At 40.0% G+C, this 140,710-nt stretch overlaps 1 protein-coding gene across 2 annotated transcripts; it reads right to left on the bottom strand.

The window, feature by feature from the left end:
• Positions 1-31,111: 31,111 nt before the first annotated feature.
• Positions 31,112-93,198, bottom strand: PELI1 (pellino E3 ubiquitin protein ligase 1). 2 transcript variants are annotated; one of them, XM_049856524.1, is made up of 7 exons: positions 61,571-64,355; positions 49,438-49,577; positions 46,568-46,697; positions 43,411-43,512; positions 40,105-40,302; positions 39,802-39,990; positions 31,112-39,257 (listed from the first exon to the last, which is right to left on the bottom strand). In XM_049856524.1, exons 2-7 carry the CDS (start codon positions 49,506-49,508, stop codon positions 38,691-38,693), a joined length of 1,257 nt encoding a protein of 418 aa, XP_049712481.1. In that variant the 5' UTR covers positions 49,509-49,577; positions 61,571-64,355; the 3' UTR covers positions 31,112-38,690. The 2 variants fall into 2 exon arrangements, with proteins under 2 accessions (XP_049712481.1, XP_049712480.1); XM_049856523.1 differs by lacking the exon at positions 61,571-64,355 and adding an exon at positions 92,858-93,198 and having other exon boundaries at positions 31,113-39,257.
• Positions 93,199-140,710: the final 47,512 nt, after the last annotated feature.

Genomic DNA, 140,710 nt, shown 5'->3' with positions numbered 1-140,710 from the left:
AAGTTAATTATCTTTTCATTTTCAGTGTCTATTTATATTGTCTTTGCCTTTTTGTATATTGACTTATTTTCTTTTGATTCATAAGAGTTCTTTATGTATTAAGGATCTGAATCGTCATCTGCGCTATGTGTTAGAAAAGGTTTTTTCAGTTTGTCTTCTGCCATTGCTTATGGGCTTAATTTTTATTTTTGCCATATGGCATTTTAAGTGCTAATGTAATTAAGTGCATCAGTGTGTCAGTCAGGATTTGGTTTGGCTGTGGACAATAGAAAAGTGGCTTCCCAAGGAAAAGGTTGGTTCTCCTCTTCAACAGAAGTCCAGAGGTGAGCAGTGCAGGGTGGCCTCAGGACCCAGTCTCTTTCCACGTTACTGCTTTACCATCATATAGAATGGTTTTTGTTTTCATGCTCACAGAATTGCTGCTGTACCTCCAGGCTTCAGAATTTTAGGCAGGAAAAAGGAGGAAGGACAAAGAGCAAAGGACAAAAGCCTTCCTCTGATAGGCTTTGCCTTTTTTTTGAGGAAGGAGGTCTTCCCCAGGAATTTTTGCCTACACTAACATTAGATGGCATGGACAAGCTCAGTGGCGGGGTGCTGGCAATGCCAGCTTTTCCAGGCCGGGAGGAAGGGACTAGAGTGGATGTTGAAGCTATCACCATTTTCTTCATTTAAGACTTTTGGATGTGTGCCCTTCCCCATCCTAAGTTAAAATGTCATCCTTTGAAAAAAAAATTATTACTATAAAAACATTCAAATGCACAATAGCAGAATAATGCATTTTCCTGTGTCTATCACCCAACTTGAAAAATGAATAACACTCTGTGTTTTTGTTTCGTTTATGTTCAGTTTCAGTAGATTCAGCTTTCTAACACCATTGTACTAACTTACACCCCCCCCACACGAAGTATGACAGTCACAATTGTTCTACATTCTCATCAACACTTGGCATTGTCAGTTGTCGGAAGTTGGGTTCCTGGAAAGTAGACTCTGAGAAGGAGATTAGCAGGCAGGAAGTTTATTAGGAGGGGCCCGTGGGATCTACACCTGCGGTGGGGGAGGGAAGAGGCAGGACTGGACAGAGAGAGATGCTGAGATGTGACGTTGTTTCAGCCAACGTCTCAGCTGGCCCCACAGGGTGCTCTAAAGCTGAGATGACCCTTCAGAGTCTTTTCTGGGTGGAGGTGAAAGAGTTGATCTTATACCTCCACATCAACTAATTATTGGCTGCGGATTGCCCTGGGAAGGGGATGGGACCTTGGGCGAGGCAGTATTTTTTTCACTTGATGCACTTCTTAGAGAAGCTGACAGTGAAGGGCTATCTGCCAGCAGCACTTCTAGCAAGCAGCCGCAGGAATAAGACTGTCTTTCCTGAAGAGGGATCTGGGTGATCCATCGCTGCATCTCCTACCATCCTCTCCTTTTGCTGCCTAGGTCCACTTCTTCGTGTTTGCCCTGGGTGCTGCTCCTCCAGGATTACAGTGGGCAGCTTTTTCTGAGGGACACTTAAAACGGGGTTAAAGAACTTGAGAAATAGTTTAAACTGAGAAGAAAACACTCTTTTGTGGTTATGAGAGGGGAGAGGGAGGGAGACTAGGAGAGGGCTATTCACTAATTAGGTTGTAGATAAGAACTACTTTAGGTGACGGGAAAGACAACACACAATACAGGGGAGGTCAGCACAACTGGACTAAACCAAAAGCAAAGAAGTTTCCTGAATAAACTGAATGCTTTGATGGCCAGTGTAGCGGGGGAAGGGGTTTGGGGACCATGGTTTCAGGGGACATCTAAGTCGATTGGCATAATAAAATCTATTAAGAAAACATTCTGCATCCCACTTTGAAGAGTGGCGTCTGGGGTCTTAAATGCTAGCAAGCGGCCATTTAAGATGCATCAATGGGTCTCAGCCCACCTGAATCAAAGGAGAATGAAGAGCACCAAGGACACAAGGTATTTACGAGCCCAAGAGACAGAAAGGGCCACATGAACCAGAGACTACATCATCCTGAGACCAGAAGATCTAGACGGTGCCCGGCCATAATCGATGACTGCCCTGACAGGGAACACAACAGAGAACCCCTGAGGGAGCAGAACAGTGGGATGCAGACCCCAAATTCTCATTAAAAGACCAGATTTAAGGGTCTGACTGAGACTGGAAGGACCCCTGTGGTCATGGCCCCCAGACCTTCTGTTGACCCAGGACAGGAACCATTCCTGAAGCCAACTCTTCAGACATAGATTGGACTGGACAATGGGTTGGAGAGGAACGCTGGTGAGGAGTGAGCTTCTTGGATCAGGTGGACACTTGAGACTATGTTGGTATCTCCTGCCTGTAGGGGAGATGAGAGGGTGGAGGGGGTTAGAAGCTGGCGAAATGGATACAAAAAGAGAGAGTGGAGGGGGGAGTGGCTGTCTCATTAGGGGGAGAGTAATTGGGAGTGTGTCGGAAGGTGTATATGGGTTTTTGTGTGAGAGACTGACTTGATTTGTAAACTTTCACTTAAAGCACAATAAAAATTAAAAAAAAAAAAGAGGGGATTAGTGGGCAAACTACAGGCTCTGCCACTGCAGTTGGTTTTGGGGCTCCAACGGACTCATAGCTTCCCTCCTCTACTAGATTCTTACCGCATTCAGCTAGCTTCTCTGCTGGTCTTGGTGACTTACCTAGTATTATAACCCAGACTTTCATCTCTGAGGGGTCTGTCCGAACCCCTGGTCACCATGCCCTTTTCTGACAGTGGCTGCTACACTTCCCATCAAAATTGGACAAAAGAGTACAAAGAAGCATCCAAGTGGATCATCTGGGGCACCAAATTTATTCCTCTGTGCCTGCATTGTGTAACAGCAGGCTTACCACCTTTTGAAGATCAGGGCCAATTACCCCTGCCAAGATGTTGATTCCTTTTCTTGCCTGTTGGTCCCTGGGCATGAGGCGCCTAATGTGCCCAGGTAGCAGGTATGGTTATGGTTCAATGGGATCCTCAGTGTGTCTCCTGATGGAAGTATTCCTCTTTTGGGAGTCACAGACTCAGACTTGCAGTGACGGGAAATACAACTCCCCAAGAGTATCAATGGGAGTGATGGTAGGGAGGGCCACTTCTGTATTCACCCTTGGCTCCCAGACCCAGGCATTCTCCCTTCTGAGGACACAGCATTATATAAAGTTTGATTTAATGTATGCCCTGCATCCTGGAGGAGGGTTCCCGTCCTGGTGAGATGATGTTCAGCTGTGCCTCTATAGGCCATTCAAGGAAGGCAGCTTCTGGGTGGTGTGATATGAGGTATGACCTGAGTCCCACAGCTGTGCCCGCTCCCCCACCACAGTGCTTCTCTTGGTCGGATGCAACATGATACGGGGTCTCATGCCAGTGGATCAAATACTCTGAAAGGCCCCAGTGAGTAGTGCTGGCTGAGCCACTATGGGCAGGAAAGGCAAATCCACACCCCTGATGTATGTTGATTTTAGTAAAAATAAACGACAACTATTTCCAGGATAGGAAACCCTGGTGGTGTAGTGGTTAAGTGCTACGGCTGTTAACCAAGGGGTTGGCAATTCAAATCCGCCATGCACTCCTTGGAAACTCTGTGGGGCAGCTCTACTCTGTCCAATAGGGTCGCTATGAGTCAGAATAGACTCGACGGCACTGGGTTTTTTTTTTTTCCAGAATTAAAGGATTTAATATAGTCAACTTGCTACAGAGTAGCTGGTTGGTCTCCTCAAAGGATAGTGCTATATTGCAGCAGCAGTGGTCGTGGCAACTGGGAGCTCATGCTTTGGACCTTGCATAGCCTTCATCCCTGTCACCATGACTACTTTCCTTATTGTTCTTGTCAGTAGCCTTCAAGTTGGCTCAGACTCAAGGAGACCTTATGTATAACAGAATGAAATGTTGCCTGGTCCTTTTCCATCTTCATGATTGTTGGTATGCTTGAGCCCATTATTTCCGCTATTGTGTCAATCCATCTCATTGAGGATTGCCCTTTTTCATTGACTCTCTACCAAACATGATGTCCTTCTCTAGCGATTGGTCTTTCCTGACGTGTCCAAAGCAAGGTGAGTCAAAGTTTCACCATCCTCGCTTCTAAGAGCTTTCTGGTTGTATTTTTTCTAAGACTGATTTGTTCATTCTTCTGGCAGCCCAGAGTGTATTCAGTGTTCTTCACCAACATAGCAATTTGAATGCATCAGTTCTTCTTCTGTTTTCCTTTTACATTGCATATGATTGACTGAAAAGACCATGGCTTAGGTCAGGAATACATTAGTCATCAATGAAACACCTTTGCTTTTTAACTCCATTTATATGTGCATCGTATTAGCACTGGGAGCTGATGGTGGAGGCTGGATGAAGTCAACTGGCCAAGTCATTTTGTCTCCTGGTTGTTTACTACCTCTTCTGTGGTAGATGTTCTCTGGTGGTGTTAACGTGCAATCTTCATAGCCACTTTGTAAGCACTCGTACATGTCCATCTTACCCCAGACCTCTTTGTCTCTGATCTATCAATCTTTCTTCTTCCAGGCCCTTGAGCAGTTGGCCAGACCATTTACCACTGTTCATGACTGTGTATATCCTAACTGCAGGCCACCTCTCTTTCCACACAAAGTGGCTGACAGCACATTGAGATAAGTATTGAAGCACCTTGTCAATGGTTCCAATGCTAGGGCTATATATTCCAGCCCAATTAAATAAAAATTTTTGGGGAATGGGACCCAGACACCAATGTTTTGTAAAGCTCTCCAAGTGATTCAGTTGTTCATTCAAGGCTGAGAACCACTGCCCCACTGCAGAGATTTTGATTCAGAGGACTGAGTTGAAGCTCATGTATTTGCATTTTTGAGAGTCGCCCAAATGTAGATGATTCTGGTGTAAGTGGATCAAAGAGCTAACTATGAAAAAATGATATAGGTAGACTCCTTCCAAGAAGCTTAAGTCTCATAGAGGAGCAAGTTATTTTAATTGTTGACAGGAGGAATTCTAAGAAAAAGCATTGAAGAATCATCTCTAGAAGACTTCACCAAAAGAAAAAAAAAAACCAAACCCATTGCCATCAAGTTGATTCTGACACATAGTGACCCTATAGGGCAGAATAGAACTGCCCCATAGGGTTTCCAAAGGGCACCTGGTGGATTCAAACTGCTGACCTTTCAGTTGGCAGCCATAGCTCTTAACCATTACACCACCAGGGTTTCCCTAGAGGACTTTGGAAATCAGGTAATCCGTTAGCTTCTATGATTGATTTAAAATCTGTACTTAAAAAAAGGGTGGGCCTGAGCTGCTGTGAGACACTCAAAAAGCTTATATTTAAAGCCCTTTGTTATATATTTGTTTTTTTTTTTTTTTGAAAGCCAAGGCTAGACTATCAAGAATGTTTTCAAAAGAATCAGCAAAATTAAAATTACAGAAGGTTTTTTGCTGTCTTTAGACTCATGTTTTTGGTATTCACTCTGGGCTTTCTTTTCCTCTAAAGCCCATAGACAACTGGCAGTAGCAATTCGGATTGTCTAGAGCATTGCTTGTCCAACTTGAAAGTGCATAAGAATCACTTGGAGCTCTTGGTAAAACACGGATTTGAATTCGGAACGTCTGGGCTGGAGCCCGAGATTCTGCATTTCTAACAAGCTCCCGGGTGCTGCTGCCGCTGCTGCTGTAGATCCTGGGTTCACACGGTGAAGAGCCAAGTTCAGGGCCTCTTATCCCTTCCTGTTAGCCCACACCTCACCTTATAACAAATTCAAATCTGGGAGGTGAATTAAATAAATGAAAAATTAAACTATATCAAGTACAAAATAGAAAAACCATTAAAACTCTGCCCCCCCCCACACTTTTCACATCGATTAGACTCTATGTTCTTTGATTTCAGCAGTAGTATTGTCGCTCCATGACCTTATATCGATTAACGGGATTTAAAGAGATGTGCTTTTTTTTTGACCAGTGAAAATGAGGTCTTGAACAACTTATCTGATGACACTTCAAATCATTACAATTCTTTTGGAAAACTATTTAGTAATCTGTGTCAACAGACATTAAGTTTGTTTACACTAGAACTGTTTTAATGTTTGACCTCATATTCTCATTCCTCATAATTTATTATAAATAATCGGTTTAGTTATACAACAGATACTTGCTGAGCATTCGCTGCATGTGCCTCACTGTACTGGGTGGTGAACTAATTTTTTAAAAAGGGAAATAAAGCACTTCCTACAAAGATACTTCTTTTTGTACCAACTAAAATGAAAAGCTTAGAAACAAATTAAGTCTTCAACGACTGGGGAATAATTAGATATATTTTGATATAACAACCCTCGGGAATAGCATAAGACATTAAAAATGTGTACATAAAGTGGATGCAAATAAAAAAAAAAACTGGAGAGGCAGAAAAATGAAATGAAAGCCAGGGAGGTGGGATTGTAAGCATTTAGTATTGTTATAATATTTTCATAAATAAAATTTTGATTTTTAAAAAACATATTTGAAAACAATACATACACACAGAAATGTGTAGAAGTAGCCGATACTCTTATGGCTCATTATTTCTTTAACTATGGTTGCACCTTTTTTTAAAGCCTTCTCTCACGCGAAAACAAAAACCTTTTTGTCGTTTCCTGCTTCGATAGCCTGCTTCTTCCTGCCTATGAATGCAGGAGGTGATGTCAGGGTGGTAATCTAGAGCTCTCCTCCAGGGATTTACAGGGAGGAAAATAAGTCGGCTTCCTTAAGAGTGTGGTAGATGTTTTCATCTCTATCAGCAGTGCGGCACTGTCAATGCTGCAGATCCTACAAGGCAGTGAAGCCTTCTCCTGTTGGCTATTCTTGCCTAGGCGTTTTTGGTTCTTGGCCCTACTTTTCTCATATTGCAAACTTGTTGAATATTAAATATTTAGTTGCGAAATCAGCTTACTTATATCTGAGCTTAAGCAACATTGGAATCCTTAAGCAATTCTTTATGCTTTGTAAGTTCCCGGAAACCCTGGTGGTGTAGTGGTTACGCCACCTGCTAACCAAAGGGTGGGCAGTTCGAATCCACCAGACACTCCGTGGAAACCATATGGGGCAGTTCTACTCTGTCCTATAGTGTCACTATGATGGCAATGGGTTTCTGTGGGCCAATGGGTAAGTTCCCAGACCCAAAGGCATCATTTAGGGAGAAGGATGGCAGTGGTGGGCAGGGAGGATGATGCTACCTTTTTTGGTGGGAAGATAATGGTGAGCTAAACCTGTTCTTTTATTTTTATTTATTTTTAAACCTATTCTTAAATAGCGTGTGTGTTGAGTGGGGGGGGGGGGAGGTGACCGCAGCTGCTGGCAGGTGATGAATGGCATCCATGTGGGGGTGGGGTAGCCTAAAAGGAGGTACTGGGGAATACAGGGTTCCCTGAGTGATGCAAATGGTTAAGTGATTGGCTACTAACTAAAAAGTTGGAGTTCTAGCCCACCCACAGGCACCTCAGAAGAAAGACCTGGTGATCTCCTACCTAAAGGTCACAACCATGAAAACCCTGTGGTGCAGTTCTCCTCTGCACACATGGGGTCACCGTGCGTGGGAATCGACTCCATGGCAACCGGTCTTTGTTTGGTTTTGAGGGGTGTGGGGAGTACCAGCACCTTGTTCTCGTTTGTGTTTTTCCTGAGTCTTGAAAATATTCTTACTTTTCTTGGGCACGAAGTCTGAACCATGAAGGCTGAGAAAAAGCAAGCAAGCTAGCAAACAAACTTTTCTGTAATGAGACAGCCATTGTGTTAGGCCTGACCCACAAGGAGCAGCTGGGATTTGGGGAGGAAGTCAGGGCACAGGGCTCAGGAACTCTGTCCTGAAAAGTATCAATTTTTACTCTCCCCTTTTCCTTTCATCTACAGACACTGGCCAGAGCTGTGGAGAACAGATAAAGATACACAGAACTAGAAGGGTCGAGGAAATAATAAGCCTGTTCACAGCACAGATTCTCTGAAGGCCACTATGAGCTCGTTTGAAAATCATCGCTGCTGAGTGCTGAGGAAAGGATGCTCTTTTATTCAGAGAGTTACGGTGTTGCCAGTTCCTTCCAGGCACCATTCATATGGATGAGCTTGCCTCTTTCCCCCACATCAAGGCACTTAAGAGGAATGCTGCCGAGTTTGCCCTTCTCTTTACACGCCTGACACACAGAGGTGAAGGGGTTGTGTGGAGAAAGTGGATATTTAATGACCTTGGGGTGCGGGTGGACGAGTGGAACAATACTAATGTATTACACCAGGTGGCAGTCTTTCCCCGGCAGAGAAGGAAGACTAGTCGGACCTAATGCAAACTTGGTTTTGGTTTTATAGCTTTTCTTTGATACAAGTGTCAGGTGATTTATCTAGGACCTGGAGTTGAGATTGGCTTTATCATACGGGGAAGAAGACCAGGGACCCTGAAAAACAGGGCATGGGCTCACTTGGCAAGGCCTAGCCTCACAGCCACTGACTAACTCAGTGGCTGCTCTCAGGGAGCCTGGTCAAATTCAGACTCCAGTGGCCAAACATGGTGGACAGAGGTGCCATTTTGAGGCTCAGAAGGGGACTCTGAGCAAGAGGACACAGAGAGGTATACAAATGCCCCAACAGCATAGAATCGGAGCAGACCAAGAATTATCCTGCTGTGTTTGTGTTTTTGTACTGTGAGGGAGGGGGTTTGATAGCAGAAGTACCCCGTTTTTATTCCAGAGCTGTAAAGCAACCTTTTAAGCTAATCTGCCAAATGTTTTGTTGAGAAGATCATGAAGTTATTTATATTCAAGTTTGCAAAGTACTTAGTGAACAGAAAGTCAAGCTTGGCAGAGAATCCTGACACTGGGAAAATGTCCAGCTTGGTTTTGCTTTCCGAATGATAGGATTGTATTTAATCATTTATCAGGAAGGTACCATGTAGAAAACAATCTTATTCAAAACTTGGTGTGAACAAGAAGGCATTTATTGAAGTCCCTACTGATGGATCTGTTTTGTACCTGAAGAAAATAGGAGTGATTACAGAGGGGTAGGAACAGACAGAAATCAAGGGATTAGTTGTGACTATTTAAATTAATTAGAATTAAGATGAAAAGTTTAGTTCCTCAGCTGCACTAGCCACATTTCAAACGTTCACTAGCCGCATGTGGTTGTTGTTGTTCTGTGCCATCGAGTCATAGGGACCCTATAGGACAGGGTAGGCTAGCAGCTACTATATTGGACAGCATAGATTCTTGAGCGTTTCTATCAGCCCAGAAAGTTCTACAGAATAGTGCTGGACTACAGAAAAACCAGGAAGCATTGCCAAGTGAAACGCTGGGTGGTTAAGAAAAAACCCTCCCTGTGATAGTAGTTATTATAATGGTCACTCTCAAGTGTGGCAGGAGTATCTCATATAATCCTCATATCAGTCCACAACCACAACCATGACGCTGCCAACATTTGTTGAAACCTTCCTTGCCATGGGACAAGTACTAAGGCAGCTGTTGTAATAGTTCATTTGATCTTTGCAAGAACCCAGCGAGGTGGGTGTCTTAGTCATCTAGTGCTGCTATAACAGAAATACCACAAGTGGATGGCTTTAACAAAGAGAAGTTTATTGTCTCACAGTCTAGTAGGCTAGAAGTCCGAATTCAGGGTGCCGTCTCCAGAGGAAAGCTTTCTTTCTCTGTCGGTTCTGGAGGAAGGTCCTTGTCATCTGTCTTCCCTTGGTCCGGGAGCATTTCAGCGCAGGAACCTCAGGTCCAAAGGACACGCTCTGTTCCCGGCACTGCTTTCTTGGTGGTATGAGGTCCCCATCTCTGCTTGCTTCCCTTTCCTTTTATCTATTGAGAGATAAAAGGTGGTACAGGCCACACCCCAGGGAAACTCCCTTTACATTAGATCAGGGAGGTGAGCTGAGCAAGAGTGTTATATCTCACCCTAATCTTTTTAACCACAGGCAGAGATTATGATTTATGACACATAGGAAAATCACAAAATGGAGGGCAACCACACACGGCCTAACCAAGTTGACCCATATTTTGGGGGGACACAATTCAATCCATTACTGTGGGTACTATCATTTTCCCTATTTAACAGATGAAATGAAGACAGTGTGTGACAGAGAGGCGTTTAAGTAACTAATCCTTGGTCACCTGGCTTGTAGGGAACAATGGGTATTCAAACTCTGGTCTCTCTGGGGTTGTAAGAATTAGCGGGAAGGCATGTAAAACGTCTAGTATACCCCCTATGTGAATAAAATTTGCTTTTAAGTCACTTCCCCCTAAGGCAGATCCAACTCTCAGATTTTCTGTCACATAATTGTCTTTCTGGCTGAAGAAGGCTTTATGCCAGTTCTGACAGAGTAACAATGATTCCCTATGAGCCAGGATGTGAGCCACTTCCTTCCCCCAGAGCAGAATATGCTGTCTGTACAGTGGCGTCACTAGGGGCCTATGGGGGGCATGGACCACACCGGATGACACGGTCAGGGGGGGTGTCACCAAAACGACTGTCTATAAAAATATCCCTGTAGTTAGTTAAAACAAAAAAAATGTTTTTCTAAAGTCCAGCTTACATGTATCAATAAACCTACAAGGCTAAAACTCTTATGCTCATTTACTTTTTGAAACTTCTAAAGGGTTCTGGTCAGAGCTGTCATTATAAACCAATTCCAACGACCCTTCAAATCACGTGGTTTTGTCTGCCTACGCTATAAGCCCACGCTGTTGTTTTATTGCTGCCAGTGTTTTTATAATGGCTGATTTTGTCAACTTTTCTGATGTTTTAGCTATAATATTGTGGTAATTAGTATTTGTGAACCCATATGAATAACTTTTTTGAGAATGAAGTAGTAATTAAAGGAAAAGAAGGAGTGATATATGGGAACTAAGATTTAAGGGTAACATTAGTACGTAAAACATTACTAAGGATTCTGTATGGCCTGGTACAGAAGGAGGTCCATGGGGATGGGTGACACCATGACTTACCGTACTGGGTGACATCAGCCCGAGTGACGCTACTGTGTCTTTACAAGGGAAGGTGACTTCTCAGAATCTCACCTTTGTAGAAGCAAGCTGATTCGGGTGAAAATTTTAAGTATAATACTCTTGTTTAAGATTGAAAATGAAGACTAGAAGTATATACAGGAAAATGCTATTCTCTCTAGGTGGTAAGATTATAAAAAAACATTTTCTCTTTTTGTTCAGCTGGTTTCATAACTTTTCTGCATGGATACATGCAATAAATTTTTTAAATTTCAAAGCCAAATACTGAATTGTAAAGGTTGTTCATTAACTACAATTTTTTAGGCTAATGATAATATACTAGTTTAATACCAATATCTAGTAAAAAATATATATATATATATTTTTTAATTGAGTGCTAAATATTTACTTCATGGCAGGGGAAGTGTGGAATTCAGTGTAAGGTAAGAAGGGCACCGTACAGGTTCTCAGTGCTCTTCTTTGGGCCGGGACTTGGTTGTTCTGTGTCCATGCCCCCACAAAAAAACAAAAACTGTTGCCATCAACTTGACTCCAACTCATGGGGACCCCATGTGTGTCAGAGCAAAACTGTGCTCCATAGGGTTTTCAATGGTTGATCTTTTGGAAGTCAATCACCAGGACTTTCTTCTAAGGCGCTTCTGGGTGAACTTGAAGCTCCAACTCATTAATTGTTTGTACCACCCAGGGACTCCATGCCTCTAACCCAGTGCCCAGTGCCGTCGAGTCGATTCCGACTCGTAGCGACCCTATAGGACAGAGTAGAACTGCCCCAGAGAGTTTCCAAGGACTCTGTAGGCCTCCAATTTATGTCAAAGAGTTCAAGATGAAGCACGGTCTGGTCAGTTAAAAAAACAGGAAACGTCTGTGACCCGTATGACTAGTTTTACCATCAATCAGCACCAAATGGTTTCTAAAAACTAATAAACTCGTATATGGAAAGAAAAAAACCCAAACCAAACCCATTGCCGTTGAGTTGATTCCAACTCATAGCGACCTTTTTGGACAGAGTAGAACTGCCTCTTAAGGTTTCCAAGGAGTGCCTGGTGGATTTGAACTGTTGACCTTTTGGTTAGCAGCCGTAGCTCTTAACCACTACACCACTGGGGTTTCCGTATATGGAAGGAGAAAGGCGTATTTCCAAACTACAATACATGTGCTGTCCTTCCCAATTAAGACTCATTACGTAGAAGAGACGTTACCGAGTATGTTGTAAATGTATACAGTATGGAGGCAGGGGTGAGGTGTGGGGAAGAGACTGCGTAACAGCCAATGACAGCCAAGGTTCAATTCTTCTATAAAATTCTAAGATTTGTGTGATAGTTTTAGTTCCGTAGTATCGTTTATATACTTTTAAAGGTAATTTTCTTTAAGTAAATTTGGCATGCTGCTAAAGGATATCTTGATTTACCTTTGATTAAGTCTGTAGGTGAGTCTACCATCTTGAAATAAAATGGTAGCCAAAATTTTTTTCCAAATATTTAGGTGTTCTGAATGAACACAGTTCACCAAGTCACCCACTTTATGGGCAAAAGAAAGGGATTTTAAGTACAAAAGATAACTCAGAGGAAGAATCGAGTGATAAAGTGTCACCAAAGAATCAAGAATTGACCCCACCTCCCTCACTTCCGCACTGCTAGGCCCCCCCTCCCCTTTTAAAAGCAGTTCATGGTTACTTTTTAGTGTAATCTAAGTGTGGTGGCTGTGAGTCTTAAACCTAAGGAAGACAAAAGCCATCTGAACTCCCAGCAATCATCTGTGTAGGCAGGCAGTTTGAGATGAGAAAGAAAGAACAGGAAAAGGGCGACAGATTCATTCCACAGGTGGTGAACGCAGCTGCGAAGACTTGGGTCAGACAAGCCCCTTCTCAGAAACACAGAGAAATATTCAGTCTTGTCCACTCATCCTTTCCAAGAGGACAGATCTGGCAGCCTTAAAAAGGCAGAGTCCTGTAATCCAACTAGGCTGTTTTATGTTTCCTGTTTGACTGAAGGCAATTTGAGGCAAACAAAATCCTGAGATCAGTTCACTTAAAAAAATAAATAAAACTTTTATATATACACATACATATGTACAGATATAGCTGTATATATATGCATTTTATGTTGCCTGATGATACCAACTAATCCACCTTTGCAAAGTAAACTGTCTTAGCGAAGACTTGCATAAACCTGTTTGTCTCCTCTATTCTGCTTTTCATAGTAAGATAATATTTCAAATAAAATTTTTTTTTTTCTTTTTTTTTGCTTGATGGAAATAACCAAGCTCACGTCACTGATCTGACACCACAGCACGTTCCTTCTCGTTCTCACACCCCACTCCTGGTTTCATAAATAAGGCGGCATTGAGACGTTGGTGTCTAGAGCTCACTTTACAAGCGTATCCTCCGCTTTGCTTCACTCCCACCCTCTGACTCTACAAGGGCGTGTGCTTTGCTCAAGTGTCCCCAGAGGCCTGCAGAAGCAGCTAGACAGAGGAGCCTGGAGTCGCTGCTCATACAGCTGCATGTTGTTGTTGTTTTTAGGTGCCGTGGAATTGGTTCCCTACTCATAGCAACCCTGTGCACAACAGAACGAAACACTGCCTGGTCCTGAGCCATCCTCAATGGTTGCTATGCTTGAGCCCATTGTTGCAGCCACTGTGTCAATCCACCTCGTTGAGGGTCTTCCTTTTTTCTGCTGACCCTCTACTTTACCAAGCATGATGTCCTTCTCTAGGGACTGATCCCCCCTGACAACATGTCTAAAGGACGTGAGACGTAGTCTCGCCATCCTCGTTTCTAAGGAGCATTCTGGTTGTGCTCCTTCCAAGACAGCTTCCAAGACAGCTGCATAGACTATCTCAAAAAGCAGGCATCGCATCTCATTTTGTGGAATGAAGAACTTTAAGAATCCTTTTTTTTTTCCGGTGGACTTCCAGTGCAAAGACTTGAGTTAATCACCACTCTTAGCTCATGGTACACTATGGTCATCCATGCGAGTTCTTTTGTATTTCATTTTACTTTATTATTTTCCACCTTCACCCTCAGCACTGGCAGCCACTGGAAGGTATTTAATATGTGTTTTTTATATCATGTCGTTTTATTAATATATGTGTTTAAATTCCCTATTGTTCAGCAACTCTCATTCAGCTTCTTGTGTTTTTTTACCCAATTCTGTTTTTAAGTTTTATCCATATCACTTTACGAGCATCTAGCTAATTTCTTCTAAATGCTGCATACAATTCCATATGTCTGATGTTTTTAATGTATCCTTTCCTTGCGTGATGGGTCCCCAGGCTGCCTCTCATCCCTTTTACCACATACAACCCTGCGATGAACATTTTCATATGCCTCCTTATGAACTTGTGTGGAGAGGGCTTCCTGGTGATGGGGCATACCTGCACACGCACACACACATGCGCACGTGTACACAAAATTGGTACTGCCAAAATGCTCTTTAGAATACCCATACTTGTTTATACTTCCACCAGCAATACATGAGGGCTCACATTTTCCCAAAACTGCCAAATACTGTCCAACTTCCTAATTTTTGCAAAACTACTGGTTGGAAGATGGCATCTCTGATAGTTTTAATATGAATTTCTCTTACTATTGACATTGAACTTCTCTTAAAAATCTTTCTCTTTAGGAATTTGAGTTTCCACTTCTGCAAACTACTATTTTTACCCTTTGTCACTGTTTCTATTCGGTGTTTTATTTGGCTCGCAGGGACCCCTTGTATGAGAAATGTTTTAATTCCTTGTTGGTTTGAAATGTCTTCAGTATTACAGTGGTTTTTGGCCCTCCAAAGGGTTCCACTACAATACGAAACTTTCATGGGGGTGGGATAATAAGAAAATATATATATATATATATATATATAAAGGCTCCTCAGGGGAATAATAATAAAAAAAAAAAATTGAGAAACATTGTCCTAGAGGTAGTAGCTGCCCCCATATCCACTATTCCTATATGCCCCTGTTTCTGGTTAAAATACTCTGTGTTAAACTCTCCCTGCTGAAATTACCATGTGGCTTCTGTCTCCTGTCTGGGCTCTGATGGATACAACGTACTTGACTTCCATGGAAAAAAAGGCAAATAATTTAAAATATGCTAAAATCAGAGGCTGAGTTAAAATAAAATCCTAGGACATTTATGATAGAGCCCGTAGAGATCAATCTCCAGCTACTTACATCTTGTGCAGAATGACGATGTCAAGACCATGGCAGAGCCTGAATAATCAAAGACAGGCTCTTAGTCTTTGTTCTTATGAATCAAGAGTCATCAAAAGCCGACTTGAAACAATACAGGCTTTCTGGGTAGCCTTTGACTAGTAAAATGAATACTATAAAGATTAAACATATTCATTCATTTATAGGTATTTTATTTAGTGTTATAAATGCTAAGCTCTGTAGTAATAATAATGATTGCAAGGGTAATAATAACCAACATTTATTGAGCGCTTACAATGTGCCAGAACTGTTCTGAGATCTTTGAATTACTCTGGCAACAGGGTTGATAACAGATAGGAGAAAGTCAAGGGTAAAAGCAGAAGGCCAGTTAGGAGGCTACTGCAGAAGTCCAGACGTGAGATGATGGTGGTGATAGCTGAGAAGGTAGAAAGCATGCTGCTAACTTACCGATGCCCAGACCAGAAAGGCCTCTCTCAGCCACCGAGTATTCCACACCAGAGCAGCTGTTCAATTCACTACCACAGGGCTGGAAATGGAAGGAGAATTTTTGTTTATAAAGCTCCTACTCTGTGACCAGTACCGTGTTGTACAATAATAGGGAGGGCAGTGGTAATTCACTGGCAGAATTCTCACCTTCCACGTGGGAGACTCGCGTTCAATTGCTGGCCAATACACCTCAAGCGCAGCCATCACTCATCTTTTAGCGGGGGCTCGCGTGTTGCTATGATTCTGAATAGTTTTCATGGGAGGTTCCATGTTAAGATGGACTAGGAAGAAAGGCCTGGTGACCTACTTTTGAAAATCAGCGAAACAAAAAGCCTATGAATTACAATGGTCCGATCCTATTGTGCATGGGATTCCCATGAGATGGAGTTGACTTGATGGCAGTTAACAGCAATAATAATAGCCACGTATTTATGAGTGCCTTAGGACCTCTTGGAAACCCTGGTGGTGTAGTGGTTAAGTGCTACGGCTGCTAACCAAAGGGTTGGCAGTTTGAATCTGCCAGGCGCTCCTTGGAAACTCTATGGGGCAGTTCTACTCTGTCCTGTAGGGTCTATGAGTTGGAATCGCCATGACGGCACTGGGTTTGGTTTTTTTTTTTTTTTGGCATGACCTCTTACAAAGCTATACAACTAACAGAAGAAAATACAGAAAATCTTTGTGACTTTGGGATGGGAAAGGACAACTTAAATCAGACTCAAAAAGTATAAACTGTAAGATAACATTTTGACAGATTTGACTGTGCCCAACCAATTTGAAGGTTTTTGTTCAACGAAGGCCATCATAGACAAACTTCTGCAGGTAGAGGACAGACTGGAAGAAAATATTTAGAAGCTATTTCAAACCACATTGTGGTATATACATATCACAAACACCCAGAAATTTATTTAAAAAAAAAAACGCAGGCATATGTTCAATAAAACAAATTATTAATCTTATATGTTGTTATTTGCATGTGAATTTTATGCCTTTGACCACTATCGACTAGATTTACCCTTGGAGCTATTTTCTTGAGAATGGAAGTGAACGTCTGGTTTGTCACATTCCCTCTCCCTCTGGCTGGCAGCTGGGTTTGGCCAGTGGGGAGCCCTTGGGGAGTGAGAAGAGAGAAGTCAACGTATTCATTCCCCTGGCTTTTTCTCAGGAGGTTGCCTCTGGCTGGCTGTGTCCTTTGAGTAAAAGTCACTGCTTCTCTCAAGGTAGTCTGCTCCAATGACTCTCCCTTTCCAGGTTCTAATAAGCCGCCTGCCTCTTGGCCCTTAGAGCCTACAGGTGTTGATTGCTCCGTGGCTTCTAACCCCGAGTTCCTAGAACATACCTTGTGATTCCTTCACACATTCCCCATCCACCCCTCATTTCCCTTGTAAATAGTTCCTTTGAAAATAAACCCTCCTCAAATTATCTTTATATGAGTGTGCCATCTGTTTCCTGTTGAGACCCTGACTGAACAAAAATCAATCAAAAGTCAGAGCGCATAGCAACACTTGAGGCTTAAAAAATCCGGAGGTCTATCCTTTTCTCAGACTAACTCACCTCATGAAAGTCACTCGTAAAATCATTTTCCCACGACCACAACTACTACAGATAAAACTACCAGTTGTCAAGTTGATTTCAGCTCATGGGAACCTCCCTGTGTGCAGAGTACAACTGCTCCATAGGGTTTTCATGGCTGTGACCTTTCAGAAGCAGACCTCCAGGCCTTTCTTCCTGATGCCACCTGCTCCTTTTGGTTAGTAGCCTAGGACTTAACTCTTTGGGTCACCCAGAGACTCCTCTATAACCCCACCTGTTGCTGCTGACTTCAACTCAGAGCGACCCCATAGGACAGAGTAGAACTGCCCCCATAGGGTTTCCTAGGCTGAAATCTTTATGGGAGTGTTGTGCAGGGGTGTAACAAGGTATGGTAGGTAGGGCATGTGCCCCCGGTGCCTCTTGAAGAGGGACGCTAATGAGCAGTTTCTACTGGCCATCACCAGAGATCATTCGGCAATTTAAAACTAAAGGCCATAGGCGCTATCTTCTGTAGCTAGACTGCCATGTTCCCTTGAGGAGGGCCACTAATGAGCAGTTTCCATTGGCCATTGCCAGCTTCCATTGCCGGATATCATTCAGCAATTTAAAACTAATTGCCGTGGGCTCTATTTTCCACAGATAGACGGCAGCATCTTTCTCCCACGGAGTGGCTGGTGGGTTTGAAACACTGACCTTTGGGTTAAACCAGAGTTGTATTCAAGGTTCAGAAAAGCCAGAGTTGGTACTTCCAGCCTCCCCGACGCACCTCTGTCCTCTCTTTTCAGGGCTCTCTCGTCGCCAATTTCTCCACCTGGGAGGAACAGGGGTCTAATCAGTTTCAGGTCTTCATGAATTTGCCTAATATATTTCCAGGAATATATGCATTTTAAAAGAGGATTCCCGGATAAAAAAAATGAACCTCGAATAGCGGAGACATCGGACCCTGTAACACCTCATCTATTCTAAGAGGAGACCCCGTTTCCCCCCACCTTTGTTCTAAAACACGTCACCCAGAGCAGAGTTTTAAAGCCCCTGCTTTGGTGTTTGTGCAACTGTTCAGAACTTTCCCACGTATCAGTTATTTAAATTTCTTAGCACACATCAAGGGACAGCTTCGTTTTTCAGTCTCAAAAATACAAGAAATACCTAAAGGCAGTTGGTGGTTGTTTGATAGTGTGCCTGAAAGGTCGTTAATGGTGCCCCGCTTTTCACTGCTTGCCTCTGATCAGCCCGGCCCCCTCAGCCTCATTTAAAATGAAAGAAATCAAGTAAACAAGCTTGAGCAATCAAGGGGCCTGAAAACCGCGGATGATCCACAGCAGGTAAAGCACACAAACACGCATGCAGATTGTTCAAATTTTATACCTGGCAAGTGAGGTCGACGATTCATGCTTTGATCTGACTTGATTATTTGATAAAGCTTCATTTCTGCGGCATTGATGTAGATTCTAGGCCCATCTTTCAGCCAAGTTTCTCGCCAGAAAGCCCCATTGATTATATGATTCCTTTGTATAGAAACTGGCAGGATTGCATGATTTTTTCTCAATGGTGAGTTAGTAAAATGGTATCCATTTAGTGCTTGTTGAGTTGAAAAAAAAAAATATTACCTTGCTCGCTTTTCCCCTCTGCTCGAAATTGGTTTCAGTCTACAGATATCTATTGAGTGCTTACTATGTGCCAGTCAGTTGCCATTGAGTTGACTCTGACTCATGGCACCCTCATGGGTATCAGAATAGAATTATGCTCCATAGGGTTTTCAATGGCTGATTTTTCAGAAGTAGATTGCCAGGCCTTTCTTCTGAGGCACCCCCCTCTGAGGGGATTAGAACCTCCGACCTTTCAGTTAGCAGCCCAACACATTAGCCATTTATACTACCCAGGTACACCAAGTGAGGGGAAGGTTGGCTATAAATGTGTAAACCCACAAACACACAATATACTTTTCAGGAACTAAGGGCTAGGAAGGGTAATAGAGTAATACGATAAATGGTACCTGAGCCCTGATAGTGCAGTGGTTAAGAGCTTGATTGCTAACCAAAAGGCCTGCAGTTCGAATCCACCAGCTACTCCTTGGAAACCCTATGGGGCAATTCTACTCTGTCATCTAGGGTTGCTATGAGTCGGAATCGACTCGCTGGCAATAAGTTTGGGTTTTTGGGGGGTGTAGTGTGGCTGCTTAGAAAGGCTGGTGACATCTGATTTGAGACCAGAAGGCTGAGAAGGAGGCAGTAGTGTGACAGGCTGAGGAAGAGCTCTCTAAGCAGAGAAACGGTACATGCAAAGGGCCTGGGGTAGAAATGAATCTGGTGTGTTTGAGGGCAGAAAGAAAGGCAGTGCAGCTGGAACAGGGTAAGATGGAAGACTTAGAAGGAAATAAGACAAGGCTAAAGAGGAAGGCAAAGCCAGGTCAAAGAATGATGGGAAGCTATGGGAAGATCCAAAGCCAGGAAGCAGGGAAGTGATATGATTTAATTTATATTTCAAAAGATAATTATGTCTGCTTAGTGTTAATGGACTGTAGGAAGCCAAGCAGAGTTGAGGGGACCAGGGACGAGGCTGTGGCAGAAGTCCAGGGGATGCATTGGTAGCTTGGCCTAGGATTTCAGAGCAAGGCTGCTGCCCATACAGTGCCTTTATGAAAATTAGAACAATGCTCCCCTTCACTTTGGTGGCCCTGAATAGCAGGTGGATTTAAACGCAGGATATGAAGAAACGGGAGGAATCCAGAATGACTCAGGTTTGTGCCTAAATAATTGGGTGCATAGTGGTACAATCAGTAGTTCTGTTTTGCCTAGACTAGGTTCTGTCTGAGGACCATGAAGTTTTCACATGCAGTGGGTGTGCCCAAGTCACAACGTGAAAACTCAATATCATTCACCACACTGACGCTGGCTTCTCTTCAGCTGGCACTGGAAACCTTATGCTGATGTAATGGAGATAACATTTGTGAGATATTAAGCCAACATATTTTCGTTCCCAGCCAACCCTCATTGTCCACGTGGCTCCCCCACCTATTGAGTCAATGGCATGCATTGAGTCACTGGGGGGAAAAAAAGAATAAAACTCAGCCTAGAATGGGTAAGTCATTGGCTAGAGTTTCAAAATAGAACTTGAAAAATTCATAGCAAGACAATAGTGTGAAAGCAAGTACTTTTGATTAGCAAAAGCTAGACTTGCTAAAAGAAAAAAATGTATTTATAAGCTAATGAGGCAGAGCTTGGAGGACTGCCCCTGAACAGATCATAGATAGAGTGGGGAAGAACACAGGATATGACGTCAGAGCTGTTTTCCCATGACTGAAAAAGGAGGTGAAGTTTAAGCAGCAGGTTGTAAGTGAGGAGATTCAGAGGGTCTGAGCACAGGATCATCCCAGATGAGTGGACGGGGAGTCCTAAAGCAGAAGATACGTTTGCCCTTCTTTCCATTTGGGACTGGGGCAACTACAGAGAAGGGAGCCTGCTGTGGAGTTAAAGAGAAACCTTGAGCTGGTCCTTCAGCTCCCCCTGGTGTGTACAAGGTGTGTGAGAGAACCAGTGGGGACCGAGGAAAGCTGACAGGATGAAGGCTGGCTGGAAGAGGACTGGGCTTAGGCCAAGAAATTCAGGGCTTGTGATCTTCGCCACTGAGGGCTATGGCAGGGACAGTGGCTGTATGTCTTGTGTGTATTGTTACAGAATGACGAAAATTCAGCTTGATGTACCTCTGCCTGTAATAAGAATGGGGAAGGAAGGGAGAGAGAAGACAGGAGAGGAGGGGAAAGGGGAGAAGAGGAAAAGGACATGGAAAGATGAGAAGGAAGAACAGGAGAAGGACTGAGTCTGTCAACAGGTGTTGCCTCCAGGGAGGGGGATGGGGTAGTTGTTGGGGGACAAAGGAAGGAAGACATTTTTCATTGTACACCTTTTGAGTTTGTATCACATACATGCGTCAACTATTCAAAAAAACAAAATGGAAAAAAAGGTTTCCTGAAATAAAAGCAATGCAGATGTACCCAAATCTGACATTCAATGCTTGACAGTTAACATCAGATACTTTTCACCTCACCAGGAATCTTTGAGCCACTTCATCCTCCTCAGTGCACCTGGTGGCTATTCTTTTCACTTGGGCTAATGTCATTTTTATAAATAAGCTGTCTTCCCTGCCCAGGGAGCCCATGCCCCATCTGTGTTTTATACCCTAAACACAGCACGGCACATTCTGTCAATGTGCCATCCCTGCGACAGGGGAAAACAATCCTACTGACCCAGTCGGTTTTGCCTGTGGTCCTGGACTGAAGCACAGGAAGGACTGATGGGGAGTATTTGTGTCCACTGGGGTTATTGCCATCATGTGGCAATGGGGAAGTTGTGGAAAGAACTTGAGCACTGGAGTCAAACTCTCTAGGGTTTACCTCCACCAGCTACTAGCTTTGGGTCCTTGGGTGAGTCTTGGGCTTCTTTCTCTACACTTTGAAATTAATACCAACCTCGCTGGGTTATTTCAAAGATTAAATAAGAACGTTGGTAAAAAGTACCTAGCCTAATGCTGAAACTGTTCTGATTACCCCCAACCCCAGTCCAAGAGAACAGAGACTAACTTTTATAAAATCGTGCACCCAAGCTCACCATACCTCTTCTGGGTTTTCCTCAGTTTCCACCCAAGGTGTAAGCCTCTCCACTCATCTATGGTATACCTTCCTTTCATCTGCATGCTTCTCAATATGTTCACTCCCTTGACCCAACCTCCCTCTGCTCTGCACATTTATTAATTAGTATGTTTTCGCTCACAAGTAACTGGAATCTCAAGTCTAACTGGTTTAAACATTAAGGGAATTTATTGGCTCAAGTAACTGAAAACTCAGCAGCAGAGAGGTCATTGGGGTTGGTTGCTCTGGAAGATCAGTTACCAAGGACACTGTTTCTTTCTGTCTCTCCTCCCCTTGTCAGCTTCTTTCAGTGTCAGCTTCATTCTAGGGCTGGCTCACCTAGTAGTTACAGATTTGGTACCAATGGCAATTGGGCCTACATACTTCCTCATTATGTCCAGAGAGACTGAGAAGGAGTGAGCCTTCAATCATCAAACAAAAATCCTGTCCTTCCATTCATCGGAAAAGACTGAGCCAATCATGGTGACTAGGGGGAATGCCATGTGCTGATTTGCTTAGCCCTGGATTGTTGCTCACCCTTGAGCCAATCGCTAGGGAGGCGGGACTTGTTGTTGTTGTTATTAGGTGTCCTCAAGTCAGTATCCATGTATAGTGACCCCATGTACAACAGAAAGAAACAGTGCCTGGTCCTGCACCAACCTCACAATTGTCGCTGTGTTTGAGCCCATTGTTGCAGCCACTGTGTCACTCCATCTCATTAAGGGTCTTTCTCTCTTTCGCTGACCCTCTACTTTAGAAAGCATGATGTCCTTCTCCAGGGACTTGTCCCTCCTGATAACATGTCTGTGGTGGTTAAGGTTGTGTGTTGTCTTAGTCATCTAGTGCAGCTATAACAGAAATACCACAAGTGGATGGTTTCAACAAAGAGAAATTTATTCTCTCACAGTCCATTAGGTTAGAAGTCCGAATTCAGGGTGCCAGCTCCAGGGGAAGGGTTTTTCTGTCAGCTCTGGAGGAAGGTCCTTGTCATCAGTCTACCCTTGGTCTAGAAGCATCTCAGTGCAGGAACTTCAGGTCCAAAGGACACGCTCTGCTCCCGGCACTGCCTTCTTGGTGGTATGAGGTCCCCAACTCTCCGCTTACTTTCCTTTCCTTTTACCTCTTAAGAGATAAAAGGTGGTGCAGACCACACCCCAGGAAAACTCCCTTTATATTGGATCAAGGATGTGACCTGGTAAGGGTGTTACAATCCCACCCTAATCCTCTTTAACATAAAATTACAATCACAAAATGGAGGACAGCCACAGAATACTGGGAATCATGATCTAACCAAGTTAATACACGCGACATAATTCAATCCATGACGTGTCAACTTTTCTGGGTGATATTTTTCAATGGTTTGGCAGTTATGTAATGATATAGTTTGGAAGCTGTGTAATGTAGTTATCCTCCATTTTGTGATACAATGTAATCACCTCCGTTATGTGATCTGATGTGATCAGCCAATCAGCTGTAAGGGGAGTTTCCTTAGGAGTGTGACCTGCATCCAATATATATGGATGTTCTGGCAAAGCTCACTGGCTTTTGCTTGCTCTGGGTCCTGCATTTAGATAGTCTTCATCTAACCTCGGGTTCTTGGGACTTAAGCCAGTGGCTTGCCGTATTGCCTGCCGATGCTGGGATTTATCAGCCTCTGCAGCCTGTGAGCCAGCAGCCTGCCATCTTACCTGCTGATCTTGGATTTGTCTACCCCTGCAGCTACATGAGTCAGGAGAAGCCTCCAGCTTGATGCCTGACCCATGGACTTGGAATTTACCAGCCTTGACAACCGTGTGAGCCATTTCCTTGAGATAAATCTCTCTCTCTATATATATGCTTCGTTGGTTTTGCTGCTCTAGAGAACCCAGCCTAAGACAATGTCCAAAGTAGGTGAGACTAAGTCTCACCATCTTCAATTCTAAGGAGCATTCTGGCTATACTTCTTCCAGGACAGATTTATTCATTCTTGAGCATTCCATGGTATATTCAGTATTCTTTGTCCATGCCATAATTCAAATATATCAATTCTTTTTCAGTTTTCCTTATTTATTATCCAGCTTTCGTGTGTATATGAGGCAACTGAAAATACCATGGCTTGGGTCAGGTGCACCCAGATCTTTTGTAGCAGATTTGCCCAATGCAATCCAGCATTTGATTTCTTGACTGCTGCTTCCATGGGCATTGATTGTGGATCCAAGTAAAATGAAATCCTTGACAGCTTCAGTCTTTTCTCCATTTATCATGATGTTGCTTACCGGTCCAGTAGTGAGGATTTTTGCTTTCTTTATGTTGAAGTGTCATCCATACTGAAGGCTGTTGTCTTTGATCTTCATCAGTAAGTGTTTCAAGTCCTCTTTGCTTTTAGTAAGCAAAGTTTTGCCATCTGCATATCACAGGTTGTTAATGAGTCTTCCTCCAATCCTGATGCTCCGTTCTTCTTCATATAGTCCAATTTCATGGATTATTTGCTCAGCATACAGATTGGATAAATATGGTGAAAGGATACAACCCTGATGTACACATTTCCTGACTTTAAACCACACAGTATCCCCTTGTTCTGTTCAAACAACTGCCTCTTGGTCTATGTACAGGCCCTGCATGAACACAATTAAGAGTTTTGGAATTCACATTCTTCACAATGTTATCCATAATTTGTTATGATACACACAGTTGAATGCCTTTGCATAGTCAATAAAGCGCAGGTAAACATCTTTCTGGTATTCTCTGCTTTCAGCCAAGAGTCATCTGACCTCAGCAATGATAGCCCTCATTCTGTGTTCTCTTCTGAATCTGACTTGAATGTCTGGCAGTTCCCTGTCCATGTACTGCTGCAAATGCTTTTGAATGATCTTCAGCAAAATTTTACTTGCATGTGATATTAATGATATCGCTAGATAATTTCCACATTCTGTTAGATCACCTTTCTTTGGAATGGGCGTGTATATGGATCTCTTCCGGTCGGTTGGCCAGGTAGTTGTCTTCCAAATTTCTTGGCTTCCAGCATTGCATCAGTTTGTTGAAACATCTCAACTAGTATCCCATCAATTTCTGGAGCCTTGTTTTCAGTCAACACATTCAGTGCAGCTTGGACTTTCTCCCTCAGTACCATTGGTTCTTGATCATATGCTAACTCCTGAAATGGTTGAATGTCGACCAATTCTTTTTGGTTCAGTTACTACCATGATTAATTTAGACCAGTTGTTCTCAGCTAGGGGAGTAATACTGCCCCCTTAGGAGTACCTGGAAATGTTGCCATGACTGAGAGTGTCACTGGCATTTAGTGAGGGCTGAGATGTTAATGTCCTGCAGTGCACAGGACAGTCTTGTGCAATGAAGAATCGGCCTGCCCAAAATGCCAGTAGTGCCTCTGCAAAGAAGCAATAGCTTAGACCATCACGAACACCCCTGAAGGTGGGGGCTCAGTTTCCCCTGAAGTACATAGGCCACATGTGGGCGGGATGGTTACCTGAATGAAAATAACCACTCAGCTCCTTCCTAATCTTTATTGGCTCCCTCCTGTATTAAATCCCTACTCAGACCTATTACTTTAACTACACTTTTGGCAATATAATTTATTTCCTAACATCATTATCATTCTCTTGTACGTACCTAGTGAAATCCTGGTAGTGACAGTGACTTTCAGCACCTCCCAAGGTCTGGGCTTCTCTTATATCTTGAAAATAAAATATCTTGAAAATAGGACCTCAATAATTTAGCTGGGCACGTGGCCATATATAATAAAGACTATTTTTTTATATTTGTCAGCCTCCCTTGCAGATAGATGTGCCATTGGACTCAAATGTGGTCCAATGGGCTATAAGTAAAAGTGGCATATGCCCTTCTCCTGGTCCTCAGTCATCTTACTGGCTAGAATACAAACAAGATGGATGGAGATGGAAAAACCACATTAGACCATGACATGGAAGTCAAATTTTGAGGAAGGCAAAGCAAGGAGCTAGAAAGAATCTGAATTCCTGACACCACAGATTTCTATTCCAGCATTATTCATCTACCTACACTTTTAGTTAAGAGAGCAATCAACTTTCTAGTTGAAGCAACTATTATTTGAGCTTTTCTGTCACTTGCAGCCCAACATAACTAATATAACAAAACTAGATTAATATATCGATAGTGTGGGTTCTAAATGCTAATGGTCAAATCACCTGACTAAGCAGTGCCAACGTAAAGTATGTTCTCCAACTTCAACTGGACCCTCAGTGCTGCCTGGTGGTTTCTTCAATTCTCTCAGTAGCCATTCCAAATTCTTTATCCTCCTCAAACTTTACGCTTCTCCTTCTTCCACTTCCCTCCTAGCAGTTGATCTCACTGCTTATTTCAAAGAAAAAAAAATACAAGAAACTATTAGATAAGAACTTCCCCTCAACTGCCCATCTCTCCAGTTACTCTGTCTACACCCATTCATTTTTCTTTTCCTCCAGTTACAATAAAAATGTGTCTCTTCTCCTGCTTAAGTCAAATTCCTTCCCTGTGCTCTAGATCCTATTCCCTCTATCCAACTCAAGGACTCCTCTCTATATATCATCTTCCTTCCCCACTCTACTAGCTCTTTCCTTTTGAATGTCCTTGAGTCGTTCTCATCTGTGAAACAAAGGAAAAAAACAAACTTTCTTTCAACCCTGCATCCCCTTCTAGCTCTCTGTTTCTCTCTCTTCTTCTCACCCTCCCTTCTCTCCTCTTCATAGCCAAAGTGCTTGATTTTTCTGGGTTTCCACTTCTTCATTCCTTGGGATCTTTCAGACCTTTGGAGTATGGTGTCTCAGACCTATGGAGTATGATACTGTCAAGGTCACTGACACTTTCCTTGTTGTTAAATCCAATGAACATTTCTCAGCCCTCAACTTACTCCAGATATGGAGACCCTAAGACCATATGAGGTGCCTGGCCAGAGTTAGGGACGATAAGATAGAGTCTAGGCCTAGAATCCATTTTGTCTGGAAAACCTGTGGAACCAGAAAACTGAGCTGGCTAATAATTATAAAGAGTAAGGGCAGTTTTGCCTATTATCCTGTATCTAAGGGAATGTTTTCTTTGTAACCAAGTCAAGAATGAATGTTGTGAGTTTGTTTCCAAGGAGCCTTTATGTAACCTCTGTGTTTCCAGAAATCAGTGTCTGGCAAGTGTCCTGTAACCACCACCCTCCCCGCCCCCCCTAGTCACTGGATAGTAACTAATGGACAAAGCACGTATCACCAAGTGGTAGCTAGTCAACAAAAATTCTTTAAACCAATCATTGTAAAAATCACGTTTTACTTTGTCCCACCCTTGACTGACCTCAATCACTATAAACCAATCAAAATATTGAAGCCCCCATTCTTTATTTCAGACCTACAAAAATATCTTTGTAATTGTTGTTCCTTGGACTTTGTGGTTCCATTTTCACAGGCTATGGAGATTCCTGGTTTAAACTGCCTTAAACCTTTAATACACATCTTTATTTTAATTCAATTTAGACCACGAGTTTCTTTTCATGCTGCAACACTCCTTAGTAATTTAACACTGTAGACCGTCTCTCCTTAAAGCATTCTCCTCCGTTAGCTACCATGCCATTGATCTCTTCTGGTTTTCTGCATCTTTCTTTCCCTGACATCTCTTTCTCAGTCTTTGGTATGGGTTTCTTTTCTTCCACTCTTTTCCTTAAATGTTAATCTCCCTCAGGAGTCTGTCAAGGTCACAGCTTCCTGGGAGAGCTCATTCACCTGAAAGGACTTCAGACTGATGATACCTAAATCTATATCTCTAAGGCACATCTCTCTGGGATTTCAGACTCACATATCCAACTGCCAACACAATGGCATCATGGATATTTTATAGTAATCTGAAACTATACTCTTCCTCCTCTCTTCCCCTATAAACCTGCCCTGTGTTACTCCAGTAAAGTGAATGAACTACCATCCACCTAGCTGGTCAAGACGGACCCACGTTGTTGCTGTGGCTCCCCTTTTATTCCATCAGCCATGAAGTCCTGCCAATTACACTCTTGAATATGGCTCAGATCTAGCCACCTCTTTCTACTCCCACTGCTATTATTCATATGGCATTCCCATTATTTTTCAGTGGGACTATTCTACAACTTTCCAGCTAGGCTCCCTGCCTCCAGTCTTATACACCCTAGCCCATTCTCCATAATATAGCCAGAATGATCTTTTACAAGTATAAATCTGATCTTGTCATTCCCCAATTTACTAACGCCGTTTAGATAAAGCTCAACACATAACCTGGCTTATAAAAGCCCTGTCTGATGTATCCTCTCTTTGGTGTCTTCCCTTGCCATTCCCCTCCTTTAATTCTCTGCTCAATTTGAGTACCTCAGATATGCTGTACTCTCTGTTGATGCTGAGCCTCTGCACAAGCTAGGCCCTCTGCTGGGAATTCTTTTCCTAATGTCCCCATCTGCCAGCCTGCTCCCATCCTTGGCTAACTCCCCTTTCCTTCAGGTCCCTGATTGATGTCACTTCCATCTAGACAGCCTTCTCTGACCTCCCAAGTCTGCGTCAGTGCCCCTCCTGTGTGCTCTCAAACTATTTTTACTTCTGTCATAGCACTTGCCATGCCATACCGTAATTGCTTGTTTATTTACTCGCTTCCTTCTACTAGATTTTAAGCATTGTGAGAGTAGGGACCAGGCTTATTCAACTCTTCTTTACATCTTCAGTGCCTGTCACTTAGTAGATGCTCAATATATTTTTATCAAATAAAATGAATCCGAAGTAGGTAGTTGGTATTCAATACATTCTTCTCTCTCAAGTGGATAAACACGTCTGACTAGTCAGACAATTAAGAGGCGTTCAGTGTAGCAAAACATTCTCACAGTGAGAGAAAGGAAAGAATCCCTCTCTCCAAGCCTCTTTATTTAATGTTTAAAAAAAAAATCACTAAGTTTAACAGAATACTGTAAATTGTGATGCTCATGCCGAGAAAAAGATCAATTTAAAATCAGACAATTTAAGTTGTCAACAGGTCTCCTCTGAGGTTTCCACAGGTTGAGGAGGAGAAAGGCAGATCACACTGTCAGCAAAGATCCTCATTACTCTCCTAATTCCACTCAAGAGTGGAGGTCCTCTCTCTTATCCTGTGATATCAAGGTTGCTAGGAAATTAAAAGTAGCTCTTCAACACATAAGGATGAAGGGTCCAGTCCTAATCTACTCAAATATTCAATGAATATTTAACTGAAGGCTGACTATATGCAAGAAATTCTGTTTTTCACAATCTCCTCAGGTTTCCTGAAAGGTCAAATCTTTGTCTCCTGCAAGTATTTTACTCTGTTGCACAGAGCTCCCTCCAAGAGGGGCATAGGGGACCCTTGCCCTATTGTCAAAGGACCCTTAGCCTTTAAGAAGCAGAATCAAATCAGATAGTTCCAGTCACAGTCATATAGTTCCAAATGACATCACGAATTTAAGACCCCAAAATAATCTTGCTGTTTGCTGTTTCTCTTATCATATCGATCATGATGTGTTGCACTGCTCACACTTGCCTACCGGTTCATTCCAGTCTATATTGATCACTGGTACACATTTGACAGACTGCCAACATAAGAATAGCTTTTCTCCATGAGAAGATCATTGGCCCAGAATAGGGATTAACGTTTAGATTTATTAATGAACCAACCACACTACCTCCAGATCCACTTGAAAGGGAACTGATCCCTTGGAATCCCACAAAAACATGGCATTATCTTATTGGCACCATAGGCGTTTAGTTTGCTGAGGCACAGCGCCAGAAAACCAAAGCGAATGCAGCCATTTCAGAAATGCTGTGTGAGCTGGAAATGAACCATGCAAACAAGCAAATGAAAGGACTTAAGAGCCAATGTGTTCTTTCCAGGCAGAAGATGATGTTGTCACTGCATAAAGTTCCATTTTGTTTAATTATTCCTTAGCTCTCTAAATAAATAAAGACTTCTATCACCTTTCCACATAAAGAGAAACTTTAAAGAAACAAAGTCACATAATAGGTTTTCTGAAAATGTTCTCACTCAGCTGGGTGCGAGCTTCTTGTTTGTGTGGAAATCTTCTCCAGGAAATGCTGGGTTAGCAGGCAAATAAACAAGCAATTACAATGTGGTATAACAGAAGTACAGGTTTACTTATAGATCAGACCAAGAGCATCTGGGAACCCAAAGTGTCAGCTGCAATAAGCAACAATAATGACAAAAGTCAAATTAGTGGTCTCAAAGTAAAAATGTCGGTTGCTATTTTGTCAATTCTTTCTTCCATATCTCTGCCATTTTACACACACTTTGTTGGTAAGCAGGCTTAATTCATCATAATGAAGGCAGGCATGGAAAGGTTAAGATTAACTTTCTATGTAAATTCCCATTACCACAAAACATTTTTGCAGATTGAGATGTTCAAACTGGTGATGATGACCACTGCTCCATGTCACAGGTCTACATATAATTAAATTCCAATACAATTAGAGACAGTCCTTGGAATTTGACACATTGAATCACTGCGCTGTCCCCAGACTATACCCTTTTAGAGTTTTTCAGCTGTGAATAATTTGGGTTGTCCTTTCCATTAGCCATTGAATGACAAAAAGGGCTTTGGCTGGAAGACAACTTTATAAGTAAGATGCTCTGCCTTTGTTGTATATCAAAGAGGCTACTGAACTCCCCAAGTGAAGAGGCTGTAGATTTATTAGTCTGGGACCATTCGCTGTTACCAAAGTTTAATTCCACACATAGGACCAGTACCAAAAGCCTAAGGAATTAAGATGAGGTAGAATTTTTTTTTTTTAGAATGAGTATAAATTCATTGATGCCAAAGGGTTGAATTATTTTGTTCCCATAAAATGGCAGGTAATAAGATTCATGACCACAGAGCCAAGGAGTTAAACATAAAAATATGTTATAAAATTACAGGAAATGCTGGCTTTAGTACAACTGAATCCTCTCAGAAGGGTAGACTGCTTATCTTGATCTTTTCTAACTCCCCTTATTCACTTAGTTTCTTGTTTATTTACAATGAATAAGTGCCCATTGTTACCTACCTTGACAAAGGAACATCTAAGGACTGGTATCTGAGGCCAGACTGGATTCAGGCTTGGACACATGCCTGGTCTGAAGAATTCCTTGTGTTTGTGAAACTCCACCCAGACAACATTTTCAATGGTGCTTTTGTATTTAAAGAGGAATTAAAACACTTTGGAAAATAAATATGGCCATATTTGAAGTCAGTAGCAGTAGCGAAGCCATAAAAGCACTTTCAACAAACTCTTGATTGTTAACTCTCAAACTTTAAAAATAGTATGCCATACTCCAAAGCAGTGAAATGTTTGTTTAATGCTTCTCTGCAAAAGGCGCGATCCCAAGAGTGGTATCTTTGACTTTCATTTCATCACATGACAAGTACCATTTAACAGTTGTATTATGTTACCTTTTATTATGTTACCTTTGCAACAAGATCACCAAATTTGCATAATACAATTGATTCAAGGATCTTTGCTATGGTTTTCTTTGAGTGAAATCAATAAAAAATAGAATCAACATCTGTATTCATGCACCCATGCCATATGACCAATGTAGAAGTGATACTGATTAACAAACTACAATTTACACACTCAAGTGAACACTGTTTATTTCAAATTTAGTCTTGAGAAGTTGTTATTGTTAGCTGCCATAGTTGATTTCAATTCATGGCGACCCCACGCATGCAGAGTAGAACTGCTTCATAGGGTTTCCAAGGCTGTGACCCTTCAGAAGCAGATCACCAGGCCTGTCTTCTGAGGTACCTCTGGGTAGGTTCGAACCCACATTTTGGCTAATGGTTGAGTGCTTAACTGTCTGTGCCATTCAGGTGGCCTGAGAAGCTATAGTTATTTTAAAATTAAGAGCAGCTGTCTGCAATGTGTGTGTGTGTGGCTGAAAGAGAGAGACATCTGAGAAACTACCTGACTCTAGATGATCTGATTCCTTTCTATAATTTTCATACTTGGAAACTTGGAGAACTACTATGCCTTCCCTGGTGGGGGCAACAATAACATCTATAGCACCTGACCTGGTGCAAATTACTTTGGAAGTAATTATTTTAGGAGTCCTGCTATGTTACCACGACCCACCGTAATACCCCACCAGCTGCCACCTGAGCCTATCCTAGCCTCTTTGGGAGCTCCTAGCTATTAAAGATCTCTGATAGCCTATGGAAACGTCCCATTCTCTTGTCCCTTGACATCTGGCCCAATTCAACTCCTGCCTCTCCACCTAGGGATCTGACCCCCATAATTCAAGATTTAAACAACTTTATGGGACTTCAGGTTCAGGTTGCCATTATTAGTCCACTATACTGTGGGTTAAGAAAGATTTGAAGTTGTTTAGCAATACAGTAAGTTAGGATTTTTATGAAACATTACAATATCCATTGCAATGAACTCATTCTTGAAAGGTCATTTGACTAAGCGGCCAGTCGACAATTGAAGAGTGTCTGAGTGTGTTGCATTTCTGCAGAGGTGTGGCATGCAGAACAATTGTCCTAACTTTTGAATGAATCGAAAAGTAAAATAAGGGCCTTGCTGTTCAGCGAGTGCTCATGTTTGCTGAACGATTTATGTGGCATTATCAAAGGGCAGTCAGTGAGACTACCGGACAACTCTGGATTCTCAATCCCTACCCTTGTCTTTCATTTCCAAGCTAGGCAGCTGTTCATTCAAATGAATTCTGAAACAGATCATTCCCAACATTTGGGAACCACTGTTTGTATGACAATGAAAGTTGGTTTTGACTCTGTTGACATTTTCCATTCAACATAAAAACTTTTAAAATGCAATATACTTACTTCTGCTTCAACAAACAAAACATGAGAATGGCACCAAGTCTTGGTGACTCATGACAATCAAGGGCACTAGGATAGACACAGGGGACCTAGGTTGTAGGAAACATTTTGCCTGACTAGGCCTTAGTTTTCTCATCTGTAACTTGATCTAGTTTACATTCATTCCTTTATTAATACTTTATATATATTTTTTTATATATATAATATAGGAATATGACATAGTAACAACTTTTAGACTTTCAAGATGGGTAGCTCCTTAATTTCCCTTTCAGTCTTGGCTGCCTTTTGTGCCTTTCCTGGCCAAAAATAGGTTCTCAAAAACATGAATATCGGAATGACATACTTTTTTGGCTATAATTGATATTTCTTCTCTTTAACACCAGTGAAACCTTTTTGTTATCTTCTGGCATTGCCCATTGGTTTCTTGTTGCCCTGTCAACCTTAGTTACTGCCACTTTTTGCTAGTATCTTCACCTATTCCCTTTTTGTTTTTCGGCCAATGAAAACACATTTTCTATCAAATAAACAGATTCTGTACCTTCCATTCTTTTGGCTATTTTTGCTAATCCTATTATTCAGAGGCTGTTTCGGTAACTTAAAGCCTCAGAGTTCTGTTTTCTACAATCATCTAAGAAATAAGGTTTTTAGCATTGCTATGTGGTACGGAAACCATGGTGGCGTAGTGGTTAAGCACTACGGCTGCTAAGAAAAAGGTCAACAGTTCGAATCCACCAGGCGCTCCTTGGAAACTCTATGGGGCAGTTCTACTCTGTCCTATAGGATCGCTATGAGTTGGAATTGACTTGACGGCAATGGGTTTTTTGGGTTTTGATGTGCTAAGCACTGTCACACTTCTTTATCAACTTGGGAAAGAATTCTTCCAACGTATGTTCCGTCATTAAAATGGGGAAGCAGCACAACATGGTGGCTGCATAAGCAGGTATGGAGACAGACTTCCGAGGCTCCAGTTCTGATCCCTCCAGTTACAAGTCATGTAAACCTCGGGCCAGTTACTCAGCATTGCTGTGCCTGGTTTCCACTAGAAAACGGAGATAACAGTTCCAATCTCACAGGGTTGTTTTGCACCTTAATACCAGTAACATGCTTAACATGGTGCGTTTAGAAGAATGGGTGACACACAGCAAACACTCAAGTATTAACTCTGAGGAATTTATTTTATGCTGCGGCTTGCCTTTGAGACACAAGGCTGGGCTTACAATTTCATGTCAACCTAAAGAAGCCAGCATCCCCATCACATCATCTCCACAAGGTTGGGACATGATACTTTACAATGATTGCTAGGAACTATTTTTACCTTATTTATTCCATTTTTGCTGACAAGTATTGTCAAATACAGGCAAATCTCCTTCAGGGAAGCTGGGTATTAACATCTGGACTTAGAAAAGAGGTTCAAGAATTCTTTGTTTTCCATAAGCATTAGAATATTAAAAATTAAAAAAAAAAAAAACCAACAAAACGTTGCCAAAAAGGATTTGAAGCAACAAAAATTTAAGATTCAATAAAACTTTTTTTAATGGCAAGTGCCAAGCAAAAAGGAGGAAGAAAAGCTGTATTTGAACACGTTGGCTAAAGGAAGTCACCGCAGCTGGAAAGGGAACTTTATTTCCTCAAAGGGCAGCCAAAGCAAAGAGGGAAACATGAGAGGCGTCTCAACTCTCAATTTCAATTAAAGGAAGTTCACCATCAATTAGGAGGATTATTTTATTTCTAAGCTACAATGGGGTATATGGAGAACACTGATCATAATGGCTGAGAAATTTGACAGCTGCTTTTATTTTTAAAAAGCAGAGACATCTTACTTTGGCAACTATCTTGTCTCACAGGAGTCTCAATTGTAAGTACAAGACTTGAGTTTGAGATTCTACAGGCGACCTCCCACCTCATAACCTGTTCCTTCCGTAATCTTGCCCACATCAGTCAATGGCAATTTCATCTTTCCAGTTGCTGAGGCCAGCTGAGCTGAGTCATCCTTGACTCCTCTCCTTCTTCACACCCCATATTTGATCTGCCAGCAAACACTGTCAGCTTAGCCTTCAAAACATATCCAGAATCTGATCACTACCCACTGCCTCCAGGACTACTGCCATCAATAGCCTTCTAACTGGCCTCCCTGCTCCCACTTCAGTCTATTTGGATCCTGTTAAAATATAAGTCAGATCATGTCACTCCCCTGCTCAAACCCTCCAAATGGCTCCCCATCTCTCCTAGAATAAAGGCCAAGGTTCTCACTGGCCCTCCGCTGTCTAGTTTCGTCCGCATTCTCCACGTTACCTCTTCGATCTTACTCACTACTCTTCCACTTTTCATACCACTTAGCCACGCCGGCCCGTCTGCTCTTCTACAAACATTCCATGCAGCCTTCTACTTCAGGGCCTTGGCAATTGCTGTTCCCTCTGCCTGCAATGCTCTCCTAAGCAGCCGCTCCCTTCAGGTCTTTACTGAATTATCACCTTCACCACGAGGCCTTCCCAGGCACTATTGCCACCCGCTCCCTGCACATAGCATTTTGTAACACCCTTTCCTACTCTGTTTGAACCTCAGCATCGTGCACTAACATGTTGTGCCTATTATTTTTCTTGCTCATTTCTCTCTTCCCCACTAGAACACATGCCCCTTGAGACAGGGATTTTCTTCCCGACTAAATACACCTAATGTTTAGAACGGGGCCTGGTGCATAGTGGGTATTCAAATACCTGTTTTATGAATGAGCAGAAAAATTTGAGAGCGTGGCATTAAAACAAACTTGGGTTGGTTTTTTGCTGTAAGAGTAGTTCTGAAAGTGAGGCTAGGGGGTAGGTAGAATAATATAGTTCACATGTAGTATTTCAGTGCTGATTTGCTAGAGGGTTAATGCTGAGAGCATGAGAGCATAAAGAGAAAGGAATGCATTACAGGTCTTTCAACCAGTAATCTCTAAAATTGGAGCAGCACAAGATGAGCCAGGGATGAGGGACAAAAGTGTTAGAATTATATTCATCTTATGAAGAATACTGGGTGTGTTTCCACTGGTACCCTCACTCAGACCGTGTCAGGTGGCCATGCATCACCCATGGCTCTTGCAGTTATCCTGAGGGTGAGTGGAATGGGAACACTAAAATGTTAGATGTAAGAATTTATTTACATTGTTAGTATTTATTCCTATCCTGCTTTGTATTCCATTGGGTGGTGCAAAAACGATTAAGTGCTTGGCTGCTAACCAAAAGGTCAGCACTTCGAGTCCACCCAGAGGCACCTTGGAAGAAAAGCGTGGTGTTCTATTGCAAAAAATCAGCCATTGAAAACCTTATGGAGCACAGTTCTACCCTACACATGGGGTGGCCATGAGTCAGAATTGACTTGACAGCAATTGGTTTTACCCTGCCTATGTCTACAGCCTAGGAACCCTATGAAAAAGTTCTACTCTGTCCTATAGGGTCACTATGAGTGGAATCGACTCGATGGCACCTAACAACAATATGTACTAGAAGACTCTTTTATTATGAAGGAAGCAAGCAGTTACAGCTTCAAGATAACGTGGTCATGGACTCCTAGTTCTGGGTTATCTGCCCTGTCTTGCCTCATGACCCTAAAATTTTAGATGCAGGGAAATTTAATTCCTTTGTTCAAATTAAGGAACATTTAAACATTAAGATCTTTTTGATAAAAGAGTTAAGCCATAAAAATTATCTTCCTTGAGATCGGTGCTTTTAGGGGACCAAAATTCAACCTTTTCTCCTGCTGGGCCAGCATAGTGACATTCCCTTAATACAACCAAATAAGCAAGTGTCCCTTCTGTTAGGCATTGGCAAAAGGGCAAATGTAATATTCAAAAAGCTTGAACAGAAAAACACCTGATTAATATTTAAATTGCCTGAGTTTTCAAAACTTGAATTTGATAGAAAATGAACCAGATTTTCCCCAGCTTGTAGGAAGAAATTCAGGCACCTTGGGAAGTGCGCGAACCTTTTACGGCACTACTTAGTCTAGTACGTAACGTACAAAGAGCCAATTCTCTAGCAGGACTTAGCTTAGAAAAGGCCTCAGCTCCCTAGCCACGAACAAAGTCCGTATATGACTAAGTTAAGAGATGCTTTCCCAAGAGAACCAGAGACTTTAAAGTGTTACATTAAATGCAAGTTCTTCATTTATTTCAATTGAATATTTTTGGAGTGTGGGGTAGATTTGTTGACAAGTTTTCACTTCTGGTTTCCCACTCTGGGTTATGCAAAAATGAACTCACAGAGGCAAATTCAAATATCTATTTTGAAAAGTATTTACTTAGTTTGAATAAATTAATTGCAAATAAAAATTAGCTACAATATAGAGCCTGAATAGAAATGATTAGAACAAATACAACACGGGGCTGGATTTCCTTGCGTGAGTCACAAGGCATGTGACAATCTAGAAAATTTCAAAATCAATTAGATTTCTTTGAAAAAGGGGTAACAGCAGTTACTGATACATAACAACTAGTAAACTTATCATACAAGTTTCCTGACATGCATTTCCTGAGTGAACCCAAATGATCATTTTCATAAACAAGGAAATTCTGACAGTTGAAGTAAAAGAAAATAGCTCATGGCTTCTAAGCAACAAGGTGTTTTTTTTTTTTAAACCAAAAGAAAATTCTGAAGAGCATTGTAATAGGATCAATTAAAGCTATGCTACCGCATACAGAAATTGGCTACTGTCAGCGAAGTATTCTACAACATTTCGAACTAAAGGAAAACAAATTAAAGGATTAAAAAAACGATTCTGCCTAATCTAAAACTATATTGATTTCTACAAGTGTCACAAAAGGGTCTGATGTAGTGCAACTGTCTATGGTTTTCTTGTGGTGCATTAAAAAAAAAAAAAAAAAGGTGGGGATGGAGGGAAAAGAGCCTTTCTCTTGCTTCTGAAAGCAAAGAACTTACTAGAATTAGAGAATAAACAGACCATGCAAGTTATGTCCCTTCACTCTGCTGTTACTGGTGTTCATTTGCCAGCCAAACGTCCACCTGAGTCACACTATGGCAACTCTCCTTGGGATTCACACCCACAGTTAAGGCAGGTCTGCTGGGTTAAAAAAGAGGCGGGGGGGGGGGCACTGTTATCACTCAACCATATGTATCGATAGATTTCCTAATGCCCAGATAAGGCCAAATACAGAATAATTAATTAGGCATCTCTTTTTCTAAAAGCAAATCAAATCACTCTTCTTTGATGTGTCAATTTATGCTTTTTCTCATGGGAGTGATTTTTTTTTTCTAGAAACAGTGAACAGATGAACCACAGTTTTATCTACAAAATAAGCTTGCCAAATGTTGCTGATACTAAAAAGAGATTAGTAATCATGGGAGAAAAATAGATCATCTAGATTACATTACATATTCAAAGGAGCATATAAAATGTCTCTTAGCATTAAGTTTTTGTTATAGTACTACACTCAAGAGAAACACTAAGAAAAAAAAAAAAAAAACCTTTCCTGATTATCTTCAACGTGGTTAAAAACAAACACATCTTACACAGCGGTAATTAATACGAATTTGGTTTTACCAAGTATCTAATCTACCAAATTCCGTATTTAGATGGGGTGGTGGTAGGGAGAGGCTCTCTTGCCCTTCTTAACCTTGCAAATCCTTGAGCTCCGTTCGCTAAACCACCATTCACATCAAGGATGTGACACCATCGCCATCGCACTACTCCATCTAGAACGTTCTAAGGTATTTTCTATAATAAAGATAAATAGAAAAGAAGTTAATATACATGTTGCTGTATTTTACAATGTTTGCAACAAACTGTAAACTAACATAGTTTGAACCAGCAGTACCCTCAGTTATACAAAACAAGTTTCCAAGACTGAGGATGGGTGATCCAAAACCACTGAAACGAAAGGCATCGAATTAGGCTATGTCTTTTTCTCCTTAAAATATATTTTCAAAACTCAGAATTCAGAAGTCTGGTACTTCCAGAAATTCCCCTACTGAGTTCCCCAGATTTTTGCTCAGAAATTGCTATTATTTCTTATAAACGTTTAGAAAAAAATTCTTCATCTTAATGCAAATAATCAGAGCAGAGAAACTGTAACGTGGACAACAGGCTGGAAATCCCAAATCTCTTAGCTTATACATTTATAATGTAGTCCTGAGGACAACTGTCTGTTAGTCTAGAGGTCCTTGGAAAATAAGTCTGATGTAGCCTTGTTCACCAGCCAGCTGATGTGCACAGAAGGGACAGGCTGCATGAAAAGTATGAGTACCATGAGGAAGCGGGATCTGGGACCAATAGGCAGTTGTCTTTTCTGAACACACATGCCCACATGGGCTAAATGCATGGGTTGGAGGGCCAGCGTCCACATAAAATCCAGCTTCACATCCAAGCCACAGAGGGACATAAGGACCAACGGACCTACACATAGGACATTCACGATCTTTTCCATCACGTTCTTCTTTGTTTCCCCAGTTATGATAGCCATGTACATGGCCACAGTTTAGATATACCCAGGGTTGTTTTTCATCTACGACATCTTTCCTCTTCATACTAGGAAATGCTAGTGTGTTGAACCCCACAGGGCACTGAGGTCGGGCTGCATTGATCTCCTGTCTTAAAGCTTCTAAATGCTTCACGGTGGGAGTGTGGGAAAGGCCTTCTGCAGTACGCCACAGCAACGTCGCGCCACAGAGGTCAATTAATGAGCCATCTTCTAACTGATTGGTTTCAATATCCACCTAGAGGAGAAAAAAAAGAAAAATTCACTATAGTGTTTCGGATTTTTACAGAAGAGTTTTGGTTTTAAGTGCTGCTTACTCAAGAGACTGGATTTCCTATGACCATTACCAAATATTTAAGAAACTGATGGCAGCCATGAAAAAGGTAAGTTTGAGAATCAAGATTATAATGAGTGGTAACTTATCTCTTCTCAGCCTTACAGTAGAGATAAATTTACAATTAGAACATCTGGCTAATCAGTAATTCTGGTATTTTCAGTTAGGTAAACATCATGGCCAAAGATATACAGACATGTGGGGAAAAAGAGTGCTGTTTAATTTAGGAAGGCTTAGATTTTAAATGTATTAATATAAATATGACAGAAAAATAAACCTTTAAGTGTCCTAATTGGAAAATTAAAATATAAACTATCCTCCAGAATAGTATTTGATAGTCAGATTTAGTACTCTGTCAACAATAGATTTGAGTTTTTTGGGATACGTAATGCACTCCGACTCACTGTATGTGTTGTAGCTAACTGAGAAGCTACGTCTCAGTACTTACCATTTTCCCTCTCTGCTGGGCTGATCTGGTTTCACGCAGGCTGAACACATTCCCACACACTGATATTTCTCTCCATATTCCTGGCTTGGAGTCTTCTGTGAAGCCACTGCGTGGATGCATAACAAGAACACCGTTGGTGGTCAAGCCATCCATCTGACCATCTGATGTCTTCCATTTGGCTGCCTTCTCCTAGAAGGAGTAACATTGGTAAAAAAAAAAAAATAATAAGCTTCCATTTATTTGTAAATTGTAATTAGAAGCTGGTATAAAATAATACAGCATTTAGGAAAAAAAGCTTTTTACCCCAAGGAAGATGTTTTTTGATGAGTCAAATCCTGCAGCATAAATCCGGGCTGTAAAAGGGGGGTTCCGTTCACATATGATTCTACAGGCAAATCTTGATATGGTGCTTTGCACTGATTGTGTATCAGAATTACTTTGACTTCCAGGAACTGTGTCAGTTACTACAAAATCGATGGGGCTTTCAGTTGACCGACCAATCTAAGGGAGAAAGAAATATCTATAAGCCTACTCAAAGGAACAAAGTGGAAAACCCATTCAAGAAAGGCATAATAAGGTAAGAACATAAGCCTTGAAATTTCTATAGCTCAAACTTATCAAACTTAACGTTGGGGGCATCTATACCTTTGAAAACGAACCTGTCAGACTGTCTCTGATATAGTAATCAACCCAGAGCACAGAATTAAATGGAACTTATGACTCAGAATATATGAAACCCTCAGGGAATGAATAGTTCAGGATAGCTGAGATTACTACATGACTGCAGATTTTAATTTTAACCCTTTTGGAAAGAACTATTTCTACCATGTATTACTCTATCCTCTTTAACAGAACATATGGACCATCCATGTACTTCTTTCTTCATGACTCTAGAACATTACACAATGAACAGCATGTAAATGAAACTGAAATGCAGTGATGTCTTCAGGTGCTATAAAGGTGTACAAGATGGCCGATCCTCAGATGAAGGGTTTACGTAGCCAGGCTCTGAGTTTCATGTACACTTCACAGATTTTCTGTCAGGCTGCCACTATCACTTCCTGCTTTGGGGCATGCTTGTCCCTGGCAGCACACCCCTCCTCTTCCTAGCTACTCTTCTAATTCTGCTGTGGGTGGCGAAATACAGTAACAAACTTAAAAAAAGAGCATTCCAGAAGGTTCTTGGTAGAGCCTAAGGCATTCTCCAGGGAGCACAGAAAGAGTTTCAGGGCCTGGGCATTGTGGTATTTATTTTATATGCTCAGATGTCCTTTTTCATTTCCTTCCTGATTCTTGACCATATTTCAGAGCAACAAACCCAGATAAGAGCTCTACCTGGGTGAGGTGTCAGTGAGTTCAAAATATTTTCAGCGGTAGTAGCTAGTAAATAAATTCATTTTGAAAAATGCAAGGTGAAAAGAAAAAAGGAAAGCAGTGAGATAGAAGACCACAGAATTACAGCGTTTTAAAGTAAAAATTAAACAAATTTCAGTTCATTAATGTATTTACGATCAAGTAGTATCAGAAAACTGCAAAATGTGGGTATTGAGAAAAAATAATGACCTTCCTCAAAAATGATGACTCTCCAGAAGCCATAGTTGAGTCTCGAGAGTTCCTTTTATCAGCACACTTTTAGATAAAATCCTTCAGTGTTTTTATCCTTCCATCAAGCATAAACTATTTACTTTTAGATAGTTTCAGGTAGAAATTGGCTGGTTAACAAATGTACCTAGATTGGGTGTCCCTTTTATATATTTTTAGGATAATGGTACCAAAAGAAAAGTGTCTTAGACCTAAATAATCTAAAAATATTTCCTAAAATAAAAGGCTTGTTTAGAGCCAAAAAATGTAGGCCAAGGATTGGACTGAGGATTAATATTTAGAATCAAGGGGCAGAATTCCAAAGGGGGAGGTATTCAGGAAGAGAGGTTGTTCCAGCAGGTTGACATCTGATTTGGGCCTTAGAGGAGAAGATTTAAGCCATCAAAATGATACTGATAATGACAGGTGAGAAGAAATCATAAGTATCTATAAAGAGAGAAATATCTATAGATTATGATCAGACAGCAAGAAATGACTGTGTTAAGATATACTTTAGTAACTCTTCTTCTTTCTAATTGTTATTATTAGCTCTAATTATGTCCTAAGACATAAAATACAGATCTTATAATGTCATTCTTCCCCACCTCCATGAAAAATTTCAGTGGCTCCTTATAGCCTATACGAACTTCTTAGTTTCGTATTTCTCATGTCATGATTTCCTATCTATCAATCTCACCTAATTTCCTATTATTTCTGATTACACAGAAAGTATATTCCAGCTATAAGTAGCTTATTCATCGATCTTCTTTGCCATCTCTTATCCCAGAATGACCTTCTACTCATTGGGCTGGCAAAATCCTACTCAACCTTCAAGGTCCAGATGAAAGGGCACTATGACAAGGTCTTTTCCCCATCCTTCTCCAACCCAATCTGGTATCTGTACTTCATTTAGACCACCAGGGTAGTGCCTAGACATGGAATCACTTATGAAGGCGCCCTTATTTACTTCATAGTGCTGAACATTCAAATACAACAAAGAGTGTTGGAATACTTGTTGGATTGAATAATGAATGTTCAGTTTAGAAGGCAGGCAATCCTAGTACGTTTATAAAACCAGCTCCTCGAGGACTACTTTCTATTATATGTCAGATTTTTTTTTTTTGATGTACAAATGTTTGCATTTTCCATAGGTATACTGCCTGTGAAAGGGCATAATCAGTTTATAACATTGGAAAAAACTTTCTACTATTTCACGAAATGGAGGACACAAAAAATGCTACAGTGTATTTAAGGACCTTCATAAAACGGTGAAGACACTGCTTCACACAATGCAGGATGCTTGGTTTAATCCCAATTTTATCCCCGACTAGCTCTGTAATCTTTAACTGTCAGGATTTCAGTAATTTCATCAACAAAAGGGATAGACTAAATAATATAAGGTACTTTCTGAAACTAACTGGTTGTCAGTGAAATAAAATGTGGAAAATCATCCTAAAGGTTTGTGGTAGGTTTTTTTAAGATCCAAACCTCTACCTTCATTGAGGATGTTATTTGTTTATCTTTCTGATAAAAGCAACCCTGGCGTAAGTTGTGAACTACACGTAATTAGAAACTGCCTGTACTTTCTGTTGCACAGAGAGAAAGGTGCGAAGTAGTGACAAAAAAATAAAACCATCAAAATATATAGAGTACTTCTTGGTTCCTTTTTGGGGATAATAATGGCTAACATTTACTGAGTGTTTACTAGGCGGTAGGCACAGCTGGGCACTTTACATGTACTAACTCACTGAAATCACTTAAGAGTCATCCAATGGAGGTTCTATTACTTGCACTTTACGCAGAGGAGGGAACGGAGGGACAGCTTGGTAACTACTATTTACCAGGAATTCTGTTTCCAGAGCCCATCTCTTAACTTCTATATATGGGGTTTAGAAATCAATATATATATTTAATAAAATACTTTATTAAAATATAATAATCTCTAATCCAATACAGAAGTCCCTGACCACAGATTTTCAACTTTGTTTTTTAAAGAAAAACAAAACAAAAATTCAGATGTTATGATACCTGAAACATATCAGTGTTGCTGTCATGAGTATATTCAACCACTACTGTCTGGGCCCGAGACAAGGTATAGGATATGCTATGCTGGTCCTTATTGCTTATTGCCTAAGAAAGAAAAGGTTAATAGCAAAAATTAGCATATACATCATTCAAATCAGAGAATCTTTTCATTTAAAAAAGGTAGGTGTATTTATGACATATTTATATATTTTTACCCTGAAATTTACAATGGGGATTAATAACTTTTGTATAACATCTGCAGTGACATTGTAGATATTCGGACTGAGTGCTGTATAGAAGAATACTTTGAAGCAGTTATAGGGTAAGAACATACCTTCATTTTATAAAAAAACACTATAAAATCTGGGTCTCCCTTATAAGTATTTAAAATTATAAAGTAATTAAATCAAACCCCATGTAGAAATGAAAACAATATTCAGTACTGCTCTGGTAGAGAGAAAACACAAAATCTTGAAAGATAAATCTTATTTTTAAAGTCATTCAGAGTTATGAACTTAACTAATTAGAGCTTACTGTTTTCTTAGCTATTTTGTGATTCTACAGATGACAAGTGTTTGCCATGTGCTGGGCTAGACATAAAAACATTCACAGAATGACTATTACAAAAGGAAATGGATATAATGCTTATGACTGTACTTCTGATGTATCCCAAACTAAAAACATTGCTAAAAAGAACTTTTCAGTTTTGTTTTCAGACGTCTTCTATGTATATAGACGAGCTGAAGATAATATCGTGGGGGAAAACCTAGTCATTGCACAAAGGATGTGGAAACAGGTTGCGTAAAAGGAAACCAGATACAAAGACACAAGAGAGTGCATTATACACAGCAAAGAGGCTAAACGAAAAATGTTTTTAAATTAGAATTGAGGCATTATAAAATTTTACTTGGTCTTAGTTTATAGCTAATCTTAATTTATAGCTAATAAAGCCTTGAACAACAGCTTTAATAATTAAGACTGTGAAAATTTCAAATATATAAAGAGAATAAATGAGCACCCGAGTTATCAATCACTCAGTTTTATCACACTTTAACAATGTCATTTTTTGTTTCTAATTGTCGTTTTTTTTCAAGAAATTAAATTCTACAGATACAATCGAGGTTGTCCAGGTAGCTGTCCCTATTTTCCTTCCTCCACAGAGGTGTCCACTCTCTAGAATGCAGTACTGATCACTCCCATGTCTCCTGCTAATATTTTTAGTACTTATTTTTCTTTTTTTATGTATGCATAACAATCATAATTGTTTTGCAGGTTTTAAAACCTACAATTACTTTGTTAACTCAGTATTAAGTAACCAACTTTTCAAATAACTGCTCAGTATTTTTTTAATGTTAATTCTTAATGATCTTACACTTTTCAAATAACTGCTCAGTATTTTTTTAATGTTAATTCTTAATGATCTTACATACAGATCTTTAAAAAACCAATTTGGAGTATTTGAGATTGTTCTGGTTTTTAATCTAGTAAACCTACTCTTAGATTGAAAACAAGAACTGTGCCAAGGTAAACTTAGGTTTCAATGGTTTAGAAGGCAGAATTTAACTAGTCGTCCCGGAGGACTGCCAGACTAAACCATCACTTTTCTTCATGACCTCACTAATAATTTTCTCCAAAATTGGAGGAGGAAACAATGGAAATAAGAGGAGTGTGACAGAGTAAAAATGGGAGGAAAAGCACAGAATGGGATATTACAGAGGCAGCGATTAGAAACATTCGCCCTAGAATAGTAGGTCTCCACCAGAGGCAGTATCAGCTGTCTACGGGGCATCTGGAAATACAGGCGCATTTTTGGGCTGTCACAATGACTTGAGGGCTCAAATGGCATTTAGTGGATGAGGACCCAGATTATCAGATGTCCTGCAATATGTGGGACAGTCTTACAAAATGAATTGTCATAGCCAAAATGCCAAGAGCACTCCTGCGGGGAAATGTTACAAGAAGCTGCTCAGGTTGGATCAACAAGCCGTTCATTTCCACCGACTGCTTAGCACACATCTGTGCAGAGGAGCAGCAGGAATCACCTAGAAGAACCGTCCTTTTTCTACACTTTCTGGCTCCCCACTAGTAATAGCGGAGACTTAGTCAAGACTTGAGGACTCTGTTTTAGACACCAAACTGGATAGAAAACAAAGCCAAAGATCCAATGAACTTCAGGGACTGGAGCTGTGACCTAAAACACAACCCTATATGCCAATTTTACTGTCTCTAGTTTATTTAATTTATAAAGATATACTTCAGATGGTATACTAATAATGTACACCATGGGACTGTTTAGCTAAGGATATAGGTACTTAGGTACTGCCAGAAGCCAAAGGGCTCTGTAATTTTTCTTATTTGCTCACCATAGTATCAATTCAGTCTGTGTTATAAAACTGGAAATAGAGGAAATCGCAGGAAACACAAAGACTCGAAACTCCTCCTACCTGCCTACCCTTCTAGGGAAAGCCCAAATGTTCTGAAATGGTGGCCCATCTCTTCTGAAGATTTTGATAGGAAAAGGAGGAGGGGCTAGAGGCATTAAGTTGGCCAGGGGATTGAGAAGTTACACTGTAGATAAAGTTGGGTAGTAGCTTTTGTAGCTTTTATTCAATTCAATAATTACTGAGGTCTACTTTACAAGGTACCACACTAAAAGCCAGGAGGGTCGTAAAGCAAACAAAAAAATAAATAAAAACAAGCGCACCCACAAAATAGACCTTCAGTTTAAAAAAGTACCTGATCCAAGCATGCTTCTGAGAGCTGAATACAGATATTATGCACCGCGTTCTCTGGACAGCCCAGGCGAGGCCCTCCAGGACCACAGTGGCAACTCCCTCTGTCTCAGGACAGAGGGCTGAACAATTCGAAAGACCAGATAAAGCTCCTGCCCCACCGCCACTTTTTTTTTTTTTAAAATAAGGAAAAGGGATATTTCCTTCTAATTTCCATCCACTGACTGTGGTCTGCCATATAGAGAAGAGCTTGACTCCCCTTCCATATGTCAGCCCTTCAATCATCATGTCTCAGAAATCTCTTCTCAAACCTAAATAAAAGTGAATTTCTGAAACAGAAATGTGAAGGGAATGCTAGAGAATATAAACAACATACACAAGCCTTTCAATTCTGCCAAGGTCATTTGTTCAGTTTTTGTTTTTTTTACCTTTGCAGCCTGAGGAGTACAAGCAATGTGCACCGTGCTGGGCTTCACCCCATTTGCCTTAGGTCTTTTAAACAAAGCAAACCTACTTTTCCTCCTTCCTCTGTCGCCATTTGGGAGAGACCCATTATACCTGATGGGAGAAGAAAAGTTTAGGTCATCTCTTGTAAGAACTACAAAATTATAAAACAATGTTTTACTTTGCCTGCCAGAATGAATCCCCAATTAATTATCTATTAGCGCATTATAATTATCTCAAATTCCTTTTAGCAACTGCTGATCCCAGACCAGACGCCTGGGTGTGAAACAAAATGAGATTCTTTCCGGCTATGTTCCACAGTCACACAGAAGTACCTTTTATTATACATAGCTTTGAGTTAACTATATTTTTTTCTTCCTTCTGTTACCGAAGATAATCAAGAGCTGATTAATGGGATAGCTGACTCTTTATGACTCATTCTATTTCTTAAGGTGAATGTTTGCATGTGCTAATATAACCTTTAAGAGTACAATGTGTATTGTTCAAAATAGAATCTGTTTTAATTGTGAACCAAAATCTGAACCTTTGAAATAAGGAGTTTTTAGACTTGTTTGTTAAGCCTCAGCTACCTGGATGTCCACATACACATTCATTCTGCTGGCAGGACCTGTACAGCTGAGCTGTCTGCTATGTGGTAGCTAAACACGTTTCTGTTGTTCAGACCTTATGACCATTCTCCATGATAACATGTGCATGCCCTAAAGATAAGCAAGTAAGCAAGGACTGAACAAATAAGGAAAAAGGAAAAAAAAATTTTGTTTCTGAGTGTCTATTATGCACCAGGCACTACTGGGTTCTAGTCATGTATCGTTTCACTTAATCCTCGTAGAGACTCTGCAAGACTGGCATCACTGGCCTCATCTTCACAAGTTAGGAAACAGAGGAATGAAGTTATTTTCCACAAATCACACCTATGACGCTGGCAAAGCCAGAATCTGAACCCAGGTCTGTCTGTCGTGCTCCACCATCTGACTGTGGCACACACAGTGTGTTAACAATAAGCTCTCTCACTCCCTGGCCTCCCCATAATCCTCCCCCAACAAAATCTCTGGCTGACTGTCTCCCACAGAGTTGGTTAATCTGGGGGGAAATGAGGCAAGGAATAGGGACAGTTTTGAGGCTGAAAGAGAATGGGACTATAAAATGGTCTAAATTAGTGGCTGACAAGGAAGAATCCTGTCCTAAAGCTGAGGAAAGAATTTTTCCAATGACTGCCATATATAGACTTTACGCTGACCCTTTATAAAAAAATAAAGCACTGATTCCTGTTGGAGAAAACCTTGCTAATCTTGCTAACTCTTACGAAAAGGTCAGAGTAGAGCCCTTAGCTAATACATTAATTATGTTATTCTAGGATGTATGTTGCCAACAGCCCCACTGTGGCGGGTTTCTCACTACCATCCTCCAAGCTGCATGACTCATTCCTCTGTCTTCTGGATCTATGCTCTCTATTCCCACATTGTGTTCCTGTAGCTCAAAGCTCTTTTTATTAAATCTTGACTTTTTTGTAGTAAAATAAATATAATGAAATTTACCATTTTAACCATTTTTAACCAGACAATTCAGTGGCATTAATTACAGTCACGAGGTTGTACAATCATCACCACTATTTCCAAAATGTTTTCATTTCTCCAAACTTAAAGCTCTTTTCTGAGTAGAAACAGAAGGAAACGGACAACTTTGTCCAGCTTCACGTATCCTTCTGCAAGGTTGGAAAGAAGATTACTTGCAATTAAGACACCAAGTGCCAGATACAGAAACAATTACTATTGCTAAGGATTAACTAAGAAACTGCTATGTGAAGAGAGGCGGTTTAAAACCATATACAGAATGATCTTAAAACCATATACAGAAGATGATCTTGTCTAGTCGCCATTTTACAGAAGAGAAAGCTAAAGTCCGCAATGGTTAAGTGACTTGCCCTTGGTCACAGAGCTGACAGTGCGGGAATAGGCACTGGAATCTGGGACTCCTGACTTCTAGTCCAGCTTGACGACACCCTGTGATCTCCCTACTTTCTCTTATTCTTTCATCTCAAACAATTAACACATTTTCACTTAAACAAGAACTTGTACCAACCTGACTTTAAAACGTGTTGCAATGTCTAACACTGCTTCTTTAGGCAGAAGGGGAGAAATAGCAGGGGGAAAGTAAATTCTACAACTTCTAGTTTCTGAGATCATCAGTTAACAGAGACTAACATTGTGTCTCTGTTTTGACAGTTACAGCAGCTGAGATTGAATGAGTGGAAACAATGGAATCATTTATTCCTCAATCTCCAGACTGTGTCTCTGGGAGATATGTATGTGGATGAAATTACTTTTGAAGCAAACAAGTAGCAAGGTTCTGGGCTTCAGAGTGATCGTATCATTACCATGTATCTATAAAATCCCTTACCGTAAGCACAAATCAACAGCTTCCTCAGAGGTGCAACAGAACAAGTAAATACTAACTGCCATGAAATAACCTAAAGCAGGGGGAGGAATTTTTGGTAAAGTCTGCTGAGGCAAATTTTTCTGGAAGATGAGATAGGGAGGATGAATGGACTAGCTATGTGACATTAGACAAACAACCTTTTCATTTCATCTTTAGGAAACGGCCCTTTTTTCTAGGAGGTTAGAGTGAGGCAGAGTTTATGCAGCATTTAAGTACTTACGAGACATGGCATAAATATGAGAATTTTAAAGTTTCTTGATTTGGTAACACTACCTTGTAATCTTAGTCCTTTCTGGAAGTAGGTAGACTATAAATTCTAAAAAAATACTTTCAACCTAGACATCAAAGTTAATACATATTATTCGGTTTTATGTCTCATCAGATGGAGAACCCTTACCCTAAGACAATGAGTTCACCATATTTTACTGGCGCTTTGGATGGATGATTTTCTTGATCAGGAGAAAACATGAGCTTGGTTGTCTTTCTCAAATCTTTGTTCACTGCTCAGGAGGCTTGGGACACCTTCTGCATTATTCCCTAGAAGGGGAAAGTTTTCATTAATAATGTGAACAATGAATTGCAGTTCAAATAAAAATGTTACTTTACAGCAGTCCTCTTGAGTATAATATTATGCACAGTATACAAAGTATGTGACATTTTTCCCAATAATGGCTACGTATTTAACACAATTGTTTAAACAAACAATGTAAATTTGGGGACTTCCAGTTGTAGGAAGATAAAGTAGATGTACTTTTCCCTAGTCTTCCTTCTAAATACAACTAAAAACCTTGGTTATTAGATATAAAGCATAAAGCGCTGAAAAGGAAAGAGAAGGCAGACTGGCTAGGGATCCTGGGGTCAAGGAATGACACGACATGGTGGTGAGTTCCTGGCTTTTCTTTGCGCCTCATATATCCCAGACTTGGAGCTAAAGAAGCCAGCAACCTGGAAATGCCAACGGGAGCAGGAAAAAAAGAAGCCTCAACAAAAGCCTGCTCTCTCTAGCCAAAGGAACAGGAAGGGGACGGCCTAGCAAGATACAAAGCTTTTGACAATAACTGCCATATTCCAGCCAAACACCACAGAAAACATGGTGGCCCCACCTTCACCCATACCAGCAAACGCCGAGGGGGAAGTCTAGACTTCTGCCTCACAAGGCTATAACAAGGTGTCCCACACCCTGCCTGGGTGGTATGAGCAAAAACAAACTTTAGATAATACCCAGAGTCTCAAAGTATAATTGGAAAATTCCAGGTTTTAATAGAAAATTGCTTATCATATCAAGAATCTGAAAGATCCAAAACTGAATGAAAATGGACAAGCAATAGACGCCAAAACTGAAATGACAGAGATGTTAGACTTATCTGACAAAGATTTAAAAAGCAGCCATGATAAAAATGCTTCTATGAACAATTATGAACTCCTTGATATAAAAAACAGAAAGTCTCAGGAAAGAAATTCTCAGCGGAGAAATAGGAGACATAAAGAAGAACCAAATGGAAACTTTAGAACTAAAAAATACACTAACCAAAACAGCTCAGTAGATGGGTTCAGCAGTAGAATGGAAGGACCACATGAAAATTAGTAAACTGGAAGATAGAATAATTGAAATTACCCCATCTGAACAATAAAAAGAAAAGAGATTAGGGGACAAAAAGAACAGAACCTTAGGGACCTGTGAGACTGTAACAGAAGATCTAACATTTGTGTCACTGAAATTACAAAGGAGAGGCTGAAAAAATACTTGAAGAAATAATAGCTGAAAATGTCCCATATTTGGAAAGAGACATAAAATTACAGATTCAAGAAGCTGAACAAACCCCGAACAGAATAAATCCAAAGAAGTCCATGCCAAAACGTATCATAACTAAACTTCTGAAAACTAAAGACAGAGAAAATATCTTGAAAGCAGCCAGAAATAAACAATAACTTTACTTATGGGGGAAAACAATTACAATGACTGGATTTCTCATCAGAAACCAAAAAATATTTTTCAGGAATAAAGGGAAAAATCAAGACATTCTCAGATAAAGGAAAACCAAAAGCTTTTTTCTTAACAGCTCCAAACTAGAAATAACCCAGGTTTCATTCATCAGGTAAATGGTTACAGTACAGCACATCCACACTACTCAGCCAAGGAGCACCAAAACCCAAAACCAAACCCAGTACCATCGAGTTGATTCCGACTCATAGTGACCCTATAGACAGAGTAGAACTGCCCCAGAGTTCCCAAGGAGCGCCTGGCGGATTCGAACTGCCAACCCTTTGGTTAGCACCCATAGCACTTAACCACTACGCCACCAGGGTTTCCAGCAAAGGAGTAGTGGAATACTAACCAGAAATAAAAGGAACAAACTACTGATTTACGCAACAGCCTGGATGAATCTTCAGATTATTATGCTGAGTAATAAAAAGCCAATCTCAAAAGGTTACATACTATAAGGTTCCATTATCAAACATTCTTGAAATGACAAAATTAATAGAAATGGAGAACAAATTAGTAGTTGCCAGGGGTGTAAGAGGCGGTGGGAATGGAAAAACAGTGCATGTGGCTATAAAAGGGCAACGTGAGGGACCCTCTTGGTGACGCAAATGTTCTGTATCTTGGCTGTATCAATGTCAATATCCTGATTATATTTTACTATAGTTTTGCAAGATGTTTTCATTGGGGTAAACTGGGTAAAGGGTATACAGGGTCTCTGTGTTATTTCTTACAACTGCATGTAAATGTACAATGATCTCAAAACAGAAAGTTTAATTAGAAAAATGTAAATATGACTCAAGTGTGAAAAATAAAAGACAATCCAGCACTCCTGATAAGCCAGAAAATCACTGTAACAAATAACCCCCAAATATTATCCTATTTCATCAGCAGTCTAATGGGACCAGGCATTTTTTATATTTATTTCTCTTCCTGGTCTTCCCGGTAGACCTGTTTGTTACAAAAGCTTCACAATAAAATTCTTACTAGGTAACCCATAAAGATCTCCTGTTTTATACCTCTACCGATAGGTTTCATAGGAAACTCATGAATGAAAATGCCTACTTGGCTTTTTCTACAGCACAGTGAAATATACCCTGTATACCACCACTTTCAGAGGGAGGGCAACACAGAAAATTTGTTGCCCAATGAGTAACAAGAAAAGGAGGAGAAGGCTTAGCCATTTCTATCCCTTGGAATTGATGTACACATTTAGACCAGCAATTCAGGCAGACACACTTAACTTACTGCTGGTAAATTAAAAAATACTAATTTATTTATTTTTAAAAATAACATGCTTACAAACTATTTTAAGAAAGACATTTTCTCCATTTAAAAACACTATGAAAACCTCTCATCTCCCCAGACAAATTTCCTTTTGCTGACCAGATTTTAATTCATTGTTGTTGTTAGGTGCCAGTGAGTTGGTTTTGACTCATTGTGACCCTACATACAACAGAATGAAACACTGCCTAGTCCTACACCATTCTTACAGTTGTGGCCATGCTTGATCCCATTGGTGCAGCCACTTTGTCAATCTATCTCATTGGGGGTCTTCCGCTCTTTCGCTGACCCTCTACCTTACCAACCATGATATCCTTCCTCCAGGGATTGGTCCCTCCTGATAACATGTCCAAAGTCTTGCTATACTCGCTTCTAAGGAGCATTCAGATTGCACTTCTTCCAAGACAGATTTGTTCGTTCTTCTGGCAGTCCATGGTTCAATATTCCTCGCCAACACCATAATTCAAAAGGATCAATTCTTTGGTTTTTCATAATCCAGCTTTCGCATGTATGTGAGGCGACTGAAAATACCATGGTTTGGATCAGGCACAACTTAGTCCTCAAAATGACATCTTTGTTTTTTAATACGGAGATACATGACCACAGTTGTGAGACATGAGAATTGTGTGGAAATGTTTTATTTAAATCAACATAAACTATGCTGATAAAATTCTCTATAAGAAACTAATGCTATGCTAACTAAAACCTTCAAGGTAAAAAGATCTGGAGTTTTAAGTAAAATTAATTCAAATTAACCAAAGAACAATTTTGGTTCCATGTAACAAAACCTTCTAAAATGCTATGCTAACTAAAACCTTCAAGGTAAAAAGATTTGGAGTTTTAAGTAAAATTAATTCAAATTAACCAAAGAAAAATTTTGGTTCCATGTAACAAAACCTTCTACTATACATTAAATTATACTTTAACATATGAACATATATTTCTATCCTCTCATTTCCCCGCTAAGTAGCATTTCTTTAAAAAAATTTAAGCAAAAGCTTACCTGGAGGCTTTACTGTGCTTTTCTTATTAGACAATTAAAATTACTGCGGTCAAACATAAAAACATTGCTTTCATACACTTCTAGCCAGTAACAGCAAGGATTAAAATTTAATAATGTGAATTAATTAAATTTTAGTATCATTGCTTTGTTTTTATTTGTATTTCTATTTTGAGTTATTTTCTATTTATAGGAAGTGATGCTGATTTTCCATTTGTAGTAGTAAAAAATTTTCCTTTTAAAAATAAGTTTATTTAAAGAAGTCAATGTAAATAGTACTAGTAAATACAGATATTACATAGATACGGCAAAAATTTCAAAGTGATATGTGAATGCCCAGATTTGGCTGACACCAGCGTATCCCATGGCTAGCCTGTGTTCTAGCTCTACCTCTCTTTGAACAAAGTAATTTGTTTCCTCATTTCTAAAAATGAAGGGATTAAAGTAGAATGGAGAGAAATTTGAACCTGGAAACAATATAAGAGACCATCTGGTCCTAACATAAGAATTTATAAGTCTTGTGTATGCAGGGTTGGCATATATTCATCATTCTATATTTTCTAGAGCCCTCTGTCAAATTACCCAAGAAAAACAATACATTCCCAATCAGACATATTCTTATTTTATTTAGGTGCCTTAGAAGGTCTGATTTTGGGATATTCTATCAGTGACATCAAAGTTTGTCACAGGACCACATTAAACGTGGCTTCTATCTCTATATCTAAATGATCTAAAACTATAAAAATAAACAGTTTTCTCAAATTTGAAATGGCATATATTCAATTGATAACTGGCATCCTTAAACCATGAATAAAATGTACTATGATAATTGTCTTTCATTACGATACTGACACATGTTGATAAGTGTTTGTTGTAAAGAAACTGTTGGAATCTTTATGTGAGTTCCAAAGAAAGATTCATGATCTTCATGATGGTTTAGCATCTTTTCATGCTTGCTCTCTTTATACGTATTTTTCTATATATTTTAAAATCTGGGTAAGATATAGAATTCTTCAAAATGAATTCCTGAAGCCACGTGCTTGAGAACTTGAAATGGGTATGTGCATAAAGTATACTCTAATGCCTCAATTACTATTGGCCCCACCTGTTGGTCTTTAATTAAGTTAGTTGGTCTAACCCCATGTATTCACATTCAGCCCTATCCCAATGTGATCTAACACCAAGCACTTAAAATGGCACCAAGAAGTCTACCCACGACTGGGTAAAAATGTTAGAGAAAATCCTGCGAAGATAATAAGGCTGTTTTCTAAAATATCTGTTACTCTCTGCTTGATCCTTAAAAATTAAGCATGTTGCTCTCATTGGCAGGAACTAACCTTTCCAAGTTAAAAAAAATATATAATAAATATATATATTCTAGAACAGTGTTATTTTCTGTGTGGGTTGGAAAAACATGAAATGTTAGGCATAAAATACATAATTCTTAGGAACAGCCTTATTAATTTAACTGATTTAACATTCTAATCATTTGCTTTTTAAAGGCCCAAACCAAAACCAAACCCATTGCTGTCAAGTCGATTCTGACTCATAGAGACCCTATAGGACAGAGTAGAACTGCCCACAGGGTTTCAAGGAGCGCTTGCTTGGTGGATTCGAACTGACTTTTTGACTAGCAGCTGAACTCTTAACCACTATGCTATCAGGGTTTCCTTTTAAAGGAAGGCCAGCAAAGTACAATTATTTTCATACCAGTTCTTCCCAAGGGAAGACTTTATAAAATATATGTCAGTTTCACCTTAAGAAGGAAAACTAGGAAATCAATCTTTATCCAAATTGCTCCCTCAATAAAACACATTTTTTCCTTTTACTATTTACACTGCACATACAGCCCTTTGCTTACCACCTGCTGAAGACAAGTACAAAATTCTTGCCCTGAAAAATAAAAAGCAGCGAAACAAGTACTAAGCAAGGGACAGAACAAATCTTATGTAGATGTTTACACAATCTTTTGAACACTTATTTTGGTGGCTGGGTTGGTGGGCCTAAGAAGGGTGCTGCGGAAAAAAAAAAAAAGGAAAATGTTTTCAAACATAAAAATGTTATAATGCTTCTTTATGGTGGAAAAATATAATGCTGGATTGCATATATTATCTCTGATGAAACAGATTTCCATCTACAGTAGTGTTTCCCTGTGGTTGATTTTAAAAGGATGACTCAAACAGAAAGAACTGTTTCGATATATTTGTGGTGGAGCCATTTTATGAAGCCAATTCAGCTCATGACTGAAGAGAGGTTAATTTATAGCAGTTTCTTGATAAGAGTAAAAATTTATTCATTTTCTTCCTTCTTTCACAATCAGCAGGATTAATAAAGAGCACTTTTACATAAAAGGAGCAAAAGGCCAGGAGAAACAACAGTGTCTTCGGCAGTAATATGAAGTATTTGTGTTCCCCTTTCCAAGACAGCGAGTATCGAATGGGAAAGGGCAGCCAAATGACGTGCTGACATTCTATCACCTACAGGGATAACTTATTTTCATCCTGACAGGAAAGCAATGAACATCCTTCCCAAGGACAGTCTTTGTTTCTCTGAACCAGGGCTTCTCAACCTCAACACTGTTGACATTTTGGCATTGTAGGGGGCTGCCTTGTGCGTTGTAGGAGATGTACACAGCATTGCTGGCCCTTACCCCCTAGGTGCCAATAGTACTTCCAGCTGTGATCACAAAAAAATGTACCCTCCAACATGTACCCCGTGAATATCATTGTTCTAATCTTGAATTGGGGAATAATAGGATTTGTTTTTAGAAGAATTTCCCCTATTTTTGGCATAGTACTTGGCATATAGTAAAGCACTTAATAAATGTTATTAATATTGTTGTTGTTGGGTACCATCAAGTCGATTTTTGATTCACAACAACCCCATGTAACACAGCAGAACTGCCTCACAGGGTTTTCTAGGCTGTAATCTTTATGGAAGCAGATGGCCAGGTCTTTCTCTCCTGGAGTCTTAAAAAGTTACAAATAAGCCTGGTGCTAGTAAAGGTAATAATGGCTTTGAACATGGCTGCAGTTTCAGTATTTTACTAGAATTGGCAAGAGTGGCTGGGAGTGAGAATGGGAGAACTATCATTTTGCCTTTGTGACAATTATGTATTATTCATTGCATTTGAAATATTTTAATATTGTAACAACTTCTCTCAAGTGGTTGAAGGAAAAGGGCTGAAGCTGGGGTGGCCACAGTAGGCCAGGTAAGGCCAGAGTAGGCTCACATATGCAATCTGGCCTCTTTGGAGACCAAATAAGGAAGTATCTTCTTGACGTAGGGAACTCTAACCTACAAGGGAAAAAAAAAGGCTTTGGAAAGCACCGGGAAATCCTTTTAAGTCAAAAGTGGTGTCAATCTGAATCAGTCTTGGATTAAAGTCCATATTACATTAGGGTCACTATGAGTCGGGATCGATATCGATGGCACTGGGTACTGGGTATTACATTTGCACAGAATGTTAATTAGCAAAATGCTTTTACATAAGATTATTTTACTTGACTCCGGCAATAGCCTATAAATTAGGTACAAACATCATTAGCTCCATTTTACAGATAAGGGAACTGAGAGGATCAGAAAGGTCCAATGACTAGTTCAAGGCCAAACAGATAACAGCCAGCAGAGCTAGGGCTGCAATCCATATATTAACTCAAGATACATTAACTCTTCCAATTTCTATCACAACTATGCCACGAACAACTATTTATCCCCCTTTTATAAATGAGGAATCTGCGACTCCAAGAGGTTAAGCAAGTAGTCCAGGTTTTTTGATACCATTAACCCATAACCCAGACAAGGCTGAGTGGGGTTCATTTATAACAAGAATAAGAGATTCTATTATGGGACAATTGAGGAGAGACTACAAGTACACCTGTACAAGATAAACCCTAAACCAGTTACACTTCCGTGTGGAGCAGTGACAAACTCTGCAGCTATGACCAGTGCTTTCTGAGATTTATCTGGAACTCTGTCACTTCCTCAGTGCTCATTATATCTGGCAACCTTGTTTCCTGGTAATGACCAACAATAAAAACCAAGGTGGGGAGAAAGGAACAGAAGGGTAGAAAAACAGCTACCACACAAAGGCAATTTCCTGGTATCCTCAGGAAGAAAAATGTATTAGAACTTGAGTCCAGACAGTTTACAGACGGAAGGCTTCATGAAAAGTTACAGCCAAGAAAAAACTGCAGGGCAGGATTCCGGGGGAAGGAGATTGTTTAAATACAGCCTCTCTAGCCTGCCTCGAAATAATCACTTCATTTCTCATACCATTAGAAGAGACACAAGTAAAGACCCAAACATTTTTACTGTCCCTGTCCATACTTGGGCTATATTCAATCATTTTAGATGACAAAAGTTCCTAAAATAATCATATCCTTTCCAGAAACCAAAACTAGAAATTCCCCTAGGTTTAACCATAAATCCCAAATAAAATTCTGTAGAGCTAGCAAATTCGGTGGAATCAGACAGTTATTTGGAACAAAAAACAGGATAAAAGTATATTCATGGGAAATTTTATAATTTTTTCAAGTCAGCACCCAACATTGGCCGGCAATGCATATGCCACCGTTTTAATAACACCTAACACTTTTTTTTTTTTTTTAACACTTATTAGGTTCTTTCCATGTATTAACTGACTTAATCCCTGGAACTATTATGATCCTCATGTCATAGAAAAGAAAACTAAGGCACAGATAGACTAAGGAACTTGAGGTCACAACTCAAAACGTAGCAGTCTGGAACTGCTGAAACAAACCAGTTTAAAAGTACATTGGGGGAAAAAAAACTACACTGGAAAACTAAATTGAACAACAAACAAAACTAAATTCTTTTCCTACCATAAAGGGTTACAGAGAGAAAACGTACATAAATGATACTACTGTCCTAATATAGGGGCCCTGGTGGCGTAGTGGTTAAGCATTTGGCTGCTAATCAGAAAGTCAGTAGTTCGAATCCACCAGCTGCTCCTTGGAAACCCTATGAGGCTGTTCTTATTTGTCCTATAGGGTCGCTACGAGTCGGAATCAACTTGATGGTAATGGGTCATTGTCCTAATACGAGCAAACTTTAAGGACAGGCTTCTATCATATTAATCATTTTGATTTCCTCAGGAAATCAAGCGTTTAAAGCTGATTTAAAAAGTCCCTTGGATAAAATTTAAACATGGAAAAATGAATAAAATGGATTTTCCCAGTCACTTTAAACGTATACCAAGCTAGAAAATAAAAAATGGAACATTAAATCCATGGTCGTCTTTTTATATTCCGGGAGTAATCCAGATTAATCTTATGGAGGTTATGAGCTCATCCAAAAAGTATTGTTTAAGGATTAGGAATATCTTTGGGCAATTAAATTACTTCCAGAAACAGGATAATCTGGGTCTTCTCTAGTCCTTATTTTTACTAAAACACCAAGTTACCTTCATTTTTTAAGAGGGCAACCACAGTAGTCTTAAAGCATCCCCCCCCACCCAAGATATTAATGAATTACAAAGGGAAAACAGTAACTTTATAGTGAGAGAAACTTGGAAGACAAACACCACCTTAACCAAGCGATCAAAGTTAATGTTATCCGTGATAAGACATTTGACATCATGCATCCCTGCCTCATGCACCCAGGATACATCACTTCTGTGATATGTTGCCAAAAAACGTGTAACCTCCATCTAATCACGAGAAAACATTAGACAAACCCAGACTGATAGGCAGTCTACAAAATAACTGATCAGGACTCATTAAAAGTGTCAAGGTCATGAAAGACAAGGAAAGGCTGAAGAATTGCCACCGAGGACCTTCATGAATTTTCAATCTACAAACCAGCACTGTAGCACATGATTTTCTCATCCTGTAAAATGGTGACAATACTTCCCATACCTCAGGATATGTCGTGAGGGCTGAATGAGAACAAAGCTGCAATGAGATTTTGATGCTGGGCCATCTGCCCGGTTCACTCAGTAACTGAATACATTTCTTTCTTTTACAAACCAACCTCACAGCACAGGACTCAAAATGTGTGCCTCTGCAAAATGACAAATTACTACAAGTCACAGACTTTTCGGTCTCTTAAGAGTATTCACACTGAGAATTAAATCAGCAACTTCTAAGAACCTACTAAAAAAATCAAGTATTTGTCAAATACCTAATATATGTCAGGCATACAAAGTAAGTTTTAATAAATAATTGGTTGCTTTACAGTGAGATTGTCCCATCACTTAAGATTTAATTATTTTCTCAGTGATTTGTCTTTATTTCTCAGTATCTTAGCCATTGGTTAAGTTCTCCACGGCTAACCAAAAAAAGGTTGCTGGTTCGAACCCACCCAGTGCCTCCCCTCGAGAGAGACCTGGCAATCTGCTTCCGTAAAGATTGTTGCCTAGAAAACCCTATGGGGTACTTCTACTCTGTCACATGTGCTCGCTATTTGAGTTGGAATCCACTCGACGGCATGTAACAACAACAATCTTTAAACGAATGTTTGGCAATCTGTCCTTTGTACATAACTTTGCTACTATATAGAACAGCCTAGTTTTCTACTGCTCTTAATACAGAACAGACCCTGAAATATAATCAAAGGCCTTAAAAACCATTGCAATTAGTTTCAAGATTGAATCCTATAAAATGTTTGATTCTCAGTAGGGGGAAAAACAGTATATCTAAATCAAATAAAGACTTAGTACATGTATTCCCTGTTCTTTAACAGAGATTAACTTCAAGTCTTTTATTTTCAAAATTCCATTACAAGCTCCATGCAAAAGGATTGGAAAAGGAAAAATGTTGTAAAAGTTCAAATTACAAATGAATTTCCAATATTATTTCTAACAGTAAAGTCAGCTACTGACAGAGATATCATCATTAAAAGATGACAATTATTACTACTCTCACTAACAAGTTCGATCTTATGAGGGTTTTAATTTTCTCATTCGTTAATGAAAAGTTCTCAAAAGTAGCAGCTGATTTTTCTTTGACCAAATCATAATGCTTCCCCCATAAAATTTTTATAGCAGTAATCTAGAAACATTGTGTGTGGGAGGCTAAGAACATCTATTTTTTAGCAGAGTGAATATTTTAAATCACACAGTATGGTATTCTTATTTAACCCTTTTCATCTGGAAAAGGATAAATGCACATAACTGGGACATTTCTACAAATTTCCTATCTCTCTCTATTCTGAATATAGTTGTATTATCACACTACAAACATGCCAATTAGGTAAATTACTATGATCATCCCCCCCACCCCCGTCACTGACTTAACTTCCATTTTATCCATGTACAAGAGAATGAATACTTCCTTTCACAAATACATAAGAAAATTACCCAAAAGGGTTACACATTACTGGGTAGCATATCAATATTCCAGAAAGCAGATTAAGCTTTTCATGGGAAAAGAAGGGGGGGAAAAAAATCTCAATTTTATCTTTTCTTTTGGTGAAAATAAAAATGCTTCAGAAATTAACATTGCTGGGAAATTTATGATGGTTCATTTTTCAGCAGTCTTCCCCCTCCAACATCAATCATCAGACCTAAAAATTATTAAATTTCTTCCCACCATATCAGAGGAAAAACAAACCAGCTACTTAGGTAAAAACTAATTAAATTCCTTATAAAGCGTGACTCTCAGTATATTTTTAAAAAATTCTTTATAATTTCTCCTTACCTTTTTGAAAATATTTAAATAGTAAATTATAGTTATCTCAAAGGCACATCTGTTTCTTCGATGGACCCTGAAAGAAGATTCATGGCTGAAGAGCTAGATTCTGAATAAGCTGTCAACAGTTAACCAAAGTATAATGACAGTACCATTATTCTGGCTACCAAAAGAATTCTCCAATTTGATAGTTCAAATGAAAACAATGGACAACATTAAGTCCTAAAACATGTAAAAAACTAAGTACTGTAGCTAGGATAGGAAAAATATTAAAAATGAAGAGCTTTCAGTTTTATGTTGATCAATAATCAATATGCAACAAACACCTGTAGTTATTTTTCTCATACTTTAAGACTAACAAGAAATAAGATTGATAGTGTTAATCCTCTCTAAAAACAAGCCCAGGACCTTCAGATTTATTCAACACCTTCCCTAAGACAAAAGGAAATTTAATTCATACACAAGATACTTTTAAAGCTGAATATGAAAAAAAGCAAACATTTTTAAATATAAATGATCTAATTATGCTTCAAATCACTCCCTTTACAATCTCACCGCTAACCCAACGCACTGACAATGTGATACTCAATATAAAGCCACAACGAACACCTACCTCTTTATTCCATCGCTATCACCACAAGCTAGACAAACAACCTTCTCACCAGAGGATAAAATCCAGGTAGTATTAAAGCAGTTCCCAGTTACACTTGGATTCACACTCTGAATAGCTGTCTGCTCCTTGTTCTTTCACTTAAGCACCTCATAATGTGTGTGGGTGGGCCTGTGTTACGCAAAATAGGTAAACACTACATAACTCTAGATTCTATTGGCTGAAGTCAGAACTCACTTCTCCCTCACCTCCTCCCTAAGGAAGTCTGTGGCCCAAAAGGGAAGAAGCGGAAGCAAGAGGAAGTACAGAACAATTTTTAACACAAGCTTAATTTCAAGTTACAGAATAGGCATTTCAAAAGAGAGTATTCTATTTCTTAAAAGCCTGCCTGAATTAACTGTATAAATGCTCCATAAACATTAGATACATCTAAGATACTGAACCACTTTTCATGAGTTTAACAGCCTATTTAACAGACCGAACTTCAGACTCAATCTGTTAAGAAGCATTCCATTTAAGAAAACAGAAGAATCAACACAACTCATATGTAAAGAAAGAGTGCCCTTTCAGCACTATTAAATAAACCAGGTTTTTTTGGGTTCGGTTATAAAATACTACATTACCCCAGGCATAAGACAGGTGAACGTTCAATCATATTTTCATTTAATCAAGCTTGTTTATTTCTAGCTTTATACTTCACGTGATTAGCTCAGTGCTTATGAACGTGGAGAAACAACAGCAGTACCCAGAGGTGAGCTGGGATTGGACAAGCTTCATCAAACAGCTGCTGAAGGCACCCTTCAGGACTTTCGCTGTTCTCACACTGGTAAGCTCCATTTGAGGAGTTACAGACTGCAATTCCAAACTACCCCATACCTTTTCTTAAGGGAAAAGAAATTTTTTTTTTCTTCTGGTGAAGGGCTGTGTGTGGAACTAGTCTATTTCTGTACACAGCCAAATGAACCTTAGTACTTGCTTTTAAGATGTTTCTCTCAAAGCATGCTAAAATTAAATCGAGTAAGTGCTGGTTCGTACCTGTGGCACTGTGAAAAGCTGCATATGCAAATCCTCCATGCCTCCCACCCATTAAACGGACCATTGAAATGAAGTCTGTTGTTGTATGCCATCCAGTCAATTACCACTGATAGCGACCCTATGTGACAGAGTAAACTGCCCCATAGAGTTTCTTAGGCTGCAGTCTTTACAGGAACAGATCACCAGGTCTTTTTTCCCATGGATCCTCAAACTACCAACCTTGTGGTTAGCAGCAGATCGCTTACCTATTGTCATTAGATGCCGATATTTTCTTATTCAAGTTCTTTAGCAGCCCTGAAGTGTTCAATCCTATGGTAAAAATAACCACTCTACCAGAGCCCTAAAATTGGCACTGATATTCGTGGTTCACAGCCACCTATGTAAATGGCCATCTAATTTGAGACCTAATTCCATTACACAATGGTTGAATGATATAACTTGCTAATCACACCTGACTGAAAAGTGCCCTTGCTAACTTTAAATGCAATCATTCTAAAGTCCACCAAAAATACATTATATCTTGGAAAAAAAAAGTCATATAGAAATACTTTTGGTGGTCCTAGTCTTTATGCCGCGCCCTGGTGGTGCAGTGGTTGAGAGCTATGGTGAGCTATGGCTGTTAACCAAAAGGTAGGCCAGTTTGAATCCACCAGCCGGTCCTTGGAAACCCTATGGGGCAGTTCTACTCTGTCCTATGGGGTTGTTATGAGTCAGAATCGACTCAGAGGCAATGGTTTGGTTGGCTGGCAGTCTTTATGCAGAGTTTCTGGAAGGTACAAATGGTGAAGTGCTCAGCTACTAGCCAAAAGGTTGCTGGTTCAAACCCATCCAGAGGTTCCTCAGAAGACAGGTCTGGGAGTCTGCTTCCTAAAGGTCACAGTCTTGAAAACCCTATGGAGCAGTTCTACTCTGTGCACATGGGGTTGCTATGAGTCAGAACTGACTCGACAGCAACCAATAACAATCAACAGTCTTTACACAAAGCCTTCCCACAATGTGTCCACAGGCCAACAGCTCTGGTTCACAATTGGGTTATGGTTTTTAAGAGAACATCACTGTTATGGTTCCTTGTCCTCTAATGCCTTGGCACAAAATGAACCGCTCTCTCTCTCTCATAGCTGCAAGTCTCCTTCTGTTGCTTCCCAGCATTCCATAACTGTGTCACATCCCCTGAAGCTGTTCTTCAGTACATTTGCATAATGTCTGTTTTGCTCATTCTGCTGGCAGCAGGCCTACTTAGGTTGCTGTGAAATAAATCTGCTCAGGTATCTGCTTTTGTCCAATGCAGATACACATCCAGCCCAGGAAACATACCTGTAAAGATGATCTGGGCAAATTCTAAGATTTTGCTACTTGGTGATCCTGCCTTATCATGTGATTCTAGGCTGATGAAACTGCTCAAGAAGCCGGACATGACAGGTCTGATACTCATACCAAACAGAATGTACGTAGTTGTGACTGACTCTATGCCGTAAACTTGATTCCATAACAAAACCTGAGGAAGGCCTGTCATTGTTTGGACCAACATACTGACTTTTAACTTTAGGAGTTGCTTCTTGCTCAACCCCTGGGGCAACCGAGATATCAATAACTCATATGACATCAGCATTAACTACCTTAAAACAGGGGCATTAAGAGTATAAAAATTCCTTACATATTTCAAGCTCTGTGTTTATAGTAAACAATCTCCTGAGGGAATATATTTTTCTTCAAGAGTTCTAAAAGAAGACATTGAAGAAGAAACCTCCTTATTTTCTAAATGATTATGATGAGCTATTTTTACTATGGGACAAAGACTCAAAGAAGGATTAGAATTAAATTCTAAGCTTTTCTAATCTGAATTCTGACTACTGATTTTTTTAAACAACAGTAACAATTTTTATTTCTTTTTGCTTCTCATGATATGCTATACTTACAATGATGTCTGATTAATAAGATCTTGGGCGCCAATCAAAACCACAAACACACACACAAAACTTCAGTGAGTTTTCCTGGCTGGTGGGAATCAAAGTTACCAAACTTTGGCAAATGGTCCCTGAATCTCAATGTCCTTTCCCCACTCTTCCATATCCGACTGTGCTTACAGGTGTCTAAAACTTCCTTGTCTTCCCCTACAATTTGTGAACCTCTGATAATTGTAGCAGTTGAACTTAGGTACCAATGATAAAGAACATTTTTTAAGTTTAAAATTGTCTTAAAATCATTCCAGAAAAATAACAAAACAAAGTACACTTACCTTACAATTTCTAAGCCTTTTAAGATGTTTCTTTTCTCACACCGCTATTTTTCTTATTAGTAGTTGTAGTCTTGGTTTTGGTTTCAGCTTTCGGCACAGCTGCCTTCTGAGAGCCTGCTTCTTCTTTAATGACCTCTGAAGACTTCCAAGGATGCAAGCAAGGACTCATTCCTCACAGTCCCTTCACCTCTAGCCACACCTACAGCAGGTGTGTAAATTATTTCTTCCTTTAGTTCCACCTCATTGGTGGCATTTCGGTCATGTTCCTCTAACCCATACGGGGACACAGAGAACACTGGCTTGTCACAGTCAGTCTTTACTGAATATCTACATGTACCCGATTTTTTAACTTACCAAATCCATCTAACTCCAACCCTTTTGAGGAAAAGGTAAGTCAGGCCTAAGATTTTTCAACAAGACATCAATTCTTCCTTATTAAGGGCAGGAAGAAGAAAAAAATCATTGGTGCTACTGCGTCATATAATCACATTTTAGGGCTGAAAAGAATCTTTAACCTGTTCCACTTGGTCAATTTTCTTTTCAATTGACTCATTTTTCTGGAAATGCCCTGATTTTGCCACCATGTTCGAGAGACAGTTTTACTGGATATCTAATTCTTGCAGGCAATTTTTTCCTTCAAGACTTTACATACGTCATCCCATTGCCTTCTTGCCTGCATGGTTTCTGCTGAGTAGTCTGAGCTTGATCTTACTGACTCTCCTTTGTGGAAGACTTTACGTTTATCCATAGTCACTCTTAAAATTCTCTCTTTGGTTTTGGCAAGTTTGATTATGTCTTGGTGACTTTCTTTTGGGATCTCCCCTGTGTGGGGTTCGAAGAGCTTCTCAGATAAATTATCTTCCCATCTTTGACAGTATCAGGGAAGCCTTCTGCCAACAAATCTTCTCAACAATCCTCCCTGTACTTTCTGTCCCCCTCCCCCCCGATTCTGGTACTCCAATCACTTGTAGGTTATTCCATTTGACAGAGTTCCACATAATTCTCAGGGTTTATTTTTTTAAAATTCTTTTATTTGATTTTTCCTCAAATTGGTGTCAAGTACTTTACCTTCAGTCTCACTAATTCTGACTTCCATTTCCTCAATTCTGTTCCTATGACTATTAATTCTGAAATGTTAATCTTTCGGATTTCTGTTTGCTCTCTATGGATTCTTGCAGCCTGTTAAATTGGTCATCATACTCTTGTATATCCTTCTTAAGTCCCTCTGTTGCATTGTCCGCGTGTTCCTTGGCTTGGTCTGCGTTTTGTCTGATCTCCTTCCTGATCTCTTGAAGAGCTCTGTGTATTAATCTTTTGAATTCTACCTCCAGTAATTTCGAGACCCTATCTTCCTCTGGGAGGTTCATTGATTCTTTGTTTTGGTTGCTTGCTGAAGCCATATGGTCTGCCTCTTTATGTGATTTGATATTGACTATTGTCTCTAAGCCATCGATAAGTTATTATATTTATTTATTTTGTTTGGTTACTTGTACCCTAGCTTCTTGTTTTGTTTTGCTATGCCCGAATATGCTGGTCTTGTGAGCTAGTTTGATTATCAGCATCTTTGAAGCTCTCATATCCTGTCAGCAGGTGGTTAGAGCTGTCACTAGGTATGTGAGCCCAGGAGTCTGTTTACTTTTCTTGCTTGAATTCAGCTCAGGTGTCCACATTGTTGGTCACCAAGTATATGGTGCAGGCTCTCACCTACAGTTCCAGATTGGCAAGGCTATGTAGGGGTGATTGGAGTAGGCACTGGTATCTGGCTGCTATAGTCGGTTATGTGCTGAGCAAGGTAGGGGGCTGACAGCTGCCCGTGAGTCCCTGGGTGGAAGGTGTGTCCCTGTTCTCTGGAGTGCATAGGTGGGTGGGTTTTGCAGCCAAACTTTGGGCATCCAATGCTGTTGGCTGTAAGGACTGGGAGGCACTGCTTATTTTTGGACTCCTGTCAAGGGTGGCTAGGTGGACTGGGTGGAGCTGCCAGTCCTCAGGCCCCTGATGTGGGTAGGTGAGGGCCCTGCTTAATAGGCAGGGTAGTGTCAAATGTCATGAATCTGCCACTCCCCCTTAGCTGTTGCAGTTGAAAATCGGCTTTAGATATATACCCTGTTGTACTGTGCTAATGAGGGCCTTTGCTGTTGAAATGGGCCCACACAGGCCTAGGCAGGGGTGAAAGGCATTCAAAGACCTCTTATGCTTGTGCCTAGACAAAGGGCTGTGCCTGCTCTGAGTTCCTGGCTTAGGTGAGCTGGCAGATCATCTTTTCCTGTTTGTCAATTTGTTCCCTCTCCAAAGCTGGGAGAATGGTTCAGGGCGTAAGACGGGTCCCACTTTTGGCCCATGTGGCATGGCAATCGCTGAAGCTGGACTGGGGCCGGAGCAGAACAGGGGAGGTAGCAGGCAAATGGGAGAGAGGGACTTTCTCAGAGGGTGGAAGGGTTTTTTTAAAATCTTGTGTGGTAGGTTAGACACTTCCACTTAACTTTCGCAGATTCAGCGCCACTTTCCGCTGGTTCCGCAGGCTTGCGCAGCCTCACCGATGCTGCTTCTCCCAGTGTGAAAAATGCATCCCAAGCGCTACTGCTTGCCTCCGCCTGTACCCACTGGGCGATCCAGCCTGCAGGGTGCCAGCCAGTTCAGGCCTGGCAAATCCTCGCTACTTCTGAACTGTCTCACCCTCTCACTGCCACTCAGTCCGACTCCTCAACTTCATCTTTGATGTTCAGGGCTCCTGGATTGTCATATACAATTGACTCGTTTTTTTGGGTCTTTGTCATAAGAGGGACCACAGGAAACATCTGACTGCTCCGCCATCTTGGCCTGCCTCTTCAACTGCCTCATTTTTGTAGATGAGAAAAATGTTTACCCGGAGAGGGTAAGTGATTTGCTGAAGGGCAGAGGGCTAAGAAGGAGCTAGCTAACAGACCTTTTGTCTCCTATGTTAGAGTTCATTTCATTATGGTAGTTTTGGAGGTGGTTATCACAAGCACTGAAGAACAGTCAGCCAATAAGTAACTTATACCTCGTATTACATGATATGGCCAAGCGTTCATCTTTAGCTCTGTTCCTTCCTGTACATGATTATTATTTTATACCATAGAGAGAAACCTGAAAATGAGACAAAAGTCTGATGATAGGCATACCATGGAGATTTGTTTCTTTTTGGACACCAGATGGAGCATGCCTCTCTGAACTGACTGTTCACGCTCCCGCTTTGTGAGCTCTGCTCTCCTGGAAGTCTCCTTCAACAAACAAAGGAAATCTAGACCTTAAAAGTATTGCCATAGATGACCTACAGAATGGGAAAAAATATTCACAAATCATATACCTGATAAGGGACTTATACCTACAATATATAAAGAACTCTCACAACTCAAAAGTAAAAAGATAAATAACCCAATCAAAAATGGGTAAAAGATCTGAACAGACATTTCTCGAAAGAGATATACAAATGGACAATAACACATGAAAAGACGCTTAACATCAGTAGCCACTGCCAGAGCCAGTTGCCATCAAGACGACTGCAGGTCACTGTGACCCCACGTGTGTCAGAGTTGAGCTGTGCTCCATAGGGTTTTCCATGACTGATTTTTTGGAAGCTGATCACCAGGACCTTCTTCCAAGGTACCTCTAGGTGGTCTTGAACCCCAATCCTAACTCATACCAACCCCAAAGAACAGAGCAGAACTGCCCCCATAGGGTTTCCTAGACTGTAATCTTTACAGAAGCAGATCACCAGGTCTTTTCTCCCAAGGATCTGCTGGTGGGTTCAAACTACCAATCTTTCAGTTAGCAGCTGAATGCTTAACCATTGTGCCATCCCTTGTTAGCCATTAGGGAAATGCAAATCAACACTACAGTGAGATACCACTTCACATTCACCGGGATGGCTATAACCAAAAAGTCAGATAACAAGTGTTGACAACGGTGTGGAGAAATTGGAACCCTCATATACTGCTGGTGGGAAAGGAAAACAGTGCAGCTGCTTTGGAAAAGTCTGGCAGTTCCTCAAAACATTAAACAGTTACCATGTTGTTGTTGTTGGGTGCTTTCAAGTCAATTTTGGCTCAGCAACACCATGTGACAGAGTAGAACTGGCCCACAGGGTTCTCATTGTGGGAGCAGATAATGAACCATTCCACTCCTAGGTGTATACCCAAGAGAAATAAAAACATATGTCTATACAAAAACTTGTACACAAGTGTTCATAGCAGCATTATTCAAAATAGCCCAAAGGTGGACACAATCCAAATATCCATCAACTGATGAATGGATACACAAAATGTGGTGTATCCATTCAACAGATTATTATTTGGCAGTAAAAAGAAATGAAGTACTGACAGGCGCTACAACATGGATGAACCCTGAAAACCTGTGAAGTGAAAGAAGCCAGTCACAAAGTACCACTGTCTTTCACCCTTCCATATTCATAAACTCGTTGCCTTCAAGTGCGTTACAGAGTAGAACTTTTCCATCGGGTTTTCTGTGATGTAATCTTTAGGGAAGCAGATTGCCAGGCCTTTCTTCCATGGCACCGCTATGTTCAAACTGCTAACCTCTAGGTTAGTAGTTGAGTGCACTGTTTGTGCCACCCAAGGACCTTTTCTAGATTACTATGTCCCACTGAATGCTTACTAATGATTTCTTCTAATGACAGCAGTTGTGGGCTTCCCCTGCAATTTAAATGTTTGAGTAGTTTTTAAACTGAGAGCTGTGGTCTCCCTACTTCTAATTTTGTGCACCTAGAGTCAACAATGGTTCACTTACTAACTCAACAAATATTACTGAGCATTCACTACAATGCCAGAAGCTATGGGAATATTCAAACTAATACAAAAGGTATGATCCTCTACACCATCACATACTCACTGTTTGATTATGAACAAAGGTATAAATCAATCACCCCAACTCACATCAGTATAGGACAGGTGCCATATTAATGGGAAAGACCGTAAGGACTGTGAGACTTTTAAAAGTGTTACCACTTAGGTGGAAGAGGATCCAAGGAAAGCTTCACTAAAAGGGGGAGGGGTGGGGAGGGAATTCGAGTTAGGCATTGGAAGGCAGACTAGATTTTGCAAAGTGGAGAAAAGGCATTTCAGGTGGAAAAAACAACACAAGTCAAGATAAAAAAGGGAGGAGAAACACCACTGTGTGCTCAGGAAAGCGGAGGTCTGTATACGCCCTAGAGTGAATGGTTTGGGTAGGAGAACAACGTCAACAGTTAAGTTTGTGGAAATAAAGGACCATGTCTTTTTAAGCTCAGTGACTATCACTGAACACTAAATAAATATTTATTAACTGAATGAGATACATCTGGAATGATAAAGAAGCACCTTTTAATACAGTGGAGTCTTAGGAATCAGGGGGAGTCCCTGGGTGGTACAAACGGTTAACGCAACCAGGGAACAACTCAAAGGTTGGGGGTTTCAGCCCACCCAGGGGCGCATCAAAAGAAAGCCCTGGCGATCTACTTCCAGAAAAGAAAGCCACTGAAAACCCTGTGAAGCAGAGTCCTACTCTGGCACACAGAGGGCTGCCACGAGTTGGAATCCACGCGGTGGCGACCGGTGATGGTGGTGGAGAGTCCTGGCAGAGACACTGCACTTCACTCTGGAGTTAATCAGAAGCCTTTCAGCAAGGTTTCAGAAGGGAGAAGAAAGTCAGCACGCACTGAGTATCTACCACATATCTGGTGCTAGAACTCCGCACACGTTAAACTCAAGAGATCTTCACAACGGTCCTATGACGGATGAGGAAATTAGGATAAATAACTTGTTCCAGGTCATTCAGACACTTAATGACAAACTTCAGATCTGAATTCAAGTCTGTCCTACTCCAAAGCATATGCTCTTTCCAACATACTACACTGCAAAAAAAGAAGAAGAAGAAGAAAATAAACAGTAAAACCAGGGCTGGAAGTCTGGCAAACATGTCTAGAACAAAAACATTGTATTATGGTGGTATATCTGGGGCAGTCTGACCTAAAATATAGGCTAGCCAGCACACGTAAAATTCACTTTGGGAATTCTTGGTAAGTCATCTCAGAACAGATTAAACTGATACATGAGAGGTCAAGCTGAAGATGGAGAGGGAAAGGCGTGCCATATGCACTGAGACAAAATGAATAATGCAACCAGAGACTGATACATGCAGTCTGGCCCCTCTTTCCAGTTACTGATTATCCTCACGTCTGGAAATTTTTTACTGTTTACTGTCCAGCACTTAACCGTTTACACCACTCAGGGACTCCTGTTAAAGGAATAAGAAATCATGTATAAAGCTGGAGGCTGCTCATTAAACTACTAAAACTAGCCTGGCCAAAGTTAATCACAAGGAATCCATTTGATGTTGGATATGGTGCTCGTATCTTAGGTATTGAGAATTCGGACAAATTTAAGCACGAGTTGACCTATGGAAGGTAAGGGTTGGGGTGGTGTGGAGTGGCACAAAATTAAAGAAATCACTCACTGATTATGATTTTAAATATCTGTACAACAAAATATAAAATCTCCCTTAAAAAAAAGCATGGTTTAGTTCAGTGTAAACAAAAGATATGACAATTATTGATTCCTCTTTATCATCTTGACAATAATAATAATGAATGTTACTCTCTGAACAATGGAAGACTACCAGTGCCAGAAAAACATTCCCTTAAATCATGCTAATTTGCAAAATCCCAGACTGTTACATAACCCTTCTGCTGATATCTGTTAAGCAACAACAACGAAGTATTAAATTCCAAAAGCCACACTGATTCGAAAACTTTTCAAAGCAGCACAATTCTGCATGAAATTTGTTGGAAGACTATGTTTTAGTAACATCCTGCCATGTTTACTACAGAATGTTAGAAGGTGAGTCAGGTTTTTAACATTTACGAATACAGCTTGAACTGGTAGTAGATGTGTTCTGAAACTTTTATTTGTTGTGTTAAAAGTATACTCATTTAATGCTGTTTTGACTGTTTTTCCCCAAACATGCGACAACGGCATGTTTGTCAACCATAGTTCTTCTTCTTGCTGTCAAAGGATTACTGTATCCTAAACTGAAACTAATCTGGAAAATCTAGGTTGTTGCCTCAGTTAACATTTGAAAGTCAGAATTTAGCTTCTCTCTAACTACATTTATTACGTCTGCTACAGCTCTTAACTAAGAGGTTGGCAGTTCGAATCCGCCAGGTGCTCCTTGGAAACTCTAGGGGGCAGTTCTACTCTGTCCTATAGGGTCGCTATGAGTCGGAATCAACTCGATGGCAGTGGAGTGGGTGGGTGCCCACTAGACAGTAATAGATCCTTTTTGCAAACTGGTTCTCCATCTTACATACTTTTTTCCAATCAATCATTTCAGATAAAAACAGACTCCCCAAATTGATGTAATTTACGATCTAGATTCCAGACTCTAGAGACCTGAAGATAAGGACCTCTATCTGTTAAATCCAGTTTCATTTTAAGTAATTTCAGCTCAGACCATGACGTGGTAGATGATTCAACCAGTCTTCCTCACACTCAAAATCGAGAACGTATTTGTATCAAAGCTAAGATGCAAAGATGAGTGTGTGTGTGTATTGCTGTAAAGCCCAGAAAAATTATCAGCCTTACTCTGAAATTTCTAAAATTCAAGACAGTTGTGTAAACATTATGGAGCGCCCACAATGGGTCAGGTCCTGCGCTAGGAGTTACAAATTGAAAGATTAATGAGAAACATTCCTGTTATAAAAGAGCTAATAAAATTAAGAAAAACACTCTCCTAAATTTTTTCTTGAAATTTCCTATTTTAAATCGTATCATAATAAGTCTTACGAAGTTATACATGCTACATTTATATGCTTTTAAACTAAGATTTGCCAATGTTTTAAAAAGCAATATATACATTTTCTAAGTCCCTGGGTGGCACAGGCAGTTGACGCTTGACTACTAACCTAAAGGTTGGCAGCAAAAACCCACCCAGCAGCACTGGAGAAGACCTGGTAATAGCTTCCATGAAGATTACAGCTAAGAAACTAGATGGTGCCTGGCTACCACCAACGACTGCCCTGACAGGGAACACAAAAGACAGTCCCCAGCAGAGCAGGAGAAAAATGTAGAACAGAAGTCAAATTCACGTAAAAAGACCAGACTTAATGATCTGACACAGTCTGAAGAAACCCTGGAACTATGGCTCCCAGAAACTCTGCTAACCCCGAACTAAAACCATTCATTCATGAAGCCCACTTTTCAGACAAAGATTAGATAGGCCAATAAAACAAGAATTAATACATGTGAGGAACAGGCTTCTTAGTTCAATCAAATATGAGACCAAATAGGCAGCTCCTGTCCGAAAGCAGGACGAGAAGGCAGGAAGGGACAGGAATTGGACGAATGCATAGAGAACCAGGGGTAGAAAGGGGAAGTGTCCTGTCACATTGTGGGGACTGTAACCAATGTCACAAAACAATATGTGTATAAACTTTTTAATGAGAAGAAAAAAAGATTACAGCCAAGAAAGCCCTATGGAGCAATTCTACTCTAACACGTGGGGTCACCTTGAGTCGGAACTGACTTGATGGCAATGGATTCTGGTATACATTTTAACTGCTGCCAAAATTTCTTTCTCTCCTCACCTTCCCCTCCCCACTGAATAAAATTCTTCTAGTCTTCCAGGACCTCAAAATTTCTTAAAATTCTACATTTCTAACCAGAGTTACAGACTGAGCTGGACTAATGTGACATCTGGAGTAAGTCTTTTTAAAACAACTCTTATTTTTCTTCTATTGTTACCTTTATTGTGTCTGGATAGCTCAAATAGTTAAGCTCTCGGCTACTAGCCAAAAGGCTGGCAGTTCAAACCCACCCAGAGGTGCCTTGGAAGACAGGCCTGGCCATCTGCTTCCGAACGGTCAGAGCCTTGAAAACCCTATGAAGCAGTTCTACTCTGCACACATGGGGTTGCCATGAGTCGGAACTGACTTGATGGCATCCAACAAGCTGTTATCTTTAACGATTTACCCTAATTATGCCTCGTCTTCACTGCAGTTCTAGAGTATATGATATATAAACCAAAAAAAAAAAAAAAAAACCAAACCCAGTGCCGTTGAGTCAATTCTGACTCACAGCAACCCTATAGGACAGAGTAGAACTGCCCCACAGAGTTTCCAAGGAGCACCTGGCAGATTCGAACTGCCGACCCTCTGGTTAGCAGCTGTAGCACTTAACCACTATGCCACCAGGGTTTCCATATGATACTTGGAAACTCTATGGGGCAGTTCTACTCTGTGCTATAGGGTCGCTATGAGTTGGAATCTACTCAATGGCAGTGGACTGGATATAGCATTTTAAATTTCTACACAACTTTGAATTTCATATACCTTACGATTCTTGGCAAGGATTCTCTATTAAAATTTTCACATATGTCAACTTGTCAACTTGTCAACTCACAGCAATCCTATAGGACACGGTAGGACTGCCCCATAGGGTTTCCACGGAGCAACTGGTGGATTCAAACTGCTGACCTTTTGGTCAGCAAATGCTTAAACCACCATGCCACCAGGGCTCCTTACATAAGTTAATGTGATTGTTTTTCATAACAGAAATATAAACAAGATTCTAGTTAACATATTGCTCTTCCTCTCTCAAGGCCTTGACACAAATATAAAATTACTGGTATTTGGGTCTATTAAACTTTTTTCTTTCTTACCTTCGAGTATTCTACCACCATCACTGTGTTTACTAAGCCAAGGATCTACAACGTCAAAGGGCAAAGCTTCCTATTCATTCTAGCTAAATCAGTTAGGTTATTCACACATTAAATGAACAGTTGCCAAAAGCCCTTTTTTATGGAATCAATAAAAAGCAATCTTATAATAAACATTTATTTTGTTTTGAAAAAAAAAAAAAAACCCAAGGTTCTCAAATTCACTGTATTACTTTGTGACTCCTCCTTCACTTGCCTCCAACATTGTGTAGGTGGAAGAAACAAACCAAGACATACAGAACAAAACGTGAAGTCAAGGGAAATTTTAGACAGCAATAAATTGTGAAAATCACTTAAACTTACTGTCAGAACAATCTTTTGTAGAAAAACACAAATGGAGGCATTTTTATATATCCCTGGCAATCAATTAAAAAATATTAGGCTCAGAATACTATAAATTCAGAGATGTTATTTGTTTAAACTTATTTGGACTGTTTTTCAAATAATAAGTCAATAAACTGAATTAGAACCATATTTGAATAGGCTTTGCCAGGTTTTCTTAATATCTTTTTTAAAAGACTTAAATTGTTAATGACATCAAATATATTGATGCACCTTTTACTATCAGATGTGATTATGAAAGTTTTCTTCATTAACTATTCTGCTTGTAAATTTTCCAAGAGAACTCATTTCAAGTCTGCAGAGCAGTGAATTACTTAATATGGCCTTTCTAGCCATAGTCTTTGTTACTCTCACCAAATGACTGGATGGGACCTTGCAAATGAGGTGCTTGTGGCCCACTAAGGTGATTAGATAGCTTACCGTTAATGTAAATAAGGTACGTGGCACTCTTGTGGGGGCCGAGCCATGCAAATAAAGTATGTGGAACCTTAACAAGGGGATTGGTCAGTGTTGCCATCCTGCTAGGCTTACAATTAGCCATCCCAGAAGCAGGAAGAGAGGATCTCACCACAGCCAACCAAGAAAAGCAGGAGTGGAGTGCATTCTTTGGATCCAGGATTCCTGTGCTGAGAAGCTCCTGGAACCAGGAGACTGAGATAGTTGTAACACTGAAGACAGCGAGAAATGGTGGCAGAGAAACAGGGGAAGCAGAGGCAGAAGACTGACAGGAGACAGTACGGTGGGCTTTTCAGCCCATGGAGCAAGAAAGCTGAGTGCCTTCAGGCCGAGGCTTACTGGTGGAGTGGGGTGCCTCTGGGTACTCAGCAGCTAAGCTAAAAGAGCTTTGTAACACTTGCAGGGCAGAGGCCAGAGAGAGACCTGCCTGAGGGCATGGCTGAGAAGAGGCTGCCTGATTGAAGAACTGGATCCTGAGCGTTCCTGAACCCGAACTGTAACCTGTTACTTCCCTAATAAACCACATAACTATGAGTATGGTCTGTGAGTTGTGTGTGGCCACTGTACGGACTCATTAAACCCAGCAGACAAGTAGAGGGCGCTGTAAGAGGGACGGCTGGTGACAGAACTGGTAAAAAGGTTAGAGACAGGAGGTATGACTGACCTTCACATCAAAGGGATAAGCCTCGAGCTGTTAATCTTGATTCTCCTTTCCCCTTGTGAAGTTATCGAGGTCAAACGCCCCCGCCATGCCATCCTTACAAGTTGCGCTGTATTTTATAAAAGCCTATTTTAAATGAGCTATCCTTTACTTGTAAAATGCTTAAAGACATTGTCATGGTCTGAACTGTGTCTGTCAACTTGGCTAGGTCACGATTCCCAGTATTGAATGACTAGCTACCATTCTGTCATCTGATGTGATTTCCCTATGTGTTGTAAATCCTATCACTATGATGTAACGAGATGGATTAGCGGCAGCTATACTGACGAGATCTACAAGATTAGATTGTGTCTTAAACCAATTTCTTTTGAGATATAAAAAAGAGAAGTGAGCAGAAAGACATGGGAAACCTCATACCACCAAGAATGAAAAGCAGGAGCATGTGTCCTTTGGACCCGGGGTCCCTGTGCTGAGAAGCTCCTAGATCAAGGGAAGATTGGTAAGAAGGACCTTCCTCCAGAGCTGACAGTGAAAGCCCTCCCCTGGAGCTGACCCCTGAATTTGGACTTGTAACCTATTAGACTGTGAGAAAATAATTTTAAAGCTATCCACTTGTGGCACTTCTGTTACAGCAGCACTAGATAAGTAAGACAGCCATATATAAAAACAAACAATATATACTGCCAATTCTAGATGATGTAGGATACACAGTCCTCAATTACTGGTATTGCTAATCCACATAGAGTAACAGAAATTTCTTTAATTAATGTTATTAAACTAGCATCTTTTACAGGCAATCTATGTACTATTAAGTTTTCATGCAAATCACTAATTACCTTCAAGAGACACAATTTTAATATAATGGAATATTTGCTAGAAATGACTCTTAACTCTATTACTTACACTATGAAGAATTATTATGGTGGCTGAAATGTAAAGCTCCTCATGAGACGTGTGTCAACTCAGCACTAACACTTTTAATTTTTAAGCTTTAAACCATGTGTATTTTAGATCCACCATAATTTAAATTCTTTCCAAACTTATAGTGACGTGGCTGTTTCTCTATCATATATACTACACATTTTTGACAAAAATGTAGTACGTACTCAGTAAACAGTAACTGTTGTTAATACTATCATTATTCACCTGTAAGAAATTCTGATAATCCTTCAAGGCCTATTTGAAATGCCTTTTCCAGTTGGGAAGTCTTTCCTTACCAACTGGGTGTAATCTTTTTTGAACTCCCATCATTTTTATGTAATTCTTTTATAGACCTTATATCTAGTTTTGTTTCACAGTTATATACAACCTTGTGCTACCTCCTACTACGCTGAAAACTCTTCCAAGGGTGAAACTGTCTTGCTCATTTTGCAGCACCTAGTACTCGAAGTATAAAGAAAAAGAGGATGTTAAATAAATTTCTAATTTTGTAGATAAAGCATTAACAAATACTTCTACGGTGTCAAGAAATTTAGAAGGAAAAAAAAGCAAAATTTCTCAAAGGCTATAGAAGGTTAAAGCCTTCTGGTGATGGATATACTCATTTATACACACATTAACATAAGAAATAGGAGGAGCTATCTACATGACTGTATTAGAGGATGAAACGTAAGTATCATTTTCTATTTCATTTCATATTTTTGGTATCAAAAAGGAAGAGTAACCATACAATACATATCTTATTTACCTTTTCAGTAAGAACTCAGTTTTCATTTTCAGACTAAAATCAGTCAAAGAAATCAACATGTAAAGCCCCTGTTATAACCTTCAACATCCCCTACTCCTACTCCATCTCTCCCCAAGGCCCTGAATCTCTCGGAGAGGTCTTTTTAAGTTTCTTGGTCTAAAGGTCAATTTACTTAAGGCACTAAAGCAAAGTGTTCACCTAGAAAAACATGTTAATATAGCTTTGAAAACACTGTCCTACATCACAAGAACTAGCTATTAACAAATATCATTTATTGCAGCTGATGGAAAAATTAAAAGTACAGTGTTTGCTAAAGCAGCACCAAATTTTTAATTCTAAAACATCTTCAAAGTTCTTCAGAGGTGAAAAGTCCTAGCAATTCCCATTTATATACTGCTTTAAAATGGTAATTTGGAAGTGAATGTGTACAAACCCAAACTGGTATTAAATATAATACTAAATCAGAAAATAACTGGCTTTTCCCAGTTGAGTGCTAACCCTTAAAATGGTAAAGGTAGTACTAAGTGTCGAGGGCATCTATTTTCTGTTGCCTAGCAAACATCTACCCTTCCTCTGGTATAATGATATCCTCATTTCCTTTTTGGAGAAAACCAGTTCACATGTATTCGATGGAACTGATTAAACTCTCAAACTTGATACCTGGGCATCTGGTTCAGCTCCAGACAATCAGAGATTCACATTCCCCTGGCCACCATGGTAGTGGCATATGACCCAGTCAGACCAATGAGATGTGTGAGGCTTTCGCTGGGGCTTCTAGGAAAGAGACTGTCACTCTTCGCAGACGAACATGCCCCTATGAGGGTTGACATAGGAGGGGCTGAAGCTATCTTTTGCTCATGCAGTGCTCGCGGATAAAGCCAATGCGGAAGAAACATGCTAAGAAACATACTGAAAGTGAGTCCTGATGACAGTATTTTGAGCCTGGGGTTGACCCCATTCTTGAAGTCACACCAACCTTGGACCAGTTACACAAACCAATAAGTTTCCCTTTTTTGCTTAAGCCAGTCTGAGTTGAGTTTTCTGTCCCAATAGAAAGAGCCTTAACTGATAGACCAACTATTTTAAGTGTTTGTTTCCCTAAGAATAAATCCATTAGGTCACTGAATTCAGTCCCCAAAAATATGATAAAAACAGACTTTCCTCCTCATAGATGATTCTAGTTTTTCAAAGTTTACCCACCTCTCTAGTTTCCCCTTCCCCCAAGTTCAAAGGCTACATGACTTTACATGGTCTGACTTTATATTGTCTTAATACACAGGAAAATTTTGCCACAAAGGAATAAAACACCCACAATGGAAAAAAAGAAAGTAACAACAAGCAACTGGGGGGGGGAGGGGGCGTGGGAGGGTGGGGTGGTAAATCACTTACAGAAGCTTTAAACAGTAACCAGATGTCCTTTTTTACTAGAAGCCTAAATGAGTGTCAGAGACTAAAGCTTATGAAATTAAGCAGATTCAGCTACATACAGAATCTAATACAAAGACATCAAAAGATTAAAATCAAAGTTCCTATTCAAAAAGCAGCTGATAAAATTAAAATTCACAGGAAAACTCCTTGGAAGCTGAAATATCTTGGACATTTAACAACAGACACATCACTACATAATTTCAAAAGAGGCAATGATTAATCATATTCATAAAATTACTGATTTTATTATGTGCATATGGCATGTTATTGAGCCATTCTGAGAATGTGTAGCAAAAGAAGATTTAACAGAGTAAGTAAATCACAACAACTAAAGTCACTGTGAGAGTAATAAAATTAGTACTTCTACTTTCCAGGGATTCTGGTGACTTAACTGCTAAAAGGAGGGGACAAAAAAACAATGTACATTAAACAAAATAAGATTAAGATGTAATCCTTGCGTTTCTCAGATCATACTGAAATGAGCTTCACCTGCATATTTTAGATCTGTACTGAATCCACAACACAAGAATATTTTAAGCACCAAGTGTGAGTACTGGAATCAAGTACAATACTCTTATAATCACACTGAGACCATTTATACACAGTCTGTATACAAGAGGTTGAGACTATTTTTACTTGAGATGAAATAAAAACACAATGGTTAAGGGAGTTCTGCAGTCAGACTAAAAAAAAAAAAAAAGACTAGGCATATATAATAGCTGGACCAACCTCATTGAGGTCCAGTTTCTTCACCTGCAAACCTAATAATAAACTTAATAAACCTAGTAATTCATATACATGCAGTGTTTATCGTAAGTGCCAGGCATTTTCCAAAGAGCTTTACCCATTAATTCTTTAAGTTCTAATAGCATCCTTAGGAGATACGTAACATGATGTCTGTTTTACAGATGAGGAAACTCGGGCCCAGATCAGTTTGGTAACTTGTTTGGGGTCACACAGCTAATAAGCGGTAAAATGGCATCTGGGATTGGAACCTAGCAGTCTTACTTAAGAATCTGTATGTGTAACCATTCACTCTATTACCTCTCAATAACGTATCACCTACCTGATACAGCTGTTGATGAGAATTAAACAAAGCGTCTAGAAAGTAATAATCACCAATAAAGGTTTATTTATTTATTTTAATTATTGGATTTCTTTTCCCAGTCAATTTCCATTTACAGTTATAAAGACACTGATCAGGTTAAAAAAAACAATAACCAGTTGCAGAGCTAGAACTCAGGTTTCTTATCTCTCAATCTAGTATTTACTCTCCTTCTTTATGTGCCCTTCCAAAAGACACAACATTTTGAAATTCACTAATCTGCGATTTTTGTCACAGAACATTTAGGACTTTAAATAAAAGGATTTTCTCCAGCTGTTTTAGGGAAGGCAAAAGACAGGAGGGGCAATTTACTTGCCCAAGTGGGTCTCAGTTCCATTTTCATTTACTAAAAATCTTTTCTCGACACTATTGTCTCTTGGGATTGCATTCCTTGCTGAAATCTTCCCTTTCTTAGAAAAGATAAGTTAAAGTGGTTCAAGGATTATTTAGAAACGTTAAGGGTAACAAAATGAGACAGATCATGAAATGAGTTTAAATCAAGTTATCACTAAGCAGTTGAATTTTAAGCAACCACATGAATTTTCTTTAATCATTTGTTTTTAATATCACATGAAACATAAACATCCTATCCTTGACTACAAAAAATTATTAAATTCATACAGTAGATTTTAACCCTGAAAACTCAGTGTTAAGAGACAGTGAAGACTCACAAAGAAGAGGGATTCTTTTATTTTATATATTTATATATTATATTTAAAATCTTGGAACTGGAAGAGACCTTATAAAGTTGAGACGAAAAGCAGATTTCATCTAGACTGCCAGCCACACAGCTGCTGATATTGCTGTATCAAAGAGGAGTCTGAAGCTGTTTTGGGGGCAGTTGTTAGCTATATCTGCCAAGGGTTCCAAAGAGGCATGATGGCATAAGTGCAACAGAGCTGCTGACCCTGTAATGATAAGGAAACTAAGGCCCAGAGAGGTCAAGTGAAACATATCAGAGTACACACTGAATAAATGGACCAGAACACTGGGTCTCCAGATTTCTGTGGTTATTAATCTGTATGTCGTTGCCTCTACTCTCTAATAAATTTATTCAATTAAAAAAGAAAAAAAGGTAAAATACTTTTCATGTAATAAAAACACCAAACCCGTGGTTGTTTTGAGTCGCTTCCGACTCATAGCGACCTATGGGACAGAGGAAAAATGCCCCATAGGGTTTCCAAGGCTGTAATCTCTACAGAAGCAGACTGGGTGTCTCACTGCTGCACCCTTCTCCCATGGAGTGGCTAGTGGGGTATTATGCTGACCTTTCGGTTGGCAGCCAAGCGCTTAACCACTAAGTCACCAGGTCTTTTTTTTTTTTTTTCCATGTAATAGACAATAAAAATAAAACCTATTAATATATAACTGGGAATAAATACCTTAGAAGTTACAAGTCCTGTAATAAAGGCACATGAGCAAGTGTATTCAAAGATTTAAATAAAGTCCCAAACCTCTAGGCTGTATCATTGTGATTGAGCAATGAATGATCTCTGATTCAGACTGTTTTCTGACAAATCTACTTCATGGTGAGTTTTTCCACATGACAACTCTTCTTTAGAAGTTTACCCGTGATGACTTGGTACCTAGATGCTACGAACGAAGGAGCTTTCAATTCAAGGGGTGGGAGGAAAATGTCAGGGGGCCTACTGAATCATTAACAGCCTACTCTTTTCACAGTTCTGAAACCTAGCAAATCCTCTCTGGAAGCCATTTTAAAGATAGCTTCAGGAGCAAACTCTGGCTAACACCTTAAAAGACTGGTCTTCGAGGGCTGAACTATATGCAAATAAATTCAGACACGCCATTTCTAAAAAGACACACAGCCAAGGAGCTTTAGCAAAACAATTTTCTTTTTACTGTGTGAGTCAGTTAGGAATTTAAAAAGAAAAAAAAGTGTCTGGCGTCAGTGAAGTCACGGGTCTGCTCTACGGTGAACAGTTTAAGAGCCCACCTTTAAATTCATCATAGCGCCTTTGGTGAACTGATAGACTAGCTTAGAAACTGACTCACCCTCTTAAATGAAAATGACAGTAAGGCAATAAGTAAATTTAAAAAGCTTTCAGATACATGAAAGTCTGCCTATTGTTGTTGTTGTTAGGTGCCATGGAGTTGGTTTCGACTCATAGCGACCCTGTGCACAACAGAACGAAACACTGCCGGTCCTGAGCCATCCTTACAATCGTTGTTATGCTTGAGCTCACTGTTGCAGCCACTGTGTCAATCCACCTCGTTGAGGGTCTTCCTCTTTTCCGCTGATCCTGTACTCTGCCAAGCATGATGTCCTCCTCCACAGACTGATCCCTCCTGACAACACGTCCAAAGTATGTAAGACGCGGTCTTGCCATCCTTGCCTCCAAGGAGCATTCTGGCTATACCTCTTCTAAGGCAGATTTGTTCATTCTTTTGGCAGTCCGTGGTATGTACATTCAATATTCTTCACCAACACCACAATTCAAAGGCGTCAACTCTTCTTTGGTCTTCCTTATTCACTGTACAGCTTTCACATGCATATGATGGGATTGAAAATACCATGGCTTCAGTTAGGTGCACCTTAGTCTTCAAGGTGACATCTTTGCTCTTCAACACTTTAAAGAGGTCCCTTGCAGCAGATTTGCCCAATGCAATGCGTCTTTTGATTTCTTGACTGCTGCTTCCACGGCTGTTGATTGTGGATCCAAGTAAAATGAAATCCTTGACAACTTCAATCTTTTCTCCGTTTATCATGATGTTGCTCATCGGTCCAGTCATGAGGATTTTTGTTTTCTTTATGTTGAGGTGTAATCCATACTGAAGGCTGTGGTCTTTGATCTTCATCAGTAAGTGCTTCAAAGTCCTCTTCACTTTCAGCAAGCAAGGTTGTGGCATCTGCATAACGCAGGTTGTTAATGAGTCTTCCTCCAATCCTGATGCCCCGTTCTTCTTCATATGGTCCAGCTTTTCGTATTATTTGCTCAGCATACAGATTGAATAGGTATGGTGAAAGAATACAACCCTGACGCACACCTTTCCTGACTTTAAACCAATCAGTATCCCCTTGTTCTGTCCAAACAACTGCCTCTTGATCTGTGTAAAGGTTCCTCATGAGCACAATTAAGTGTTCTGGAATTCCCATTCTTCACAATGTTATCCATAATTTGTTATGATCCACACAGTCAAATGCCTTTGCATAGTCAATAAAACACAGGTAAACATCCTTCTGGTATTCTCTGCTTTCAGCCAGGATCCATCTGACATCAGCAATGATATCCCTGGTTCCACGTCCTCTTCTGAAACAAGCCTGAATTTCTGGCAGTTCCCTGTCGATATACCGCTGCAGCCGTTTTTGAATGGTCTTCAGCAGAATTTTGCTTGCGTGTGATATTGATGATATTGTTCTATAATTTCCACATTTGGTTGGATCACCTTTCTTGGGAATAGGCATAAATATGGATCTCTTCCAGTCAGTTGGCCAGGAAGCTGTCATTTCTAATTAGGACTGTGATTTCTAATTAGAAGCAACCACTACTTTATAAAACACACATCTTTAACATCTTTTCTCATGAAAAACTTCTAACTAGTTTTGTAATTTGGAGGTTTTGGTCCTTTGTTGGTAAACTGGAAGTATGGTTCAGTGGTAGAATTCTCACCTCGCATGCAGGAGACCCAGGCTCACTTCCCAGCTAACACACTTCATGTGCAGCCACCATCCCCGTCAGTGGAGGTTTGTATGTTTTATCATGCTGAACAGGTTTAGAGGAGCTTCCACACTAGACTAGGACAATGGCCTGGTAATGTACTTCCAAAAATCAGCCAATAAAAATCCCATGGATCACAATCGTCTGACACCCAACTTATCATGGGGATGGTGCAAGACTGGGCAGTGTTTTGTTCTGTTGTGGATGAGGTCACCATGAGTCAGTATCAACTTGAGAGTGGCTAACAATGACAATGAGCAACAATTTGAAGAAAAATCCATAATGTTAACTGTAGTCTAAAATAAAAGAAAATCAGCCTTTAGTGCTTCCAGTACATAAAAAAAAAAAAAAGAAAAATCATGCAGTTCATTAAATCTGGCGTAAACCCAGGGGAACATAAAGTACTGGGGATAGTAACCAGGAAAACAGCACTAAGGTTTTGAAGAATCAACAAGGCATCTCAAATTGTCTTCACTTATTGTTAAAAACGAAAATAAACTTATTATCCTTCCCTCTTGACTGTAAAAAGAGACGCTCAACGGAAGCCCAGACACAGTTTTCCCCCAAGGTTTACCATTTATAATTACCTATTACTAAAGCGATATAGGCCCCAATTGCTTGACATTTTCAGACAAAACAACCAACATCAAGAGCCGAAAAAGCTTTTGAAATTTCACTAAGCTATTAATTCTAATATTAACTTTGCCAGTTCAGGTGTAAATTCTGGACGGAGGCAGGATTAACTCATAGCTTTCAAATTAATAAGTTTATTACAGGTTCCTAAATTCCCAATGCCTTCAAGTCCATTCCGACTCACAGCGATACTACAGGGCAGAGTAGAACTGCTCCATAGGGTTTCCAAGGCTGAAATCTTTACGGAAGCAGAATGCCACTTCTTTCTCCCACAGAGTGGCTGGTAGGTTTGAACATCCGACCTTTAGATTAGCAGCCAAGCACTTAACCACTGCACCACTAGGGCTCCTTTCCCTACATTATTCAGTTCGAAAAGTATTCCTGACATAAGAGATAATGAAATTGTGATCTCTTGGTGCCTAACTGACATAATACGTCATCTCCACCAGAAATCACCAAAAAAAAAAAAAAGGGGGACAAGGAAAAATTAAAAGGAGGCAACAGATAAAACACCAGTAGGAAAAGTAAGCGGAACACTTGCCATCTACATGTTACTTGTTTTAAGGCCCTTAATTTATTCCAAGTCCACTTTATAAGCATGGCAGAGAGAGGTAGAAAACACTGTGGAAGTACACTTGGGCACAACTAAAGCTGACAATGGACAATAAAGAGTTAGTGGCAGACATATGAAGAGATTCAAGTGAGAGTGACATGGAATTGTGAGTATCCTGTCATGCACAAGCATAAAACATTAACTGGAACCCGCTGCTGCAAAAATACAGAGCTTAAACAATAAACTGAACTTTCAAATAATAATTACTGTTTATTACTATTGATTCCAAAATTAAGTATAGGTTTTATCTTGGCCATAATGTATAAGTGAAGGTCCCTAGGTGGTGCAGAAGGTTTGTATTGAACTACTAACCTAAAGGTTGGCACTTTGAACCCACCCAGCAGTACCACAGAAGAAAAGGCCTGGTAGTCTGCTTCCCTAAAGATTACACCCAAGAAAACCCTATAGAACAGTTCTATTTTGTAACACTTGGGGTCCCGGTAAGTCTGAATCAACTTGATGGCAACTAACAATAAAAATGTTTAAGTCAACATGAAAAATAAGAAGTCCCTTTTGTAAAGCAACTTTTTTTTCTTTAACAGGAAGCTGTATTATTATGTTCTTTACTTAATTTATAAAATTTGAGTCTTAGCTATTAGGTCATAGACTCTTAAGTAGATCCAAGTCATAAGAATTATCCATGGTCATGTTTACTATTTGTGAGAGCCAATTTTTTCTTTTTTTTCTTCTCTAGCTCCCTTCCCTTTCTCCTCTTTCTCTTCCTCCTCCATCACAAGTTATTTATTCCGCAGAATGGAAATGAAAAACAGATTCACAGTCCTATCACCAAATCAAGAGATTGAAAGGTATTTCTAAAATGAGCTACACTTCAGCACAGGCACCATCATACAATTTCAAGGTCTTCTCTGAAAAATTACTGCCACTTTTATTTTATAGATGAATCAAAGATTGCTTGTTAAAGATTTTCAGAGTTAATGGAAAGCCCAGGAACCTAACTTGGGTTCTGTGTTCCATGCTAATGAGCTAGTGTTTAAAGCATATTAAATAATCCAGTCTAGCTGCTCTATCCAGATAGTATGCACAGTATATGGAAAATATATATATACACACACACACACTCCCCAAAGGTGCAAAAACTCCAAATGAATTAAAGAACTAGATTCTTAACAATTCATTGAAAAATGTTTAAAATAAATTTTGTTAAGGTATTCCGTATACAGTTATATACTTTCATTCTCAATGGTCACTTGACAAAATTTCCTATACAATAACTGTTCAAAAACTCTACTTCATCTATAAAAATACATAAGAAAACATTGTGCTCCTGGCCTCTCCCCCCATTATACATAAATGACTAGATAAAAACCGGTTTTCTTTATTCACTGTTATCAGCAGGGTAAAAGTCACTGAAATGTGTTTTTCAGGGTAAAAAAATTATTCCTATAAAGAATGGGCCAGTATAATAATTACTCAAAACTAGTATTCTCTACATGTATATTGTCCTCTGAGTAGAAGACAAAATAAAGATCCACATTTATGATTTTTTGTTTGTTTTTCAAACATTTAGATGGGATTCAATTTTTTCTATAATTTTAACAGTAAAGATTAAAAAAAAATCCCTTATGGGAAACGAGCATGTTCTTGAAGCAACTACTAAACTGAAAAACAAAGGATGAATACAAGAAGACTTGAGAGCTGGATTCAACCGTAAACACTCAGTGTGTTAGTCTTCTGTTCCCCAAATGTATACCACAGCAACAATAAAGTTACACAATTTCATTACGTTACAGATGCCAATCCTGAATGCAAAACATAATAAATGAAAATTATCTGCAATGATTGTTTTATTTAAAGTATTAAGAAATTTGTATGGTCTTACGCTTTTTTGTAATACATCAGATAGAAATTAAATATCCAAATGAGAACAATCCCTTGCATACCAGTCATTCTGAAAGGTTATAACCTTATCCCACATGATGTCGTAACTGCCCAGAACATTACCACAACTCTCCTTTAGTCTATGGCTGAATCTGATTTTCAGAAACAGTAACTGACTTCTCAGAGTAGGTCTGTTTTTTGGAAATAGCCTGAAGTTATTTCTTGTCTTCTTTTTGTCAAAATCCTGAGTCATATCTGATTTTAAGAGAGAGGTATCATGTGGTGAATACTCTCTCTTTTCTTTCAAAACAAGGAGCAAATATAAAGTAATAAGTTATTTTCATGCATGGCTCTTAAACTGGCTTAGCAGGCAATTAAAAAAAAAAAAAAAAACTAGTTTCAAAAATATATACAGTGAAACCTGTGAGAGCCATAACCTGAAACGACTGCTTTGTTTTTCTGGGTCTTGCAAGTTGCCCACCTTTGACAGGGCGCCATCTTACCACTTTTCTATTGCTAGTTTTAGTGGAAAATATTTGGGTTTTCCTTCTCTGGCAGGTTTCTGCCTTACACAGGTTCCAACTCTGGCATGTTTCACTGTATTTTGAGTAATGCTACTGCCGGAGTAAATGCATAGGTTCAAGGATGACTACGCTAAAGTAGAACACTTATTCTAGGTAAGTGTGTAAATAAATATTCTTGCTCTAAAGCAAGGATGGCCAGCCATGCCCTACACAATCTGATCTCCTCTACCCCTCCTGTACACTTCTAACTTTATTTCCTGTTTCTCTCTCCCACTCACTCTAATCCAGCTACGCTGGTCTTGTAGCTTCTTGCATTCTAGGCATGCTCCCATCGCTGGGCCATTGCGCTTGCTAATTCCTTCTGCGTGGAATGTTTTTGTCCAAGATTATAACATGTGCTCCCTTGTCTTCTTAAAAGTCTTTATTTGAATACCACCTTTTTTTCTGACTACCTTTTAAAACTGCATCCTCCCATCACCTCATACATTCCACATGGTCTCTCTTCCCTGTTTTACACACACACACACACACACACACACACACATTTCTTGCTATTGTCATTGGGGGCCTTCACTTTGATTCCAACTCATAGTAAATCTTTACGAAACTAAACTGCCACATCTTTCTCCCACGGAGCAGCTGGTGGGTTCAAACTGCCGACCTTTCGGTTAGCAGCCGAGCGCTTAACCATTGCACCACCAGGGCTTCTTATCCCTACTCTAGCCCCCTTCAAAAAAAAGTGTAGTTCTATCTCTAACACAGATTTCAATGCACCTTCTATGTTGAAATTTAGCATGATAGATTACTGACTGTATTTCTTGTCAACTATATGTAAACATTTACTAGCTTAGATTAGCCAATTTAGGGGAAAGAACAAACTGTAGCCAAAAAAAGAAAAGACACTGCAGAAGATGGTGGGAAACTGGGGTACCACATATTTTTAGAATTAGCAACATCCCAAGAGGTTCATTATAAAATAAAAATCAGCAACAAATTCTTTCAAAAGGAAGTAAATTACGTGTACTGAATTAAACTTTTTTTTTTAACTACATGAATGTTTAACTGGGGGATGAGATAGACACTATGATTTTCCTCATTTATAGGCACCAACAGCATGTTCTAGTTTTCTGTAAATGATGTTTTGAGGTGTAAAAGTACCGCAGGGATGATAACACGGAATGCTATGCAGTACTCTTCTCCAAAACAGGGTTTAACCCGTTGCCTTCGAGTTTTATTGTGGCAAAAAAGAAACTAAACCAGCTTGTATGATATTCTGAAAAAATAATCAGGTCTTCTTAGAATCATTCACATTTTTCTTAAATCATCTGATGAAGGCCTTTTCTTATAAGCTTATTTCTGAAGGTAGCTATGCTAACTGAAGGCTCCAATCAGATCTTCATAGGTTTAGATCACTTACGTCTATTGAAAAAGAAAAAAAAAAAAACAAATTCTCTGTTATTTGCTCAAGAAATTTTGTGCTTTCTTTTTATTACCTGTAAATTCATTCAAAATCAACAACAAAAAAAAAGGAGTCAGAGGCTACAAAGCATAGTATTCACCACCCCTCTGTCAATTGATCACACTGTGGTGGCTTGTGTGTTGCTGTGACGTTGGAAGCTACGCCACTGGTATTTCAAATACCAGCAGGATCACCCATGGTGGACAAGTTTCAGTGGAGCTTCCAGACTAACACAGACACAGATGAAAGGCCTGGTGACCTACTTCCAAAAATTAGCCAATGAAAACCCTATGGATCACAACAGAATAGTGTCCAATAAAGTGCTGAAAGATGAGTCCCTAGGTTGGAAGTCGCTCAAAACACACAGTGGCCACAACGATGGACTCAAGCATACCAACAATCGCGAAGATGGCGCAGGGCTGGGCAACAGTTTCCTTCTGTTGTACAGGAGGTCACCGTGAGTCGGAGCCTACTCAACTACAACTAATAACAACAAGCGTAGTATGTTAGGCAATTACTTCAACCTTTCAGAGGAAAAAATAATCATAGAAGTGATCTCTTCAAGGTAACATGAAAAAAGCTAGTAGCCAAACTTGAAATCATATCCAGGTCTTTCAGAGACCAATATTTCTTGTCATGAGGTTCCCACACATGAAAAAAAAAAAAAAAAAAAAAACCCTTGCCATCGAGTCAATTCCCACTTGTGGGGAAATTTTTCTCTGCAGAGGTCAACCTTCAAGAAAAACAACAAACCCCACCACCACAAGTGTGAAAAAAATCTCCAACAACTCAAATCCCTTGAAAGAATGGCTCCTTATTTACTTTTCCTGTGTGATATATTTAGAGGGAATCTGGAAAAGATGGCTAGAGATCTATAAACAGAAAGTGCTAAGTAGAATTCACTGTTCACAGACTAGCTAAAATTTTGTCCCTTACATATACAAAGGCTGGCAGAAATTTTTAATATTGTACTCTTTAAAAACACCTTCATCAGGTTTCTGTCATGTTTTTGATTTTCTTTCTTCTTTCCTTCAACTCTTAAATATGTTTTATTCTCCTTCCTTTTTAAGGCTGTTTTTCTGTCATTTTTTAACTTTTGGAATAGCAGAGTTTTTCCAGAGAAAACTCCTACAATCACCTTAGTGCCATCATATATTTCTTATTTTAAAATTTTAATATATCATATACAATTAAACTGCATGAAGTAATCCATATAAGCTTTTCTGACTCAATTAAAACTAAAATAAATCTATATTGATATGCCAGGGTAAGAGGGATACATGTGAGTATGATAGATCGTTTTCAATCCAAGTCTTTTGGCTTAAAATATCAACTACAGAAACTTCTGTCTAAAAATACTAAGTTTTCACAAAGCAGAACTACTATAGTCCTTATCACCTGACTTACTGGACAACCACAGCAAAGCCTATTCCAGAAGTCTTAATAGCAAAGTGACATTATGACAACCTGAAAAGAAGGTGAATGATGTCAAGTAGAAACAAACTTATGCTTCCCCTTTAAATCTGCCTCAGCAGTACTAGACCCAGTTTCCCACCCTGTACTTTTCAGTCATTTCCTTTAAGGGGTCCCAAAGAAATGAGTAAACCAGCCATGCCAGACTTAGCCAGTCAACACTAAATCCAGCCTTTGGACTCAAGTGACTGAGCAAAGACACTGTGTTAGCAGCTTCCTTAAAATACAAATACTCCTGGTAAATCTGGTTTGTGAGTGCTACAAAAAAAGTTAAACATAACCAATAGTAAAATCACTTAACTGTTAACAAGAGCACAGATCATCTCTCTCTCTCACACACACATACAAACACACACACAATCTGCCACTAAGGCACAACCTACAGCTCACTTTTTTCAAGTCAATAAATACTATTACGTTACAACACTTCTACCTTGCTAATTAAAACCTACGCGAAGGTTTCCTCTTTAAAAGCTGTAAATTTATTAGATGAGACATTATAACCACTTCACTACATGCAACTTTCCATACACTTTAACTGTTCAATTTTCCAATTGTTCGTTTTAAACTCAAGATCTCTTTTAAGACACTAGAGAAAAGGGACAGGTTAAAGGCATGGGGACAAACATCAAAATAACACAGGTTTTATTTTCTGATGCCAACACCAGAATCTAAAATCTGGGGGCAACTATACAAAATTAAATTCAAGAAGAATTAAAGATAAATGGATAAAGCACCCCGGGTTACGACCATTCTGATCATCATTTACCGCAAGAAATAACGAGGAGAAAAGATGCTAGATTTTAATTTCTGGTACCTTTCAGTTTTGCTCAACTACCAAGACAAGCTTGTCCACAGAGTTAAGTATTTTAGTCCAGAGAGATTGTTGGTGTGAATAAAAACCATGAGGAATTTCTATGCTGTATCTGTCCAATAAGAACAACGTTTTGAGAGATGTAAACCGGATCACATCTTCTCTGTAAGGTATAAACAAAACATATCACGAGCTTAAACAGAAAAACTGGAGAAATCGAATCTTCTTCACAATTCAAAAATTTAAACTCACATTACCATGCAAACTGTATTAAATAAAAACCCAGCATTTCTCCTGCATTAGAAAAGTAATACATATTCAATGTAGAAAAAGACAATGCCAGTTCTGAAACAAAAGATCGGCTGCTATAAACCCAAGTAACATTTTGCAGAGCAAGAAAAAAGTAAAGTCTTTGAACCAGAACAAACAGAAGTCCTTTTCTAATGCTTACAGCTTCAGTCCTTGACACAACCAGGACATTACTGTAAGGCGTTCGATAATATTTATTGATATCCAATTTGATGACCAAACTACGGGAAGGTTGTTGGTGCTGTTAAAAGCAAGATACATTTCCCAGTGTGTAGTGATCAAAATCTGTTAAACGTACATTTAAAAATATGTCCCTCTTTCCATCACTGCTCTCCTGCCTCGTGACTCGCACACAGAAAAATTAAAGTAGATGGCGAGTTTATGATTTACGGTATTTTTCCAACTCGGAGCATTTTTTTCAATAAGTTTGAGGTTTTAAGATTGAAACCACTATGTAAGAAAAACTGTTGTCTGAACTACCTAACAATTACCCAGGCTTCTTTTAGGCTTCAGTTCACATGTAAATAAAATGAGCATCTTTAACTTCTCCACAGGGCACTGGAGAACGAACTCTGACTCATAAACGCTTTCAGGTCCTCAGACACCAGCGCGGAAGAAGATCAAGGGTATCCATCAATTACAGAGCTCTCCCGAACCTCAGTTTACCCACCTACAGAAACGGGCTCATTAACTTGCTTCGCAGGGGCCCCGGAGGTGTAATTAATTAGTGTTTTTAAAATGCTGAGATGCCAAGATGAAAGGAGATGCGAGGGCCACGCAGGGATGATGACAATAATCATAACAATAAAAAGAATGACTAAGTTGGGAGTCTGCGTTATGTAAGGAAGGAGAAAGAAGTTACCAGATTCGCACCAACAAAAGAAAAACCCGTCGCCCCCTTTGTTTCCCTTTCATTTCTCTTTTCCTCCACGCCGGCCGCACAGCTCCCCTCCGGGACAGGAGCGTGGTCGGAGGGTCCCCGGCGCGCGAGGGGCGCGGGGACTCGGGCTTGGCCGCGCGCGCCGCTCCCGCCGGTGGGGGAGGGCGCGCCGGGCCCGCTCCTGACAAAGGCGCTTCCTCCTCGAGGGCGCGGGATGGAGGCGCCGCAAACTCCGCGCACGGCCGCCCCCGGCGCGGGGACGCGCGGGCGGGCGAGAGCCGGGCGGCCGCTCCGCGAAGCCGCCGAGGAAGTTGCGCGCCCGCCTCCCCCGCACCCCTCGCCCGCCCCGCTGCGAGCCCTCCCGCGGCACACCGTGGCCGCCGCCACGCTCACCGGACGACTGTTGGTGGCCAGAATGCCGGCACGGCCCCCGAGACCCAGAGAGCGCGGGAGAATTGTGTGTGCGGAGAGCGCCAGGAGACAGCCCGGCGTTCCGCCGCCGCCGCCTTCCTCGCCAGCCGGCCAAGCCCAGCGAGGAGAAGTTGACCGCGGAGCCGAGCGCTGAGAAGCCGCGGGCGGAGGGAGAGGCGCGGGGCCCGCTTTGTGGCGCGCTCCCGGAGGGCTGGAGACAAATCCAGTCGCGCGGCAGGGCTGGTGCTGCTGGTGGAGGCGGCGGCGGCGGCGCCCCCCGACGGTCCCCTCCGCCTCGCACCGCCTCTGGGTCACTGACACACACTCGGAGGGAGGGGAGGGGACAAGTGGGTGGGCGGGGCGAGGGAGGGGGACAGGGCAGGGCCTCTGCGGTAGGCGTTCCCGCCGCGCCGAGAGGGCTCCTGGGAGTTGTAGTTCTCCGGTTGAAGAAAAAAGGGATACGCACGTTGCTTTTGGGGACCCTTCCGGGGCTCGCTTTGCACTGCGCATGCTCATGGGGAAGAGACTTGCCCACGCCCCACCGTTACCATGGTGACCGACACACTAACGAAAGAGATTATATTCAGTGCTGCTGTTGGCTGAACAAGGCCGGGTCTTGTATTATTGTGCTGTTGGGGATCCCGCTCTTGGCTGCTCCTTCCTGCTTTGCTCCACCCTCAACTCCTAACCTCACCGCTCCCAAGTGCCCAATGAAATCTAACTTCCTCGTGGTATTTCGGTCTTCCCTGCTGCTGAATTTTCTTACAGAAATCCTAAAGCACAAATGTCCCTTTCCCTGGCTTCCCTCAACCAAATTCCCTCTATCTTAAATTTAACTTTCTTTACCTCAAACGTGTAGAAATGTAGTTGTATCCAATAAATTTAACAATTACGTTGTAAAACTGTTAGACACATCACCATTATCAGAATCCCATATTAATTTCTTAACACAATTAGTCACATCTAACTTTAAGGTCAGCAAAGGTAAAGTTAAGGCTAAGATCGCTATATTTTACTTGAGTAGTGTAAAATAATCCAAATTTGTTCATTTTAAGGCCTACAATTTTTAAGAAATACAATTTTCATAAAGTAGCTATAAATTCAAAAGATGAATGGAACATTGAAAATTGGCTTTATGGCAGACTTTTATTGGACAATAGAAGTCTGAACCAAGGTATGAGTATGTTGCTGGGCTAGTCAGCTAAGTGTGCCCATACTGGGCACCCAGCTATGAATAGGCAGTGGAGGAGGGTGGTGGTCTACCATGCCAGGAATGGCAAATTGAAGAGGAATGGTGTCACATTCATCATCAAAAGAACATTTCAAGATCTATCCTGAAGTACAACACTGTCAGTAATAGATGCACTCACTGATGAAGATCAAAGACTATAGCCTTCAGTATGGATTACACCTCAACACAAAGAAAACAAAAATCCTCACAACTGGACCAACGAGCAACATGATAAACAGAGAAAATATTGATGTCGTCAAGGATTTTGTTTTACTTGGATTCACAATCAACGCCCATGGAAGCAGCAGTCAAGAAATCAGAAAACATATTGCATGGGACAAATTTGCTGCAAAAGACCTCTTTAAAGTGTTAAAAGGAAAGATGTCACCTTGAGGACTAAGGTGTGCCTGACTCAAGCTATGATATTTTCAATTGCCTCATATGCATGCAAAAGCTGAATAATGAATAAGAAAGACGGAAGAAGAATTGATGCCTTTGAATTATGGTGTTGGCAAAAATACTGAATGTACCATGAACTGTCAGAAGAATGGACAAATATATCTTGGAAGAAGTACAGCCAGAATACTCCTTAGAAGTGAGGATAGAGAGACTTCATCTCATGTACTTTGGACATGTTATCAGGAGGGACCAGTTCCTGAAGAAGGACATCACGCTTGGTAAAGTAGAGGGTCCGTGAAAGAGAGGAAAACCCACAGGAGATGGATTGACACAATGGCTGCAATGATGAGTTCAAGCATAGCAACAATTATGAGGTTGATGCAGGACTGGGCAGTGTTTCCTTTTGTTTTACAAAGGGTCGCTACGAGTTGGAACTGACTCGATGACACTTAACAACAACAGTAAGTAACTCAGGAGCCCTGGTGGCACAGTGGTTAAAGCACTGGGCTGCTAAATGAAAGGTCAGTGTTTCAAACCCAAGAGTCACCCCACAGGAAAAAGATGGGATAATCTGCTTCTGTAAAGATTTACATCTGGTAACTCTGTGGGGCAGTTCTACTCTGTTCTATAGGGTCACTGTCAGTCTGAATCAACCTGATGGGAAGGAACTGCCAGACATTTGTCATTAAGGCACAAAATAGTCGGATAGTTGATTTTTTACTTGTTGTAAATGTAAAATGTTGGATAATGAGATAGTCGATAAATGAGGAGTAAGTGTATTTGTTTTGGTTGGTAAGTAATTGGAGTCCCTAGGTGGTGCAAACAGTTAACATGCTCAGCTGCTAACCAAAATGTTAGATGTTCAAGTCTACCCAGGAATACCTTAGAAGAAAGGCCTGGTGATCTACTTCTGAAAAATCAGTCATTGAAAGCCGTATGGAGCGTAGTTCTACTCTGACACATGTGAGGTCACCATGAGCCGGAATCAACTCAATGGCAACTGCACTGGACTAGAGTGAGTTATTGCCTGCGTTTGGGGATGGAGGGCGAGGAAAAGCTACCAGCTTTGATGCTTTTGTTTGCAAGCAGCAGAAAACCCAACTCTAAACTGACTTAACTAGTAAAAAATATTTATTGCCCCATCTTACTAGAAAGTCCAGTGAAAAGACAGGCTACAAGGTAAGTTGATTCAATAACTCAGTGATGTCATGAAGGACAAGTTTCTTCTGTGTCTCATGGTACAGCCACTGCTCACTTATCTGCATGGTTAGGTTCCAAAGAGCAGGTTGTTGTGTGACAATTGGTGTGATGACCACATCAGATCACAAAATGAAGGATGACTACATCGTTACATAACTGCCAAATTACATCATTACATAACTGCCAAATCACATCATTACGTAACTGCCAAACCACTCAGAAACATCGTCCTGCCAAGTCAATGCATAACTTTAACCATCATAGTCGGAGTTACTCTGACCTTGTACCTTGGCATTCATTACTGCCAGACATATGTCATTAATGTACAAAATAGTCAAATAGTTTACTTTTTACTTCTTGTAAATGCAAAATGTTGGATAATGAGATGGCCGATTATTGAGGAATAAGTGTATTTCTTTCCTTAGTAATAACTTTATGGTCATATGATGGCTGCTAACAACTCCTCTGGCTATGTCTCCTCATCTAGGTCCAGGAAGAAACTATAAAACAAAGTCACTTCTACAAGTCATTTTGTAAAGACAACTCCTTTCCATAAGTCTCAAGAATTGAGCTACATGTCTATAAACTAAAAAAAGTGGTATTAAACTAATTATCTTAGGACTAAATATATGCCTTGCCCCTGGAGCCAAAGAAGTCAGATTCCCACAAAGCACATGGGCTGTGATGAGGAGGCGATATCCGAATAAAAACTGAGGTGATTACCCAGACAAAGAAGTGGCTTGTATGATTATGACATGGTGATTCACTGAGTTATAGAATACAGGAGAAGGAACAGATTTTCAGTGGGAATTTAATGAGTTCACGTCATATAGGTTGAGTTTGAGATGACTCTGGAGCATCTAGGTGGAGAAATGGAGCAGGCAGTTGTATGTATGTGTGTGTGTGGGTGGGTGTGTGTGTGTATGAAAACCAAAAAACCGAAACCTGTTGCTGTTGAGTTGATTCCAACTCATAGTGACACTGTAGAACAGAGTAGAACTTACCTATCGGGTTTCCACGGAGTGGTTGGTGGATTCGAACTTCTGACCTTTGGGTTAGCAGCCATAAGTCTTAACCACTGTGCCACCAGGGCACTCTCTCTCTCTCTCTATATATATATGTATTTTACTCTACGGCTCTGGAGAGAGATCTGGACAGAGGATATTATTGAAAAACTAACACCATACACATGGTAGTTGAAATTATAGGAACGGATGAGGTCACTAGACAGTATGCACAGCAGAAAAGGAGGAGCCAATACTAGCACCCTGGGAAACACCAGCACTTAAGGAATAAGCAAGAAGATCATGAAAATGCCTGGGAAATAGCTGATATTCCACTCTTTCACATCGGTGTGACCACACTCATTGTAAAACATAGTTAAAGACTTCCATATGAAGCCTTGTTGATAAATAGCTGCCCTAAAAAAAAAAAAAAAAAAAAATTTTTTTTTTTTTAGCCCCTCTGAATACCACCTTGTTTCCCTGGGTGTCCAAGCCTCTCCCTCATCACTTCCCCGTGGTGTAGTAACTAAGGTGGTAACTACTGGCTTCAGTGAGAATCTTTTCGGGTAGGGTCAGAAGGCAGACTCATATTTGTGCCGAAGTATAGCTTGTTAGTTATTTAAATATACATGACTAAAAAATATGTAGTGACTTCCACAACCAGACATGAGAGAGCAACAGAATCTGAAATCACCAACCCACCATAAACAATTAGAAAAATGGACAAAATTCAGGAAACAACCATTTTTAGACATTAGGCAACAGGCAATACAGGACTGTGATCCCTGATAAGAGAGGGAAGAATGAGGTGAATCCTAATATCACCCAGGCATTCTGTCAGGAGCAATTTCCAGACTATAGTGCAGGGAGGGGGAATTTGAACCCCTAAATCTTGCTGAGTTGAGGAGATAGAGATGAGAGTTCAGGGAAATCAAGGTGGTTAGAACATGCAGGTCAGATTTCCAGAGAGGAGTGAGCTAAGCAGAGAGATAGTTGTAGAAATCTGCACAGCTTGTACATGTGGAGAATCAATCACACACCATGAGGCTGGACAAAAATAACTTTGAGGAAAGAACAATTACAAGGGAGCCCACATGGGTCTGGGAATCGTTCGTGTTTCCTCCAGACGGAGTGATGAGACTTCACTGACTATATGGAGCATGCTTATAGGGCATATATAGAAGAGACTAAGATTTACATATGAGACAAAATTAGCCCTAGGATGAAGGCTACTCCTCTAGATCCACCATAAAGGAGCTTAAAAACAAGCCTTGAATGGATCAAACTAATCCAAAAGTAATTTGTTTTCCTACCAGGAAAATTATAAAACTTTTTAAAGGAACGAAACAAAATCAGCCATTTAACAAGACTAAATTTTGCACGTGTTTCACCTAACCAAAAATTACTAGATACACACACACGCACAAAACCCAAACCCATTCCCATCGAGTCAATTCCGACTCACAGTAACCCTACAGAACAGAGTAGAACTGCCCCATAGGGTTTCCAAGGAGTGCCTGGTAGATTTGAACTGCTGACCTTTTTGTTAGCAGCCAGGCTCTTAACCACTACATCACCAGAGCTACACAAGAAGCAGGAAAAAGCCATCCATAACCAGCAGAAAAGTCAGCCAACAGAAATAAAGCCAGAAATGACAGAGATGATGGAATTAGCTGTCAACAACATATGAACAGTTATTATAAATATGTTCCATATGCTGAAGGAGCATATACACCCATGACCGTAAGGAGAGAAGTTCACGTTTTAAAAGGTTACATTTCTAGAGATTAAAATTACAAACTCTGAAATGAAAATTTTACCAGGCAGAATTAACAGCCAATTAGATACTCAGAAGAAAAGATCTGTGAACTTGAAGACAAAGGAATAGCATCTAGCCAAAATAAAGAAGGGGGAGGGGGGGAAAAGAACGGAGCTTCCGTGACCTGTGGGATGATAATGAGAAGTTTAACATATGTGTAATTGGAGTTCTAGAAGAGAGAAGGATGAGAGCAGGTGATAGAAAAGTTATTTGAAGTAACATGCCTGAAAATATTTTTATATTTGGTGAAAATTATAAACCCACAGTTTCAAGAAGCTCTGTGAATCTGAAGCTGGGTAAATACACACACTCACACGAACCGCTGCAAAAGACATCATCATCAAATTGTTGAAAAGCAATGATAAGAAAAATAATATTAAAAGGAGCCGGGGGGGTGGGGGTGGGAGGCACATATGCATAGAGGAACAAAGACAAAAATTCACTAGACTTCTCATCAGAAACTATGCAAATCAAAAGAAATAAAAAGACATTTTTCAAGTCCTGAAAGAAGGGGAAAAAAAATCTGTCACATAGAATTGTATATCCAGAGGAAAAAAATTTCAAAAATGAAGGCTAAAGAAAACAAAAGCCGAGAAAAAACTGCCAGCAGAACTGCACTACAAAATACGTTAAAGGAATTTCTTCAGCGTGAGAAAAACACCACCACATGGAAATTAGGATTTACCCTCAAGGATGAACAGTGCAAGAAATGCTTAATCTATGAGTAGGTATAAAAAAAATTCTCCCTCATTTTTAAATTACAAAAAGACAATTGGTTGTTTTAAGGAAAAAAAATAACGTGTTATGGGGTTCATAAATATGTAGAAGTGAAATGTTGGACAATAGTAGCTCAAAGGATAGAAGTATATTGTTAGAAAGATCTTCTATGTGAAGTGTTATTATTTGAAGGTAAATTGTGATGTGAAAAATGCATATTTTACATCTTAGGACGGCCATTAAAAATAAGGAGAAATAGCTAATAAGTCAATAGTAGAGATAATGGGATGAATGCTTTAATGGGGATACAGAACTGTAGAAGAAACCTGTGTCCCTGCACTTTTTACCCCCTGACTTCTTTTAAATGAAAGAGAAATAACCTTCTATTTTGTTTAACCGAATTTACTTTAAAGGCATTGTTATTTCGTGGTCTGTTATGTACAGCTGAACCTAATTCAGGCCTTTTCCAGAATTTTGCTACATTGCCAGCAACTTCAACATAATTCTGGGATTCATACATTTGTCACTAAAATTCCAGGGATAGTTCATCTTTTCGATGAACACCATTTAACATTAGCTCAATTAGTTCTTTGTAAAGGAGAAAATACATGTAAAGTGCATAGCATAGTCCTCAGCATACAGTAAATATATATTACATTGAAACTGAGCCACAGTCATAGGGTAGATGGACCACAATTTAGACATATTTTGAGGTTTTCTCTCCAAAGTCTAATGGAGAAAATCAAGTTGGCATTCGTTTATATATCAAATCTGCAAACCCCTTTTTGAAATTGTGACTTTACTTCCACCATACAGTTCTGTACGTTGTTGTTGTTAGGTGCTTTCGAGTCAGTCCTGACTCACAGCGACCCTATGTACAAAACGAAACACCGCCCAGTCCTGTGCCATCCTCACAATCGTTGCTGTCCTTTTTACTGACCCTCCACTTTACCAAGCATGGTAAAGGTCCCTCCGGATAACATGTCCAAAATACGTGAGACGAAGTCTCTCCACCCTTGCTTCTAAGGAGCATTCTGGCAATACTTCTTCCGAGACAGATTTGTTTGTTCTTCTGCCAGTCCATGGCATATTCAATATTCTTCATCAACACCATAATTCAAAGGCATCAGTTCTTCTTTGGTCTTCCTTTTTCATTGTCCAACTTTCACATGCATATGAGGCAAATGACAGAAAATACCATGGCCTGGGTCAGGTGTACCTTAGTCCTCAAAGTGATATCAAATGACACATTTGCTTTGGGCAAATCTGCCACAAAATACCTCTCCAAAGTGTTGAAAAGCTAAGATATCACTTTGAGGACATCTCTGTGTAGTTCTTCAAAATCTGCAATCCTTTGAATTCAGGACAGTTCAGTAATGGAAAATGAGCGTGCCTCCAGTTACCATCAGCTCAGCCTACATATCTAGTTTAATACCTTCACTTCCTTGACCAAAGCAGCTATGCATTTGTTGCTTGTCTGCATTTTCAAAAGTGGCATATTCAGCTATTTAATGATCTCAGTAAGAAAGCGAATCCTGGGGGACTGATCAGTTAGGTTTTTTGGATCTCTTAAACTACTACCCAAAAGGTTGGCAATTTGATTCCACCCATGGGGGCCTCGGAAGAAAGCCTGAAGATCTACTTTGGAAAGATCACAGCCGTTAAAAACCCTGTGGAGCAAAGTTCTACTCTGAAACACATGGGGTTGCCATGGAGTTGGAATTCAGTCAATGGCAACTGGTTTCTGGTTTAAATTCTAAAACGTTTTTGATCTGGGGAAGTCAGTAAATTTCAATCCATCCCCTCCACCATCTGCCTATATAAAAATCAACTAAAACTCTGTTTCTACTTTCCCCTGAAACATGCATGAAAATTGTATTTTTAGGATATGAACATAAGGAAAAATCACAAGATGGATACCATTTCTCAAAACATGATGCAAGAAATAATTTGTTGGTAAATGATGCAGAGGAAATTGGACCCACCAATCTTAAGACTGGAAGAAGCTGTTGCAAACTTCTCTCCTTTCACTGCAAATGTTTCATCTGTAGGAAATGAATACAGCTTTTTCATGTTTAATCCAAATTTCTCATATTTTCTACTGGCAAATGATTATATGCTATGAGTTCATGTGTGCTAAAAGTTGTTTTTTGCTAAAAATTCCAGGCAGACCTCCCTTTGGGATCAGGAAGGCAAATTTGGTCCCTAAATAGCATACTGACCCTTTTGCTGAGATTTTCAAGTTTGAGAGTAATAAAATGCACACGTGTGTGTGTGTGTTTGTGTGTGTGAATTCATTCTAATATTCAGATAATAAGTAGGCTATCTCTCAGAACTTTTACTTTCCAACGTTCTTCCACAAAATAAAACTATTCTCTCCTAATGTCCTCAAAGGCTCCAAATAGCTCATAGTCAACATGGAGCATGTTCCTAATTTAAACCTGTGAACGGCACACAATTTGAAGTCCTGGGCTTTCACTCAAAAGATTTGTAGGCCCCAAATGCCGACTCTGACATTTTAGATCTATTTGGAAAATGTCAAAAACAAGCTAGTTAAGATATTAATGTTCTAACGGAGTACTCTTGAATTGCAAAGAATGCGGTCTATATATTTCAGTATTGGTGCAACAAATATGTACTCAAGCAGTTATTGTGAAACTTTAAAAAATACTGCTTAATGAGAGAAGTGGAAACCTTCTGAAGAGAAGACTGAGATTGTGTTTCCATCTCGAAAGCTGATTCATTTGCTCACGGACTAATATTTTTGTACCTCAAATTTCATTCTTTCATCGAATACTTATTGAGCATATACTATGTGTCCAGATATGGATACAAACATTAGTAAGTCGTTGCCCCAACTCTCAAAAAGCTGATAATCCAGTGAATAGATAAATAGATAAGTACAATAAAGCTTCATACCTGTTTTTCTGGAAGTATGTTCAGGGATTAGTGGGAAAGTTGAGAAGGAAATAATCCCACTTGGGAATTCTTCTTTTCGTAAACTTTTTACCAATACTTTTAAGAACGTGTCTGATTTTCTAAAACTGTACTTCGTTAGTGTTTAAGTCAGGGAGGAAGACACTGACTGCCATGTGTTACCATGGCTACAGGGGTAATACAGAAACTCTCATTATACCGTTAGGAGATACCAGGGAATAAAGATAGAATGGGAAGAGTTAAGGGTACCAACTATATTTGAATTTTAGGACTACCCTATTTCAGCCTCCAGCTATGTCAGAGCCCCTAATAACCCAGTCCTTCCTTTTTTGTTTCCTTTAGTTCTCTGAGTTACTTCAGTAACTAAAAAGCAAGCTACTCCTTAAACTCCTCAGCTTTTTGTCTTTTTACAGACCTGAGTACAGGAATCCTGGACTTTGCCAACCCCTAACCCAGTGCTGTCGAGCCGATTCCGACTCATAGTGGCCCTTTAGGACAGGGTAGAACTGCCCGATAGAGTTTCCAAGGAGTGCTTAGAGGATTCGAACTGCCAACCCTTTGGTTAGCAGCCGTAGCATTTAACCACTACAGCACCAGGGTTTCCCAACAGAATTTTCCTATTTGAGTTCTGCCTTTCTGAGGATTGACCTTTGAGAACTAGCTCTCGAACTGGTCCAGTCCAATCTAGTTGCAGTGGAGTTAACTCAACTCTGACTCATGGAGACCCCACGTATGTAGAGTAAAACTGTGCTCCATTAGGTTTTCAATGCAGATTTTTTGGCAGTAGATCACCAGGCTTTTCTTCCAAGGCACCTCTGGGTAGACTTGAACTTCCATTTTGGAGCAGCCAAGCATGTTAACTGTACCACCCAGGGACTCCCTAGAACTGGTACTGCTTTAATATTTTCTCAAATAATTTCCCCATGCAGTTTCATATCCTGCCTTAATCATTCCATGTCTCCTCCTGCTTGTCCTGCCTTCATAGATACCTCTCAGAGATCAGTTCTTCACAACTCCACCCCACTGTGTCACTGTACAAAGCTCTGAGCCTCCCAACCTGAGATATCACATGGCCCCTTCTAGTGTTAGTAATACAGCCTAGGCAAATGGCCCCACCCTTGTAGCTTCTCAGGTAAAATCAGCATTTCACATTAGTATAGACACAGTCCAATTCATTTGGGAGCCCTGGTGAGCAGTGGTTAAAAGCTACCACGAGCTACAACTTCTAACCAAAAAGGTCAGCAGTTCTAATCCACCAGCTACTCCTTGGAAATTCTATGGGGCAGTTCTACTCTGTTCTATGGGGTTGCTGTGAGTCGGAATCAACTCAACAGCAATGGGTTTCTTTGCTTTTTTTTTTTTTTTAGTCAGCCTGGAGTTTTTCTATTTATAAGAGTTTTTTTTTTTAATGCATTATTTTAAATACTTTTTCTTAACAGGAATTTTCAGAATACATAAATGAAGATACATAGAATAGTCATAATGTACCTGATGTACTCATCACTCAGCTTCAACAGTTTTCAACTCATGGCCAATCTTGTTTTATCTCTACCTCCATCCCACCCCTTGGATTATTTTAAAGGAAAGCCCAGAAACCATACATAGTCCTGTGCCGTGTAATATCGTTTAGGGCAATGTCTGACCGCGTGTAAGTCCATGGTCCCATAAGTTTATAATGGAGCTCAGAAATTCCGATCTGAGAACAGGACATAACAAACATAACCATAGCGAACATAACAGCTTCCCAAATACAATACACGTATCTCACATCTCTTGTATACAAAGTGATTTCGCTGTCAAGTGTATAATGGTACAGTACATATATAACCTATAATACGTATGCTTTGATAGACAAAATAAATGCCTGTGTTATTGGCTTATGTATGTACTGTACTGTACTTTATATCATTATTTTAATGTCAACTTTCTCTACTTACAAATAAAAAGTTTATCATATAACAGTGTATGCTTCAACCGGATAGCATCTAATTTTAAGTATTGGGTGCCCCTTGAGAGGTGTAGCATTATCTCTCTGTTTAATTTTCTTTTGAAAACGTTACTGTGAAGTACATCGTGGCTCCCAAATGCACCAAAGTCAGTGCTAGTAACAGGAGCAACAAGAGGCAAAGGAGTAGTATCAATTTGGAAGTGAAACAAAAGGTTATTACAGGTTATTAAACAACAGAGAGGTGCAAAATCACTGAGTGCTATCGATCTCAATTTAGACATGTTCACACAATGTCCAAATCGCATAACGTCCTATTTCACAGAATGTATCGTGGACGTTAAGCGACATATGCCTGTAATTTCATCTGTATTTCCATAAGTGTCTCTAAAAGGGGGGAGTTTTAAATAATAACAATAAGTGTTGTTTTTGTTAGGTGCCACTGAGTTGGTTCCAACTCATAGCAACCCTGTGTTCAACAGAATGAAGCACTGCATGGTCCTGTGCCATCCTCACAATTGTTGCTATGCTTGAACCCATTGTTGCAGCCACTGTGTCAGTCCATCTCATTGAGGGTCTTCCTCTTTTCTGCTGACCCTCTACTTTACCAAGCATGATGTCTTTCTCCAGGGACTGATCCCTCCTGATAACATGTCCAAAGTATGTGAGACATAGTCTTGCCATCCTTGCTTCTAAGGAGCATTCTGACTGTACTTCTTCCAAGACAGATTTGTTTGTCCTTTTGGCAGTCCATGATATATTCAATATTATTCACCAATGCCGTAATTCCAAGGTGTCAATTCTTCTTCTGTCTTCCTTACTCATTGAGCAGCTTTTGAATGCGTATAAGGCTATTTAAAACACCGTGGCTTGGGTCAGGTGCACCCTTAGTCTTCAAGGTGACATCTTTGCTTTTTAACACTTTAAAGAGGTCTTCTGCAGCGGATGTGTCCAATGCAATGCATCATTTGATTTCTTGACTGCTGTTTCCATGGGTGTTGATTGTGGATCCAAGTAAAATGAAATCCTTGACAACTTCAATCTTTTCTCCATTTATCATGATGTTGCTTATTGATCCAGTTGTGAGGATGTTCATTTTATGTTGAGGTATAATCCATTTTGAAGACTGTAGTCTTTGATCTTTATCAGTAAGTGCTTCAAGTCCTCTTCACTTTACGTAAGCCTAACACAGGTTGTTAATGAGTCTTTCTCCAATCCTGATGCTGTGTTCTTATTCATATAGTCCTGTTTCTTGGATTATTTGCTCAGCATACAGATTGAATAAGGATGGTGAAAGGATACAACCCTGATGCACACCTTCCTGACTATAAACCACGCAGTACCCCCTTGTTCTGTTCGAATGACTGCCTCTTGATCTATGTACAGGTTCCTTGTGAGCACAATTTAAGAAAAAAAAAAAAACATAATTACAGTACAATTATTGTATCTAAAAGAAAAAACCCTAAATATTTCCCTAATATCCTCAAATATTCAGTTTCAATTAAGATCCAAATAAGCAATATACATGCTATTCGTTGATGTGTCTCTCTTAAGTCTCTCTCACTCCTTTTCAACTTTGTATTATGAAAAATTTCCAACATACACAAAGTAAACAGAAAAAAATATTCATACCCAGCTTCGACAACTAATTTTCTGTAATTCTTGTGTGATCTATATCCCCACCCACTTCTCAATTCGCACTCAATTAGTATTTTTTTTTACAGTTTTTTAAAGGTAAAATATACATACATTTAAGATCTCCGGGTGGCGTTGGTTGGAAGGAAACAGGTTTGGTTTTCTTGGCAGTAAGGATCGTGACACTTCATCTCGTGTACTTTGGTCGTATTATCAGGAGGGACCAGTTCCTGGAGAAGGATATCATGCTTGCTAAGGTAGAGGGTCAGTGAAAAAGAGGAAGACCCTCAATGAAATGGATTGACACGGTGGCTGCAACAATGGGCTTAAACACAACAGAGATTCTGAGGATGCCACAGGACTGGGCAGTGTTTCATTCTGTTGTACAAGGGGTAACTATGAATCAGAACTAACTCGATGTCCCCTAACAACAGCAACAAAGGTTGGCGTAATCTCCTGTAAAGATTACAGCCAAGAAAACCCTATAGAGAAATTCTACTTTGTAACCTCTGGGGTCTCCATGAGTCAGAATGCACTCGATGGCAATGGGTTATATATACATCGAAATGTACAAATCTTAGCTGTACAATTTTGACAAAAGTATACAACAATGTCCACCACTCATCTGTCAGTTTGTCATACTGTTGTGGCTTACATGTTGCTATGATACTGGAAGCTATGCCAGCAGGGTCACCCATGGTGTACGGGTTTCAGTGGAGTGTTCAGACTAAGATAGCTTAGGAAGAAGGACCTGGAGGTCTACTTCTGAAAAAATTGCCCCATGAAAACCTTATGAATACCAGGGCAACATTGTCTGATATAGTGCTGGATGATGAGCCCCTCAGGTTGGAAGGCACTCAAAATATAACTGGGGAAGATCTGTCTCCTCAAAGTAGAGTTGACCATAGTGACATGGATGGAGTAAAGATTTCGGGGTCTTCATTGGTGATGTGGCACGACTCACAATGAGAAGAAATAGCTGTAAATAACCATTAGTAATTGAAACATGGAATATATAAAGTACAAATTAAAGAAAATTGGAAGTTGACAAAAATGAAATAGATTGCTTGAAAATAGATATGATAGGTATTAGTGAGCTGAAATGGACTTCAGTGGGAAATGGATTTCAATGGGAAAATCATATGATCTACTATGCCAGGAACGACAACTTGAAGAGGAATGGTGTTGAATTCATGGTCAAAGAGAACATTTCAAGATCTATCCCAAAATACATCTCTGTCAACAACAGGATAATATCCATCCACCTACAAGGAAGACCAGTCATTACGACTGTCATTCAAACTTACGCACTGACCACTAAGAACAAAGATAAAGAAATTGAAGACTTTTGCCAACATATGCAGTCTGAAATTGAACAAACATATAATCAAGATGCACTGATAATCACTGGTGATTGGAATGTGAAAGTTGGAATCCAAGAAGAAGGACCAGTATTTGGAAAATAAGGCCTTGGTGATAGAAAGGATTCTGGAGATTGCATGATAGAATTTTGCAAGACCAACTACTTACTCATTGCAAATATCTTTTTTCAACAACATAAATGTCAGTTATACAGGTGAGCTTCACCAGATTGAATACATAGGAATCAGATTGACTACATCTGTGGAAACAGATCATGGAAAAGCTCAATATCATCAGTCAGAACAAGGTCAGGACTGACTGTGGAACAACAGACCATCAACTGCTCATATACAAGTTCAAGTTGAAGGTGAAGAAAATTAAAACAAATCCATGAGAACCAAAGTATGACCTTGAGTATATCCCACCTTAATTTAGAGACCATCTCAAGAACAGATTTGACATGTTGAACACTAATGACCAAAGACCAGACAAGTTGTAAAATGACATCAAAGACATCATATGTAAAGAAAGCAAAAGGTCATTAAAAAGATAGGAAAGAAAGAAAAGACTAAAATGGATATCAGAAAAGACTCTGAAACTTGCTCTTGAAAATAGAGTAGCTAAAGTGAGGGAAGAAATAATGAAAGTAAAAGAGCTGAGCAGGAGATTTCAAAGGGAGGCTCTAGAAGACAAAGTAAAGTATTATATTGAAATGTGCAAAAACTTGGAGTTAGAAAACCAAAAGGGAAGAATGTGCTCAACATTTCTCAAGCTGAAAGAGCTGAAGAAAAAATTCAAGCCTCAAGTTGCAATACTGAAAGATTCTATGGCCAACAAATTGAACAACATGGGAAGCATCAAAAGAAGATGGAAGGAATACAGAGTCACTGTACCAAAAAGATTTGGTCGATGTTCAACCATTTCAGGATGTATCATATGATCAAGAACCGACGGTATTGAAGGAAAAATTCCAAGCTGAACTGAAGGAATTGGCAAAAAACAAGGCTTCAGGAATTGAGCGAATACTGATTGAGATGATTCAAAAAATGGATGCCACACTGGAAGCACTCACCTGTCTATGCCAAGAAATTTTGAAGACAGCTACCGGGCCAATGAATTGGAAGAGATCCATATTTGTGCCCAGTCCAAAGAAAGGTGATTCTAGAGAATATAGGAATTATCAAACAATATCATTAATATCACACCCCTCAACCATAGCTATCTTCCATCATTTTTTTCCCTCCAGTTTCAAATTCCAACAGATCATTCAGCTGGAAGGTTAGATTGGACTAGAGATTGCAGACAAACAGGTGATATTTAAACACAAAGGAATGAAATGCATAATGTAAATATTCGACAGTTCTATTTGATCATAAAATGAGTTAGGTGTTAAGGTTTAGGAATAAAACCACTTGAATTTCTACTGATGACATGGTGAATTGTGGCCTTGGCTATTGATACGGTTGGCTAAACATGAATAAAAGGCAAACACGCTGAAGATAATTCAAAAACAGCTGCAGCAATACATTGACAGGAAACGGCCAGAAATTCAAGCCAGATTCGGAAGAGGACATGGAATGAAGGATAGCATTGCTGATCTCAGATTGGTCTTGGCTGAAAGCAGAGAATACCAGAAAGATGTTTATCTGTGCTTATTTGACTATGCAAAGGCACTTGATTGTGTGGATTGTAATGATCTATGGAGAACATTGCAAAGAATAAGAATTTCAGAACCTCAACCAGTGTTCTTGTAAAATGCTCTTGTAATTCCCATTCCTAAGGCACTCTGATAGGGAGAACTCATAATTACTTGTCTTAAGCCATGGATCTCTAGCCTAAGCCTCCCTTTGTTTGGTGGACATCCTGTTTGTACTCACTGGTTTCTCTCTGGATGTAAGAACTTCAAAGACTGTCTAGTAAATTTTAAAAAGCCCTTGAGATGGAGGAAAAAACAGCGCTGCAAAAAGCTCACTAGAATTACATACATTGAAAGAAAGCAACTTGGTTAATAAGATCACCATTATTATGACCCACACCTACATTTTAATTTCCGGCTGACCAGGTTTAACAATATTTAAGAAAATACGAGGAGTAATTCTTACTTCCAAGAAGAACAGAATCCAAGAAAGCCTTGTCACTCAGAAATAATTTTGCTGACTAAAAAGGATAAAAAGAAACTCAGCAAAAACCTTGTTTTGTACATAGAAAATAAGGCCTTTCATGACTGGAAGTTCAACTGTTTATACAGTTCCTAGATTTCGTTGTTAATTAGAACCATGTACCACTTATGAGATTATTTTGTTATTCTAAAGAAGTTGTTGCCATTCACTCCTCAACCACACCTATCTACCCACATCTTTTACTCTCCAGATCCAAATTCCAACAAATAATTCAACTGGAGGATTAGACTTGGTTGGGGGTTGCAGACAACTAGTGACAGAGCAAGTCGAATTACTCTGCAGACAGACTCCCATGTGAAGCTTCGAGAGGTAGGAGAGGGCTTGATTAGCGATAATGTGTAATGTTAAATTTAGAGTCAGATCTAAGATTTGGGAATCATCCTTACCTGGCAGTCATTGTTGCCTCTCACCTTCCCCTTGGAAAAATGCCTGTTATGTTGCAATCCCTGAGCAAATGCCAAATGCCTTCTGGGATGTTCTGATCCAGCCAAGAAGCCCCCTTCTCCCAACCTCTGAAGTGCTCCGTGGGAAAGCTTTTGAATTTCAAGTCTCTAGTATGCCACACCTAAATCCTGGCCAGCGAATCCTAACAAGTGTGTGGTTCAAGTGGTCCCCTAGATTGCTTGGTATAAAATGGGAGTAGTAATAATAATAGTAGTATCATCAGAACTTGTCTTACTTGTGGGAGGATAGTGAGAATCATCATCAGCACCCCCACTTCCTATGAGGCGGAGGTCAGACATACCTCCATTCCCCAACCTTTTACCAATTCTGACACCAGCCATCCCTCCCATGAGCACTTTCTACTTCTTCGTTGGGTTGAATAATCCATTGCAATAGTCACACAGAACTCACAGACCATACTGAAGTGGTTTATTAAGGAACAGGGTGCAACTCAGGATCAGGGTCAACGGGCTACAACTCAGGAATCAGCATCAGGAAGCATGTAGGCAGAATCTCCCTTCTTCCATGCAGGACAGCTTTTTCAACTCCAATTGGCCCCTAAGGATAGGCTCCTCTTGGCCCTGCCATCTGTCTCTGCCAGCTCTGCTGCTGGGTCCTTTCTGGGCCTCTCAGTCTTCAGTGTTATAGCCCTTGTCCATTTTTACAGCTTTTTTAGGAGGTTCCTTGCCTCTTGTCTCTCTGTTTCTTCTTTCTGCTTTCTTTCTTCTGCATCTTCCTGCTGCTTCTCTTCTTGTTTCTTTTTTTCTGTCTTCTTCTCTCTCCCTCTCTCTTCTTTCTGCTTCTCTTATTGCTTCCTTCTGTCTCCAAAACCTCTGTGGGAGCTGGCTGCTTATATCTACAATTTCAAGGCATGACCCTCCCACCAAGGCCATGAACTGACCAATCCCCTCTTGGTAGGCCACAGATACTTCATTTGCATAGTAGACACCTGGGGCTACAACTCACCTCATTTGCATAATCTATTGACAAATCCGTGCAAGGTGCATACCAATCACAGGGCAGGCTACAGCCCAGGGCCAGGAAGAAAGTATCAAATCAAGTTGTGTACAATTTACCCACGAAATGTCAATCAATCTGGACCAAAGTAAACACTCCGGGGTAGAAACCTAGTGGAAAGGCAACTCCTCATGGCTTACAGGAAAAATCTCTGAAGCCATTTTTCCAAAGAATCAAAGTAAAAGGCCACATAAAGGAACTCATTTCACCACAGATGGATAACCAAAAATGTTTAGGAAACAGGAGAGAACGAGAACACAGGTGCTAACATGTGCCTCTTGAGAACTTTATGTGTGACTCTTGTTGCAAACAGGAAGAAGAAATTGCAATTAGAAATTCTACTGATGTTAGCATCAACGGTCACATTATGTTTTGATTGATAAAGTGTAAACAAGAACATGGTGAAAATCTTGTTCTATAGATATAGAGTAGTAAAATTGACACAAAAGTAAATCCTTTCATAACTTGAGGTTCAATTTCTGGATTTCATTGTGCAGTTAGGACCATGAGCCTATTTATTATTTTTTTGTCGTAAAAATTTTGTTGCTATTCACCCCTCAACCACAGCTATCTTCTTTCATTTTTTTTCCTTCAGTTTCAAATTCCAACAGATTATTCAGTTGGAGGGCTAGACTGGACTAGGGATTGCAGACAAACAGATGATATAAAAACACAAAGAAATGGAATACATAATGTAAATATTTGACAGTTCTATTCAATTATAAAATGAGTTAAGTGTTAAAGTTTAGGAATAAAACCACTTACATTTTTACTGACGACATGGTGAATTGTGGCCTTGGTTATTGATATGGTTGGCCAACCATGAATACAAGGCAAACATTTGTATGTGAGAACACAGACAAATTGGCTGGCTTAGAAGAAAACTTTAAGTCTATCTGTATAAACAAAACAGAAAAAATGGAGTCAAATCACATAGTTAACAAAGAAGAAAGAAAACAAAAAATACAGGCTATTTCACAGTTTCGTGTGATAAAAATCTCAATTATCTTGAGATCATTTATGCAGCAATCAAAATAGCAGCCCTGGTGGCACTGTAGTAAAGCCTCTGAGGCTAACTGGAAGGTCGTTGGTTCGAACCCCACCAGTGGCTCTGTGGGAGCAAGATGTGGCAATCTGCTTCCATAATGATTACAGCCTTGGAAACCCTATGGGGCAGTTCTACTCTGTCCTATAGGGTCACTGTGAGTCAGAATTCACTGAACAGCAATGAGTATTAGCAACCGGGATGTAAAAACAAAACCTCTGAAATGTTTTAAAAAAAAAAGGTTTACAAAGCTCACGAACTTTATTAACAGAAGTGTTTTTATATTTTAAACTCATTTCAATGAAGTTTATTATTTCATTCCCCAGGCCACAGAAGATTAGACGCAATGAATTGCATTGTTTTTGTTTTTCCGTCATTATAAAAATAGGGACTAACATTTATGGTGTGTTTACTCCATAAACAACTAATTTAATCCTATGATGTCAGTATTACAGTTCCCTACAGTTTACAGGTGAGAAAACTGAAGTGGAGAGAGACTGATTAATTTGCCCCAGATCACACAGTGCAAAGTGGTAGAGACAAGATTTTTCAAACACAGGTGTCTTACCGGAGACTACACTTTCATGTATTAACGGCAAACACCAGGAGCTGTCTATCAGGGGCCAGGAGCTATAATAACAGCATGAGGTGGAAAAATTAAGAAGTAACGCTGACAGCAAAACACCAAGGAAAGGGGTTGAGGGCTGGGGAACCCCAGACCCTTAACCGTTATTATTTAACTTACCCTTTACAACCATTCTGCTAGTTAGTATCATCACTTTTCAGATAAAGAAAAAAAAAAAAAAAGGAGGCTTTAAAGAGTTAAATAAATTTCCCCACATTTCACAATTAGTTAATAATGGAGCTGGGATTTGAATCCAGGCCTTTCTGACACCAAAGTTCAATTTCTTTTCCCTACATTTCACTACTTTAACGAAAACCCTCAACCGCAAAAACTTAAAAAGCTTTTCAGTCTGGGCAACTCTATACAGAAGGGAACAGCCCTGAACGCAGTACAACAGCCTTTGAGGGCTTTGTTGAATGTGTAAAATGCTTGAATGCAAAAATGGTACAATAACGAATGTATAAAATTGAGACCCTAATAGTCAAGAAACTGTTACATATGTTTGGTATTCTCTGTTTGAGAAAACAAGGAAATGTATAGCATATTTTTTAAAGTTTAAAAATAGATATGGTTAAACTAAAACTAATTTGTGGATTTGAAGGGATAGGTTTCAAGTATCTGAAAAATTCTCCCAAGTGGAATACTTCTTTTCTAATAGTATTGGATAGTTTTCTATATTGGGAAATATTACAAATAAACCAAAAACAAACAAAAAACCAAACAAACAAACCCACTGCCTTCAAGTCAATTCCAACTCATAGCAACCCTATAGGACAGGGTAGAACTGCCCCACAGAGTTTCCAAGGAGCGCCTGGTGGATTCAAACTGCCGACCTTTCAGTTAGCAGCTGTAGCACCTAACCACTCTACCGCCAGTGTTTCCGTGTCAAATAGACACATTACTAATGGTTAACACTATTTTGTGTCTCAGAACCTAACAAAACTAGTCCCAACACTTAAACAACAACATGGATAATGTGTTAATATTGAATCATGCAGTGTCTAAAAAGTATTTCTACAAGTTATAAGAAATTATAATTTATCAAGAATCCAAACTTCAGAAAGGTAAAATAATTGGATTTCCCCCCATACTATACTTTTGTGAGAAAGGACAGCAGATGTACTTCAAAGACCTCTCAGCTTAAAATTCAAGTAGTCCGCACCAAGTAAGCAAAGAGCGATGGATATGGTGAGTCTTAAATGTAGTGTTTAACTCCATTTTCTACACTTTCCCATCTATAGTGCTGTATTGATGATTGGTCTCATAAGGACAATTATAATTCATAATGTGCCCTCTGAACTAGAAAAAGATGAAAAAGATAAACAATGTTCAATGCCAGTTCAAGAGTAATACATTTGATTTCTATCTTTTAAAGAATTAGTCAACTATTGTTTTATCACATAGTTTTCAGATAAATATTAATTAGAAAATCCTATTCTTCAGCTTATTCATGGGAATATTTGAAAAAAATATTCCTGAAAAGTATTCTGAGAAATATAAGAAAATCATGTTTTGGTCTATTGCACGTTGTTTTTATTGACTTATATATTCTTTTAATGTTCCATATCCTGATTGGGAGTTTGACATGTTTTTAATGAAAAGTGTTAATGACTTGAAAATAGCTACTCAGGATTTTCCAGTTGGTTGACAATCATAGACAGACAACTTTCAAACAAACAAAAAATATCATTTATTGCTGAATAGTTTTAATATCCGACATATTACAAGGAAACTTTGTGTAGGAGGTAATTCACACTCAAAAATGACACTTTATGGCAATGATAAAAATATAATTAAGCATAAGGATTAAACTCTTTTTCTGATTGTATAGAATTTAAAATATCAAAGAAATGAATGTAACTTAAAGTATAAGAGAAAGAAAAACATTATTTTCTACCTAGGCACTTGTATGGTGGATAGAAATATTCAGTTACAACTACTTTTTCCAGATTTTCCAAGGCAGTTCCAGTTTTAACATTCCCTTTGAAACCATGCTAAATAATTTACTTTGATTTTTGCTTTAAAATTTTTGTAGGTCTAACATTTGAAGAAAATCTTACTTTGATTCCAAAAGGCATTGACATTATCAGAGTTTCCAAAAGAAGGTATCAATACTTATTAAAACTTAAATGGTTTAATTAATAAAGAGTAGCTAATTTTGGGTAGGTCTTCTGATTGGCTACAGAAACTTTATAAAATATGGGCTGGGTTTATACCATCACAGAGAGATCTATTTATGAAGCATCATTATATCAGAAATACTCTGCAAGGTTTTTTTTTTTTTTCCCCCGGTTAAGGCTTCATATACCATATATATACTCATTAATCTGTAAATTAGAAAGAGTCCATAATCTATTACCAGGACAGCATTTCAACCACGTAAGAGAATTCATTTCTCCTTTTAAAAACATTTGCTAGAATTACATTTTCTAAGAAAGTATTTAAACATTGAATCGGTGTGGCAGGTCTTGTCAAAGCAGCAGTTGACTACTTGGCCTAGAATAGTATTTTGCTCACCTAGATGAGGTTCAGATAGTAGAGCTCATTAAAAGAACATAATGTCCTGTTTTCTTCCCCATTAAAGGAAAAGAAGCATTTTGGTAGGAACAGCATAAAAACAGGACACGCCCATTTCTTGCTTACTAAAGAAAGTGTTGAAAGGGGACCTTATCTCTACTTGCTTGACATCTTTGCAGAAAAGACCAATGTTTTAATGTCCTTCCCTTTTTCTTCTTATCACTTTTAATTGGTTCATGGGTTCCAGATTGCAGGGAACATTGTCATCTTTTGTCCTTAATGTGGCGTATCTTCAATATCCTAATGCCTGCACTTTTGGAGCAATATGTTGTTAGGTGCCATCAAGTCGGTTCCAACTCAAAGCAACCTTATGTACAACAGAACGAAACACTACCCGGTCCTGAGCGATCCTCATAATCATTGTTATGCTTGAGTCCATTGTTTCAGCCACTGTATCAGTCCATCTCTTTGAGGGTCTTCTCTTTTTCGCTGATCCTCTACTTTACCAAGCACGATGTCTTCTCCAGTGACTGGTTCCTCCTGATAACATGTCCAAAGTATGTAAGACAAAGTCTTACCATCCTCGCTTCTGAGGAGCATTCTGGCTGTACTTCTTCCAAGACAGGTTTGTTCATTCTTTTGGCAGGCCATGGTATATTCAATATTCTTTGCCAACACCATAATTCAAAGGCGTCAACTCTTCTTCAGCCTTCTTTATTCATTGTCTAGCTTTTGCATGAACATGCGGCAATTGAAAATACCATGACCTGAGTCTCGCATATCTCAAAGTGACGTCTTTGCTTTTAACACTCGAAAGAGGTCTTTTGCAGATTTGCTCAATGTGATACGTCTTTTGACTTCTCGACTGCTGCTTCCATGGGCATTGATTGTGGATCTAAGTAAAATGAAACCCTTGACAACTTCAGTCTTTTCTCTGTTTATTATGATGTTGCTTATTGGTTCAGTTGTGAGGATTTTTGTTTTCTTTATGTTGAGGTGTAATCCATACTGAAGGCTGTGGTCTTTGTTCTTCATCACTAAGTTCTTCAAGTTCTCTTTGCTTTCTGCAAGCAAGGCTGTGTCATCTGCGTACTGAAGGTTGTTAATGAGTCTTCTACCAATCCTGATATCAAGTTCTTCATAGAGTACAGTTTCTTGGATTCTTTGCTCAGCATACAAATTGGATAAATATGGTGAAAGGATACAATCTTGAAACACACCTTTCCTGATTTTAAACCATGCACTATCCCCTTGTTCTGGTCGAATCACCGCCTCTTATTCTATATGCAGGTTCCTCATGAGCACAATGAAGTGTTCTGCAATCCCCATTCTTCGCAATGTTATCCATAGTTTGTTATGATTCACACAGCCAAATGTCTTTGCATAGTCAATAAAACACAGGTAAACATCTTTCTGGTATTCCCTGCTTTCAACCATGATCCATCTGACATCAGCAATGATATTCTTGGTTCCACATCCTCTTCGGAATCTGGCTTGAGTTTCTGGCAGTTCTCTGCTGATGTACTGCAGCAACTGCTTTTGAATTACCTTTAGCAAAATTTTACTTGCATGTGATATCAACTGGGTACAATATAGGTGGCTACAAAGACAGTTTATTCCTTTGTGATGTACTTGTTACAGATCAAATAAAGATTTTTAATTCATCTACTCTCTGGGATCAATGTATGCAGTTGCACAGAAATTTGTATATTAAAGTGTCATTTTTATCAACCCATATTATGACCCTTGGAGGATGTTTGTTAATGATGAGATCATACACATGTACCAGACAGGAGAGCCCTTACGACCGTGTGTATCCTCGTTAGATTGGATCTAATGGTTGCCCCCAGAAAGCCCCAAACTGAATTCATGCCAGGGTACTGGAAATGAGAGAGAACTTACCTATTTGTATTTGGTTTCCTGGGCCTGTGTTTTTATATAACTAAGAAGTGATGTGTATTCACATAATCATGGCCAACAGCCAAATCTTCCACAAGCGCTTGGAAGTGTATGTGTATGTTCATGAATAGATAGATCAAAGATTCCTATCTTTGTACTTCATAAACTTCTGTGTCTAGACAAAAACAAACACAGCACTATGTTTGAGCGTTATTTCTGATGTGTGGTAGTCATTTGCAGAGACCATTTAGGCAGACTAAAAATATATGAATTAGATACGGAGTTTGTGAAGAGAACTTTTTTTTCCCCACTCTGGAGAAAAGAGTTTGCACTTTTACTTAACTTTTTTTTTTTCTCTACAACTCAAGGGAACCCGTGACCTGAATATATTTTTCTTGTAAGTATTTTAAATAACATAAAAATAACGTTTAGTAACTTTAATTAAATAGAGGAGCATCTTACTTATCTAGTGCTGCTATAACAAGAATACCACAAGTGGGTGGCTTTAACAAACAGAAATTTAATTTTCTCACAGTTTAGGAGGCTAGAAGTCCGAATTCAGGGTGCCAGCTCTGGGGGAAGGCTTTCTTTTTCTATTAGCTCTGGGGGAAGGTCTTTGTCTCTTCATCTTGTTTCCCAGTTTCTTGGAGATCTCCCTGTGGCTTGTCATCAATCTTCCCCCATCTCTGCTTCCTTCGCTTCCTTGTTTAATCTCTTTTATATCTCAAAAGAGATTAATTTAAGACATACTCAACACTAATCCTGCCTCATTAACATAACAAATACAGCCCATTCCCAAATGGGGTTACAACTACAGGCATAGAGGTTAGGATTTACAACACGTATTTTTGGGGGACACAATTCAGTCCATAACAAGAAGTATTTCAGAATGCAGTGCTTAGACAATATTTTCTCTTGAAATTTGACAGTGAGCTTCAAAATTCAGGAATGTTTAGTTTTTCTTAAATAAAAAATCTCGCCACATATAATTGGAAAGGAAAAACTATTTTCATTGTATCTATCTATTCATTGTATATGATGCACTACTTCGTGTGATTGACCAATTTAATCTGGAAGTGACTTGTGTGGGCCACTAATAGCTGCTTAAAGCAGCGAACAAGATGAAGAAATCACAATTAACTTGATGTTGATTTTTTAAACAGATAGCATTGGTGGTTTACTAAATTTTCCCAATTTAATTTCCTCATCTGGGTCAGAACAAGATGTTTTGCCGTCCTTTATGGTCCAAATTTACTCTTATATTACATCATTCCATCTCCCTATGTTGACCTCTTACTGCTAGAAGCCAGAATGAGATTCAAAAGCAGCTCTCAAGCCCCCTATTTCACCGTCACTCTTACTCAGTTCATAGTACTACTTCCTCTTTGCTATACTTTTGATACTGGAAACTCTGGTGGTGTAGTGGTTAAGCGCTATGGCTGCTAACCAAGAGGTTGGCAGTTCAAATTCACCAGGCGCTCCTTAGAAACTCTGTGGGGCAGTTCTACTCTGTCCTATAGGGTCGCTATGAGTTGGAATTGACTCGATGGCAGTGGGTTTGGTTTTTTTTTTATGCTTCTGGTATATCACTCCTAACTGACTCTCTCATCTTAAAAATGCCCCCTTGACCTGACATCCCGCTTTAGTTATTGCCCTGACAACCCGCTTTAGTTATTGCCCTGACATCCCGCTTTAGTTATTGCCCTATCCCTTCCTTCCCCTTCCTTTTCAAGTTTCTTGAGAGAGGGATACATTCGGTCTCTCCTTTTTCTGACCTCTCATTCACTCCTTTATTCTTTGTGTTCTGACTTTGTCCTCTCCATGTCATTATAACATTTCTTGCCAAAGTCATCACGAGTCCCGAATTATTCAGTACCCTGTAAAAATTGTCTGTCTTTGCCTTTCAGAGAAGCCATGATTTCGCAGTGGTTAAGAGCTACAGCTGCTAACCAAAAGCTCGGCACGCCTTGGAAACCCAATGTGGCTGTTCTACTCTGTCCAATGGGGTTGCTAAGAGTTGGAATGGACTTGATGGCAAAGGGTTTTTATGGGTGTCTCTCAGTGGCATTCAACTGCGCTTGGCACTTCTTTATACTCTCTCCTCTTGACTTCCAAGGCATCCCTCTCTCCTGATTTTCCTCGTACATTTCTAGCACTCCTCTGTAGGCTTCTCTCCCCATTAGATACTGTTTCTCTTCCATGTCTACATAAACTCTTGAGAACACGCTCCTTGGAGGATCTTGTCCATTCCCATGGCTTCTACTACCACCCATATGTTGACTCTAGCTCTTTATCTCCAGGCAAGATTTCTTTCCAGATAAGGTCAAACATCTGACTGTAGCTAGAGATCTTTGCATGAATATTCCACAGACAATGCACTGAAAACTGAATTTACCATATCTCCCTACAGATTTATGTCAGTGAATGGATGGGATCATCCTCTGAGTTACTCTTGACTCTTTACTTTTCCCTACACATAACACTCAATTGATTTAAGTTTTCTCAGATTTGCCCACTTAATATCCATGGACTCTGTCCTTGTCTTAGTTATCTAGCACTGCTATAACAGACATTCCACAAGTGAATGGCTTTAACAAACAGAAATTTATTCTCTCACAGTCTAAGATGCTAGAAATCCGAATTCAGAGTGCTGGCTTGAGGGGAGGGCTTTCTCTCTCAGTTAGCTCTTCAGCTTCTGCTTCCTGGTACCTTGGGGATCTCCATGTGTCTTGGCATCTATCTTACTCCATCTCTGCTACCTCACTTGTTTAATCTCTTTTATATCTCAAAAGAAATTTCCTCAAGACATACCTTACACTAATCCTGCTTCATTAATATAACAAATACAACCTATTCTCAAACAGGATTATAACCACAGGCATAAACCAAAACCAAACCCATTGCTGGAGAGTTGATTCCAACTCATGGCAACCACAGGCATAGAGGTTAGGAATCATGACACATATTTTTTGGGTGACACAATACAATCCGTAACAGTCTTCTATCCTTTCTCACTGCTCCTTGTTAATTCAAGTGTTATTCATATCTCTGGAATCACTGTCACAGCCCCTTCCCTAACTAGGTGGCTTCTCTTGCTTCAGTTTTATCCCCATCTAATATGCTCTCCACATGTTGCCAGAATGATCTTTCTACAAAGCAAATCTGATGTCATTTTCTGAATAAAGTTTTTGAATGCTTCCCCATTGCCTTCAGGATTAAGTCCAGTCTTCTTAGTATAGTGTACCATGTTCTGCAGCATCTGGCCTCCACTTACCTCTTCAACCTGAGCACTTTCTGCTCTCCCTTATGTATTATCCATTCCTATAGGCGTGATGAACCTCTCTGAATGCACGCACCTCAGGTCTTTGTGTGTGCAATTCTCCTGGATAACTCCTATTTGTCCTTTAGGACTCAGCTCCAGGGCCACCTTCTCCAGGAAACCTTCCCTGAATCCATCTAGTGAGCACAGTAGGTGCTGCAATGCGCCACTTAGATTTCATCCACCTCTTTCAGGACTGAAGCACTGATTCCCCTAACTGCTGATCGTGTTGATAACTGATAGTTTTCAGCTAAATTCCCCTCTGAGAATTGCCCTTGGTTGAAGAGGGCCACTTGCTTAAAGTCACACCTTCCTTCCTGGAGGCAGCCCATATGCAATGACTAGTTGATAAAGAGGTAGGGACAACTCTGCAGGCCATTCTAGCTCCATAATTCCTCCATAGAAAGGCTGAGAGGCCTTTGTTGTAACACAGCCCAACTTCTCCCTCTGCTCAATCAGCATCCTTCGCAGCCGTCACAGGTGTCAATCCTGAAAGCATGCCTCCTGCACACGAGTCTCCATCTCAGAGTCTGTTTTCCAGGGAATCTGAATAACATCACTGGGTTAGGACCCTCAACATCACTTCCTAGTTCCTCTCATAGCTCTCGTCCCATTGTAACATAATTGTGTGTTTCCTTGTGGATCTATGCCTAAATATAGTGAATAACTGAAGAATAGGGATTTTCAGTCTTTTTTCCCTCACTTCCATTTTCTGCTCATTTGTTAAGTCTTTCTGAATATGTGAATGTGAAAATGAGTGAGTGAATGAATGTGTAAACAGCATGAGAGATCACCATCTTCAAAAATGTCAGGGGCTTTCCTAAAGTCAGTTTGGTTCTTCTTGAATCTTATTTCCTTTTGGAGCAGACCTGGCAATTTGGATTGTCTCTCCCAGAATGTATTTTAGGTTCACTGCTGCTTTTGCTTCATGAAATTGTGAGAAGCATGGATTTGGTGGCCTGAATTTGGAGATCTGGGTTGAATTCTTGTAGCATCATGTACTAGCTGTGTGACTTTAAGAAAAGCATGTAACCCCTCCAAGTCTGGGTTTCATAAACTGAAAAACAGAAAGGTCTAGTCTATAGATACTGCTTGGTGGGAAATAAACGAGGTAATGTCTGTGTGAAGTGATAGCACTAGTTAAATACTCAATTTTCAGCTCCCTTTTTTTTTTTTTTAAGATAGAAGGTACCTGTTATGGATTGAATTGTGTCCGCCCAAAATGTGTGCCAACTTGGCTAGGCCATGATTCTCAGTATTGTGTAATTGCCCACCATTTTTGTCATCTGATGTGATTTTCCTTTGTGTTGTAAATCCTACCTCTATGATGTTAATGAGGCAGAATTACAGGCAGTCATGTTAATGAGGCAGGACTCAATCTACAAGATTAGGTTGTATCTTAAATCAATCTCTTTTAAGACGTAAAAGAGAGAAGTGAGTAGAGAGGCAGGGGGACCTCATACCACCAAGAAACAAGAGCCAGGATCCCTATGCTGTGAAACTCCTAGACTGGGGTAGGGGGTGGAGAGGGGAGATTGATAGCAAGGACCTTCCCCCAGAACCAACAGAGAGAGAAAGCATTCCCCTGGAGTTGGCACCCTGAATTCAGACTTGTAGCCTCCTAGACTGTGAGAGAATAAATCTCTGTTTGTTAAAGCCATCCACTTGTGGTATTTCTGTTACAGCAGCGCTAGATAACTAAGACAGTACCTTTCTCCTAATAACTTGAAAAGAAATAAATTACAGTGGTATGGTCCTACTGAGATGATCTCATTAGATCCCATTATCTTTCCCCCCCCCACATGGCAAAAATCCATCATTCTCTGCTACTCTTCTTATTTTATAAGGGGAAAAAAGGGGGGCTGCTGAAAGCATTTTCTCAACAGTGCAAGTCCCTGCTTGTTGCAAGTTTTGTTATTTATTGTAAGACATCAAATTTGCTTATGGCAAAAGGTGTGGCTAGGTGTGTCTGAGACTGAATCAAAGGTGAGTAAATAACATGAATGTAAAACTACCTGATGGGTTTCAGTGAAGCGTAGGAGGGGCTAAAATGATTAACATAAGGCATCAAGGTTAAAGGGATGGTAGAAAGGTATCCCACATTTAGGTACCTGATTCATCCATATTTCCAGTTTTCCTTTGTTTGGAAGAAATCCAACAAATAAGAATAAAATGGAAATAAGGTAAAAAAAAAAAAAAGTGCTTGGAAAATCCCATTTCTCAGCTACCTTGCAGTTGGGTTGACCATGTGATGAGCCCTGGCCAGTTGGATGAGAGTAGAATACATCATGGGTAGGGGAGAGGTATTTAAGAGCCAGTTGTTGATTCTTAGCTAGAAGCAGCCTGGAATATTGAAAGAAATATGTTCTAGGTAGTGTCCCAGACATGGATCAGATTCTGCAAAAAGTGAAATAACCTTTCTTTGTGTCAGGATTTTTCATGTTACATGTACCTCAGCAAAATTTAGCTGACCCTGATTGATCTGTTAGGACTTAGGAGGACCCAGGAAAAACTCAATAAACAGACATCTCAGGAAAAACAGGAATCATAGTCAGCTGTCTCAGAAAATAGAACTGGAAGGTTGTTCAGGATCCTTGTGGGGAATCTCTACTCTCCCGCTCTACCATTAAAGTACCTGAGCTTCTCTCTTTGAATCTGCTCTTTTCTGTATCTGTCTACTTCTGCTCCTACTTCTAAATGCCACTTGTCTATCTCAGAATTTCACATTCCTCTTTCAAGAGATAGAACTCAGTTGGTCCAATGTGCATGCCATCAGAAGTGGTCTTGAACCAGACTACTTCATAGGCTACTGGCAGCCTACAAATTGGCTTTTCTTGGATCAGGTGCTCTCCTCTGGTCCAATTCGCTACAACAACGGCATTAAGTCACCAGATACAAAACATGGCCACCCATGCTTAAGGAAAAGCTTGGGGCCTCTCTCGTCTGTCAGGAGCTATGAATTGGAGTCCTGTTAAACAGGGGCTATAGGGTTTGTTTGTTTGTTTGTTTGTTTTTTTATAGCTATGGTAGGCACCATGTTGATCTGCCCAGTAAACTGGGATACAGACCGTTTAGGTCAGTGAGAGAGAGGCTGTTACTGATTGGGGGCTTCCATTTCTGTGTCCACTAGGCCTAGAACTGGTTGCCCAAATGACTTGGTCTTGATCTGGAAATTGAACAATGATTTCTGGGTTGGGAATAAAGTTTTGTTCAGTTGACTTCTTCCTAGATGAGACCAGAAAACTCGTCCCAATGATCCTGCGTCAAATGCAGATTTCTGGCCAATTAGATACTTGTTGATTATAAACTAGATATTCAACTTTGAGAACATCTTTGTTTGCTAATATACACAAAAGGCAATTGCTGACCTACAGATTTTGGATTTGTCACTCTCTGCTACCACGTGAGTCAGGAGAATTCTCCAGCCTACCACTGGCCTAAGAATTTGGGACTTCTCAGCCATCACAATGGTGTGAGCCTTTTCCTTGAAATAAAATCTCTCTATATTTATTTACAAATGTGCTTCACTGGTTTTGCTTCTCTAGAGAAACCAGCCTAAGATAGAATTTGGTGTTAGAAGAGTGAGGTGCTGCTCTACCAGATACCTAAAATGTGGAAGTGGTTTTGGAATGGGGTAATGGGTAGAGGCTGGAAGACCTTTAAGGTACCTAGTAGTAAAAACCTAGAGCCCTGGTGGTGTAGTGGATAAGTGTTTGGCTGCTAGCCTAGAGACTAGCAGTTTGAATCCAGTTCTACTCTGTCCTATAGGGTTGCTATGAGTCGAAATCAACTCGATGGCAATGTGTTTTTTTTAATAGTAAAAACCTAGGTTACCTTGAAGACACTGTTGGTAGAATTATGAACATCAAAGGCAATTTTGGTAAGGGTTCAGAAGGAAGTGAGAAGAGCTATAGAGAAAGTTTCTGTTGGCTTAGATAATACATATGGCGTGAGTCACGGAAAGTTGCTAGGAATGTGGATGTTAAATGTGCTTTTAGTGAGTCATTAAAAGGAAATGATGAGCATATGATTGGACAGTGGAGGATGATGCTTTCATGCAGTGGTAAAGAACTTGTTCAAATGTTTGGTGAAAGGTATAACTTGTAAGTGATGAACTTGGATATCTGGCAGATGAGATTTCTAAGCAAGAACTTAAGGTAGCTGCATGGTGTTTCCTTGCTGCCTATAGTAAAATGCAAGAGGAAAGAGATGGACTTAAAAATTAACTGTGCAAAATGAATACAGAACTTAAAAATTCATAAAATTCTGTTGTACGGCTGAGAACACGTGCCCTAGAATTTTAAACAAAGATGTGGCTACATAATCTTTTGTTAGAGACATTAAGCCTGTGACTGATGAATCTAACCAACTACCACATCAAAAAACCCATCACCTTAGGCTGAAGGGGACAAAGAAAGAATGAAAGGAAAGAACGCTATTTGCTTCTTGGAATTCTACAGGCAGGAAATGGGCCAAAGGAGCTACATCTGTTCTTCTTCAAGAAAAGAAAAGGACCATCCCTGGAAAAACTTGGAGTTCAGCAGGACTGCTGAAAGGAGCACAAAGAGCAGGGCTGCCTTAATTTCAAAGGATGGAACCATGACCTGCTGGATTTCAAAGGGTGGGGCCACAACCTCCTAGGTTTCAAAGAGTCAGATCTTCACCAACTCAGTTCCAGGGTGTGGGGTCACAGTTCATGAGTGCCAGGGGGATGCGGTCACTGCACAAAGCTGAAGGGGCAGGGCTTCCATGCCCAATGAGCAGAAGAATGCACCCTGCCAGGGTTGAATAAATGGGGTCACCACTCAGATGGACTAGGGGAATAGGGCCACCCAAAGCTGAGGGAACAGAGTTGCCATCTCAGTGGGTCTGGAAGGCTGAGCTGAAGCCCAGGGCTGAGGAGCCTCCACCCTGAATCCAGAGGGCATGGCCAACACCCAGATCCTGGAGGGCAATGCCATTATCCAGATGGTTCCAAAGAACAGGACAATATTTTCAAGCCTTGAAAGCTAATGTAAGGTGTTCTGCTGGGTTTTAGATTTGCTTGATGCCCATTATCCCTTCTTTCCCTCCAATTTCTCCCGTTTGTAATAGAAATATCTGCCTTGTGCCTGTTCCACCATTGTACTTTGGAAACAGATAACTTGTATTCTAGATTTCATAGGTTCACAGATGAAGAGGAATTTTGCCACAGGTTGGAATACTGCTAAAGTCTCACCCATATTTGATGTAGATGCTTCAGAAGATGAGATTTTGGACTTGAATTTGATTTAAGATTTTTGGGATGATGTGATGGGGTGAATGTGTCTTGCATGTGGGAAGGGCATGAATTCTGGGGGGGCCAAAGGGTAGAATGGTGAGAAATGATTTCTGTCCCCCAAAATATGTGTTATAAATCCGAACCTCTGTATCTGCTGTTATAATTCCATTTGGGAATGGGTTTTCTGTGTTATATTAATAAGATAGGATTAGTGTAGGGTGCATTTTAAGTCAATCTCTTTTGAGATATTAAAGAGATTAAAGAAGTTGTCAAGAGAAGCAAAGATGGGTAAAGAGAGGTACCAAGTCACATGAAGATTGTCCAGGAGCAGAAGCTCAGAAGAGATAAGGACCTTCCCCCAGAGCTGATGGAGAGAGAGAAAGCCTTCCCTTAGAGCCAGACTTCTAGCCTCCTAAACTGGGAGAAAATAAATTTCTGCTTATTAAACCATCCACTCATGGTTTCTGTTATAGCAGCACTAGATAACTAGGACAGGGATTGATGATCGTTGTTTTAGTTGTCATGGGGTCGGCTCTGATTCATGGTGACCTTGTGTAAAACAGAATAAAACACTGTCCAGTCTTGCACCATCCTCACAATCACTGGTAAATTTCAGCCCATTGTTGTAGCCAGTGTGCCAAACCATATCATGGGGGATTTTCCTCATTTTTGCTGACCCCCACTTTACCAAGCATGATGTCCTTTTTACTGATTGGTGTTTCCTAATGACATGGCCAAAGTAAGCAAAACAAAGTCTTGCCATCCTCACTTCTAAAGGAGTATTCTGGCTGGTACTTCTTTCAAGACTGATTTGTTCTTCTGGCAGTTCACAGTATATCAATATTCTTTGTCAATGCCACAACTGAAACACCTCAATTCTCCTTTGATCTTCCTTTTTCATTGTCCAGCTTTTGCATGCATCTGAGGTGATTGAAAATATGAGTTGATGGAAAAGACCATGGCTTGGGTCAGGTGCACCTTAGTCATCAAAGCGATCTCTCTCTGTGGATTAATAGAGGACTAGAACTCTCAGGTTCCTTCTAGTCCTCTGTTACTAGAAAGGCCCTAGCCATGTATGCCAAATCTCCTTCATATTACTATTGACTTGATAATAATGTGCTTGTTGTTCGTTCATTCATTCATTCATCTACTCCATCATTATATTTTGAGACCCCACTTTTTGTCAGGCACTGGGGGTAAAAAGATGAATAAGACATTGTGGTCTTCATGGATTATAGAGTCTAATAGAAAAAGAAAGCCATGTAAGCAAATAAGTGAGTAGAATTAAACTATCTATTCTTAAACATTTTACAGTCCTTTCCATGAGAGAAACAATAAAGGAAAACAAGGTAGATTTCCAAGATCTTTTATGATTTGTAAAATGTTGTAGAAGCATAAAAAAAAAAAAAACCCACTACCGTCGAGTCGATTCCCACTCATAGCGACCCTATAGGACAAAGTAGAACTGCCCCGTAGAGTTTCCAAGGAGCCCCTGGTGGATTCGAACTGCCGACCTCTTGGTTAGCAGCCATAGCACTTAACCACTACACCACCAGAGTTTCCTGTAGAAGCATGGGTGATCTAAAATAAACTATAGCAAAAAAAAAAAAAAAAAAATGCCTTCTTAACTTTTTCCTCTTTTTAGAGTTAATTTTGACTTTAGTATCGGGGCACATTTTATTTTTCTTCCGCTCTCACATTCAGCATCTGTTACCTTCCCCTTCACACAAGCACAGAAAACATCAGGCAAGAAACAACGAATGTGTGTATCTAGAACCTGAAACAAAACTGGTAGGTATAATTTTAGCTCTACCTGCTTTTATAATGTTTTTTGCATATGGAATACTGTGCTATTGAACTTTTAAGTTTTTCTGGTGAAGCGGCTTGGCAGTTGGAAAAACATAGGTGTAGAAATCAGAAGAAATTTAAATTTTGATGCCACCACTTACTAGCTGAGTGGACAAGTCACTTAACCTCACTGAGCCTCAGTTTCCTCATTTATAAAAATGAGTGATAATAGTTCTTGTGGTATTATTTTAATGAACGTATATGCCCACCCATAGCAGACCTTTAAGAACCATATGGTATTATTATTCAAACCCTAGAATACTAAAGAAATTTTTTTTCTCAGCCCTTGAAAACACAAAATACACAAATGCTTTAATATAAATTAAGAGCAGAATTTGGCCTGATTGTATTAAACAGGCTAATAGTTATTTAAGCTGTCTTAATTTGGGACACCTATTTTTTTATTGAGACAAGAGGAAGCCCTGATGGTACATGAGTTAAAACAATCAACTGCTAACCGAAAGGTTGTTGGTTCAAAATCAACAGTGGCTCCACAGGAGAAAGATGTGACAATCTGCTTCCGTAGAGATTTACAGCCTTGGAAACCCTATGGGGTCACAATGTGTTTGAATTGACTTGACGGCAGTGGGTATCGGGGCAAGGAAGAGTTCCTGGGTGGCACAAATGATTAAGTGCTTGGCTACTAGCCAAAAGGTTGGTGCTTTGAACGCACCCAGAGGCATCTCAGAAGATAGGCCTGGTGATCTACTTCTGAAAGGTCGCAGCCATGAAAATCCCATGGAGCAGTTGTACCCTGTATACAAACACATGGGGTCCCCATGAGTCAGAAGCTACTCAATAGTAACTAACACCAACAACAATAATGGGACAAGGTCACTACCAGCTTTAAGGTTGGTGTCCCCTGGTTCTTTTATAGCCTGACTGTGGGATCATGGAGGTGAGAGAAGGGACAGGGCCTTAAGAAGAGAAGGGGTAGGTTGGGGCAAGATTATCACAACTCCGACACTGTCCTGTCATAAAACCTGTTCTTCTGGTACTCTTGCCAAAAGCATACCAAAGAGTGCTTAAAATGCCAGCCAAGAGCAGTGCATGGGTGGCCATGCAGGGTGACAGCGGGGGTGAGATGATGCATCCTTAAAGCCTGGCACGAGGTCTCCTTGCCTCCATGTACATCAGAGCATTTGAAGAGCACTTTCTGTACCCATGGCACTGTCTTTTAGAGACTTAGCTGCTTCAAAGTAGAAAATAGAACTCAACAAGATTTTTAGCTAATTTCTATTCCTCCTTGGCAGCTGTAACATTATACATAGTTAATATCTAGGGTAAACCAAGTAGTCACATGGGAAAACGATATTTCACACATCTATTTTGGAATTATATGCAAAATTTGCTGCATCCCTCATGTCGAAGATCACATAGTTAAATTGATAATTACCCCAGTTAAACATGATGATTTGTAATTAAATTACTAGTCATTGTTACATAAAAACCTTGGATTTCTTAATTCAGGAACAAAGTCCATAATAGAGATTGCTGCCTTAGAAATTGACATCTGTCACTGACTTGGGCAAGGTTGTAAAAACTAGATTAACAAAGGCTAAAAAAAGAGTGAATAATTGGAGTAATTGTTAGACCCTCTGTTTAAAAAAATAAATCAACTTTTATGAAACTTTACAGTCAGTTTGTAATAAAAGAATAAAACAAAAACAAACAAACAAAAAAGTCATTTGTCTCCCTAACAATGGTACACTAGAACTCTGCGGGCTTCTGGCATATTAAAAAAAGAAAAAGGAAAACCAGTTGCCATTGAGTTGAATACAAATCACGGCACGCTAGTGTATATCAGAGTGTAACTGCGCTCTGTAGGGTTTTTTTCCCGTCTTCTTCTGCCACAGGGTTTTTAGTAGCTAATTTTTCAGAAGCAGATCACCAGGCTTTTCTTCTGAGGCACCTCTGGGTGGACTTGAACCACCAACCTTTCAGTTAGCAGCTGAGGGCATTAACCATTTGCACCACCCTTAGAACTCCCAGGCATATCTTACAGATGCTTAAAATCTCCCTTTTTCGCTAAAAAGAAAGTATTGACAGAGCAGGTAGAGCTGGGATACCACTATCCTCCTTTATCTTTTATCCTATTTAATCCTCCCACATCTAGATCTCATTATTTCCTCCCTGCTTCCTTCTTAACTATTTATTGCTTCTTATCTTGTTTGCACCCTCTTTATTTGTTCTCTTCAACCTTTGTGCCTTTTCTTTCTTCCCTTCTTTCTTTCTTCTTCTTCTCTCCCTTTGAGGCAATGCTACGTGGTGGCTATTAAGAGCCTGGGCTCTAGAAGTAGTTTTTTTTTTTTTTGCTCCAGCATACACTGAGTGTCCTTAAGTCAACTCCTTCATCTCTCCGCGTGGCCACTACCCTTCGCCTGTGAGGGCCCAGTCAGGGAAGCAGAATCACTATCACGGGAGGTGCTGGAGAAGTGAAGGTCTAGAGGAGTTGGTGGATCAGAAGGATCACTGATCAGTCCATCTGAGAGGGCAGGCATGTCCAACTGCCGAGATGCGACTGGACATAGGGAGCTGGCAGAGAAATCTGCGGGGAGCTGTTGCCTTGGAGAGTCCACACTCAAACATCTGGTGATAAACCTGAGGCTGCGTTTGGTCTGCAGGCCCCAAGGTCTGGAATAAAAAGCAGGACACAGAATGGAGGAGAGACGACAAGCTGGAACCTGCTGGCATCTCTCTGCCTACCCATTACCATATCTAACCATGGTGAGCTTCAGAGAGTAATGGCTGCCCCTTCACTTCTGCCTCCCAAATCTCATGAAAATTCCTCTTTTGACCAAATCGAACCCAGGACCACACAGGGAAGAGGGATCTGGGAAACCTGGGTCTAGCTTAACCAGGTTGATGTGGTCGGTGCAAACCACCTATGTGCCATTTTCAAAATGCAGTTATTAAGGGTTCATAACTCAGGGGTACATTGTAACGTAAATGGGTTTAGTACCTGTGAAGGAAGTACTTATCATAGTGCCTCACACACAGGCAACTCCAAGTAAATGTTAGCTGTCATTCCCCTTTGGTTTCAAATTCATTTCCTCTCCTGTTGCACCCTTCTACCTAAGCACTATTGCCAAATTTCTCAGTATCATTGATGTTCAGGATAGTTAGTAAATGCTTGTAGAAGGTGTAACAATACAATAAACATCATTTATTAAGCGCTTACTGGGTGACATACGAGGAAACCCTGGTGGTGTAGTGGGTAAGTGCTACGGCTGCTAACCAAAGGGTCGGCAGTTCGAATCTGCCAGGCGCTCCTTAGAAAGTCTATGGGGCACTTCTACTTTGTCCTGTAGGGTCGCTATGAGTCGGAATCGGCTCGACGGCGCTGGAGGTGACATACATTGTAATTTTATACACGATAATACATATGAGGCTTATCACAACCTTGTGAACTAGATACACATTAAAAGATGAAGGAATTGAAGTAGAGGGATTATTTACTTGCCCAAGATCATGCAGGATTTTTTAACACAGTGCCAGTTTACCCTGGAGTAATGTGAGCCCAACTGCATTCAAAGTGGGAATACCACCTGCAGGAAAATCATCTTTAGCAATATAGCACCTTCAAAACTTAGAATTCCTTTTTTGTTGTTATTGTTTCACACAAAATTTAGACCAATTATAAATCTGCTCTCTGAGGTTTGGGATAATACCAGTAGTCAGAAAGAACTTGTATGTGTTTGTGTTGGACAAAGTGTCCTTGATTAAGCCAGTAGAGAGTTGAGGCATTTGGGAGGGAGATGGAGGAAAGCTGTAGAAAGGTTAAAGCTAGTTCATAATTAGATATAATTTTACAACCTAGAACTTGAAAAACTTGTTCCAAAAGGACTCCCTGACGCCCTTTGAAGCATGGCCTTGTGACTTTTACTGGAACCAAATTTCCTTAAGTTATTCCAGCCAGTGGCTCGCTTGCCCCTGCCCCAAGCTCAAGCTTTCCCCTAAAGTAGAAGCTCCAAACAAACGTGCAGCTTCACAGCTTGTATGCGTAGTCTTTTAAAAATGTTCTGAAAAAATTTTAAATGCTTTCATTTGGGGCTTATCCCAGTTCCCACTTGTCTTTCTTCATTATCTCTCGCTCAGCCTTACTTCACTCATTGATGTTATCTGCTTCAACCTAGAAGGCAATTCAGCTTCCAACTCCTGCAAAGTAATGGTGTCAATGAAGGGAGATTTCAAAGGAGTTGGGTGGTCCTGGATTTTCACGAGGAAGTCAGCAGAGAAGAAGGCATGAATCTTTCCATTTCTCCTATTCACTACTCATCTGTTTGACCTCTCCCCATCCCAGCCTTTTCCTCAATGTTCTTTGTGGATAAACTTGGTATGTGACATTCTGAAAACCCCATGGCGTACCTTCTAAGAGGGAAGACCTGAACTGCTTGAAAAGTCAAGTGGTAGAATGATACAATTTCACCTTTGTTGAATGTGACAACCATTTTGTAAATGAAAAATCCTGAGACATAAAGGCTGACTACGCACTGAAAGAGTGAGGCAGAAATTTTAAGATTTGCTCATATGTAGGCGCTGGTACAATTCCTGCAAATACACTTGAATAAAAGGCTAATTGTGTACTTCTCAATTCGCAGGGCCTGGAGTTCTTAAGTGTGCTATTACGGAAATATTTGAGTTCTTACAGTTTGGAATACACGTGTTATAAAAAAAACTTAAAGGTGTTAGAATAGGATAAATGACAATGTTTTAGCTATGCTGACAAGCATGTTTGGCACTGAGATGGTTATCTGTCAAAAACGGTGCTGATATTCATTGCTTTTATTAACTGTCATGGAAACCTGGGAAATTGAAATAATGGTATGGTTAAATGTATTGGGTTCAAAAACTGGATTTGGTATTTTATGATACAGATTGCCAAAAGTTTGTGATGTATAATTTAAAATACATGAGTACAGTTAAGATAAACAGAATATTTCCTGGACAGAATCTTCCTTTTTGTAGAACTAGGGAGGTAAATGGAAGTCTGTGGAAACTGTGGTAAGCCCTCATCTGAAAGTATTTAAATTTTTCGAAAAGTGTTTAAAAGACTGCACAAGCCCATTGAGCCCATTATAGAGTCTAGCTTGCTAAAAAGAAGACACTTTGCTTTTTTAGCGTGGGAGATACAGCCTCCTGGGAATTTGTATTTGCAAATTTTCCTGAAGTATTCGTTTTCCTGATTTGGATACCTGAATCTGGTCATTTGCCTGAATCTTCATTCCTTCACGTTTCTCTTATCCTCTTTCTATCACTAGTGCCACTAAGAACATTCTTGCTTTTATGAGTATTTAAAAGAAATCATTACTTTTAACTAAGTAGAAATGTTATAATTTTCTTCTCCTAACTCTTGGCAATTTTCTAGTCTCTGCTCTCAAAAACAAAATATTTGTTTATAGTTTATAGACTAAGATGACTGTAACTAGAGTCTTAGTTTTTAAAAATGCTTAATTGTTGAAATAAAAGGATCTTACCAGACATATGAATATTATTCATCTGGAAGATTATCACAGCATAATACATAATTACAATTTCAGAATGTATGCAATCAAGCATTTAACATAATTAAGTAAATTAATACAAATACAAATTTTCCATACACTAATGGTGACTTCTAGAACATATTACATTGTTTTCATTTTTTATCATCAGCATTGTGTGTGGAGGTCTGGCCCGTGTAATGCATGCACTTTTAGAAAAGTGTATTTTTCCAATTTGATGATTCTTTTGAGCACCCAGGAAAGTATATAGAACTATAAACCAGTTGCCATCGAGTTGATTCCGACTCATGGCAACCCTATAGGACAGAGTAGAATTGCCCCATAGGGTTTCCAAGGACCGGGTAGTAGATTTGAACTGCTGACATTTTTGCTTAGCAGCTGAGCTGTTAACCACTGTGCCACCAAGGTTCCATAGGTCTTTGGATTTCTATAACTCAAAGCAGCCAAATGATCTTCTCACATTTTGCAAGAAAAAAAAGTGAGATGTTTAGATTAAGCTCAATCACCGAGTGGGAATAGTTTTATAGGAAAGGGGTATAAATCACACAACAGTAACAACAACAACAATAATAATGAATTTGATCGAGCTTGGAAAAATAATATTCTCTTTGGGCTAGGATTTTAGAATTTCTTGAGCTGTGCTGTCCAAGTGAACTTTCTACAATAATGGAAATGTTCTATAATTTGTACCTGTAGCCACTAGCCATGAGGCTACTAGTGATTATCGAGCACTTGAAACATGGCTAGTGCAAGTGAGGAACTGGATTTTTAATTTTATTTAATTTTAATTAATTTAAAGTTAATTTAAATAGCCACATGTGGCTAGTAATTTTTGTATTCAACAGTGTAGCTCTTTGGTCAATTTCTTTCATTCACTCACATACATTCATATATGTTTTTGTATTCCTTCATTAACTCAATAAATAAATATTTATTGAGTGCCTTCTTTGTTTCAGGCAATGAGAATAATGAGCAAAACTGACCCAGGCCTTACCCTCATGGAACTTATATCAAACAAACAAATAAACAAACTATCGAACCAGTTGCTGCCGAGTTACTTCCAAGAGTTTTCATGGCTATGACCTTTTGGAAGCAGAACTCCAGGCCTTTCTTTTGAGGTGCCTCTGGGTGGGCTCGAATCTTCAACCTTTTGGATAGTAGTTGAGCAGCTTAACCATTAGTGCCCTTATGGACTCCTCGTGGAGCTTATAGTCTCACGGAATAGAGGGGCACTAATCAAATAATCACATAGCTGGTGGGAATTAGGAGAACGTAACGGTTGTAAGCTTATCCCCTGTGCCTGACTTCTGTGAGGAAAGTCTTCTGATTTCCCCAAGGAAGTGACGTCTGACCTTGGATTTGAAAGATGTTTGACCTCATAAAAGGAATGGATTTTGTTAGCTGACGCTACAGATATCGAGCAGGTTTGGTAGAAAGAAATTTAGGTAATTATCATACTGACTACCCAGGTAAACAAAATCACTGTTTCTCTTTAGAAAGAAGAAGAATATTAGGAGCCTTGTGGCTTAGAAGCATTAAGCTGTCAAAACCAAAAGTAGAGCAATTGATCATAGTATATGTGGGGAGTTTCCAAGTCATTTTGACTCATCATGTATAAAGCAGAGGCCCACTTAAAAGCTGCTTTCTTTTTTTATTGAAAGAAGATGCAGAAAACACACCTACACCTGGATTTAATTAAGAGGTAAGAGGTCAGATAAATTACATTTCTTTAAAGTAATATTTTGAGGCATTCTTGAAAATAAACATGCCTACTGAATACTAGCTAAATTTCTGATATACACAAACTATGCCTCTCACAAGACATACCATAGGAAGTAGCGCCAATCTCTTCTATTTAAATACTTTCCAGTTCTCTAGGATGGTTATTTGGGAAATATCTGGTCTGAGGGTTCAGGAAACAAAACTGTCCAAAAGGAACATAGGCAGAGATTAGGATCTAGTCCGCATGTAGAACTCCAGTCTCCCTGGATTCTAGCTGTGAATCTAATTTAACCATGAAATGATACATGATAATTGGAAAATAATTATGTACTCTCAAATGAGAAGCTAGGAAAGTATGGCAGCACAAAATTAAAGTAGCATGTGACACTCTCTAATTTTACCTGCTGTAATTTTAATTTGGGGTTTGAAGTCAGGGTGGCACTGTCTGCACAAAACATCTTGATCCTGGTAAAATATCCGGGCAGGATGTCTAAGAGAGATATACTGTCCTCGTCCTCAAAATAGTGCAGGAAAGTGTCTCTAGCACTTTCCCCAGCACAGTATTTCATGAATCTGCCCAGGTAATTAGTTTTAAGAAATGCTGCCAGGTGGCTGAACTCTCCCCTTATCTATCTTTCCTGGTGACAGACAAGCCGAATTCAGTTGTTCTCAGATGTTATATTGTGTTTACTTAAAGGAAATCACTACACAACACACCTATGGAACGTTCTGGGGGAGTGTGCTACTGGGGCAGTGAGAACTCCAGGGTCAGTGCCCTGTTGAAAGCTTTTATCTCACCCACAAATATGGACACCATATCCTTTCCCAGCCTACATGTAAAAGGCCCACTTATACTGCTTTGTAATTCGAGTCCACAGAGAGCCTGAAGCCCCCTGAGCTTCACTGATTATACTGGCTTCAATTTTCTCCAAAACCCACACTGACTATGTTTCCATCGAGGACACGTGCTTGGCACCTTCCCCACCAGGGCAATCCCTGGCCTGTTATGATCTGATGCTTAGCCTTTCCAACCTTTGTTGTTGTTGGGTGCGGTCAAGTCGATTCTGACTCACGGTGACTCCGTGTGCTTCTAACCTAAGGATTTACGTTAAAGAATCCTTGTTGACTAGAGGGGTGTGTGTGTGTGTGTGTGTGTGTGTGTGTGTGTGTGTGTGTGTGTGTAGGGTGGGGAGGAGTAATGGTTGGGAAGGAGAATTCAGTTCATTCAGCCCCAACCCATCATATTACACATTTTGTAGCCTCTTTACATATCGTTTACTCCACAAGTAAATTGTCTTGTGGAATATTTTAACTTTTCGTAATACAAAATCTCATCCATATCCAAAGGCAAACAGAATAGTGTAATGAGGCTCTGTGCACGCCTATCCTTCAGTTTCCACATGATCCATTCATGGCTAGTCTTATTTCATCTAGACCCCCACTCACTTCCTCTTTTCTGCATTATTTTGAAGCAAACTCGTGAATACTTTGCACCTGGATAGAGCTGTTACTAGAAACGGTCACTTTTCCTCTAAAGCCTTCTCTGATCCTTCTCTTCCCTGTAGACAGTCATTGCTATCCTTGGGACTCCCCTAGCATTTATCTCTACCTTTCTTTTAGCACCTATCGCTTCTTGTCTGGAATTATAGACATTTTTGTACACTCAGTATGAACTTGAAAATGGCAATTCACATTTGGCATGAAATAGCACAAGAAATTTGAAAAAGATAATCTTCTACATGGAAAGAAAATGGACTTATGAGTTGGGCAGACCTGGCTGCAAATCCCAGCCTGCCACCTGTTTGCTATCTAACCTTGAGCAAGGTACATAACCTCATTGACCCTTACTTTCCTAATCTATAAAATGTGAAGAATTTTTCTTTGCTTCACAGGATTGTGAAGGATTGAGATAAACCAAAAAACCAAATCTGTTGCTATGGAGTTGATTCCAACTCAAAGACCTTACAGGACAGAGTAGAACTGCCCCATATGGTTTACGGAAGTAGACTGCCCCATCTTTCTCCCGTGGAGTGGCTGGTGGGTTCGAACTGCCAACATTTTGGCTAACAGACGAACACTTTAACCACTGTGCCACCAGGGCTCCTTAAGTGAGACAGCATTTGCGAAATCTCTCAATACTATTTGTCATCTGCTGGGTACTTGTACCTGTTGATAATAATACCAAACCAAAACCAGTTGCCATCAAGCCAGCTCTGCCCCATGTGACCCGTGTAGACTAGAGTAGAACTGTGTTTCATAGGGTTTTCAGTGGCTGTTTTTTCAGGAGTAGATCACCTGGCCTTTTTATCTGAGGTGCCTCTGACTGGACTCAAACCTCCAACTTTTCAGTTAGCAGCTGAGCATGTTAACCTTTTGCACCATCCATGTATTAGAGTTTACTATATGCTGGCACTGGATTAAGCAGGATACAAGTATAGTTTTACTTAATCCATGCAGTGAGGGCAGTGTTAGTGTTTTCATTTTACTGATGAGGAAACTGAGGTCTAGAAAAGTTAAATAATTTGCTTGACATCACACAGTTAGTAAGAAGTGGGCCTGGGATTTGAGGATTTGAACCTAGGTCTTTCTTAATCTAAAGAGAAATTCTTTGTCACTGCCTAACTTTCTTTCATTAAAACTTCTTTGAGACTTTGCATACAAATGGACTTTTCTTAAAACTTTAGGGAAAACGTCTTTTCTTCCAATTACTTATTGCTATTAGCATTATATGTAACCAAAAAACCAAACCAAACCCATTGCCGTTGAGTCGATTCCGACTCATAGCAACCTAGAGCAGAATCTCAGAAATACACACGCTTGAATAATTGGAAATATTAAAAGTGGGAAAGTAAGTCATGGAAGGATGTTTTGGAGACTATATTCACTTTTATTTAAAACACTTAAGAGAAGAGTGATTTGATAGAAAATTAATGTATCTACTTAAAGGGTTCAGAACGTACAAAGAGTTTTTTTACCACCAATTTTAGTGAGAAGAATTGATGCCTTTGAATTATGATGTTGGTGGAGAGTATTGAATATACTGTGAACTGCCAGAAGAACAAACAAATCTGTCTTGGAAGAAGTACAGCCAGAAAGCTCTGTGGAAGCAAGGATAGTGAGATTTTGTCTCGTGTTTTTAGTTGGACATGTTATCAGGAGGGCCCAGTCCCTGGAGAAGGACATCATGCTTGCTCACGTAGAGGGTCAGTGAAAGACAGGAAGACCCTCAAGGAGATGGGTTGACACAGTGGCTACAACAGTGGGCTCAAATATGGCAATGATTGTGAGGGTGGCCCAGGGTCTGGCAGTGTTTCGCTCTGTTGTATATAGAGTCACTATGAGTCAGAACCGACTCTACAGCACCTAACAGCACAACAAATTTAGTTATGTAGCAGGAAAATATACTTTGAAGCATAACTTCTATAAGGCACTGATAGAAAAAATTCCTGGAAGTCTTGAGTGAAAGAATATTAGTAAAGTGTTTACAACAGCCTGGCACATAATAAACATGAAAAAAAAGCATTTGTTGGATAACAAGAAGGATCAAGCATAAAAATGCCCAATATATTAAGGCATCCAGAGCCTGAGGCACCATCCAACACTTAAGTAAGCCTTAGGAAAACACTTAAACATACCTTTAAGGGAGTTGTTATGGTTTGAATTGTGTTCCTGTAAAGTGTGTGTTGTAAATCCTAACCTTTATGCCTGTGGGGAAACTCTGGTGCCATAGTAGTTAAGAGTTATGCCTGTTAACCAAAGGGTCAGCAGTTCAAATCCACCAGGAGTTCCTTGGAAACCCTATGGGGCGTTCTACTCTGTCCTATGGGGTCGCTATGAGTCAGAATTGACAGCAACGGGTTTGGCTTAATGGGTATGCCTATGGTTATAACCCCATTTTGGAATGAGTTGTCTGTTATGTTAATGAGGCAGGATTAGCGTAGGGTGTGTCTTGAGTCAATGCCTTTTGAGATATAAAAGGGACTAAACCGGCAAGCAAGAAAAGCAGATATGAGGGAAGAGAGATATCAAGCCAATGAAGATTGCCTGGGAGCAGAAGCTCAGAAGAGAGGTTCCCCCAGAGCTGACAGAGAGAGAAAGCCTTACCCTAGAGCTGGCACCCTGAATTCAGACTTCTAGCCTCCTAAACTGTGAGAAAATAAATTTCTGTTTGTTAAAGCAACCCACTTGTGGTATTTCTGTTATAGCAGCACTAGATAACTAAGATAAGGGTATATTTTGTCTTCTTCCTCTCCTTTTTCTTTATCAGAAGTCTTGGCATTTCCTATTAGTTATATTAGTTACCCCAATACAAAAGCCTAGAAAAACTCCCATGAAAATATTTAGGTTGGCTATTGAAGGTTTTTGTTACTACTCTCTTTAAATAAAAATATTTAAAAGGTTTTTTTCTCTCTAAAATGCAATCCAACCTGGAAACCTGTCTTTAAAGTTGGGTTGGAATGGTTGCTCCCTACTAACTTCCATGTCTGAGTGCAGAGTGACTTTAATAAAATAAATCCAAGTAAGTGTCTGAAAGACAGGGTGAGATTTAGCTAAAAACGCCATCCTGCTGAGTATTTTGAAAGTAAATAGTTGGTCTTCAAGAATCTCCCCAAAGAAGCCATTGTGAAGTCTCAGGAAGGCAGGACACTCACCTTCGCATGCTCGAGGCCCAGCGCATGGCAGGCGCCATAAATGCATGTTGACGGTGGAACAGAGGGAAATTGCTCACACCACAGCTGAATCACATCAGGTTGTTGTGCTTATGGCTACAGTCAAAGCTTTCTCTAAACAAGCTCCAAAACATCTGGACGTTTAGATTAAACCTTTCTCAGATAAATTTTGAACAATAATCTCACTATGGTCCGAGTGGTATGTGGCAAAATACAAACCTGCCGCAGCATTGTTGCATCCGTGGGTCTGGGCGCGGGCAGAGATTAAGCAGACATCAAATGGTCTCTCCCAGACAAATGTCGACGAGAACAATTGCTGCCTCCAGTTGCTCTGACAGCAGTATTTGGAGGGGGTGAGGAGGAGGGCAGTGTGTTTGCTATTCATGAACAGACTGTCTTCTTCTTTGTTCTGTGGGATCTGGAAGCTGACAATAATGAGTTAATATTACAGGTTCCTCAAGGCTGGACTTGAGGATCCAGTCCCTTGTATCTGCTGGGGAACCTGTACGCTGACCGTCTTAGACAAGGGAATAAGGAAGGACCATCTATCACCTTCCTTTGATAGAAATGTCACTTGGTGTCCTGGCAGTGCCCTACCAGCCGGCCTTGGCTTAAGTGTGGGGTGGGCAGCTCCCCACCAAGAGGTCCTCAGGGGACAAAGTCTTGAGAGGAGGTGTAATGTGATAGACTAGCTATCAGATTGTACCAAGAGCTCAAATATATTCATCTTGTCCTTGTATCATCCTTAATGTAAGCATTTGAGGAATTAACTTGCTTCTGCCTAGTCAGGTTCCCCAAGTTTCCTTCTCCCCAAGTTTCGCCCTAGGCAGAAAGCACACTGTACCCTCGGGGCTGCTTCTTGCAGCAGGAGATAATGCTCTTGCATGCATCAATAAGCACAGTGTGAAATGAGTCCCCAGTGGGAGGGGGCATGACCAATGTGTGTCAGATGTTCAGGCTTGCTGTGTGACTTCAGCCAGGGGCACGGATGTGCCTGTCTGGCAAACGTGGAGAAAAGGGGCTTGAAGGCAACTGACTCCATAGTATAAAAGTCATGGGTGAGAGGGGGTGGGTGGGTAGGCAGAGTGGCGAACGAGTGGCAGTGGGATAAAAGAGTGGTTGGAGGCGGGGAAGTCCATTCCATGCCATGTATTAGAGTTCTTGCTAACTGACTTGGCTACTCACCAGCAGTGTGACCTTGGGCAAGTTACTTAATCTTTCTGGGCTTCGCTTTCCTCTTTTGTGAAATGAGGGTAATAAGAATACCTAGTCATCAAGTTCTTGTGAAATGCAAGTGAAGACTCGTCAAATGTTTAGCTTTGCTCCTGGCAAATAGCAACCGCTCAATGAACATTAGCTATTATGATCTGTGGCTCAGACCTGTTGTTATGACGTGATTTAACTAGTTCGTCTACAGTTTGTACTAAAAGAAGGCTGTTGTTTTTTTTTTAATTCTTGGGCTGAAATACATATATAACAAAACATTTCAACCATTTTTTACATGTAAAATTTAACGACATTAATTGTGTTCCCCAC

Source organism: Elephas maximus, chromosome 17 (genome assembly GCF_024166365.1).
Source record: "Elephas maximus indicus isolate mEleMax1 chromosome 17, mEleMax1 primary haplotype, whole genome shotgun sequence".
Classification (NCBI taxonomy): Eukaryota; Metazoa; Chordata; class Mammalia; order Proboscidea; family Elephantidae; genus Elephas; species Elephas maximus.
This window is presented reverse-complemented; position numbering and strand designations above follow the sequence as displayed.

Excerpts from the sequence above, each read along its gene's own strand:
- PELI1 (XM_049856523.1), bottom strand. The coding sequence starts at position 49,508 with ATGTTTTCTCCTGATCAAGAAAATCATCCATCCAAAGCGCCAGTAAAA. Across the intron at positions 43,513-46,567 it reads GTACTCCTCAGGCTGCAAAG|GCAATAAGCAATAAGGACCA; the intron begins GTAAAAAAAACA and ends TTTCTTTCTTAG. Across the intron at positions 39,991-40,104 it reads CAAAAAACATCTTCCTTGGG|GAGAAGGCAGCCAAATGGAA; the intron begins GTAAAAAGCTTT and ends TACTCCTTCTAG.